At 37.7% G+C, this 120363-nt stretch overlaps 3 protein-coding genes across 5 annotated transcripts in view; 2 read left to right on the plus strand and 1 right to left on the minus strand.

Annotated features, from left to right (window-relative positions):
- The window catches only part of LOC121384670 (C3 and PZP-like alpha-2-macroglobulin domain-containing protein 8), a 49031-nt gene extending 25292 nt beyond the window's left edge, over positions 1-23739 (plus strand). The window contains exons 15-26 of the mRNA XM_041515154.1: positions 294-505; positions 2435-2602; positions 3855-4024; positions 7642-7782; positions 8824-8911; positions 9741-9821; positions 10852-10957; positions 15795-15899; positions 17235-17315; positions 20066-20149; positions 21836-21977; positions 23341-23739. Coding sequence (XP_041371088.1) covers positions 294-505; positions 2435-2602; positions 3855-4024; positions 7642-7782; positions 8824-8911; positions 9741-9821; positions 10852-10957; positions 15795-15899; positions 17235-17315; positions 20066-20149; positions 21836-21977; positions 23341-23488 — 1526 coding nt within the window. The 3' untranslated portion in view covers positions 23489-23739. The remainder of the gene's footprint in view (positions 1-293; positions 506-2434; positions 2603-3854; positions 4025-7641; positions 7783-8823; positions 8912-9740; positions 9822-10851; positions 10958-15794; positions 15900-17234; positions 17316-20065; positions 20150-21835; positions 21978-23340) is intronic.
- A 4500-nt stretch (positions 23740-28239) lies between these two features.
- Positions 28240-54719, plus strand: LOC121383085 (GDP-fucose protein O-fucosyltransferase 1-like). Of its 3 annotated transcripts, none has more exons than XM_041512857.1 (9): positions 28240-28551; positions 32644-32683; positions 40509-40627; positions 41239-41354; positions 43437-43560; positions 47942-48119; positions 48635-48830; positions 50091-50318; positions 53982-54719. In XM_041512857.1, the coding sequence occupies exons 3-9, from the start codon at positions 40528-40530 to the stop codon at positions 54165-54167; spliced, it is 1128 nt and encodes a 375-aa protein (XP_041368791.1). In that variant the 5' UTR covers positions 28240-28551; positions 32644-32683; positions 40509-40527; the 3' UTR covers positions 54168-54719. The 3 variants fall into 3 exon arrangements, with proteins under 3 accessions (XP_041368791.1, XP_041368793.1, XP_041368792.1); XM_041512858.1 differs by lacking the exon at positions 28240-28551 and adding an exon at positions 28808-28826; XM_041512859.1 differs by lacking the exon at positions 32644-32683.
- A 6308-nt stretch (positions 54720-61027) lies between these two features.
- LOC121383086 (neuronal calcium sensor 1-like) lies at positions 61028-108121 on the minus strand. The gene is made up of 7 exons (XM_041512860.1): positions 107927-108121; positions 101426-101450; positions 96932-96980; positions 67053-67142; positions 65101-65179; positions 64558-64724; positions 61028-61792 (listed from the first exon to the last, which is right to left on the minus strand). Exons 1-7 carry the CDS (start codon positions 107988-107990, stop codon positions 61697-61699), a joined length of 570 nt encoding a protein of 189 aa, XP_041368794.1. The 5' UTR covers positions 107991-108121; the 3' UTR covers positions 61028-61696.
- Positions 108122-120363: the final 12242 nt, after the last annotated feature.

The following is a 120363-nucleotide window of genomic DNA, read 5'->3' on the forward strand; positions in this document are numbered from 1 at the left end:
ATGACACATTGCTAGGGGGTTTCTTGCAGACAAATAAAACTATTTTGCCATTCCTTCATCCATTTTACTTCAGACATGTCTATTCAAATTCTAAATCGACTAATCTATGGTGTTTATATTTTTGTACACTCTTTACACTGTGTTTTATTTCGATGCAATTTATTCATAATTTCATAGACTTACCTTTGTCTGACACCCAAACACTGATGGGGTTTTTTTCATGCTGGGATCTCATTAAACAATTTATTCCGTTGCCTCGCCCAGGTCATATATGTTTGTGCACCATGTTTCAGGCCTGGTGTATTGGTCGGACCAGGAGGACTTGGAAGAGGACATGACGAAGCCTCACTGGTACCAGCAGGGGCCGGACGGGCTCACAGTTGAGGCCACCGCCTACTCTCTATTGGTCTCCCTGGAACAGACGGTCACCGAGGTGGACGTTCAACCAATCGCTGAGTGGCTTGTCAGACAGCGCGGAACAAACGGAGCCTTTGTCGGCGCTCTGGTCAGTACCGAATATGGTGTGGAGACCCTACTGTACTCCAAAATATTGGACTCAAGTACTCGAGGGTCAAACTCAACCCGGACCTGAGTACCCGACACTAGATGATAATGAGACTAAGGAATAAAGATCCAGCGCTGAATATGGATGCCAAATTATGCCATTGATAATATTGTATTCCACACATTCAAATGTTGTTTCTTTTCATGTCTGATAGCCCTATAATGTAACCGGCAGCAAGCATAATAATAAAATTACATTAAAAAATATAATTAAATGAAAGTTCTCTTCCTTGCACAGGTACTTGAGTCCTGTGAACGGACTCGAGTCTTGCTAGACTCTGCCCATGCCCATGCCCAAGTACTCGTGGAGACCCTAGAGTAGAGGGGGTTATAACACAACTTGGTTAGCCTTACTTCTGGACCTCGTTCCAGCCCCTGTTGGTGGGCCCATTGGGCTATTTCTCGTTCCATCCAGTGCACCACGACTGGTATATCAAAGACCGTGGTATGTACTATCCTGTCTGTGGGATGGTGTGGAGTAGAGGGGGTTAAAACACAACTTGGTTAGCGTTACTTCTGGACCTCGTTCCAGCCCCTGTCGGTGGGCCCATTGGGCTATTTCTTGTTCCATCCAGTGCACCACTACTGGTATATCAAAGACTGTGGTATGTACTATTCTGTCTGTAGGATGGTGCATATAAAAGATCCCTTGCTGCTAATTGAAAAGAGTAGCCCATGAAGTGGTGACAGCATGTTTCCTCTCTCAATATCTGTGTGGTCCTTAACCATATCTTTGATGCCATATAACCATACATACAATGTGTTGAGTGCATCATTAAATAAAACATTTCCTTCATTCATTTCAGCCAGTGCACCACGACTGGTATATTAAAGGCTATGGTATGTGCTATCCTGTCTGTGGGATGGTGCATATAAAAGATCCCTTGCTAATGAAAAAATGTAGCGGGTTTCCCCTTTTAAGACTTTGTCAAAATTACCATATGTTTGACATCCAAAAGCCAATGATAAATAAATCAATGTGCTCTAGTGGTGTCATTAAATAAAATAAACTTTTAACTCTGTTTTTTACTTATGGATCTGTAACTGGAAGCTAGCTTGGACTGAGCGAGTGCACAGTCACACTGCCACCTGATTGGCTTGCATGTCTACCATATTAGGGTATGAGACCCTATCGCTGTGTTTCCTGATTATTGTGGTTTTAAAAAACACTGACACTGTGTATACAATATCTCAAATGGGACCTGGTTAACAGTTTTAAAATCATTTTGTGTTGCAGTCAAACATCCATCATATATAGTTAAGGTATCCAAAATGAAAGATATTAGATTTCATGAGAATTTTAGATTTTTAATCATATGTATTGTTTCTAAGTTTTCTGCTGTTTGTCAAAATATTTCTACATTGTCCATTCAAATCCTACATTATGGTTTTCGCTAATACTTTGCATACATTCTGAATTGGGGTAGCCATTTTAGATTATTGTATAACCTTAATCCTAGGACCAATCTCAATACCCAACTGATATTTTTTCCCCAGTACCTATTTCCTGTACCAGCTCCCATTAAACGCAGGGCCGTACAGTGGTCTGGGCATGGAAGTGAGGGTGGGGTGGAGGGTGAAAATTAACCCAACCACCATATTAAATTGTCCCAATTTGTTTTTCTTCATAACCCACTTTCGTCATTGAGCCAGAGTCAATAACACCTCAGATTTGTTAAAAAAAGGTAATGTTTTGGGATCTTTTTTTCTAAATTGTGTGTTGCAGGACTAAGTAGGCCTAATCTAAATACAAATTGCCATTTTGCTTAATTATATTATTCTTGCCAAGAGAACCAATGTTCAAATTATGGAGAGATCAATGTGTGACTATATTGTGCTAATAGAGAATTTTTAACACTTTGTATTTCAGGACACGGCAATAGCCACTCAAGCTCTGGCTGCCTACAGTCTTGACAGGAGCACTCGGCACCCTCGGTCAGACCTGCACTGTAACATCTCCACGGAACATTCGTCCAAATATCACAGCACTATAAATTTCTCACACAAGGATTCTATAGTCCGGAAAGCACTCTCAAATGTGGGTTTGCCATTTTAGTACCTCTGTAATCATGTGTTTTTAGTCCTCTACCAGTCGAGCCAGAGGGGACTATATAGAGATTATTATACAAGCGTGTGTGTAGTAATGATTTTACGAAACGAGTGTCAGGATTTTGGTATTGCCTGAGTGAGAGCGAGGGTAATACATGAATCCTGACACAAGGTTCGTAAAAGCAGTACGACTTACACGCAAGTGTAATCATTTCTTTATTATCCATATTAGTGTTGTTTTCTTTATAAATAACAAGACCTAACTCAAAATATTTCAACCACAACTAGAAGGAGACGATGAAATGATGTCATATTTCAAATGCACAGTCTGAGCTAGGACTGGAGAAGCGATGTCATGTTATGATGTCACTTCCCACAATTACGTCATCACACTTGTTATTACGCGTATGCTTTGTATGATTATTATTAACTCAGTTATGTTGAACCATATGGATAATGAAATGGGTTTGTCTTCTGTCCACCCAACCATCTGCTCCACATACAGTTTTCCAGACCTTTTTTCACAATGCATGAAGATAGTGATCTGAAATTTAGTGTATAGCTTTATTATGTAGTTACATATCAAGCTTGATTTTCATGGGGATTTTACCAATTTAGTTGTTCACCCAGAAGAGGACTTGTGTTGCTTTAGCAGTACTCTCAGAATGTTTGGTGGGATTTTTAACACATATATAATGTGATTTTGTCTATCTTTTTGAGTTCTATCCCATCTTGCTCTGTCAGTACATCCTATCTTTTTACTTGTGTTTTGCTGTCCATCACCACATTCCACTCCTTGTCTCCCATTCCCACCTACTGTCTGATCTAATGACTGGTCTTCATTTTAAATGTTTTAATCTTTTCATGGAGCATTTGCCAACATATCACAGTGTAAGTAATGATGGTGTAAAATTTGAAACACCAAATGGTTGTAGTTCAAAATGTGTTTGAGGTGTCATTAAACAAACTTTGGCGTGTTTTCAACTTCTGCTTAAAACATGGCTTTTATTTATATCTCAAATATTTGTATTTATAAGGCCCCATTTTTTCAAAGTATAGTTACATTAATCCTGAGTTCGTTTACCTTTGATTGATCTGAATTTGGTTTTGAAAAATTCTGTTTACCACTGGTTAATATAACTAACGTTTGAATAACTGGCCCTTGATATACAACTGGAGAACACTACAGATTGTATGGTAGAATCTGAGATTGACATCTTATTGTTCATTTGTGTTTACAGGTTCCCACTGGAGAAAATTACAAGTTTATATCTAGTGGCACAGGTCTGGGAGAAGTACAAATAGAGGCATCTTACAATGTTCCAGTTGGCAAAAATGACAACTGTCGATACAATATTTCTGTTACTCGTGGACCGTTAAAACTAACGCGGGATGAAAACATACAGACACGGTAAGCTTCTGTTATTTTCATTGATGCTTATTTCCATTTAAAGTGGAAGCATGTCATTCTAGACACATATAGCCATCTTGAGGATGATGCTTATTTTTCTGTGACCATCTTGTCTGTTTGGCTTTGTTTCATTTGAGTGCATGGGACGTAGTCCAGTGGTAAAGCGCCTGCTCGATGCGTGGTTGGTCTGGGATCGATCCCTGTCAGTGGGCCCATTTGGCTATTTCTCATTCCAGCCAGTGTACCATGACTGGTATATCAAAGGCTGTGGTATGTACTACCCTGTCTGTGGGATGGTGCATATAAAAGATCCCTTGCTGCTAATCGGAAAGAGTAGCCCATAAAGTGGCGACAGCGGGTTTCCTCTCAATATCTGTGTGGTCCTTAACCATATGTCTGATGCCATATAACCATAAATAAAATGTGTTGAGTGTGTCGTTAAATAAAACATTTCCTTCCTTCCTTCCTTGCTTCAGTTGTGGGCTGTGAGGGACATAAACTTACAAGAGGCCTATTATGGATACATTGTTACTGAAAGTAATGATCAGTATTTTTAGGCATTCATAACAAGAAATCATTCTTTTTCTTTCTTTTTTTGTTTCAGTATAACATTTAATTTTTTTTAATAAAACTTTCTTCTGACAATGTAGCTTGTAACAAAACTGAAGAGTTTGTTTACATCACACTTATATATATAAACGGTATGACAAAAAAATTTTAAAAGTCACTAGCCACAGGGTTAGTGGGTTTGTAAATTCCACTAGCCCACCAAAATAAAGCACTAGCCCAAATTTCTGATCAATTACAACACACTTTATATAGCACTGAAAAACAATGTTTCAAGGAACCCAACCCCTTTAGTACCTATAAAATTGTATGAAATTTTATTTAAAAATATTTTTTTTAGTATTATTAGTATTAGTATTATTTAGTGAACATTTATCTCAACCTGTACAGGTGAGTGAAGTTTCAAAAATAAAATAATAATTTAGTTTTTTAAAACCTGCATGACCTACCCTATTTTGTCAAGTTTGATCCTAAACCATTGTCCCGTTTTCACTTTTGCCCCCTCCCCCATCCCCGCCCACCCATAAGCAATTTAACAAACTCCTCTCTCTAACAGGGTTGAAAACTAACATGAAAACCATGGTCGCCAGAAAGGTCAGTTGAAGACAAATCTTACTGGCCCTTCTCAAATTCAACTAGCCCTCCAATTATCACATTGAAATTTAAAATCAAAACTAGAATGTGTTATTTTAATAATAACCATGTGCTCACTTGTACAAAGGAATACTGATGAATTGGCGTTTAACTTTATAATGAATAAAGTTAAAATTCATATAAAAACATGTTAAGTTTTAAACCCATACCAACTCAAAAAAAAGAAGAAGAAAATAAAAATAATAATAAATCCAGTAAAAATTAAAATGTTACTTTACAAAGTACCATTAAATTATACATATTAAATCTAATTTTTAACACAGAGGTGAAGACAAAATGCTAGAACAGGCAAGGTATGCAGCATGACTTGAATTGCCTCTGAAGTTAAAAAAAAAATGCAATGCAAAGAGACTAAATGTAGAACTGCGCATGCTTTAGTAATTAAACTAGTCTGGGAGTGGCAGTCCTCTTTGTAGCGATGCAAGGGGGGTAAAATCTCAAGTAAAGGAATTCCTCTAAAGACCAGACACTAGACAGGAATGGAATCATCCACTATTTTGCCAAATACCCATTCGACTGCATTGTGCAGAAATATGGCACTGATCATGTATTACGGTTTTGTTGTCCAGATTACCTTGGATATGTTCCATCAATTGATTTAAACCTATATCAGAAAAGAAAATTTAATCTATGCAGTTTGATGGTAATTTATAAATATATATTTTTATTTACCTTGAACTCACCCCTCACCCCCACCCCATTTTTTAAAAATTTGAGACGGTATGGGTTTAACATTTAATAAATTAATATGTTTTTATATGATTTTTATCTTTATTCATTGTGAAGTTACTTGCCAATTCATCAGTTCCCTTTTGACGCAAACGGACAATGGCCTAAAATTAATATTTTCTGCTTTAGTAAAATGTAAAAGTGTGTGTGTGTGCATGCACGTATGTGTGTGTGTGTGTGTGTGTCGTGCATGATACTGACAATAACAATCAATTAACTGGCCTTTGGAATAAGCCCTATATTAATGGAAAATTCAATTGTTATTTTTATAGGCGTGCATGCGCTCACGTTCGAACTACATACAAGACAGATTTTGATTTTGTCACATAATAATATAAGCTAATTAAATATGATTCTTTTTATTTACCATAACATTAAATAACAATTATCTAGCAGCTCTACTGGATAATTATGACATATCCAGTCCATTCTAATAAGCCGACGACTTCCAGATTTTAAAAATACATGCAGTGTCTTCAATACGTTTTGAGCTCTATTTTTAGAACGACCCAGCCCAAAACCACAGAAGCTGAGTCAGGCACTGTCAAGATATAGAGCATGGTCTATATGTCTTCTGCTGTCAGATATGTATTTTGCGCCAGCGCAGACGCTGTGTGTTTTGTCACAATTCGGTTCAGTTTCAGTGTGTTTCGTTTTTTAACTGGAACCATGCTTGCCAGACCCTAAAATCGATGGTTGCTAATAAAGGTCACCATGGGCGACCGGGCAACCGCTAATTTTCAACCCTGCTCTAACCGCCCAAAACAAAATAATTTAATGCACAATACAATGTATGGTCTTGTTCAGTGTATTCGGTAGTGAATTGTCACCAGGAACGGTGATGTCAGTTGCTCAAATAGCTTACAGGGCAATATATTCCATGTCAGACAGATATCAACAAATATATTGGCAGGATTTAACTAGTTAATTGATAGACAAAAACACATATTATCTTGTACAGATGTGAAACATTATCCAAACTGCTATGCACATTAAACAGGTATAACCAGCTGTGGTCCCTGATTGCCAACATCCCTATCCCAAGTAAGTGAGGCATTAAATTAGAAGACAATAGATAAATAAGAAAAACACAGTAATTCTAAACATGACTGGGGTTGTACTTCAGTTACACTAGCCTGTTAATTAATTGGGACTGGCTATTCACACCTTTGTTACCTTGTTGACATGTGCGAGATTTTACTACCACATGACTTGTACAACCAGTAAAAACATGCGTTTTGTTACGGTTGTTTCCTGTCCATGAAACGAAAATAAAACAAAGTCTGTATCCTGTGTATTGTTGTAATAGATGATGTAGAAACTTCTTGTTACTGCATTTTATAGAAATCTAGTTCAAGTTGAATATTAATATATACTTATTGATTTGTTGACATTATGCGATGACCAATGTCAGATTAACATTTATCAAACGTACGTTGGTGGAGGAAAAACATCGTGAGCTAGCGGTGTTTTTGTTTTGTTTTTTTGTTGTTGTTTTTTTGTTGTTTTTTAAAGCCACTAGCCCATCAGGCTACTGGTTTTTCATTTGTCACTAGTCCTGTGTTAAAAAGCACTAGCCCCGGGGCATCGGGCTAGTAGATTTGTTGAACTCTGCACTAAATCTGTTTTAAAGATAACCTGACTTTCTCTTTTAATGTCTTTCTCAGGCGTAATCCACTGTGTAAGTATTGTGGATTTGGCTGCGGTGCTGCTACAAACACGAGTGATGATAATGGAAACGAAGGCCGCGACGGTGTGACTCGAGTGTCGTTCAGCGGAGCCTCAATTTGTGTGGAAATCTGTTTAAGGTAGTTTTCGGAATCAGTCGAATTTCATCATTGATCATTGGGTATAATTGGTTTACACTAACCAATCAACCTTCGATTATACAATTATATGCACACAAGAAGGATTGGAATTATAAGGACTATAAATGCACCTATTCTCATGTTCAGCGGGTTAGATCCTACAAATCACAAATTCTTTCCTTTAATTATTTAATTTGTTTCTTCAGGTTTTTTCTTTATGAACATATAACAACAAATACCAACCCTAACATATTTATATCAAGTGCCTCATCAAAACTGTAAGAACAATTACAGTTAATATTTTCTGCGATTTTTATAATCGATCATCACATGAGTAGAGCCAAACTGATCAATTTTCGATTGTAATCGATTATTGGAACATCACTGGTCTTATTGTTTTATTTTTCTCCTGACTGAAATGTAATTGAATGACTGACTTTGTATTCAGTGGGGCAAGGTCTAGATTAGCACTCGCTTGAGGTGCTGTGGTCAATGGATGGAATCCCCCAGACCAATTATTTGTTTGGGTTTTTTCATTACTAACCACTACCCCATGACTGGAATTTCAAATTTAGGCCATGTAACTTTCATATTTAGTCTGATCTTTTTCATGCAAAACTTTACATATATACAGGCAAACTGAAAATAAATGGGGCACCGGCTTGTCTGGTGGTGCCTGAAATGGAAAAAAAAGAAGAAGAAAAATTATAACTTACAGTCTGTCCCAGAGGGATCAAATTTTTTTTCCTACTATGTAATTTACTACTATTTCCAAGCCGACTGATTTGTAAACTGCACACATAAATTGTATTTCTTTGTTATTTCCAAAATACTTTAACATTTCTTCTTACGTCAAACCAAACTGAAATTATTTACAAAACAGCATTTTAATAGAATGATGGGAGGAACTATAAGCAAGAAGTTGTATGTAATGTGTACTTGAACACAAAGAATCTTTAATAGCTAAAACAGAATTCACTGTCTAGTAACTACAGACTGAGTCATTATGTTTAAACATTGTGATTGATTTGTACTTGACAGGCGAGCAGACGGCAAGGCAGGACAGGGTGTGACTGTTGAGGCGGGAATGCTGAGTGGCTACGTACCTTTACCTATATCAGCAGAACAGGTCAGTGGCAAACTAAATAGGTCAACATAAACCAGCAATGTTTATAACAAAGGGGTGGGGGGGTAAACATAAATTTGAAAAACATGGGTTGTTTTTGTTTGTGTGGGGTTTTTTTTTTGGGGGGGGGGGTTACAGTTGGGTTGCATTTTAGAAAATAATGTTGATAAAAATAAGTTGATTTTCAAGTATTATGGTCCAAAAGATTTTTTTTTTTTAATTCTAAAAATATATTAGTGCAACACAAAAAATTGTTGGTCAATGTTGGTGTAAATGAAAGTAAAACTAGATTACAGTTACTCACCTTAAGACTCATCTTGGTTTAATATCCAACACATTATTATCCAAAATATAATTTTACCTGTTTGAAATATTAAAGTTTGTTTTTGTAGTTTGTTTTTGTTTAACGACACCACTGGAGCACATTGATTAATTAATCATCGGCTATTGGATATCAAAACATTTAGTACCGTAATTCTGACTCATAGTCATCAGAGGAAACCCGCTACATTTTTTCTAATGCAGCAAATGATCTTTTATGTGCACTTTCACACAGGCAGGAAAACACATACCATTGCCTTTGTCCAGTTGTGGTGCACTGGTTGGAACAAGAAAAAAAACAGTTAGCTGAATGGATCCACCGAGATGGTTCGATCCTGCAACGCAAGTATCTCAAGCGAGCTAAATCACGCCCCTTGAAATATTAAATACTTTGAAATAAAACATACTTTTTGTAACGGATTAGTATTTTTTCTCTTTTTTTTTTTTTTAAATAAGTACTTCTGCCATCATTATTTATGTGTTATTAATTTTGGATTTTATATAATTTCAGATGTTAATAATGACAGATGGTCGTGTGAAAAGCCATAAATATGATCACTACAAAGAGATCTTGGTCACTCATTTTCACTCGGTAATTCTTCACCATTTTTTTTATAAATCAGATAAGATAATTTATTTCATGCAAACATTCCACATTTGGAACAGCATGAACACAATGACAATTTTTTTTTTAAACAATCCTTACAAAAGGAAAATGTTAATACCTTCAGCTATTCAAGTATTAATTATTATTGTTATTATATATCTTAATACAGTACTAAAATTTATTCCTTTCAACTGGAAAACCAGTATGCAAATAAAAGTTTGCTTGTTTTGTTTAACGACACCACTAGAGCACATTGATTTGTTAATCATCGGCTATTGGATGTCAAACATATGGTCATTTTGATACACATAGAGTGAAAACCTGCTACATTTTTCCATTAGTAGCAAGGGATCTTTTATGTGCACCATCTCACAGACAGGATAGCACATACCACGACCTTTGATATACCAGCCGTAGTGCTCTGGTTGGAACTGTCCAATGGGCCCACCATCCTTCTAGCAAGTGCTTTACCACTGGGCTACGTCCTGCCCACGTGCAAATAACACCTATGCTGGCTGGGTCCTCATTTTTCATAATAAAAATAAACTGCTTTTTAGGAGTAATCTGAGTGGTCTAATATTTAAATCTACATATGTATTAACTACGGCTCTGTATACTGTATTTTACATAGTTTAAGAAATTTGTATGACCACCTTAATAGACTAATAAAAACAAAATTCTTTGTTGCATCAGGAAACTATAATAAATGGTTAGTAATGTTAGGGTTAACTTTATATAGAGGACTGCTAACCACAACTCCTTGCAAACGTTTTTTTAGGCCAGTCCACTTTTTCACATTTTGTCTTCCTGTTTTGTTTATGGTCTTTTGGTAGGAAGGGGGACATAAATGTTCAGGAGACATGTAAAACTATATAAGTTAAATTTCAACAAAAACAGTAATCAGAAAATAAAGACATTGGATGTATACGTCCTAGTAGGCAGCCCTCAGTCTCATTTTGAACTATCATATGCTTAACACATACTAACATCATTGTTTTGTTCATCCCATTAACAGGTTCCTGACAATGAATCAACGTGTTTTGGATTTTTAGCTAAAGATCAGAATGTTGTATCTCGACATCGTCCTGCTGCCATCACACTAACTGAGCAAGGCAAAAGAGGTAAAAACAGTTTTATCTACATATTTCAGTGATAATTTGTTATGGTTCTAATCCATCTGGTGGGTGCTTTGCTATATATCTGTTCTGATCCTCATCCTCAACCCATATGCAATACTATCATTAAATTATTTTCAGTACAATACATTATAGCTTTCAGTGGGGTTCAGACCCTGTATTTTGTTAGTGACACACTTTTCCTTTAACACTTTAACACTAGTTAATGATGTTGGATATCTGCTTTATCCTGTTCAGGCCGAATGAGAAATTCCACTCGGCAGAGCCTCGCAGAATTTCCCATTCTTACCTTCACAGGATAAAGCAAATATCCGATGTCATGAACTAGTTATTCTCTATATATATGGACTGGTTCTATAAAAAAAACCTGTTGTATAAATTAGTCGGCAGTCTTAAAATGTTGTCATTAAAATGTTTAAGGGTGTATACTACCAAATCAAATCCCATAGACGACAATAGTAACATGTGGCTAAAACTCCTATCTGCAACGTATCAACCGACATAAACACCACGGATATAAATACTACCACCCCTTACATTTAAAGTGAATCAGAAAAAAATGGGGGTCAAGCTGCTCGTTTCTGAGATAACGGGTAGCGTCTATGACTACCCTAGTTTTGCACAAAATTCGAGTACTTTTTTTTACAGGTACCCCATACATGTTTCAAGCACAAGGCTACTTGACACATTGGTACTAGATGAAATAAAATTGCAATTTTTTTTTACCCAGATGAAACTATTATTTTTTACAACCAACACACTCACATTTATAACCAATCACAGGACTTGTGTTGTTCACTTCTCTATCAAAAGTTCGGTGCACCTCGCACTTTGACCCAGCCGGAAGATATTTGGTTTAGTACTACCTATACTGATAACATACATTTTTCAAAAAGTGTCCAGCTATGTGTCTTTATGACAACCAGGATCTGGTGTATTCTGACATAAACTGACAACCTCACTGAAACTGTTGTTTCTACAGTGCAACCTAATATAATGTACACCTCAAAAAGCATATATATTGCATATAGTTTTGTACAAATGCAATATGTCATATTAAACAACAAAATGTTTTAAAATAAAACTCCTGAAGATATTTACTTTCAGTTGGGTGTGTGTACTCAGGTATATATGTAGAGACAACAAAGATAGTCAGAGTACCTCTACCCCTTTAAAGAATTCCATTAAAACACATGCACTTGATTGACCCCTAGATTATGAAGACCTTAACAGGCACATCAAAGAAATATCAGTATTAAAAAAATACACTGAGGAAGGAAACACAAACATGACTGTACCTGTATGAAGTAATGACTTAATGTCCTGAACATTAGTGTTGGGAGGAAATCCTGTATGCTGGGTGTGGGTGTCTTCAAGTTACCAGGTGTGCGAATTTCAAATCCATCGGCCATGCTGATTTTCATAATGAACCATCAAAACTATTGGCAGCCACCAATATTCCTGACTATATTTTATTTATAGCCTACTGTAGTGTGAGGTTTTAATAGTTGTGATATCTGGAATAATCATGCAGCTTTAACACATTTATTTTTGATTAATTACTGAAAAAAACTATTTTTAAATGATAAAATTACCCGAACATCTATTTGCTTGCATTATTTTCTAATCCGGATGAATACAATATGTACATTAGATGTATTCCTACAATCTGTAATCCAGCATTTTATTTAGCTAGTAACATTAGGTAATACAGCTTTAACAATAAAATAAATTATCAACTTAATCCAAGGCAGATAATCAGATCTGAAAAAATTGGTTCTGAATCTAGTATAAACTCAAAATGCTTTTCATGAGAGCTAACTAAGTGATTATTAAAAAAAAAAAATTATCTGGAGATCTAAGTATATGTTTAACAACCTTATTGTTATGTACAAATAAGAACAGAAGGCACAATAGTGACAACAAATTTAATTATGTTTTTGGTAAAGTTTTTCTAAACATTTACTTTAAATTTTGCATAAAACTACAAATTTGTCTAAAATATAACTTAGCACCCTATAAATATGTCAAAATGACAATAAAAATCAACTTCTTTACAAATTTGAGTTTCAGAATTTCATACATAAAAAATTAACAATGTTAATGGAAACTAAAGACATTAACCCACTATTGGCACATGCTATTTTTAATATAAAAATAAATTGCTATTAAAATCTTGGTTCAGGTTGCTTATATATAATACCATATTTAAGAGCAGTTGTATATGGCAAGTCAAATACCATGTAAAAAGAAATTATTGAAATCTTTACAGTATGAATTATAGGCCAAAACCAACTTTTCTTCAGTGCTAACTTTGATTCAAACTCCATTCAGAGCCATGTACAGAGATTATTGTCAAGGTCAAGGTCATTGTGAACTTGCATGATCAAGTGATGGCTAATTTATCAACCAGTATAGTTTAATTAAATAAAATGACAAAATCATAATATTTTTTATTATGCACTGAATATGTGCTATAGGGTGTATACTACCAAATCAAATCCCATAGACGACAATAGTAACATATGTGGCTAAAACTCCTACCTGCAACGTATCAACCGACATAAACACCACGGATATAAATACTACCACCCCTTACATTTAAAGTGAATCAGAAAAAAATGGGGGTCAAGCTGCTCGTTTCTGAGATAACGGGTAGCGTCTATGACTACCCTAGTTTCGCACAAAATTCGAGTACTTTTTTTTACAGGTACTCCATACATGTTTCAAGCACAAGGCTACTTGACACATTGGTACTAGATGAAATAAAATTGCAATTTTTTTTTACCCAGATGAAACTATTATTTTTTACAACCAACACACTCACATTTATAACCAATCACAGGACTTGTGTTGTTCACTTCTCTATCAAAAGTTCGGTGCACCTCGCACTTTGACCCAGCCAGAAGTTATTTGGTTTAGTACTACCTTAAGTGTCACAATTACCACTCTTTTCATGAGCATACAAATTATACACTGTGGGAGGAGGGGTTTAATACCAATGTACATTTTTGGATAAAAATATCAAAGCAAAATAAAATAAATAATTATGTACACGTTTAAGAAGGGGGTTAAAAAACAAAGGCTTCTTTGTCTACTTGTGAAAATGTTGAGAATTGTAAATGACCCCTAAAAACCCTAAAACTGAAACCTCTTCAGTGATAGCTAGTCATGTGAAATATTTTTACAGATACATTCAATCTGCAATTTTATTTACGGAAACCACTTCCAGTACTTTATACCGGCCTCGGTGGCGTTGTGGTTAGGCCATCGGTCTACAGTCTGGTAGGTACTGGGTTCGGATCACAGCCGAGGCATAGGATTTTTAATTTAGATACCGACTCCAAACCCTGAGTGAGTGCTCCGCAAGGCTCAATGGGTAGGTGCTATCCTGCCTGTGGAAAGCGCAAATAAAAGATTTTTTTGCTGCTAATCGGAAAGAGTAGCCCATGTAGTGGCGACAGTGGGTTTTCTCTCAAAGTCTGTGTGGTCCTTAACCATATGTCTGAACGCCATATAACCATAAATAAAATTGTTGAGTGTGTCGTTAAATAAAACATTTCTTTCTTTTTTCAGTACTTTATAGAAAATATGTGTCAAAATTTAGAATGTTATCGCATATGTTAGCAATTGAAACTGGCAGATATAGTCATACACAGCGACATGATAGATTATGTTTTCACTGTTTAAATGTTATGGAAGATGAGTTTCATTTTATTTTAAAATGCCCCTTATATACTGATTTGAGAAAAAAATACATTAAACCTTATTACTGGAAAAAGCCATCATTTTTTAAGCTACTGCAATTATATAATGTATAAAATTCTAAAACTTCATGTAATTTTGGAAAATATTTATATAAAGCTGTTAAATTAAGAAAAGAAGTTTTTAAGGCATTTTCCGTATGTGTGTAGTTTATTTGTTTCATGTGACATGTATGTTTTCTTGTTTATTGAATTTTGTTCTCCTGTGGTTATGTATTTTTGTTTATATATGAACAGATGAGCTGTAAAGCTTAATGTGAATAAAGAACTTGAACTTAAAAATTCATAAATATGATCCCTACAAAGAGACTTTGGTGGGTGTGTACTACATCAGCTTGCTCTGAATGTGCACGTAACAACCTGTGACCGTGACAGTGAGACCTTGGTTGGTGTGTGCTACATCGGTTTGCTCTGAATGTGCACGTAACAACCTGTGACCGTGACAATGAGACCTTGATTGGTGTGTGCTACATCGGCTTGCTCTGAATGTGCACGTAACAACCTGTGACCGTGACAATGAGACCTTGATTGGTGTGTGCTACATCGGCTTGCTCTGAATGTGCACGTAACAACCTGTGACCGTGACAATGAGACCTTGATTGGTGTGTGCTACATCGGCTTGCTCTGAATGTGCACGTAACAACCTGTGACCGTGACAATGAGACCTTGGTTGGTGTGTGCTACATCGGCTTGCTCTGAATGTGCACGTAACAACCTGTGACCGTGACAATGAGACCTTGATTGGTGTGTGCTACATCGGCTTGCTCTGAATGTGCACATAACAACCTGTGACCGTGACAATGAGACCTTGGTTGGTGTGTGCTACATCGGTTTGCTCTGAATGTGCACGTAACAACCTGTGACCGTGACAATGAGACCTTGGTTGGTGTGTGCTACATCGGCTTGCTCTGAATGTAACAACCTATGATAATGAGACCATTATCAATCATTTCCACTCAAAAATTCTTCAGCATTTTTACATTATAAATCTACTTATGTATTTACCACAGCTATATATATTATGTGTTTTATTAGGATTGAGAAATTGGTTGTTTCAGGTGCCAGCTGCAGTTTATCGTATGATGCGGGAGGGGAGGTTAGTCTGCCCGTGTTGTGTACCCAGCCTTCCGAGTCCAAGAGTAGAGAGTGTATTTGTACCTCAGGTAATATTATACTTAAGGCAATTCCACACAATACGAGTGCCTCGTACAAGTGCCGTATACGAAAATTATTGAATGTAACAATCAACATTATGATTTAATCAGTTACTATGTAATCAGCTGTTCTCATATGAGGCACTCATATAGTGTGGTGTAACCTTTAGCATATCAGTAATTCATTCATGTAGAATTGAATCATCTTGAAGGACCAATTGGTGGGGTTTTTTGCCTATCCCAACCAATGTCCAGGACTGGTATATCAAAGGCCATGGTTTGTATTGTTTTGTCAAGTGGAAAGTGCATATAAAAGATCCCTGGCTGCTAATGGAAAAATGTAGTGAGTTTCTGTATATCCCGAATTATCACATGTTTGACTTCCAATAGCCAATGATTAATTAATTCATGTGCTCTAGTAGTGTCTTTAAATAAAACAAATGTTTAATTATTTGTTTATTATTGTACCCAGTTACATGATTTAAAACAAAAAATATCCCAAGATCAGTTTCACTACACCAAGGTTGGGATATGTTGAGATCATGGTCTTAAAATATCATCCTATGTACATAATATTAGTAGATGATTTTTTTCTATGGCTACTGTAGCCTTCATCACTGCTTAATTTTAATGCCTACAATTATACACTTCACTGCATTAGATATTGCTACACACTTTTCTCAGACTTTCACTTTCAATGATAATAAACACACTATGTAACGTATACCGTAGTAGAAATGGAATATTGAAATGGGATGTATTTCTATGTCTAAACCCAACCATCGGACGTGACAAAGCAAGTAGATGGTAATTGCTAAGTATAGACAATGAGTTTATTGCACTAGAACTACACATTTTAATACAGGGGTGGAGGGGTGAGGTTGTAACATTTCTAGTGAACTTGTAGGGCATAAAAAAGATGAGTACTTGAACCTATCATGGGTGTAAGCATATGCCAAAAGGTTTGTTGACTCATTAATTCATTCATTTAGGGGGTAGGATGTAGCCCAGTGGTAAAGCGCTTGCTTGATGCACGGTCAGTCCAAGATCGATCCCCGTTGGTGGCCCCATTGGGCTATTTCTCATTCCAGCCAGTGCTCCACAACTGTTGTAACAAAGGCTGTGGTATATACTATCCTGTCTGTCGGATGGTGCATATGAAAGATCCCTTGCTGCTAATTAAAAAGAGTAGACCATGAAGTGGTGACAATGGGTTTCCTCTCTCAATATCTGTGTTGTCCGTAACCATATGTCTGACGCCATATAACCATAAATAAAATGTGTTGAGTGCGTCGTTAAATCAAAACATTTCATTCATTCATTCATTCATTCTATGTGTTTCAGGTTCCTGTGGTGTCTGTGCACGATCAAGGCAGCATAACAGATTGTTTATCCTCGTTCACAAAATTTGCTCAGCAGATTATGGTGAGTGAATTAAGTATTCATTCTTGTTTTACTGTTATGTTTATAGGTGCATAAAACACCCTTATTTGTAGACCGTCAAAGGTTTTCTTTAAAGATCCAGAGATCCAGTTACAAGTATATTTTTAATACTAAGCATTTAGAATAGATGTTCCATACTGGTTTGGTTTCACTATTCCTCTATTGGTATGGCCTGTTACTGTTATCTCATTCTCAGATGGTAAGTTGTCTGCGATCTGTCTAGATGTACAGTGTGACAATGTTGTGTCAACAGATTTTGTGGTAACTTTCCACCACACCATGTTAGAATTGGCTGAATTGTCAAAATGACACTAAAACTAGCAAATTCCCCATTCTTACCTTCACAGAATATGTAATGTTGATATCCTAGATTATTAAAAAGCTATGCTATATTTAAATGCATAACCCAACAGACAGAATTTAATTTACCTTTTATGAATCACTTTTTGGAGGATTTGGGGGTGGGGGGGGATTATATATTCTCAAAAATATATTTCACCTGCCTTATCTCAGGTTTGTTATCTGCAGTTTTTATAGCAAATCTTTTTTTTAGCAATTTAAATAAATTAATTGTATTCCTTTAAATAGTTTCACAACACACATTGATATATACTCTTCAAAAAAAGAAACGCAAAAGGGTACAAATGGGTTATAACTCCGATTTTATGTTTCCTACCGGTTCATGTTTTGTGAATATAAGGTCATTGCATGTCCCAAACACATTCTCACGGTTACATTCGATAAAACGCAGCTACTGTACAATAAAGTTCCAAAATGTGAATATTCGCAAAAACGCAGCCACGTGCAAACCATGTCACCACTGCACGTGCGTTGTCTGCACGTGCAACATGAACACCGACAGTATAAAAGTGCAGGGTGTTCGCTTGCCTGGCCTCTGTATCTGGCCGACAGTTGACAATCCAGGACATGCCACGTCTCAGTGAACCGCAGAGAAACAATGCCATCGGCCGACTAGACGCAGGCGAATCCAGAACGGCCGTTGCCAGGGCATTCCATGTGTCCCCAAGCACCATCTCCAGACTGTGGGACCGTTACCAGCAACATGGATCAACACGTGACCTCCCTAGATCCGGTCGACCACGGGTCACTACCCCCGGGCAGGACCGCTACATCCGGGTACGCCACCTTCGGGAACGATTGACTACTGCCACCTCCACAGCCGCAGCAATACCAGGTTTGCGCAGGATATCCGACCAGACCGTACGGAACCGCCTACGTGAGGTAGGAATTCGTGCCAGACGTCCAGTTCGAGGTGTCATCTTAACACCACAACACCGTCGACCCCGACTGCAGTGGTGCCAGATTCATCGACAATGGCCTCAACTGCGATGAAGACAGGTGTGGTTCAGTGACGAGTCCCGATTTCTGCTCCGACGTCATGATGGAAGATGTCGCGTGTATAGGCGTCGTGGTGAACGTTATGCGGCAAACTGCGTGCAGGAAGTGGACAGATTCGCCGGGGGTAGTGTCATGGTGTGGGCAGCCATCTCACACACTGGCAGAACTGACCTGGTCCACGTGCAGGGCAACCTGAATGCACAGGGCTACATTGACCAGATCCTCCGGCCACACATCGTTCCAGTTATGGCCAACGCCAACGCAGTGTTCCAACATGACAACGCCAGGCCTCACACAGCACGTCTCACAACGGCTTTCCTACAGAACAACAACATTAATGTCCTTCCTTGGCCATCGACATCACCGGATTTGAACCCAATTGAGCATCTATGGGACGAGTTGGACCGACGCCTCCGACAGCGACAACCACAGCCCCAGACCCTGCCCGAGCTGGCAGCAGCCTTGCAGGCCGAGTGGGCCACCATCCCCCGGGACGTCATCCGTACTCTGGTTGCTTCAATGGGCAGGCGGTGCCAGGCAGTTGTCAACACACGCGGAGGCCACACCCGGTATTGACTCCAGATGACCTTGACCTTGGTGGTGTGTCCTATCACTTACTCACAATGGACTAGAGTGAATTGTGAACAATCCTGCAACATTTGGTAATTATCGGACTCACCATTCAATAATTAAATCAATTCTCCAAATGTTACGACAATGTGGTTTTGCGTTTCTTCTTTTGAAGAGTATAGTTTCCATAAATGAATTGTCACATGGGAAACCTACAACTTGTAATAATCTCAGAAAGCTAAATCTCAGCACTATATCATAATTATATCTTATAAAAAAAATATAAACATCAACATATACGATGTTCAACTTTGAGTTCCATATACTCCGTTTCTAACATCATGATAAATTTGTAGGTTTTCGTGTGTGACAGCTCAGATATTTTACTCGATCCATTACTATTAGCATCTAGCAATGTTACATTGCCTTTCTCTGATTTTGTAAAAATATATTTTATTTGGCAATTTAGATAAATTGATTGTATTCTGTTAAATAGTTATAGTTTCTGTAAATAGATTTTACTATAGTCCATCCCATCCTCCTATAAAAAAAAAAATTGTAGTCGTTTTCTTACTATGGTATATATTACAGTTTTATTTATTTCTAAACCAAACATTTTTTAAATTGCACACAAACTTTTTTGGTTTTTGTTATTTCCAAAACACTTTCACTTTTCTTCTTACGTCAAACCAAACCGAAATTATTTTCAAAAAAACATTTTAATAGAATGATGGGACAGACTATAGATTACTATTAAAACCTTGTTACATTGCCTTATGGTTGATTTGTTCTATCTGTTTCAGTGTATCAGATTCAGTACCGGGAGTCGGAGCAGTTTGGTCCATGGAAACGCATACCAGCCGAGGTTCTCACTGTGAATAAAGAAGGTTAGTTAACATGTCTCTTTCTCAAATAAGGTTCTTCTGGCATCCAACGTTTCATATATACAATAGCTATGGAATTGTTGTTTGTACCAGCTAATGGTATGTGTTGTCCAGGTTCTCACTGTGAATAAAGAAGGTGAGTTAATGTGTCCCTTTTTCGAATAAAGTTCAAACATATACGTATACATATACATCTACGTCTACGTCTACGTCTATGTCTACGTCTACGTCTACATCTACATCATACGTCTACGTCTACGTCTACATCTACATCTACATCTACATCATACGTCTACATCATACGTCTACATCTACATCTACATCATACGTCTACGTCTACATCTACATCTACATCTATATATACCGGTACATATATATCAGCCATGGGATTATTTTTCGTTCCAGGCTGTGGTATTTGTTGTCCAGGTTGTGTGAAGGTTTATGCACATTAATACTAATCCATGTTTAAATTTTAAAGATGTGAATAGTATTTTGCTTGTTTGTTCACACACCCCTGCGCATGCTGTAACCTCACCGTGGTGCAGGGGTGTAACATTCTCTATGAGAATGGCCAATACAGCACAATTGAAATTTTGAGTAAAAGTCAGTATCTATCTGTGATATTTGTATTTTTGCACAGTTCTTTACGCTGTTTTTATTTAAATCTTGAATTTTGTATTGATGTTGATCATCACTTTATTTGTTTGCATTACCATGGTTTGACACCCAGTGGCCGATGTATTTTTTGTGCTGGGGTGTCGTTAAACATTCATTCATTCGTTTGTTCACCCTGTATCGGTCTGTTCCATCTGAAACCTGTGATTTTAACTTTTTAGACATTTTAATTCACTATTTTAAAAGAAATAGAATGATACATTTATTTAATGATATCTCTGCAAACAATTTTAATTACAGCTATTTGGTGTTTAACATGTGTTTATTTTCACACTTGGTCTAAAATGACATAATATAACTGCCTTCACATACACTACTCTCACAAAACAACAAGGCCTCATTTATATGCACATTCACACAGGCAGAACAATACGTACTACAGCCTTTGATGTACCAGATGTGGGGAAATTGGTGTAAATGGGGAAAACTTGGGTCATGCAGTCAAGGGTGATCGACCCATCAAACCTGAGTAGAACTTTCTGCAATTGAGCTACAGTTCACCACCTGATTGAACAAATGCAGAGGTACCAGAAAAAAGTTAAAGTTTGTTTTGTTTAATGACACCACTAGAGCATATTGATTTACTAATCATTTGGTAATCTTTAACATGCAGTCATAGAAGAGATCTTTTGTATGCACTTACCTCACAGACAGGATAGCACATATCACAGTCTTTGATATACAGTAACAGGTTGTAGGACACTGGTTGGAATGGGGCAAAACCCAATTAGAAATGGGTCCAAAACCACATATATAGTTAAATTTGTGTTCACACATGCTGAATCACTTTTGCACAAATGCTATATACCAAATACCACGAATATATGCTAAATTCTGTATGTCTAAGGGAAAGACCATTTAAAATATCCCTTGCTGTTAATTGATAAGAATAGTCTATGTGGTTGCTCCATGTGTCATCTCTAACACTGGACATAGCATTATAATCATCATAATTATGTTTGGCACCAAACATTCCTTCCCTTTGAAATCTTCTGATTATTGTTTTTATTTCAGGGCACAACAGAGTGGTGCCAGGACAAGATATCATTCTGAATGTACCACAGTACTGTCGGTGTCCTGCATACCCACCGGGGGTACCACACTATTTGATTGGAACAGATTTATCTCGCACCAAAGACATTGAGGGAATAGAACTGTAAGTTAGAATGCTGAAGGGCTGTTAATTTTCTACAATTTATTTCATATGAGGGGGGATTAATGGAGCATGATTAGTTTTGCCAATTGATACCACCTATAAATCAGACCTGTCAACCCTCCCAGATTCCGCGGGAGTCTCCCGGTATTTGATCAAACCTCCCGACATCCTTTGCAAACAAATTTGATCTACTTCCGCTAAAGTAACATAAGGGAAGTAACTCCACCTTTTTTTTTCATTTGAAAAATATCGGCTAATTTCTGTTTCCGACAATGTATAGACCGAATTCTCCTCACTGTTTAATGTTTGCCGAAGTAAGAATTGTAAGATATATTGTTAAAAAAGCACAAATAATTCAGGTACCTCCCATCAATGGTGGTTTTAGGGGATGGCAAACCGAACAACTTTCCATGGGTTCTTCCCTGTGATGTTTTTACCAGTTTGCAAAGATATTATTGCATGAAAAATTTTCATATAAGTTTATTTATCAGTTTACAAAAACATTTTTTTTAAATTCATCAAATTCAAATATCCCACTGAATCCCCAACAAATTAATCCTACTTATGCATTAATCTGTGTTTCTACAACAGACCTAATATGAAACAGTCCAGGATTTATTTAGTATCATTTATTTTTGGCTTCAAAGAAACTTCTTTCATAAGTCCTATCCTTCTATCCCACATATTTCTCATTCCAGCCAGTGCACCACGACTGGTATATCAAAGGCTGTGGTATGTGCTATCCTGTCTGTGGGATGATGCATATAAAAGATATTTTGTTACTAATAGCAAAATGTAGTGAGTTTCCTCTTAAAGACTGTATCTCAGAATTACCAAATGTTTGACATCCAATAGCTGATGATTAATAAATCTAGTGGTGTCATTAAACAAAACAAACTTCAAACTTTCTATCCCACATATAGTTACAGATCGAGTTTGACTTTTATACGGATTTACCCATTTTGACAGAGTTATGTCCAGATCAAATTTTCATTTTCATGGGAATTTATTTATAACTGTTGAAAATGAACTTAGGACATTTGAACATTTGTGATGCCTGTTAGGGGACATGTGTTGCTTTAGCAGTACTCTCAGAATGTTTGATGTAGTATGGGGGGAAATCAACCGACAGTAATACAGAAACTTAGTTTTAATTTGTTATAATCAGTTATGAAATACATTTGTTAAAGTGGACTTGATAGGGTGCACGACAGTTGAAACCCAGGTATAATATTGAATGAAACAATTTTGAGACTTGTCAGCAATCTGTACTTGATGATCAATGCTACTTGTTCCTTACAATTGGAGTATACTTTCCTTATTAAAAAAGTAAACTTCTTATTTAACAGTTATTTACATTCAGTTTCAGGTACATTGTTGATGATTCAACATTTTTTGCCTTGGTCGAGAAATCCAGAGAATTACAGCCTCAAAGTAAATGGAAAGGATATTTCATTAAGAAGATATATTTCAGGGCTGCACTTAATCGAGACAAACAGAAAAGATGTTGAAAGTAAACTTCAAGTCACAGACAAACGATAGAGGAAATAACATTTGATGTTATGCTGTTCAGTGTACATATTTATTCCTATGAGTTGTGAAGATATTGAAATGAACCCTGTCTGACTTGTATGTCCAAAACAAAATTTCAAGTCATAGGAAAATGGTGGAACAAAAAGGTTGGGTGTTACACTATACAGTGTTAACGAAAGGAATATTTGTGTAAAATTTTTAGTATATTCAAATAAATTTTGCATTTTCATCTATTTTTGTTTATTTGTTTAACTCATTTTACAGATGAAGAGAAACAGAAAATTCTTTATATATATACATGTATTTGTACATGTTAGCCTGGTTACAACTACCAATATAATCATCTTGCTAAAATAAGTGTGCTTAAGTGCAGAAATATTAATCGGTGTCAGAAGATGCCAGTAACCGAGTAGGAAGCATGGTGGGAAATCATATTAATTTGCCTTTGAACTGGGGTTGGGGTGGGTGGGGAATGAATATTCTTCAAACTTACAGAGAACAGTACCTCCCTCCAAACCACCCTGCTTCTGAAGCCTATGATATTTAGTGAACTAAAGTTGCTCAACAGGAGTACAAATATATGTTTAGCAATATGTCGGCACATTTTAAACTACCTCTGTTTGGTGTCTTAGCATAATAGTTATTACTTCAACACAATGAGAGAAGAAACTCACTACATAGCAACAAAGCATCTTTTATATACACTTTCCCATAGTCGGTTACCCTTCCTCTAGTATCTACTGCTTGATCAGACAAATTATCAATCATGTGTCAAGCATTATGGTATGTAGGCCAAAGATGGAAAGTGGTGAGTGTTTCTGTACTCACCTTTCGGCATTTTGCTTCAGAGCATCATGTTATGAATATTTTAAAAATATGTAGAAATACTCTCCTTATTTGAAATTTCTCACTCAATATTATCTGGAGACTCGCAGCAATGGCTTGCTCAAGATTCTGTTATTTCCCAACAGAGAGACCTGGTATGTGTTATTCAGCTTAAAAGCATGCATGCATAGGATAGAAAACTTTCTGCTAATGAGAAGAAATAGCCTTTGTGGCAGCAGCTGGGTTTTTTTGTTTAAAATACTAAACAAAGTGTCACAATATATGTGTCTGACTTGTAATACAATGTAGCTGCAAATTAATGTGCTGAGGTGTTATTTAATGAACTCCTTTTCTTAATTGTCCAAACTAAACTCACAGTGTTCACTACAAACACACACACACACACTTGGTAATGCACTTTTCAGTGAAGCTGTACATTTATGGAATCTGTGGTATAACTGAGAAGATGACATGAACTTTATCCTGTTTAAAAAATTTATTTGTTTAATCTAAATCAGAGCAGGACATAGCTCAGTGGTAAAGCGCTCGCTCAATGTGCGGTCGGTCTGTGATTGATCCCCGTCAGTGGGCCCATTGGGCTATTTCTCATTCCAGCCAGTGCACCACGACTGGTATATCAAAGGCCGTGGTATGTACTACCCCATTTGTGGGATGGTGTATATAAAAGATCCCTTGCTACTAATCGAAAAGAGTAGCCATGAAGGCACGACAGTTGGTTTCCTCTCTCAATATCTGTGTGGTTTCTTAACCATATGTCTGATGCCATATAACCGTAAATAAAATGTGTTGAGTGTGTCGTTAAATAAAACATTTCTTTCTTTTAATCCAAATCAATCAGAAGCTTGGACATAGTGTGTCTTGGTCGGATAATAAATCTGAATGGCAAAACCATTAACACTAATAACTGTTATAAAATCTGTGTTGTAAGACTAAGACCAAAGAAAGTTTGGCCAAGATTGTGACTTCTCCTATTAATCACTGTCAGGTGTTTTGTCTATAGGAGGACTGGTATTTCCCACGATGATAATCCGTCCAACTTTGTGTTCTGATTTTTATTATTTATGTCATAGGGGTATGTAGTCGAGTGGTAAAGTGCTCACCTATTGCAAAGGGTGGGATCTACCAGGGCTCCGGCACCAATGGCAGTTGCCATCGTTGAGATATAAATTGCCTTAAGTAGAGAGTTCCCCAACAATGATGGCAAAATATATATACCAGGCCCCATGCTTATAAAATTTAAAAGTCCAGACTCAATCTCTAATGACGTCACACACATACAGTATGTATGGCGTTGTCATAACATTAGTGTCTCAGACTTAGTCTCGAGTCTAGACTTTAAATGTTTTATAAGCACCAGGCCTCATATACATTATCTGCCAGTATTTAAAATTTTGCACAATTGAAATATGTCTACAGGTAGTACTAGACCAAATAACTTCCGGCTGGGTCAAAGTTCGAGGTGCACCCAACTTTTGATAGAGAAGTGAACACCACAAGTCCTGTGATTGGTTATAAATGTGAGTGTGTTGGTTGTAAAAAATAATAGTTTCATCTGGGTAAAAAAAAAAGCAATTTTATTTCATCTAGTACCAGTGTGTTAAGTAGCCTTGTGCTTGAAACATGTATGGGGTACCTGTAAAAAAAAAGTACTCTAATTTTGTGCAAAACTAGGGTAGTCATAGACGCTATCCGTTATCTCAGAAACGAGCAGCTTGACCCCCAATTTTTTCTGATTCACTTTAAGTGTGAGAGGTGGTAGTATTTATCTCTGTGGCGTTTATGTTGATTGATACGCTGCAGGTAGGAGTTTTAGCCACATGTTACTATTGTCGTCTATGGGATTTGATTTGGTAGTATACACCCTACATACAGCAAAATAACCTTTCAGCCATGTTTACTTTTTTTAGGCAGGCTCAAAATTGTTGTTGATGGGCCATTTCACCCATGGCAATTCTTTTTAAAATTGCTGTGGGAGACAAATTCTTAAGTTCGAGCCCTGATGTACCATCTTGTCTATGGGATAGCACAAATAAAAGTTATCTAATCAAAAGAGGTAGCTCATGGTATGATGGCCGACACAATATATCTGTAAATGAAAATGGAAACATCATTAAATAAAGTATTTTCTTTGTAATCTTTTACAAATCGACCGGCCTCGGTGGCGACATGGTTAGGCCATTGGTCTACAGGATGGTAGGTACTGGGTTCAAATTCCAGTCGAGGCATGGGATTTTTAATCCAGATACCGACTCCAAACCCTGAGTGAGTGCTCCGCAAGGCTCAATGGGTAGGTGTAAACCACTTGCTCCGACCAGTGATCCATAACTGGTTCAACAAAGGTCATGATTTGTGCTATCCTGCCAGTGGGAAGCGCAAATAAAAGATCCCTTGCTGCTAATCGGAAAGAGTAGCCCATGTAGTGGCTACAGCGGGTTTCCTCTCAAAATCTTTGTGGTCCTTAACCATATGCCTGACGCCATATAAAACTAAATAAAATGTGTTGAGTGCGTCATTAAATAAACATTTCTTTTTCTTTTACAAATCCATTAATAATATATGTACTATCATGTCTGTGGGATAATGCATATAAAAGAGTCCTTGCTGCTAATTAATAAAAAAGCATAGCCCATGGAGTGGCAGCAGCGTGTTTCCTCTCTAAATTTCTTTGTGGTGTTAACTATATGTTTGATGCCATATAACTGTAATTACAATGTGCTGAGTGCCTCATTAAATAAATCACTTCTTTAGAACTTCATAAGACAGGGGCGGGACGTAGCCCAGTGGTACAGCACTCGCTCACTGTGCGGTCAGTCTGGGATCGATCCCCGTCGGTGGGCCCATTGGGCTATTTCTCGTTCCAGTCAGTGCACCACGACTGGTATATCAAAGGCTGTGGTATGTACTACCCTGTCTGTGGGATGGTGCATATAAAAGATCCCTTGTTGCTAATGGAAAAGAGTAGCCCTCTCTCATTATCTGTGTGGTCCTTAACCATATGTTTGAAGCCATATAACCATAAATAAAATGTGTTGAGTGCATCGTTGAATAAATCATTTCTTTCTTTCATAAGACACTGGATGTCAACGGTCACTTGACCAGCTTCCCTCTCACTAACCTCTAGCCCGTGACCTCTCTCCTCAACAGACTTGAGTCAATGTGACCTAATTCACTAAATTCTCTTAACTTTGCAGTTTCACAGTGCAATGCAAAAAATCTTGCAAAGATAACGCGATGTTGCTTATAAGGTCCTAAAAGAACTTTGGTTTAATTCACTAAACACTCAGAACTTTGCAGTCTAGCAGTGTAATACTTGTAAAGATGATGCAATGTTGTTTCAAAAGCTCTAAAAGAGCTTGGGCTGGACTAAACTCTCACAACTTAGCATTTTCACTGTGTAATGCAAAAAGTATTGAAAAAAGACATGATGTTGCTTAAAAGGACCTATAAAGAGCTTGGGCCGTATTCGCTAAACTTGAAACTTTGCAATCTTGCAATACTGGTAGTTACGATGTAAAAAGACTTGCAACGATGTTGTTCAAGAGAGTGTTGTGAATTAGACCCCTGATAAGCAGGGTGTAAACCTTGGATAATGTCCTGGTACTGTGAAGCCCAAGTGAAGCAACACAAATGTAACATTTATCAAGACAATAGGCAGGAGGTATACTATAGATAAGGATATTGAACCCAATGAACAAAATGTTTCTTTGTGAATGCCAAGGTTTATATTTTTTCACGTGGGTTGGAATTCACTCACACAGGTCTCACAAAAGTAGGCCTACCTCAAAAAGTAAATTTATAACAATGTGTCCGCTGCCTGCCCCCTCCCCCTCACCCCACCCCCCATTTTTATGGATTTTAGTGTAGGCCTATATATTAATTTTGGGACAAAATTCTAGTTTATATTGATCACACACGTTTTTTTTTTTTTTTTAATTTTTGTTTTTTTTTTGTTAAAAACTTTACTTTTATATAAATTTTGCAATCAAATTTCCATCACGTGCACGAACAGTTTGTTGATGATTTTAGTGCTTTTAGAGTAGTCTCCCTTAAGTAAACGCGGAAACCCAAGTGAATCATTGTAAACATTCATGTTAAAAATACACGTGTCGCGTGTGTAGCTGCAGTTGGCAAATGTGTGACAACTTGAGACAACGACTTTTCGGAACCGAGCTCTATACCAAAGAGGATCACTTGTGTAAGTTTTAAATCTAAAAGAAATTAACGCGTGCAAACACGCTGAGTAATCTAAAATTTATAATTAATTTATAATCACTTTTAAGCACTCTTTTTGAGCTGTCAAATAAATGACTTCTTCGCTGCTGTACCGTCACTCGGGCGTTACTCGTTGGGCCTTGACACACTTCAATAACTTGTGCAAGTGGTGGGTAGTTTGACCTCGGGTATATCGACTTCGTTGTGAGTGGACTTAACATTGTTAACAAGCACAAACTGTCAGATAAAAGTTTAAAGGTTTGTTTTGTTTAAAGACACAACTAGAGCACATTGATTTATCAGGGCTTCTAGAATTTGTTTTAAATCCACTAGCCATGGGATCAGTGATTTAAAAAATGTACTAGCCACAATTAAAAATTCACTAGCCCTACTTTACTTTAAGTTAATACAATTTTACTAAATAATAGTAATAAACAGATATGTTACACAAAGAAGGAGATAGGCCTACAGTTTAAAATCAGAAACATGGGGTGGGGGTGGGGGGGGGGGGGTGGCAGGATATTCATATTTACAAAATAGACTTAACTGCAACATTTGACTCTTCTATTTTTTTCACTAGCCGTCGGGCATGGCAATAGTAGTTATTTACTAGCCCAACAATGAATATCACTAGCCATGGGAGTGGGGCTACCATAATCTAGAAGTCCTGGATTTATTAATCATCAGCTAGGCATATTGGATGTCAATTTTTTTTTGTAATTTTGACCAAGTCTAAGAGAGAAAAGTTAGGCTAAAGTTTGTTTTGTATAATGACACCACTAGAGCACATCGGCTATCGGATGTCAAACATTTGGTAATTTTTATTAAGTATAAAAGAGAAAAACTTAAATTTTTTGATTAGTAGCAAGGGATCTTTTACTATCCCAGAAACAGGATAGCACATACCATGGCCTTTGACATACCAGTCATGGTGCACTGGCTGGAATGAAAAATAGCCCAATGGGTTCACAGACCAACAGCGTATCAGGCGAGCGCTTTATGTCACTGGGCTACATCCTGCTCCAAAAAACGATTAATATTGAATTATTTAATACAAGCCCGAAAACCCAACACCAGTAGATCAATAATAACAATTTAAAAAAAGGTTTTATTTTTTATTGTTATAGATTTTGTGTAAATATATTTATTTAAGATGTAGCCGTGGACCATAATTAAGATTGAAAGTTGTATGTTCATGAAGCATCTGTTAAAGAATTACATTATTAAAAAAAAAAATCATTATTTTTACACAAATATTGTACTGCACAACAAGCATAATTAGTATCTTCGTTTAGCATATTTGCTTTTTTTTTTACAATATCATGGCAGGTGCTTTGGACATGTCAAACTATTTAAAGCTTAATTTTTAGGAAAAATGGCATGATTGTAATTTGATGTTTGAAAATCTTTTGATCAGTTGATCAATGGCTCATATCGTCTGCCAGCTCTCACCAGGCCTGCCAAAGTTGTGGAAGCTGTTGGCATGTTTGTTTTGGAGATTTTCTTCTTCTTTTAATTTTAAGGCTGCAAATTCCCACATGTAGGATAGTATATAATTTTTGGGACAATGCTTTTGTTCTGATGCTGGGATTCATTGGCGATCATTTTTGAAGGGGGCAGGCTTAATTACTGGCCCAAATTAATTGAAAATACCCAAATCAGGATAACAACATTTATTCAAAATTATCATTACTGCCAAACTGCTATATGCATGTATGGTTGCAAACAAATCACTACACATTTTTATATGGATTACAGCTAATAATATTGTCGGTAGAATTATAGCAATACTTATGGTGGGTTTTGGTTGTGTGGTTTCATACACAGTAGGCAACCGGCCTTGGTGGCATCGTGGTTAGGCCATCGGTCTACAGGCTGGTAGGTACTGGGTTCGGATCCTAGTCGAGGCATGGGATTTTTAATCCAGATACCAACTTCAAACCCTGAGTGAGTGCTTCACAAGGCTCAATGGGTAGGTGTAAACCACTTGCACCAACCAGTGATCCATAACTGGTTCAACAAAGGCCATGGTTTGTGCTATCTTGCCTGTGGGAAGCACAAATAAAAGATCCTTTGCTACTCTTGTGTCAGAATGACCATATGTTTGACATCCCAATAGCCGATGATAAGATAGAAAATCAATGTGCTCTAGTGGTGTCGTTAAATAAAAAACAAACTTTAACTTCATACACAGTAGGCCTACATGCATGCTGCAGTTCACATGTGCATGATTCACTGGTCACATGACCCAAATCTGTGGTGGCACATTGTTCATATATGAATACATGTAGCTGAAGACACTCCGAGCTATGCCTTCGATGAGGAAAGACGTGTCGCTCTGCTCTCTTGAGTTGCCCCCCCCCCCCCCCCCACACACACACACCTGGGGGGACTTATTGCAAGCTACGGCTCTTTGTTGGAGTACCGCGTCGCTTAAATTGGCTCACGGGCAACCGTGACTTTGGTGTATGGCGACGCGGTAACAAACACGACGAAGAGGAAGGAGGAAGAGGAAACCTGCACCAGGGACGGCTCAGGGGGGACCTAAACTGGCAGTCAGCCACCAGCGGCGGTCCTGTCTGTGTCGCCGCCCTCATCCCCGGGACCCGACCAACCAGTGCCAGCAGACGCAAATGAAGGCAATAAATAGAAATGGAAAATGACATGTGAATTTCCGTATCGATGACATACCTTCTTTTATTTTGACAGACACGTTTTTTATTTTAATGTCAAAAGGTATGACATAAATACATTTTCTTAAATCTATGATCAATACTCCTTTCATACTCTACAGCAAATAAGATATGACGTAATTTGTAAATCATATATGGTGTAAATAAATATTTGTAAAATATTTGATGTTAGTAACAAAAAGGCACAAATTCCAGTAAAAAATTAAAAGTGAATTCCTCATTAAAAAAAGTTCTGGTCCAGATTGCACATACATGTACGTGTGATACAAGATATATTTATGACACAGTTTGAAAATATCTTTATGACTATAGTAAGCTTTAATATGTTTGTAAAACAATCTTTTCTGAATCTTTTTTTTTTTATCATACACATGTCTCATATAAAACAGATCTCTGTAGAGGCAGATTAACAAAATAATAATTCCTACTATGATATCTACCAAATTTCACTGTAGCCTATATGTAGTGTTGGAACAAATTTAATTTTAATTAATAGTAATTTATACAATATAGATGTAAATTATGAAGTAATATTTCTAAATGGATAAAATGCATATTGTGCTGCATTCAGAATTTTTTTCATTATGCAATTAAACAAGTAACTAACAAGCTGAAACGGTGTTCGCATTTAGGTATTTCACAACTCGTACAGTGATTAGTGTCATCGCTCTCTGTTCAGTCACATGTTGCATAAATGTTAATGTAGTGATTTATTTCTTGCTAAAACTTAAAAGCAGTGAAACATTGATGTTGTTATAGTACCTAGACATGGATTTAGGTGGGAGCCCAAGGAAAATTTTAATACACCAAAAATGCAATCTTATCTCGACCATCTGTCAAGGACCTTTAAATTCTATTTTGGGCCCCCTCTATTTAAAAAATCCTGGATCCGCGTCTGGTACCAGACATTTTCCATATTTAGATACTTTAAATACTTCAATAAAATGAATATGTTAAATGATTCATTTCTGAAACCATTATTATTAATTATTTAAAAATATATTGGTAATACTGCTGAAGCTGCACAATCAGTTCTTTTTTGCCAAAGCTAGCATATTAAAAAATAATAATAATATATAAATTGATAATATTAAGTATAACCAAATCAGCTTTCACAATGCATGTACTAGTAATCATTCAAAACACACTAGGATAACATGTTCTGTATATTAATTAGAAATATTCCCAATATTGTAGTTGTAATATGAAGCAAAATCAATATAACGTTACAAAATAGAAGAATGAGAAATCTATACTATTATTTGCATCAAGTGAGAAGTATATCACCTGTTGATGACAAAAGCTGTAAAAAAAAAAAAAAAAAGTTAATCTCTTGCATTTCAAATGATATTTAAAGAACACACATTTTTCTCTTCATGCAGTGTATTTGTCGGTTTTGATGGGAATCATCTACATACACATGTAAGTATCTGGCATATTGTTAAAGGGACTAGTCTGAGTTTTCAGCCCAAACAAGATTTCCTTTTGTTCCGTAACAATATAAGTAAACACATATTTAGCCCTCTGTCTCTGCTAGTGGATTTTTAGTCTGGACTAATGAAAATTACTATAATACATAGGGCACTAGCCAAAGTTTCTGTGAGGACTAGTGACTTTCTCAAACATTTGCTAAACACTGTATTAATCATTGTCTATTATATCGGATGTCAAACATTTGCTAAACACTGTATTAATCATTGTCTATTATATCGGTTGTCAAACATTTGCTAATCATTGTCTATTATATCGGATGTCAAACATTTGCTAAACACTGTATTAATGCTTTTTCCTGTTTTGTTTTAAAAAGCACTATCTTAACCTAACATATTTTAAATATGAAGCATAGAGAAATACATTTGGAATGACCTGTTGCCAAATTATTTGAAATATTGTTTGGAAGTTGGAAGAAATAATACATTTGTATGTACAAAATTATTTTAGACAAAATCTATCAATGCAATGTATCTCAGTATCAGTTTTTGTCTAAAATAATTTTGTACATACAGATGTATTATTTTTTCTAACTAATTGTCTAGAAATGCACTGTTTATAGAGATATATCAAATAAGAAAATATAAATAAACTGAAGTAATGAAGTAAAAATATTTAATTTGCCAAAAACCTTTTCAAATGGATACAAACTCAGGAAAGTCCCTTTAATTTGGTTTTCTTACCTATATCTAATCAAGGTTCAAGCATGCTTTTCTGGGCTATAACGTAGGTTGTATCTGTACAGAACATGGGTTGATGGTTAGTTACTAATAGTGATTAGTGAGAGAAAAGTTGGTAAGGTTTGAAATTGACTTATTAAAAATCATTTCGACCTGTGTCTTCACAATAGTCATTTACACCCATTACAGTACAAGCTTGAATTTGCCGTTGTAAAGTACAAGACACACTCATCTATTTGAGTGGTCATATATTTTTTTTAAAGTAAATTTATTATCATTATTGTTGTTATAATCATTATTATTATTATTATTAATATTAGTGGCAGGATGGTGCCCAGTGGTATAATGCTCACTTGATGTGCGGTCAGTTTGGGATCGATCCCCGTCGGTGGGCCCATTGGTCATTTTCTTGTACCAGCCAGTGTACCAAGACTGGTATATCAAAGGCCGTGGTATATGCTATCCTGTCTGTGCATATAAAAGATCCCTTACTACTAATGGAAAAATGTAGCATGTTTCTTTTCTCTTTGTTTTCTTTTTTCTAAGACTATATTAAATTTACAAAATGTTTGACATCCAATAGCCGATGATTAACAAATCAATGTGCTCTAGTGGTGTGATTAAACAAAACTTTTGTGTCATTATTATTACTTCTTTTTTTTCCTTTTTTTTTTCTTTTTTATTATATTTTTTATTTTATTTAATTTTTTAATTTTTTTGTAACTTGGAGTATTGTTGACAATGTTGGGTCTGTGCCTTGGGGCTAGAGCCATGTTTTTTTTATAAGACGTACACACATTTCAGGTATGCATGAGCCAAAACACATGCGTGCAGTGAATGGGTAAATGCTTTGGTCTGTGACTGTTTGTTATTTGAAATATGCTTGGTTTAGATTGTAATGATGTCTGATGTGGACGGGTGCAAACAAAATGAAAAAGGTTCTATGTGATAAATGGTTTACCTAATCTTGTTTCAGTGTCCCTGTGTAACCTATGTAAAGGATCCCTATACTCTATGTTATATTCTACACGCAGAATGAATTGTTGGGGACACGCATAATCTATTAGTATATATTAATAATATTATATATATTGTATATATCTGATATATAATAGATATAATAATATATATATATATATATATAGAATATAATTATAATATAATAGAATATATATATAGATTATTAGAATAGATAAATATAATATATATATATATATATATATACTAGATATATATACTGCTATATAGATATATATAATATATATATATAAGATATTATATCTAGATAGATATCTATTCTATATGATATATATATATATAATATAATATATATATATCTATTAATATATATATATCATATAGAGATAAATAGATATATATCTAGATATATATAGATATATTATTATTATAGATATATAGATATATATACTAGGTAGAGATATATATAGATATATTATATATATATATAGAGGATATAAAAGCCAGTGTGCGATTTTGAGGGAGAGTTTGGGAACCGAGGCTCACAAAAATCTTATAGGACTCTCTAGCTTGGCTAGCATACGAGCACTGCATGACTCGTAAAAAATTATTTGTACAAATTACATTGATCTTTGAATTGACACGGGCAACATATATCTCAAAAATCTGGGAACCACAGTGGGAAACCACAGTGTGGAACACAGCGTAGGGGTCTTCGTCTTTTGCATGGTTTACACAGAACCTGCGCCCGCAGCGTAGTCCAACATTTAGTTTGTATTCTGTTCTACTGGAGACACACAGCAGGGCCGCAGGGTTGGGGAACATTTTTTTAGCCCATGGCGCTAACGATCAGCACAACAGGGAGTCCTTATGACAACTAAATTTTTTATTAATAACAAAAATCGCACACTGAAAAGCCCCCCCCCCGNGAAAGATGTTTGTTATTTTCTGCGGTCAAAACATTTTTAGTATATTAATATACAAGTACACTTTCTTCAAAAGAAAGAGAGCTTCGTGTTTGTTGGTGCACAGTGGGGATTTGAATGTATTTCTAAGTTTTAATAACAGCCAGTCACGTGATGTTGCAGTAATAATTATTAAATAACATGTTTAAACATAAAATAAAATAAAAATATTATGAGAAAGCACCTGAAACTTGTTACTAATAGACACCACTATCTGCAATAAATGTTCAACATTCATAAACCTTTAAGGTCCAAATGCAGATGATCCCAATTTTTATAACTTCATTTTATAAGAAGTAAAATTGTTTAATAATAATTAAATATTATATATTTGGTGGAGACAGGAACCTTATTTTAAACCTAGACATTGATACTAATAATTATGTTACGGTACATACCGTATACGCAAATATGTTCGTGAATAAAATATACCGCGAAAATCGCGAACACGTTGTTAGCACCGCGAATTTAATTACGCGCGAACTTATTTCCGATTTGGTATATTATTATTTACCTTATAATATATAGTCTTATCTCTACACGCCCAACCCATATCAGAATCAAGCAGTCAGAGGTCCGCAAGGTCACATGATTTTGTAAACCTGCCTGGTCATATGGATTTGATCCAAATTACCCACATTTGGATGCAAGTCAGTTGTTACATAATCTCAGTTTTGTTTGTTTTCTTTGTAACCTTAAATGGAAGTTTGTGAGTATCATCAATAATGAAAAGTTATTTCTTATAATATTTGCATTTTTCAATATTCTGTATCGCATGTGCGTGTTCCATCGATAACATGACAATAGTCTTATCAGACATACATACAACATTGACGTCTCACTGGCTATCTAGAGATCGGGCCCGGGACAGACATGCTCGAAACTCTAGTGGTATATGAGCATGTAAATAAATATTGGTAATGGTAATGGTCTCGCTGACAGCATAGTGAACATGTCCAAGTACATGCGTGAAATCGTCATTGAAAACAGTTTGGCAAATGAAATATGGGTAATTTTTATTTTATCATCGGGGGACACAGTCGCGAAAATGTCAAATGAAAGCCTGATCGCAAATTATTTTAGCCGCGAAAATATTTGCGTATACGGTAACCCAAAAGTGTGTGATGAAGTATTAGAGATAATAGATGAGCTGGAATTCATTGACATCAGGAGAGATCATTATCCTGAAATAAAAAAAATTACATGGAGATGGAATACACCACTAAAATAAGCCAGGTTGGATTTGTGTTCTTCTTAAAATCAGAATAGTTATATTTCTACATTTGTGTACCATAATTAAGTCCAAGATACATTGTGGATATAGAACAGATCATTCTGTTTTATGCCATAAATTCAAACTTGGTAATAACAAAAAACAGAGTACATGTATAGATTGGAATTTTAATAACTTGCTTTTAAATCATTTATTTCTTAAACATGTTTAAGTCCAGATTACTTTCTAGGACTTTTTTTTTCTCAATTTCTAACATTTGCTTCCCATGTCAGAAGATTAATTTCGAGCCATGAATCAGTGGTAGTTTTACAGCTTCCTATAATGTAGCCAGACCTGGATTGTGAACCCATAACATAACAGCATTAGAACCCAGTGACTTAACCATCTCACTACCAGTGTCTGTTAAAGTTAACATTTGTTTTGTGTAACGACACCACTAGAGCACATTGATTAATTAATCATCGGCAATTGGATGCAAACATTTGGTAATTCTGACACATAGTCACATATAGTCATCAGAGGAAACCATCTACATTTTTCCATTAGCAGCAAGGTATCTTTTATATGCACTTTCCCATATGGTAGACAGGAAAGCACATACCACAGCCTTTGACCAGTTGTGGTGCACTGTTTGGAATGAGAAAAAGCCAGTCAGTTGAATGGATCCACCGAGATGGTTCAATCATGCGACGCAAGCACCTCAGGCGAACACTCAACCGACTGAGCTAAATCTTGCCTCTACCAGTGTCTGTGTATCCAGCAGTAATTATACAGTGACACCACTGTAAACCAGACACTGAAGGGACCACGTAAAAATCCCACAAAAAATAATGTTGCTTTAATATTCTCTTAGATACTACCACAATAGACCCATTCTCTGACTGTTTTTTCTCTGGTCCCATACCAACTGGTATATCAAAGGCCATGGTATGTGCTGTCTTGTGGGAAATTCATATAAAAGACCCTTGCTGCTGATGGAAAAGAGGTATCCAGTTTAGAGGAATTCTCTACTGACAATTTAAAAAGAAGTCTTGTGAAAAATGTCCAGTTTACTGAGGGAAATCCAATTTCCAAGAAACCAGACACCCATGGTCCATGGAAAAAGTCAAATTTTAAGGAGTAGCCAGTTTAGAGAGGTTCTGATCTATACTAATATTTAAAAAGTGACTAAAAATTTCTTATTTTGAGGGAATTCCTAAAAATGTCTTATTTTGAGGGAATTCCTATAAATGTCATATTTTGAGGGAATTCCTATAAATGTCATATTTTGAGGGAATTCTTGTATTCTAAGGGTCCAGTATTGACGGGTTTCTCTGTAATGTTATCATTGTTTAAATTAATTGTTGCTGCTCAAATCAGTGAGACACAATAGCAGCTGATTAAACAATATAACAATGTGTAATTAAATAAACCTTCATGTGTATGTGGTGGGTGGGTGTTATTTGCATCAACTAACAATTGCCCAAACAGCGCTATGGAATTGAATATTTACAATGTGTGTGCTAAATGCAACCGCAGTCGACAGGGAGAATGGGGGGCCTCCCCCAGAAAGAAAATGGGTTAGGTTTAGGGTTAGGGTTTAAAAAAATCATAATTGTGTCAAAAGGTTAACTTTACAAAAATTAAATCTGCAACACATTTGGGTATGGCACCATACCTGTTTTACCCTGTGACAGAAACCTAGACATGGCACCATACCTGTTTAACCCTCTGACAGAAACCCAGACATGGCACCATACCTGTTTAACCCTCTGACAGAAACCCAGACATGGCACCATACCTGTTTTACCCTCTGACAGAAACCCAGACATTGCACCATACCTGTTTTACCCTCTGACAGAAACCCAGACATGGCACCATACCTGTTTTACCCTCCGACAGAAACCCAGACATGGCACCATACCTGTTTTACCCTCCGACAGAAACCCTGACATGGCACCATACCTGTTTTACCCTCCAACAGAAACCCAGACATGGCACCATACCTGTTTAACCCTGTGACAGAAACCCTGACATGGCACCATACCTGTTTTACCCTCTGGCAGAAACCCAGACATGGCACCATACCTGTTTTACCCTGTGACAGAAACCCAGACATGGCACCATACCTGTTTTACCCTGTGACAGAAACCCAGACATGGCACCATACCTGTTTTACCCTGTGACAGAAACCCAGACATGGCACCATACCTGTTTTACCCTGTGACAGAAACCCAGACATGGCACCATACCTGTTTTACCCTCTGGCAGAAACCCAGACATGGCACCATACCTGTTTTACCCTGTGACAGAAACCCAGACATGGCACCATACCTGTTTTACCCTGTGACAGAAACCCAGAGATGGCACCATACCTGTTTTACCCTGTGACAGAAACCCAGACATGGCACCATACCTGTTTTACCCTGTGACAGAAACCCAGACATGGCACCATACCTGTTTTACCCTCTGGCAGAAACCCAGACATGGCACCATACCTGTTTTACCCTGTGACAGAAACCCAGACATGGCACCATACCTGTTTTACCCTGTGACAGAAACCCAGACATGGCACCATACCTGTTTTACCCTGTGACAGAAACCCAGACATGGCACCATACCTGTTTTACCCTGTGACAGAAACCCAGACATGGCACCATACCTGTTTTACCCTCTGACAGAAACCCAGACATGGCACCATACCTGTTTTACCCTCTGGCAGAAACCCAGATATGGCACCATACCTGTTTTACCCTCCGACAGAAACCCTGACATGGCACCATACCTGTTTTACCCTCCGACAGAAACCCAGACATGGCACCATACCTGTTTTACCCTCCGACAGAAACCCTGACATGGCACCATACCTGTTTTAACCTCCGACAGAAACCCAGACATGGCACCATACCTGTTTTACCCTCCGACAGAAACCCTGACATGGCACCATACCTGTTTTACCCTCCGACAGAAACCCAGACATGGCACCATACCTGTTTAACCCTGTGACAGAAACCCTGACATGGCACCATACCTGTTTTACCCTCTGGCAGAAACCCAGACATGGCACCATACCTGTTTTACCCTCTGGCAGAAACCCAGACATGGCACCATACCTGTTTTACCCTGTGACAGAAACCCAGACATGGCACCATACCTGTTTTACCCTGTGACAGAAACCCAGACATGGCACCATACCTGTTTTACCCTGTGACAGAAACCCAGACATGGCACCATACCTGTTTTACCCTGTGACAGAAACCCAGACATGGCACCATACCTGTTTTACCCTCTGGCAGAAACCCAGACATGGCACCATACCTGTTTTACCCTGTGACAGAAACCCAGACATGGCACCATACCTGTTTTACCCTGTGACAGAAACCCAGACATGGCACCATACCTGTTTTACCCTGTGACAGAAACCCAGACATGGCACCATACCTGTTTTACCCTGTGACAGAAACCCAGACATGGCACCATACCTGTTTTACCCTGTGACAGAAACCCAGACATGGCACCATACCTGTTTTACCCTCTGAGAGAAACCCAGACATGGCACCATACCTGTTTTACCCTGTGACAGAAACCCAGACATGGCACCATACCTGTTTTACCCTCTGACAGAAACCCAGACATGGCACCATACCTGTTTTACCCTCTGACAGAAACCCTGCCAAATAATACACCGTATGGCTTTAAGAGCTTAAATATCACAGTATTGCTTAGCTTATTGTTTTTTATAATTACACATTTAAATCAATAGCAAGGTTTTCTTAAAGACAAAACAAAGATATTATTAATGTACACCAGACACTGATGTTGCCATGGCAAAAAAAATCAATAAAATGTTATGTGCAGTATCATTAGTATTATATTTATGATCTTGGATTAACACTGAAGTGTTGTGTTGTGTTTTGTAGGAGACAACTCTGAGTAGAGATGCTGCTGATACTGCTTGTATGGATCAACTCTCTAACATGGATGGTTACATCTTTAGAACAGGACACCAGTGGATATGTTGTGTATTGTCCATGTATGGGTAAGATATTACATGGTACCATATCATGATTTGGAATTCATTGCAAAACTTTAACATTGGTTTTGTCCATTTCTTAGTTTTTTGGTTACATCTTTCGAATACAATAGCAGTAGATTATGTATTGCCTGTTACATGGTATATCATGATTTGAAATTCATGGCAATACTTTAATATTGGTTTTGTCTATTTCTCTGTTTTTTGGTTACAACTGTCGAATACGACAGCAGTAGATAGCCTATTGTATTGCCTATTACATCATGATTTGGAATTTGTGGCAATATTCTTTGTTGCAGGTGCAAATAAAATAAAATTATTTGCTGTTAAATACCCATAGTCATGTGATAACTTGGCCTTCCCTATCATTTGTAACAATTCTGTTTATTAGTCCACACTGACTGTCAGAGTACCCGCTGTCAGTAAATATTGTAATTAGAGTGATGAGTGAAATGGTCTTTTGGGGGAGATGGGTGGCATAGTGTACATTTCAATGGGGATTTTAAATTACAAAAATAAATTTTTGATTCAGTTTGATTTGATAATTAATGTTTTTTAGTTTTTGTAAAACACTACATGTTATATCATCACTTATTGTATTTCTGTAAACATTTCAGGACGTTTTGGCAACCAGGCGGATCAGTTTCTCGGTGCATTAGCCTTTGCAAAAACTTTAAACCGAACATTGATCCTGCCACCCTGGGTTGAATATAGACCTGCTTACAGGACCTCGGTATGACCTCCGTACATGTTTAACACACATTTACCTCCCCTTTCTGCACCCTGCTCTTATGCTTTATCCTGGGGACGTAAGGACAAATGAATAGCTTCTGGTGGGGGGGGGGGGGGGGGGGGGGGGGGGGGGTAAATACATATGAATTTTTCTTGCATTTATTTGTTGGTGGTTTTTAGTTTAAATCTAAGCCTGATATAACCAGCCTGCGAATTTAGCAGGATTCTATGCTTCTGCAAATCCTAGATTTTGAGTTGGAAGCATGAGAGGAATCCCAAAATATCTATATTACATCGTTTTATGATTGAATCAGAATCCCAAAATTAATTTAAGGATTATCTGTTATTTCTTTTACATTCATCTAAAAGTTCATCTAAAACACTAAAAGTTCATATTTTATTTTATTTTTAAGTTGTTTTGTTTTTTGTTGTTAAACAATAACAATCAATAAGACAAAGTGATGTTTCCTGACATTATATCTACATTCCGTGCTGTTTGGTAGTGATTTGTTTTGTTTTAAATTTGATTCCCCTTGTTTACAATTAAAAAACACATGCGAAGGGTAAAATATAATAAAGCAACACAATATAATTTAGGGTACTGGCTTCCATACACCCTCATGTCTGTCTGTCTGTCTGTCTGTCTGTCTCTCTTGCTCTCTCTCTAATCAATCAATATAACCATCTCTCTCTGTCTCTCTCTCTCTCTCTCTCTCTCTCTCTCTCTCTCTCTCCATCTCCCTCTCCCTCACCATCTCACTCCCCCTTCCCCTCTCTCCCTCCCTCCTCTCTCTCTCTCTCTCTCTCTCTCTCTCTCTCTCTCTCTCTCTCTCTCTCTCACTCCCCCCCCCCTCCCTCCCTCCTCCTCTCTCTCTCTCTCTCTCTCTCTCTCTCTCTCTCTCTCTCTCTCTCTCTCTCTCTCTCTCTCTCTCTCTCTCTCTCTCTCTCTCTCACACACACACAGACACAGTCCACACATTTCATCCTTCTTTTCCATATTATGAATGACATACATAAATATTTAAAATAAGCAAAGAAGATATATATATAGAAAATAATATAACTACATTATTAATATGTGGACCACTGGGAACAAGAAGATGCACAAAGAGAGTTACCAAATTAGGTCTGTTGCACATTGATTTATTAATCAGGCCCAACAAATTTGCATATCTCCTAGGTTCAAGGGCCATAACTCTGTGATAATTGACTAAATCAATGTGAAAGTCAAACTTGATCTGTGACAGTACATAATAAAGCTATACACAAAATATCTGCTCAGTATCATGAGGGCTTGTGAAAAAATATATGGCAAGTTTTTGTTTTGTTTAAGTAGAGCACATTGATTTATTAATCATGGGCTATTGGATGTCAAACATTTGGTAGTTTTCACATAGAGTCCTAGAGAGGAAATGTGCAATATTTTTCTATTAGTAACAAGGGATCTTTTATATGCACCAACCCAGACAGGATAACACATACCACAGCCTTCTATATACCAGTCATGGTGCACTGGCTGGAATGAGAAATAGCCCAGTGGGCCAACTGACAGGAATCGATCCTAGACCATCCACACATCAAACGAGCGCTTTACCACTGTGCTACATCTCACCCCTAGACCAATGAATTAACGTTAAATTGTAATTAATGTTAATATAAATTTAATAGTTGCCCAATAACTAAACAGTATATTTCATCAGCAATGCATTTCAATCTTCATAACATGAGTTTGATATAGATAGCTGATGCTAGTTTAATTTCTTTCCAAATTCTATAGTTTGGTCTTGTAACCCTCTTCCCCTCTCCCCATCACTGGGATTCTCTGGTGACTTTGTAGCATATGTCTAAAACAGATGTATGTTATCTGTTAACCAAGTGGCTGCATTTAAAAAAATTATGTTGAAATTTCCTTAAGTATATTCTTTTACATAGAAACATATATTGAAATATTTAGCTGAAGAAAAACATTTCATCATTATTATTAATTTATCGCATTAAGCCTGGCATATACTTTATTAGTTTATCGTATTCTGTCCATTGATTTTGTTGGGAAAGGATTGATCTTTGAATGTTATTTTTGCAGGTCCAGGTGCCCTTCGATACGTACTTCAAGGTAGCATCTCTGAGGGAGTATCATCGAGTTATCACCATGGAAACTTTCATGAAGCATTTAGCACCAACTGTCTGGCCACCTGAGGAAAGATTTTGTTAGTATTTTTATTTATTTTGGAGAGAGAGAAAAAAGAAACAAACAAATTGTATTATTTCCATTTCATACCTTTTTTTTATTTGAAGAAAGTTGATAGACTTATCATATAACAAGTCTGGAGAGGTAAAACACCCAGGCACATTGTGTAAGAGGTATGACACCCAGGCACATTGTGTAAGAGGTATGACACCCAGGCACATTGTGTAAGAGGTATGACACCCAGGCACATTGTGTAAGCGGTATGACACTCAGGCACATTGTGTAAGAGGTATGACACCCAGGCACATTGTGTAAGAGGTATGACACCCAGGCACATTGTGTAAGCGGTATGACACCCAGGCACATTGTGTAAGCGGTATGACACCCAGGCACATTGTGTAAGCGGTATGACACCCAGGCACATTGTGTAAGCGGTATGACACCCAGGCACATTGTGTAAGCGGTATGACACCCAGGCACATTGTGTAAGCGGTATGACACCCAGGCACATTGTGCAAGCGGTATGACACCCAGGCACATTGTGTAAGAGGTATGACACCCAGGCACAATGTGTAAGAGGTATGACACCCAGGCACATTGTGTAAGCGGTATGACACCCAGGCACATTGTGTAAGCGGTATGACACCCAGGCACATTGTGTAAGCGGTATGACACCCAGGCACATTGTGTAAGCGGTATGACACCCAGGCACATTGTGTAAGCGGTATGACACCCAGGCACATTGTGTAAGCGGTATGACACTCAGGCACATTGTGTAAGCGGTATGACACCCAGGCACATTGTGCAAGAGGTATGACACCCAGGCACATTGTGCAAGCGGTATGACACCCAGGCACATTGTGTAAGCGGTATGACACCCAGGCACATTGTGTAAGCGGTATGACACCCAGGCACATTGTGCAAGCGGTATGACACCCAGGCACATTGTGCAAGAGGTATGACACCCAGGCACATTGTGTAAGCGGTATGACACCCAGGCACAATGTGTAAGAGGTATGACACCCAGGCACATTGTGCAAGCGGTATGACACCCAGGCACATTGTGCAAGAGGTATGACACCCAGGCACATTGTGCAAGCGGTATGACACCCAGGCACATTGTGTAAGAGGTAAGACACCCAGGCACATTGTGTAAGAGGTATGACACCCAGGCATAATGTGCAAGAGGTATGCCACCCAGGCACATTGTGTAAGCGGTCTGACACCCAGGCACATTGTGTAAGCGGTATGACACCCAGGCATAATGTGCAAGAGGTATGACACCCAGGCACATTGTGTAAGCGGTATGACACCCAGGCACATTGTGTAAGCGGTATGACACCCAGGCACATTGTGTAAGCGGTATGACACCCAGGCACATTGTGTAAGCGGTATGACACCCAGGCACATTGTGTAAGAGGTATGACACCCAGGCACATTGTGTAAGCGGTATGACACCCAGGCACATTGTGTAAGCGGTATGACACCCAGGCACATTGTGTAAGAGGTATGAGGTATGACACCCAGGCACATTGTGTAAGAGGTATGACACCCAGGCACATTGTGTAAGCGGTATGACACCCAGGCACATTGTGTAAGCGGTATGACACCCAGGCACAATGTGTAAGAGGTATGAGGTATGACACCCAGGCACATTGTGTAAGCGGTATGACACCCAGGCACATTGTGTAAGCGGTATGACACCCAGGCACATTGTGTAAGAGGTATGACACCCAGGCACATTGTGTAAGAGGTATGACACCCAGGCACATTGTGTAAGAGGTATGACACCCAGGCACATTGTGTAAGAGGTATGACACCCAGGCACATTGTGTAAGCGGTATGACACCCAGGCACATTGTGTAAGCGGTATGACACCCAGGCACATTGTGTAAGAGGTATGACACCCAGGCACATTGTGTAAGAGGTATGACACCCAGGCACATTGTGTAAGCGGTATGACACCCAGGCACATTGTGTAAGCGGTATGACACCCAGGCACATTGTGTAAGCGGTATGACACCCAGGCACATTGTGTAAGCGGTATGACACCCAGGCACATTGTGTAAGACGTATGGCACCCAGGCACAATGTGTAAGAGGTATGACACCCAGGCACATTGTGTAAGCGGTATGACACCCAGGCACATTGTGTAAGCGGTATGACACCCAGGCACATTGTGTAAGCGGTATGACACCCAGGCACATTGTGTAAGAGGTATGACACCCAGGCACATTGTGTAAGACGTATGGCACCCAGGCACATTGTGTGTAAGAGGTATGGTATGGCACCCAGGCACATTGTGTAAGACGTATGGCACCCAGGCACATTGTGTAAGAGGTATGACACCCAGGCACATTGTGTAAGAGGTATGACACCCAGGCACATTGTGTAAGAGGTATGACACCCAGGCACATTGTGTAAGAGGTATGACACCCAGGCACATTGTGTAAGAGGTATGACACCCAGGCACATTGTGTAAGACGTATGGCACCCAGGCACATTGTGCAAGCGGTATGACACCCAGGCACATTGTGTAAGCGGTATGACACCCAGGCACATTGTGTAAGCGGTATGACACCCAGGCACATTGTGTAAGCGGTATGACACCCAGGCACATTGTGTAAGAGGTATGACACCCAGGCACATTGTGTAAGAGGTATGACACCCAGGCACATTGTGTAAGAGGTATGACACCCAGGCACATTGTGTAAGAGGTATGACACCCAGGCACATTGTGTAAGAGGTATGACACCCAGGCACATTGTGTAAGAGGTATGACACTCAGGCACATTGTGTAAGAGGTATGACACCCAGGCACATTGTGTAAGACGTATGGCACCCAGGCACATTGTGCAAGCGGTATGACACCCAGGCACATTGTGTAAGAGGTATGACACCCAGGCACATTGTGTAAGAGGTATGACACCCAGGCACATTGTGCAAGCGGTATGACACCCAGGCACATTGTGTAAACGGTATGACACCCAGGCACATTGTGTAAACGGTATGACACCCAGGCACATTGTGTAAGAGGTATGACACCCAGGCACATTGTGTAAGAGGTATGACACCCAGGCACATTGTGTAAGAGGTATGACACCCAGGCACATTGTGTAAGAGGTATGACACCCAGGCACATTGTGTAAGAGGTATGGCACCCAGGCACATTGTGTAAGACGTATGGCACCCAGGCACATTGTGCAAGCGGTATGACACCCAGGCACATTGTGTAAGAGGTATGACACCCAGGCACATTGTGTAAGAGGTATGACACCCAGGCACATTGTGCAAGCGGTATGACACCCAGGCACATTGTGTAAACGGTATGACACCCAGGCACATTGTGTAAACGGTATGACACCCAGGCACATTGTGTAAGCAGCAAGCACACTGCCTCACAAAAGGAATGAAATAATCTACTGACATATAACAAAAAAGTGTATTAGGCCAAACAAAATAATAGTTGTGGTTCCGATTACCTGACTATTCCTAGAAAAAATGACTCTAATTTTTCTGGCTTATGTAATTGGAACCATACATATTAATCTGTTTGGTCTTGACAAGCCTCAACTGGTGTTTTATATAAACACATTCCAACATATGTGCTTATTTTAAAATTATCGTTGAAGCACATTGTCCTGGGCACACAGTTCAGTTCTGTGGACAGTTGGTTCTTCTTCCACGTTCAGTTTCCTTATGCTCCTTAAATGACTCAACCCACTTTCGTTTTCTTTTAACTTATTTTCATGCTTATATCCAATTAAGGTTCAAGCACGCTGTCTCGGACACACCTCAGCTATCTGGGCTGTCTGTGCAGGACAGTGGATTAGTTGTTAGTGAGAGAGAAGAGGGTGTAGTGGTCTTACACCTACCCATTGAGTTGTTAAAACCCGCTCTGGGTGGGAGCCAATACCGGGCTGCGAACCCTGTATCTACCAGCCTTATGTCCAATGACTTAACCACAACACCACCAAGGCTGGTCTCGACCCACTAAAAAAAATTAATTCCTGCACACGTGGCTGCAGTTCTAGAGCCAAATGTTTAAAGTTTAGTGAGAAAGAAGTCAGTGTTATTGGCTTTACACCTTTCTACAGAACCATTAAATCTGGAGCTGGTACTTGGAAGTGAACCCAGAACACAGAGCCTTACAACAACAGCAGCATCAAGGCTGGTGACAAAACACAACTAAACATGTTGCAGTCTTTGATGTCCCAGTGGTGAAGCACTAACTGGATGCTTGCTTATATCCACTTAAGGTTCAAACACGCTGTCATTGGCACACACATCAGCTATCTTGAGTTTTCTGTCCAGAAGGGTGGTTAAATGTGGGTGGTTAAATGTTGGTGGTTAATGGTTAGTGAGAGAATTAATTAATCCTTTTTTTGTATGGTTTTCAGCTTTTTGTCCAGTAGCACGAAGTCATAGTCCAAAGACAAATGATTGCAATGCTAAATATGGAAACCCATTTGGACCCTTTTGGGACACGTTTGGAATTGATTTTGTTAAATCAGAGATATTTGGACCTTTGCCGTACGATGGGCAAGGTATTCATCTGAAGAAAAAATGGGATGAAAGGTAATGTTAAACCTGACTCAACCAATACATCAACTATCTTAATTTTCAAAATAAAATATTTTTCAAATCTGCCAGTTTTATTTAGAAATATGTTTTTATAATGTTTGTGAAATTTTTCTATTAGACCAATACATGCTTTAAAACCTTTATTTTCTTACAATTTTTTTGAAAGGCTTCAGTCCATTTTATATGTCTAAAGAAGTATTTTAAATCATTGAGTCATTCTTTTGTTAAAATTAACTTGGCTCTTTTTAAGAAGAAGACATGAAAAGATAATATTCTATTCAGCTACTAGATTTGTCTAGTGGTAGAACTTCTCTCTGACATTGCAGATTGTTTTATTTTCATATTCTTTAAATGTAGCAGGTTTTCTCTCTAAGACTATGTCAGAATTACCAAATATTTGACATCTAATAGCTGATGATTATTAAACTAATGTTCTCTAGTGGTGTCGTTAAACAAAACAAACTTAATTTTTTTCATATTCTTTTCTTATTTTTTCTTCCATTTTACAGATTCCCTCCTGAGAAATTTCCAGTGTTATCTTTCACTGCCCCTCCATCCAGCTTTCCAGTTCAGAAGATTCATGTTGGCCTCCAGAAGTATGTCAAGTGGTCCAATGAGTATGAGCAGAAAGCCAAAGACTTTATCAAGACAACAATTGTAGAAAGACCCTATATTGGAATCCATTTGAGAAATGGCATAGATTTTGTAAGCCACATGATATCTATTTTAAAAATGATATACAGTGGACTCTGTCTAAACCATTGGTCAAAGGCTATCCTGTCTTTGGGAAAATGCATATAAAAGATCCCTTGCTACATTAGGAAAAATGTAGCAAGTTTCCTCTGATGACTACCTATCAGAATTACAAGATGTTTGACATCCAATAGCCAGGGGTCTCACTACATGTGATAAGCGATGGCGGGCCCACCATCTCTTAAGACTAATTTCCAATATGCCCGCCATCCATTGGCAGCGATAGTAATATCCACCATCCGTTTATTTAGGCCGCCATCCAAAATAATAAGTTATGCCATCGTCTTGAACTACCAGAGTAATCAGGTTCATCGTCGTTTACAAGATATTTTCGAAGTACTTGTACCCTGCAAATCTTAGGTACCATCCCTTCTTATAAGTGGAACCAGCTCTACCGATTCCCTCCATCCCTTTCCTGAATACTGGAGAGACCACTGCAACAACTGATTATGAATTAATCAATGTGCTCTAGTGGTGTCGTTAAACAAAACAAACTTTAACTGTCTGAATCAGCTTCAAGGAGCACCGACATGGCCAGATGGGTAGGCTATTCCTTCTCTACCCCAATCACACCTCTTTCTATTTATATAACACCACATTAAATATTTTCCTGTTGCCCAATAACACAACTTATAGTGTTGTTGGCCCCACCCCCACAAAATAATCCTGGCTATACCAAAGCAAGGGGTATGAAAGTTAAAGTTTGTTTTGTTTAACGACACCACTAAAGCATATTGATCTATTAATCATTGGCTATTGGATGTATATAGTCTTTTGACATATAGTCTTTGAAAGGAAACCCACTACAGTTTTTCAGTAGTAGCAAGGGATCTTTTGCATAGACAGGATAGCCCATACCACGGCCTTTGATATACCAGTAGTGGTGCACTAGCTTAAACTAGAAATATCCCAATGGGCCCACCGATGGGGATCTTTCCCACACCGACTGTGCATCAGGCAAATGCTTTACCAGGGGGTTGATGAAATGCAACGGTATACACAGGGTACCAGATGCACAGATTTCACTCAACAACTGTGGTAATTAACAGATAGGATGAAACTGGGGAAGGGGATTACGGGAAGAACTTGCTTCAGTTTGATGTGTTCAGGACTTTGGAATCGATCATCTCCCATCACTGCCCATGTTTTCTTCAGAAATGGTGAGACTTAATCGAGTTTACATTGACTGAAATAGACTTTGTTTTCTTTCAGAAAAGAGCTTGTGATCATATAAGCGACGCCCCGAGAATGTTTGCGTCTGCCCAGTGTCTAGGTTACTCTGGTGAGAAGGGAAAACTCACTAAAGACATATGTTTCCCGTCTGATGATATTGTGATCCGTAATGTGAAAAAGGAAGTCAAGCGAATCAAGGCTAAAGTTGTATTTGTTGCCTCAGACAACAGATATCTCATTAAAGAATTCTCAGCAGCCATGAAGAAGGTTAGTACAGTGTTTCACATCAATGACTGTAATTTCCGTTTAACAGTACTTTAGTTTATAGCTAAACCAGCAGTTAGTTTATAGTTCTACGATTAAACTTGCATATTAAATATATTTTCTTGTTTAGAATATCAGTGTCTCTATATTCAATGTGTTTCTGGTCGTCTTAATATTTGTAAGAAGCCCAAACTGGATTTTGTCTTCAAATAATTTCATACGTACGAAAAAATCTTTTTTAGGAAATAAAATGAAATTTAACCTAGTACAAATATTAGAACGATCAGAAACACGTTTAATATACAGCCACTAATATTTTATGCAGAAATATATATTTGATATGTAATTACAGTCATCAAAAAGTCTCTGTTAGTCAATAACATCTTCAAAATTGCAGTGAACTCAGGAATGTCCCTTTAAACCAGCAGTTAGTTTAGAGTTAAACCTGCAGTTAGTTTATAGTTAAACCAGCAGTTAGTTAATAGTTAAACCTGCAGTTAGTTTATAGTTAAACCTGCAGTTAGTTTATAGTTAAACCAGAAGTTAGTTTATAGTTAAACCAGCAGTTATGATGTTCGGTTAATGATGTATCAGCACATTATCTGATCACTAATTTTGGTCACTGTGACCTTATCTCCTCTTATTATTATTCACAAGCTACAGCAATAGCCCAGTCTGTAGGACGAAAAGAGCTGTCTTTTCCAGTTCTTCTCTTTCTTCATAGAGATTGTTGTGTGTAGAAAAGTCTCTTTCGCAAGCTACAACAATAGTCTGGTCTGTTTAATGACACCACTAGAGCCCATCAATGTATTAATCATCGGCTATTGTATGTCAGACATTTGGTAATTCCGACTCGTAGTCATCACACAGGATAGCACATACCGCAGCCTTTGATATACCATTCGTGGTGCGCTGACTGGAACGAGAAATAGTCCAATGAGCCCACCGACAGGGATTGATCCCAAATCGACTGAGCATCAAGTGGGCGCTTACTACTGGGCTACGTCCGGCCTGGACGAAATGAGTTGTCTTTTCCAGTTCTTCTCTTTCACCGTAGAGCTTGGTGTATAGGAGAGTCTCGATAGGCCTCATTCTGTCCACACAGTTCTTCTCTTTCACCGTAGAGCTTGGTGTATAGGAGAGTCTCGATAGGCCTCATTCTGTCCACACAGTTCTTCTCTTTCACCGCAGAGCTTGGTGTATAGGAGAGTCTCGATAGGCCTCATTCTGTCCACACAGTTCTTCTCTTTCACCGCAGAGCTTGGTGTATAGGAGAGTCTCGATAGGCCTCATTCTGTCCACACAGTTCTTCTCTTTCACCGCAGAGCTTGGTGTATAGGAGAGTCTCGATAGGCCTCATTCTGTCCACACAGTTCTTCTCTTTCACCGCAGAGCTTGGTGTATAGGAGAGTCTCGATAGGCCTCATTCTGTCCACACAGTTCTTCTCTTTCACCGCAGAGCTTGGTGTATAGGAGAGTCTCGATAGGCCTCATTCTGTCCACACAGTTCTTCTCTTTCACCGCAGAGCTTGGTGTATAGGAGAGTCTCGATAGGCCTCATTCTGTCCACACAGTTCTTCTCTTTCACCGCAGAGCTTGGTGTATAGGAGAGTCTCGATAGGCCTCATTCTGTCCACACAGTTCTTCTCTTTCACCGCAGAGCTTGGTGTATAGGAGAGTCTCGATAGGCCTCATTCTGTCCACACAGTTCTTCTCTTTCACCGCAGAGCTTGGTGTATAGGAGAGTCTCGATAGGCCTCATTCTGTCCACACAGTTCTTCTCTTTCACCGCAGAGCTTGGTGTATAGGAGAGTCTCGATAGGCCTCATTCTGTCCACACAGTTCTTCTCTTTCACCGCAGAGCTTGGTGTATAGGAGAGTCTCGATAGGCCTCATTCTGTCCACACAGTTCTTCTCTTTCACCGCAGAGCTTGGTGTATAGGAGAGTCTCGATCCTCATTCTGTCCACACAGTTCTTCTCTTTCACCGCAGAGCTTGGTGTATAGGAGAGTCTCGATAGGCCTCATTCTGTCCACACAGTTCTTCTCTTTCACCGCAGAGCTTGGTGTATAGGAGAGTCTCGATAGGCCTCATTCTGTCCACACAGTTCTTCTCTTTCACCGCAGAGCTTGGTGTATAGGAGAGTCTCGATAGGCCTCATTCTGTCCACACAGTTCTTCTCTTTCACCGCAGAGCTTGGTGTATAGGAGAGTCTCGATAGGCCTCATTCTGTCCACACAGTTCTTCTCTTTCACCGCAGAGCTTGGTGTATAGGAGAGTCTCGATAGGCCTCATTCTGTCCACACAGTTCTTCTCTTTCACCGCAGAGCTTGGTGTATAGGAGAGTCTCGATAGGCCTCATTCTGTCCACACAGTTCTTCTCTTTCACCGCAGAGCTTGGTGTATAGGAGAGTCTCGATAGGCCTCATTCTGTCCACACAGTTCTTCTCTTTCACCGCAGAGCTTGGTGTATAGGAGAGTCTCGATAGGCCTCATTCTGTCCACACAGTTCTTCTCTTTCACCGCAGAGCTTGGTGTATAGGAGAGTCTCGATAGGCCTCATTCTGTCCACACAGTTCTTCTCTTTCACCGCAGAGCTTGGTGTATAGGAGAGTCTCGATAGGCCTCATTCTGTCCACACAGTTCTTCTCTTTCACCGCAGAGCTTGGTGTATAGGAGTCTCGATAGGCCTCATTCTGTCCACACAGTTCTTCTCTTTCACCGCAGAGCTTGGTGTATAGGAGAGTCTCGATAGGCCTCATTCTGTCCACACAGTTCTTTTCTTTCACCGCAGAGCTTGGTGTATAGGAGAGTCTCGATAGGCCTCATTCTGTCCACACAGTTCTTCTCTTTCACCGCAGAGCTTGGTGTATAGGAGAGTCTCGATAGGCCTCATTCTGTCCACACAGTTCTTCTCTTTCACCGCAGAGCTTGGTGTATAGGAGAGTCTCGATAGGCCTCATTCTGTCCACACAGTTAAGGATTTATCAAAATTGGTCATGTGAATGTATACGAATACGTAGAGGGCTCAAATATTGAAGATTCTAATGTACCTAAACGTGCATGATACCAGGAACGTCACACTTTCAGTCTGTAAGGCTAGTGACATTTTCTGTCTGAAAAAAAAAAGACAAATTGTCTGCGAGTATCTTGATAACAATACTTGCAAAACTGATGTCAACCTAAATGAGTTCAATGAAATGCTGAACACTAGGGTGAAAATTGCTAAAGATTAGCTGTACTGGTGTAAAGAAAAAAGATTTCAACATTAAAAATATTCCATATTTTACATGGCAACCACCTGCACATACTCCATGAAGTTGATTTTTCACTCTTTTAATGATTGTTTCATTTAGAATGAGTCTTGCAATATGTTATTTATAGGATTTCCATGGTTGATGAGAATGATCTCAAGGTGGAAAACCACTATGGAAAATTCAATATGATGGCATAAAATTAAATATGGTGAACACAAATAATATTTGAAACTTCATATATAGCTTGTAATATATAGGTTTTAAAAAAATGTTTTCTGGGTTCCTAAATACCTTTCTGGGGTCTAAAAACATTTTGATAATCCAAGACATCTGCCCAATAAGAAAGAGAGAGATACATGAATAACTTGAAATATAAACAGAATCATTCATATTTTTTAATCTGTTGCAGGTGAAGTTTGTGAAACAGCCAAGTGATGCCAGCCCACATCTGGATCTGGCTTTGTTGGGCAAGGCAGATCATTTCATAGGCAACTGTATCTCAACATTTTCGGCATTTGTCAAGCGGGAGCGAGATGCTAATAATCTATCAACTTCATTTTTTGCATTTGAACCAAAAAAACATGATGAACTATAACAAATTATTTGATCTCTATACACATTTATATTGCATATTTTGTTTGTTAACATGTGGCATTTATTTTATTTATATATGTTGAATTATGGGTTTTTTAAAACATTTTTACTCTACACTACATGTATTTACCAAAAAGTGTTATTTGTCTATTGCTGTTTACCACTATCTCTTTGTTTGAATGATGTAACCAACTGAAATCTGTTTTCTGTCTGCACTACAGTTAATTTATTCCTGGAGTTGATGCTCTTAACATTGAAGTGGAGAGTAACAACTTTTTCCCATATGCACTATATCTTTTATACGCCCATGTTTGACAGGTCATATTATGGCATTGTCCGTTCTTCCATCCGTCCTTCTGAAATCTTTTTATTTCCGGAGCATATCTTTCCTATCAATTCATATTGGATCATTAAACCTTGCATGCGAGTACAACTTGGGATGGTGGTGCATGTGTAGTGTACCATAACTAGGTCACCATGACCTACTTTTCATGCATTCCCACACATTAAAGGAAATCCTTGTTCGGGCCATATATATATATATATATATGAAGAGTTTAGGCACAAAACACCATTTTCAGTAAAAATTATTTTTTTAATTGGCATATATTGCATTTTGATAAAAAAAATTAAAAAAAACGGGATTTACCCAATACAATTTCATAAGGATCAATCGCATTTTGCGGCAAATCAGCGGGCCTACGATTAGCCCTTACTGACATACAATAATGGCTTTAAAGAAAATGGTTTACATCGCGTTTTGCGCCTGAACTCTTCATATCTTCCTTATCAATTTATATATGATTATCGAACCTTGCATGCAGGTACAAAGTGGGATGGAGGTGTCTTGTGTACCGTAACTAGGTTTCTCTCAAATCAAATTATTTAAATATTTTATCTGTAGCCTATTTTATTGTCTGGGATGGTTGAGGGTGCACGTAAAATCAGTATTCTGGAGTTTTCATTTGTTCAAAATTCATGGGATTTTTGCGGTACTTCCATAGTTAAGTATAAATTACAAGTATAAATTACATCACACTTTATAACTGTATTATGCTCTATATGGTAGCTAGTAAATGGTACAATGGACTGTCTAAACTGGATTCACTTGGGAGTGATGATATGCTGGCTAACACAGAGTGTCAGTACAAACAGATTGCAAATAGAGTTACTGTTCTTGTGACATCATGATTGGAAATACCAAAGTAAATAAGAAGATACCAGATCTGAATGAGAGTGCATTTATAGTCCGTATAGGAAGTCATAGTGAACTAAGATGTTGCACAATTGTAATGTAACATAACCACATAGTATACATGTATTAGGACTGAATACTCGTATTATATTTTATTTTTACTTTATGACCCATTAACACACAATGACACTCATATTTTTACATTTGTATAATAAATTATCTGCAGAACATTTATTTTTACTGTAATCAGAGACATATTTCATCATTATATTTTAATTAATCCTTTGATTGTAGATATGTTATATTTTAAAGGTTAATTTTATTGTTAAAGCCAGACAAAAATGTTTTGTCAAGTTGTAGTCAAATATCAGGAAATGATATTACATATGTTTTCCTTTCCAATAAAGGCTATTTTAATTTTATTAAAAAATGTTTTTTAAATACTGCATTAAAATTGGGGGGGGGGGGGGGGGGGGGGGGGGTTACTACAAGTTAACTCCCTTGAATAGTGACACTATTCAAGGGAATATGGTCTTGGATACTTTTGCTTGTCATTTTAAATTCGTTATAAATCCATTTTCAATTGTTTGATGGTTCTTGAATTTTGTTGTTTAAATTGCTGTTTTTTTTAGAATAAAGACATTTTTATGAATACCGGTAAAATAAAAGTTATTTCTCTATATATTTATTTTTATAAAATTGTGTTACATAATTGTTTGTGTGTAAGTGCTGAATGTTTTATTTTGAAGAATGATCAAAACATTCATGGTGTTAAAGATTAAATTTCAGTGTGCTCTAGTAGTGTCATTAAACAAAACAAACTTTAATGTAAAGACATCATTCAAAAATAAACCAATATATATATATATATATATGTATATATATATATATATAAATAAGAAAAGATTAATATTGTAGGCAATTTTATTAATGAGATGTAAAGTTTTGTACTGTATTGACAAAGTTGAAACTGAACAAAGCACAAAGCATTATTACACTGCAGTTGTAGAAGTGTTCAAATTCCACAAAACACAAACAAATATTACATTTTTAATGTTCAAATGAAATGAAACTTAAACATTATTATGGTACACTGATGGTGAACACAACAGTAAAACATTTACAATGTTAAAAATAAAACAATACCCTAAAACCATCACTGATAATGTGGAAACTGAATGAGAGAATAAACTACTACTGAAATTGTTAACATAGACATTAAACATTGTATTAACAATTTTCAAACATTGGAAATGGAAAATAATGTAATTAAATGAATAACAGAAATATACTGTTCAAAATTAGATGGGGAAGTCAAGACCCTTCTAAAAAAAACCACTTCAAGAACATGTGGAGGCAGCATCTGCAGATAGAGCCTGAAGGAAATAGCATCTATCAGCTCAACAGGTCACAACAGGTCACCATCTTCAGGCTGAGAAAAGGACATTGTCAGCTCCTCTCGCATCTCTTCAGGCTGAAAATCTCTCACACGGACGAGTGCCCATATGGCACTGGTCCACAGACACCAGCCCACATTCTCTAATCCTGTCCCACCTTCGACACTCTGCAACAGCAAATGTGGCCCAGTGCAGTGGACCTAAGGGAGAAGCTGTGGGGACCAGCGACGTCGCTAAGGCTGACTGTGGACTACCCATCTAACATGGCCTGGATCGCAGAAGAAGAAGAAGAAGATGGGGATATTCTAATGTACCACAAAATAATAATTCTGTAATATACTGCACAACAAAGAAACGTCAATCAGTCCTTCAAGTTTTAAAATACTAGGCGAGTAATAAATAGAGGATACTCCCCGAGTGTCTTGTGATATAATGCATCAGCACGAGTTGATAAAAGTAGGAAATCCAAAGTTTGCCGAGGATTTTTGTACTTTTAACAATGAGTGCTGATAAATTATGATATCACAAGACACGGGGAGGTATTCTTTTTATCATCCATTATCATTATTTTCATTTGCGACAGTTGTAAATAATGTCAGTATTGTGGGTTGAATGTCAATATATTTGGTAGCGGTAGACTCGTTAACAGAACAACAGTGGCGTGATGTCACTAATGATAGGTTTAGTGTGGAAACATACACAGTGACGTAACAAAATAAGTGATATCTCCTAGGAGAATATCAGAGGAGATATTGCAAATTATAGTGCCAGCAATATCTCCTACAAAAGCCTTTACTGGATGACAAGTCACTCTGCTTGTAAGCTGGAGGTAAGTAATTAGGCGAAAGCAGGTAGACATTGTGGGGACTGCTGGGCTAGCTCTGGGCCAGCAAAATATTTCACTAAATGATCTATTAAAACTTTAAACATTGAAGAAACCCAGTTATTTTGTAAAAAAAAAAATATCAATTATTACTTGAAATTATTTTGACAAATTAAAACAAAATTCGTTAATTGTTTTTGAAATTCGCATTTGGCACATTTGGTGAGTGCCAGAGCTAGCCCTGGGAGTCGAGGGCACAAAGTAACGTTTCTAGAGGGTTTGAGGTGTGCTCCCCCTTACAGAGCTAGCCCTGGGACTGACTGAGATCGAGGGCACAAAGTAACGTTTCTAGAGGGTTTGAGGTGTGTTCCCCCGTACACATTTTAAAACTAGACGTCCTGAAATGCAATTCCCTGTATTGTACAAGTAAATTTCATCTCTGCCTTAAGATTCATGACCAATATTATTTTTTTATTCTGAATTACTGAAGGGCCTCCCCTGCTCTGCTGTACCTAATTGTGTTCTACAGGAGACGAGTTGAGTAGCGGATGTACATTGACAATGAATAGCACAAACATAAACATAAATGATCCCAACTTAGTTATAATACTAACTCAAGAATGTATTAAATACTGGGGCTGGCGGGGGTTAAACCAGCTTCTATTCAAACAGTGGAAAGCATGCTGTTGCCATATTTGAGGTGGACTATATTAAAAAAGCTTCGATTAAATTAAGGTGTGCTTGGGTGCAATTGCACACCTCAGATGTGAAGAATTGGTTAATATTTTACATGTTACAATTACCATATTGTTAGACACATGATAGATGCTAAATACAAACGTCAATAAATAAATATATCTTTCACTGCACATATATGTGAAAATGATATCGCAAAATTAAATAATGTGCCCTTTGACATTATTTATTGAGGATGAGTAAGAAAATTATGCAATCAGTTTTTCATAAGATCCACCTTCAAAAACAAAATTGTCTGTAATCCAACCACTAATAATAATTATCCGTAATCAGTAAGTCAGGTAGGCCTATTACGGTACTTTTCTTGCAACAACAACTTTTGCATTTACCTCTGTGTTAAGATTTTGCATTTAGCTTTCTATGTCATGAACAGAAACTCATAGCTCAGTTAAACTTTGATTATAGTGAATGTGCATGACAATGAATATTAAAAATAGACTTTTAAAAGTTAATTTAATAAAATTTAATTACATTTTGAATAGATTCATCATGAATTTTATATCACTAATCTAAAAAAAACGATTAATATTTTATGGAAATAAATACTGTACCGGTACAGCAAAACCAGTGTAAGGTAGGAAAGACATTTAATTTTGTATTCTTTCCATATAATATTAAAAAGATATATCTTTTTTTAAACACCTACTAACTATTAATGTGATGGGTTAGGTTACACTAAAGCAAATGTTTTTAACGATGGTCTGAACAATCATTTCAAGTCACAAAATATTTCAACTTTTCACAACATACATTTTACAAACGAAACACATGTTTATGGTAAGTAATGCCATTTTGTAAGAACCACATGTTACATTTTACAACACCACATCTTGCTTATAAAAACAGAAAACGTAAATTTAGAGCTGGGCAGTATTGAAAGTTGAGGTTCGGTATCAGTATTTTTGGGGGTGATTTACCTCCGTATTGGTATGGTATTCGGTATTGACACAAAACCGATACCGATATCGAGCGTTATTTTCGGTATACTCTGCTTTAAATGCATGCCTGGGTTTAGGCTCGCCCACTAATTTCATCTAAATAAAATTAAATTCCATAAACAAGGCTCTCCTCTGATTTATACCCAACCCATTTTCCATTCATCAGATATATATTGTTAGTGCTTTACTAAATGGTGGGAAACATTTTTCAATACCAAAATTTCTGTATTTTGAAATTCGCTCTGTACAGTATTGACATGCAGATACCGATACCGAACAGTATATATGGTATACCGCCCAATTCGACTTAAATTTCCTATTTTTTTACACTTTAATAAGATAATATACAGTTATGAACAAGGAAGCAAAACAAAAATAAATAGAGTATTATGTATAAGGCAGTTCAAATCATAAGGCAAATTACCTGTACATAAAAATAATGATTTCACAAATGAAAATCGGTCCAGACAAAACTGTATTTAGTATCCACCTACTAAGAAAAAACAAGGCCCCTAACCTACTTATCATAACATTTAAATATTGGCAGAATTATTAATGGATTATCTGTAAAGTTCACCTTTAAGACCAGCATAAAAATCTCATGGATGAAAAAAAAACCTGCCATAATTTCCCCTTTGTCAAAAATGATTTATAATAAATATTTCATAATGTGTGGTTTAATTCATAACCGAGTGTAAAGAAAATACATAGTTGTATGTGCTGAGCTGTTATACCGAATACTAGAACTAACTGATATATACTGGAATGTAGAACACTTTTTTATGCATTAGAAATAATGAAATACTGATAAATTATTAAAAAGATCACTGTATTAAAAAACCACTTTGTGTAACTTCAGCCAGTCACTTGTATGATTTTCGGATCTCCCAATGTAATGCAAATAGAGTGTCAATTTTTCTTCTTCTTTCCTTCTTTTTTTCTCTGGTTTTTTTTTGGTGTGTATGTTGTTTTTTACTATTTCTCTTAAAAAAGTAAATGAAAGGTGTAAATTAAGATATACTAGTAGTTAAGAATATAAATGCCATAATAACAGAAATCAACATTTGTTTTTAATAGGGTCAAATATTGTACGACCAAACCGCAAAACCCTGAATACTGATCATTTATAAGAAACAGGGACATTAATTTATTCTGAAAATAATTTTACAAAAATATATCTAATACTATATGTATACAAAAATTGAGCAAATTATACATTTATAAGGAATAAGATTAGTTTTTTTCAAAGAAGTTGATCAATGAATTATTCCCCATACCGCAGTAAATTCAGATGTTTATCTGTCATGAGTCCCCTGAACTGCACACTTCCATGAAGTTCTTTTTAGTGTTAGCTAATTTTTAAGGCTCTTTGAGATGCGAGTAGGCAGGCATGTACATTTCAGTTTTAAAAAGCCCGTTTAAAGGGACATTCCTGAGTTTGCTGCAGTGTAAGATGTTTCCAACTAATAAAATATTTCTATGATTAAACTTACATATTAAATATATTTTCTTGTTTAGAATATCAATGTGTTTCTGGTCGTTTTAATATCTGTAAGAGCCCAAACTGGATTTTGTCTTCAAATAATTTCGTAAGTACGAAAAAATATATTTCAAGAAATAAATTGAAATTTAACCTAGTACAAATATTAGAACGATCAGAAACACGTTTATTATACAGCCACTAATATTTTATGCAGAAAAATATATTTGATATGTAATTACAATCGTTAAAAAGTTGTTGTTGGTCGATAATATCTTACAAATTGCAGCAAACTCAGGAATGTCCCTTTAATATGTCCTTGAATTAATGTGCAAGCATTTTATGATGAGGGACCGAAACCCACTACAAGTATTAGTACATTGCAAATATTGCATTGACATGTCTACTCCAAAATTTAATTTCTGTTCAATATGTCAGTAATTAAACAATCCAAAGATCAATTTTTTTTCTCTAAATTTACTGTTGATGCTAGATTATTCTTCAAAATCCTTCAGTAGCACTTTAACAATCCAACAATCATTAGTTCTAAATCAACTATACATTGGTCATCACTTTGTTCACATTGATTGATTCACTGTGATAGCTCTATTCTTTAAAATCCACCATGAATATGACTGAATAATTAAGTTATGACTGTTGTTTAAATATGTCATCAATAAATTTGAATCATGGAAATGTGACTCAATCACTCAAAATTGATCATTAATATTGTTCAGGGGTGAGAATTGGTGAACTGTAAAAAAGAGGAAATCTAGAGGGGTCCCGGAAATTCTTGAAATCCTAGGTTAAAATCTGTGCCATCTGACACATTTTGAAGGAAAGGATGATTAAAATGCTAGGAAACGCAATGTTCCACGAGAGGAAAACAACTGATTCGAGGAGAATTCTCACCCCTGATTGTTAAATAAATTGAGATATCACTATTGTTCAAAATCCACTGTCAATGCTTGAACTATCCAAGGGTCACTTTTGGAACCCTCTCGAAATTCTTCCTTTGTAAGCTTGCCATCACGATTCTAAAAACAAAATAAAAACAGTGTGAGGAAAACAAAGGTGAACAAATGTTACAATTAAATGTGTATTCATGAAAGAGGTAGGCAAAGTTGTTTCCGACAAATATTTCATTTCTTTTTAATTATAAAGTTTTGAGGGTTTTGTACTAGTTATGTAGATTGCACATCAGACAAATCTGTTAACAGTTCCATACATAATAATTACCAGCATTGGATTAACCAGGATTTTATTGGGAAGTGGGCACCCACACTATGCTGTGAGGGATGATGCCAGCTATGCCAGTGATTACTTGTATCCTGAATTACAAACACACACACACACACACACACACACACACACACACACACACACACACACACACATATATATATACACATATAGATATAGATATGTGTGTGTGTCATCAGTATTAATAAATTAATTATTAACTATTAACTAACTATATACCATTATCCACATTCTCGTGAAAGCACAAATATATACTAGGGGGTAGGGAGTTAATACCACAATATGTCTTTATAGTCATAAAAATTTTAATAAAAATATGGGATTATACCCGTTTATAAATGTTTAAATAACATACCGGTATGTACTCTTTAAGTGGCTGGGCTCTTACAATACACTACATGTATTTCATGGCTACAATTTTGGTATAGTATTATGTTCTTAATGTGCACTACGAATGACTATCAACAAGGATTGTCTCTTTAACAATATCACCAAATCAATCTGAAAGGGGCGTTCTCATTACGCAATTACCCGTAGTCGTACTGATTTGTCGCATGCTATCGAATTGTACCGTGAGAACACCTAAATCGGAACGACTTTAGTCTTAGTCTTAGACTTTAGACTTTAGTTACGACAAGTTGTGTCGGAATTGTACCGATTAGAACATGTTCTATTACTCACGACAAATCGTAAGCTCTCAGCCAATCAAATCACATTAAAGTACAACCCTTTAGTTTTGTCACTTCCGTGTTTTTTCATTTGCTTATAAACATGTCAAAATGTCCTGATTTCATGGGTCCATAAAACCTATTATTGTCCAGATGTGGTCAATAAATACTTTGTTACATAATGCCATCAGTAAATTGTCTACATTCATGTTTTCTTTATTTTAGTGAAAATTTGTAGGCACTTACATTTCCTGCAAAATATTTTTAAAATGATGAGCTATGTTTGACGTCATCAAATCTTATGACGTAACGTCTTCCCACACATACAATTCTAGTCATTACGACAAATCGCATACGACTAGTCGGTGCAACTAATCGAATAATGAGAACACCGCTGATGGAATATTTAAACTATGTGAACCACAACTGATTGTGTCTTTAAAAATCTCACGAAAACCATCTGAAGGAGTATTTAAACCAAGTGAACCACAACTGAACAAGGACTGTGTCTAACAATTTCACCATATCCATCTGAAGGATTATTTAAACCATGTGAACCACAACTGAACAAGGCCTGTTTCCAACAATCTGACCAAGTCCATCTGAAGGAATATTTAAACCATGTGAACCACAACTGAACAAGGCCTGTCTCTAACAATCTGACCAAGTCCATCTAAAGGAATATTTAAACCATGTGAATCACAACTGAACAAGGCCTGTGTCTAACAATCTCACCAAGTCCATCTGAAGGAATATTTAAACCATGTGAACCACAACTGAACAAGGCCTGTGTCTAACAATCTCACCAAGTCCATCTGAAGGAATATTTAAACCATGTGAACCACAACTGAACAAGGGCTGTTTCCAACAATCTGACCAAGTCCATCTAAAGGAATATTTAAACCATGTGAACCACAACTGAACAAGGCCTGTGTCTAACAATCTCACCAAGTCCATCTGAAGGAATATTTAAACCATGTGAACCACAACTGAACAAGGCCTGTGTCTAAGAATCTCACCAAGTCCATCTGAAGGAATATTTAAACCATGTGAACCACAACTGAACAAGGCCTGTCTCTAACAATCTCACCAAGTCCATCTGAAGGAATATTTAAACCATGTGAACCACAACTGAACAAGGCCTGTGTCTAAAAATCTCACCAAGTCCATCTAAAGGAATATTTAAACCATGTGAACCACAACTGAACAAGGCCTGTGTCTAACAATCTCACCAAGTCCATCTGAAGGAAATATTTAAACCATGAACCACAACTGAACAAGGCCTGTCTCTAACAATCTCACCAAGTCCATCTGAAGGAATATTTAAACCATGTGAACCACAACTGAACAAGGCCTGTCTCTAACAATCTCACCATGTCCACCTGAAGGAATATTTAAACCATGTGAACCACAACTGAACAAGGCCTGTCTCTAACAATCTCACCATGTCCATCTGAAGGAATATTTAAACCATGTGAACCACAACTGAACAAGGCCTGTCTCTAACAATCTCACCAATGTCCATCTGAAGGAATATTTAAACCATGTGAACCACAACTGAACAAGGCCTGTCTCTAACAATCTCACCATGTCCATCTGAAGGAATATTTAAACCATGTGAACCACAACTGAACAAGGCCTGTCTCTAACAATCTCACCATGTCCATCTGAAGGAATATTTAAACCATGTGAACCACAACTGAACAAGGCCTGTCTCTAACAATCTCACCATGTCCATCTGAAGGAATATTTAAACTATGTGAACCACAACTGAACAAGGCCTGTCTCTAACAATCTCACCAAGTCCATCTGAAGGAATATTTAAACCATGTGAACCACAACTGAACAAGGCCTGTCTCTAACAATCTCACCAAGTCCATCTGAAGGAATATTTTGTTGACACGTTTCTGCGGTGTGTCCTCATCCCGAGGCAAATCCAGCAGCTCTCCAACCATGCTATAAATAGCATCAACAATGTCTACCATCTCCTTCTTCGTGATGAAACCATCGTTGTTAAGGTCATACAGGCTGAAAGCCCCTGTAAAACAAAACAAAAATATTTAGTGTTTACCGTCCTCAGTGGTGAAGTGGTTAAGCTATCAGACTTAATTAAGGCTGGTAGGTACTGGGTTCGGCTCCCGGTACTGGCTCCTACCCAGAGCGAGTTTAACATCTTAATGGGTAGGTGTAAAGCCACTACACTGACTTCTCTCTTACTAATCACTAACCCACTGTCCTGGACACACATCCCAGATACAAACACACACACACACACACACGCACACACGCACACACACACACACACACATACACACACATACACACACACTCGCACACAAATATGAACTTTAATCAGACAATGGAAACACATTTATTTTTCAGTTAAGCTCAAATTTAAAACAAAATAAACTTACAGTCTAGTTTCTCATCTAGTGTGCCCCTTGATGTAACAGAAAGTGCACATACAAATTCTTTGAAAGTAATGTAACCATCCTGTAAAAACAAAATGACACCACCACATCATTACAATAAAGATGTAAAACAAGCATTAAATGTCTCGCCTACAAACTTGTTTGATGTCACTGACAGTTACATCCATAGATGTTTATCTCAATGCATGTTTAAAAATGTATATACTGATATTTTAAATTTAAAAAAAAAATAAAATTAAACTTTAAAAAATTAATTACCATAAACATTCAATTAAATTTTTTACTTAATTAATTAATTTTGTTCACAAGTTCTGTGATGAACATACACAGAGGCAACTACAAACTAAGTTGCATTACTGTGTCTGAGAAATGGTGCTAACTGCAAAAGTTATATTGATTAAAAACATTCAATCAATTTATGGGTTTTTTTATTTATTTAAACCGGCGTCGTGGTTAGGCCATCGGTCTACAGGCTGGTAGGTACTGGGTTCGGATCCCAGTTGAGGCATGGGATTGTTAATCCAGATACCGACTCCAAACCCTGAGTGAGTGCTCCGAAAGGCTCAATGAGTAGGTGTAAACCACTTGTCCCGACCAGTGATCCATAACTGGTTCAACAAAGGCCATGGTTTGTGCTATCCTGCCTGTGGGAAGTGCAAATAAAAGATCCCTTGCTGCTAATCAGAAAGAGTAGCCCATGAAGTGGCGACAGCAGGTTTCCTCTCAAAATCTGTGTGGTCCTTAACCATATGTCTGACGCTATATAACCGTAAATAAAATGTGTTGAGTGCGTCGTTAAATAAAGCATTTCTTCTATTTCTTCTTTTTATTTAAATTCTAGCACTTACAGTTTGTGAGAAATGAAACTACACAAAAAACTTTAAGTTAAATGCAAAAGTTGATGCTGCTGTTGGGAAAAGTATTACTTATATCTCACTTTTCACTTTATAAAGGCTGAACAAAAAGTCCACAGACAAAAATATTTAATTCTGGTAAAATAAACTTTCAAATTTTACCATGTAAAAGTAAAAGAAAACAAATGTAGGCCATACTATTGGGTATATTTTTATTATTTAAGAATTTAGAATAGATCATCCAGTTTTTGTTTTTTCCCTCATGACATGCAGTCCTTCAATTTCAAATGCTTGTTCTGTAACTCTACATAATAACAGTATATTAAAACAGGGCTTCTATAATTTTTATAAAATTCACTAGCCATGGGATCAGTTATTTTTAAAATTTACTAGCCATGATTAAAAATTCACTAGCCCTGCTTTATTTAAGTTAATACAATTTTACTAAATAATAGTAATAATCAGATGTCACCTAAAGAGGATATAGAGATTAAAAATACTAACATTGGGGGGGGGGGGGGGGTGGGTAGGGGTAGGATAGTTATATTTAAAAAATAAACTCTAGCTGCAACATTTGACCAAAACACTTTAATACCCGTCGGGCATGGCAATAGTAGTTATTTACTAGCCCAACATTGAATATCACTAGCCATGAGAGTGGGGCTACCATAATTTAGAAGCCCTGATTAAAATGTTCTGCTCAGTATTGCATTGCAATGAACATTCTCAAAAACTGCTCTTAAGTTAAAGGGCCATAACTCTGTCACAAATGTGCAAATCCCCATGTGAACTTTATACAAAACTTTACCTCAGTATCTTGAGGCATTGCAGGAAAACAAATAATTTAAAAAAAAAAAAGTGGGACAGATGGATAACTGACAGACAGACAGACAGACAGACAGACAGACAGACAGACAGAAAACCTATAGTCTACTCCGGTTGGACCTGTAGAAAATTAATAATATATGTAATAGTGCATGTGTATCAGATCTTAATAATAAAAAATAATAATGATGATAAACATGATAATATAACAATATTTAATAAAATAATATTCAAAAAAACAAAAACATTAATTACCTTATTTGCATCGAAGACATTGAAAACTAATTCAGCAAATTTACTTGGGTTCCCATGTGGAAAAAACTGCTGGTAGATGTTTTGAAATTCCTGGTGAAAACAAAGAAGATAGTTAATAAAAGTTGCCATGATAATATCAGGATTTGAACTGTAACCATATTGAAGAGTATCAAATAGAAATTAAGTAATAACGGTTGTCAAGGCAGCATCACCATCTGAACTCATATTAAATTAAGAGAGATTGAAACAGAAACCTAGGAATGAGATTTTCTCTTTTTTTTTTTCTTTTTTTTTTAAACATCTTGGGTAGACATTAAATTCTTGTTTCTGTGGAAAACATTTAGTAATTTTTCTATTAGCACTCATTCTTAAGAAACATTTTTCATGTCCTATTAAGCTTTTGCCTTTAAAAAAATAAATATATATATACAATTAAAAAAGAAATTAAATACTATTTACTTCAAAATCACAAGTAACAAGTCCATGCTTATGTCCTGCTGTGGTTTAAGCATAATGTCCTGAGTATGAAAATTAATTGTCTGGAGGTCTACAGGTCACAGTGAGAGATGAAACCTGCTGTTACCACGCAAGATACTTTTATTAGAAACTAGCAGAAAGATGTCTTTATATTCTCTGCTTCATATTTACCAGGGGCAGGATGTAGCCCAGTGGTAAAGCGTTCACTTGATGCGTGGTTGGTCTGGGATCAATCCCCGTCAGTGGGCCCACAGGGCTATTTCTCACTCCAGCCAGGGCCCCACAACTGGTATATTAAAGGCTGTGGTATGTGTTATCCTGTCTGTGAGATGGTGCATATAAAAGATCCCTTGCTGCTAATCGAAAAAGAGTAGCCCATGAAGTGACAACAGTGGGTTTTCTCTCTCAATATCTGTGTGGTCCTTAACCGTAAATAAAATGTGTTGAGTGCGTCAGTAAATAAAACATTTCCTTCCTTCGTATTTACCATATTGAAGCACTGGGATTGTTTACCATCCAAGTAGGAACTATTGGACACGAGTACTCGAGGGTTAAACTCAACCTGGACCCAAGTACCCGACACTTACACTAGATAATAAGACTAACTTTAATGTTAAAACTGTCTTGCTGTTCTGTTTTACTGTCGGTCTGTCTGTCTCTGTCTCTCTCTCTTTCTCTCTCTTTCTCTGTGTGTGTCTCTCTCTCTCTCTCTCTCTCTCTCTCTCTCTCTCTCTCTCTCTCTCTCTCTCTCTCTCTCTATCTCTATCTCTATCTCTCTCTCTCTCTTTTCTTTTCTTTCTCACTTCTATCTCTCCCTCCCTCCCTCCCTCTTTCTATTGAAAAATGTACAATCAATCTGAAGATATTTAGTCTAACAATACTCATTATGTATTATATATATATATATATATTTAATGTTATTTATGTTCAACATTATCTGTAAGATAGTGATTCAGGGCCCCATCCCTGACACTATCAACATTTCTGGGCTAATAAAAAAATTATTAAAAAGAAGAAAAAAAAAGAAGAAGAAGAAATAATGAGACTAAGGAATAAAGTAAAATAGCATTATGCATCTAATTCCAGCGCTGAACAAGGATGTCAAATCATGTCATTGTATTGCATTCCACACATTTGACTTTTGTTTTCCCTTCATGTCTCATAGCACTATAATGTAACCGGCGGCTAGCATATGACATAATGATGTAAAAAATGAGAATGTTCTTCTTTGAACAGGTACTCGAGTCTTGTGAACTTGAGTACTCATAGTAGTCCATGAAGTGGCGACAGTGGGTTTCCTCTCTTTATATCTGTGTGGTCCGTAACCATATGTCTGACGCCATATAACCGTAAATAAAATGTGTTGAATGCGTCATTAAATAAAACATTTCCTTCGAGTACTCGTGGAGACCCTAGTAGGAACGAATATCAATATTCTCAACTCTCCTGTCAACAAGATCCAGCGAATGCAAAGACAAATAGACAATTAAAGCATGCACAGGCTAACACATTTAATATTTTTAAAAATTAGTTTTTGTTTCATTTTTTTTAATCGTTCCATTTGTAATTTTGTTAGGAAAATTACTCATAGTAAAGGGTTCAGGGCAATATTTATATGATGACATGTCGGATTGAGGAGAGAGAGAGAGCAGCATTATTTCATTTTCATTTCAACTTATTTCCGTGCTTATATCCAATTAAGGTTCAAGCATGCTGTCCTGGGCACACATTTCAGCTATCTGGACTGTCTGTCCAGGACAGTGGGTTAGTTGTTAGTTGGTTAGTGGTTAGTGAGAGAGAAGAGAGTGTAGTGGCCTTACACCTACCCATTGAGCCCTAAAGAACTTGATCTGGATTGGAGCCGGTACCAGGCTCCGAACCCTGTACCTACCAGCCTACATGTATAGTCCGATGGCTTAACCACTGCACCACCGAGACTGGTCATTATTTCATGTGTCCATTTACCAAACCTCTATACATGTCTGTCTTTATTAACAACAAAACTGAATACGAGAAACTTGAATCATGTCGAGAGACATTCTTACTGCAGATGTCTGGGGGCTTGTTATTGTAATGAAACCCAACAAGCAATAGAGAGACTAAGACTGCAACAATTACACAGCTGGCAAAACATATCCACAATGTAGACCAATTTGTACATGCAGGCAGTGCATCCCCAAAGACTGTGGGTAAAACACATCTTAACATCTGCTGTATAGATAACATATCAAGATGGCTGCACTTAAAAACATAATGGAGATGTCATGAAGAAGATAGTATGTGAGAATATCTCAAGTATTGCTTTCATATAAAACATAACTTATAACATGTCTGACATTTTGATTTTAATTTTGATTTACAATCATGAAAGAAAAGATAAATGGAGTTAATTACTTGTCATAACTGGTGTAACAAAAGGCCATGGTTTTTGATTGAAAACATATTCTATTGCATAAACAACAAAATGATTGGGCAAAAGTTTGCACTCTCCTATATACATACAATATAATGGCGATAATTACTTAATTATTATACAATAATTGTATACATATAAAATTTGTATACAAATGTATTAATAACAATCAAATTGAGGGAAAGAGGGCATTATGTACAACATGATTATGAAAGAAACTAGAAAAGAAATAAAGGCCATGGTATGTACTATCCCGTCTGTGGGACAGTTCATGTAAAAGAGTAGCCCATGGAGTGGCAGCAGCAGGTTTCCTTTCTAATTAACTCTGTGGTCCTTAACTATATGTCCGATGCAATATAACCATTGTTAAAATGTTTTGAGTGCATCGTTAAATCAAAACACTTGTTTTACTTGTCATAACACCAAATAGACATAATTTAAAATGTGTTGAAGTGTCCTTAAACATTCCTTTCCTTTACTTGTCATAATGAGATAAACCTATTATTGAATGTGTTTTCCTTTTTACCTCAGGGCCCACAGAGTGTATTTCAAAGTGTGTGTATGTGCACTGTCAATGGGATAGCCCAGGAAATGGAAGTTTTAGGGTCCAAAGGGCCAGAACCTTCTTTTTTTTCTTTCTTTTTTTCTTTCTTTTTTTCTTTTTTTTTGGGGGGGGGGGGGGGGATCGGGACATGCTCCCCCTGAGAAAGTGTTGAATTTCTGGCATTCAAATATGGAGTTTTCAGCATTCTGAGTACAATAACAAGAAAAAGTGGGAGCCATGATATCCTTCCTCTTCTGATGACCACAACAGGTAAAAGTGGAGGGTATGGCTCCATGCGCGCGCACACACACACACACACACACACACACACACACACACACACACACACACACAACCATTCTGCAGCCTCTGTATCTTAATTTATAGCTGTAATAAATATTCTAAAGATTATATTTACTGAAACCTTTATTCAGTTTGCAGCAAGTGGTCCTTTTATATGTTCTTTTCTACATACAGGGCAGGATGTAGCCCAGTGGTAAAATGCTTGCTTGATGTGCGGTCGGTTTGGGATCGATCCCTGTCGGTGGGCTCATTGGGCTATTTCTCGTTCCAGCTAGTGCATCACGACTAGTATATCAAAGACCGTAGTATGTGCTACCCTGCCTGTGGGATGGTGCATATAAAAAATCCCTTGCTGCTAGTAGAAAAAGAGTAGCCCGTGAAGTGGTGACAGCGGGTTTCCTCTCTCACTATCTGTGTGGTCCTTAACCATGTGTCCGATGCCATATAACCGTAAATAAAATGTGTTCAGTGCGTCGTTAAATAAAAAATGTCCTTCCTTCTTTTATTGGACGATTTCTCATCCCAACCAATACACCGCAACTGGTATATCAAAGGCCGTGGTATGTGAAGTCCTGTCTGTGGAAAAGTGCATATAAAAATCCCTTGCTGCTGTTAGAAAAATGTAATGGCTTTCCTTCTAACACTACGAGTCAAAAATCACCAAATATCTGACATCCAATAGCCAGTGATAAATAAATCAATGTGCTCTAGTGGTGTCGTTAAACAAAAACAAACTGTAACTTTGGAGCAGTGCTGGAATGAAAAGAAAGCCACAGTTGTGGATCGATCTTGCAGCCCATCACACCAGCGATAACACAGTTTACCAACACGCTATATTCCAAGATCTATGACTTGCCATAGATGAAAAACAAATCAATATAATAAGAATAAAACACACTGCTTCAAGGGTTTTGTTGCTTTCTTGCACCAGTTAATAACATTGCAAAAACTAAATCCTAATTATATGGGACGTAAGCCTAATGCACTTCCTGCTAAAAATATACTTTTTCAATGAAATGCTTTCATTAAAGACCGTAATACTGCACTAAGAAGTGGTACGGTTTGTGTAAAACAAGGCATTAATGATTTAAAGATAGTTACTTATTTTGTATGGAAATAGACAATCAAAACATCTTATTTCAAGGTTTGTGCTTTTATATTATTATGTCTTGTAAAATCACAGACAAACTTAATGTAACGCCTTTTTTCATACTACGAGTATATAATTTACCACAAGTTATTTATTTCTGAGCCAATTGTTTTCTAAATTGCTCACAAATATAGAATTTTTTTGTTATTTCCAAAATTACTTCTTTGTTTACGTCAAACAAACAAAAAACATTTTTGTAGGATGGGATGGAGTATAGTATAAAAGCCACCTAAATAAACGACACCACTAGAGCACAATGACTAATTACTCGTTGGATATCAAACATTTGGTAATTATGACACACAGTCAGAGCTGAACCACTACATTTTTTCACTAGCAGTAAGATATCTTTTATATGCACTTTCCCCACAAACAGGACAGCACATATCATGGCTTTTGGTATACCAGTCATGGAAAATTGGTTAGGATAGGCAAAAACACAAAAGTTAGTTTGCTTTCTTTTACGACACTACTTGAGTACATTGATTTATAAATCATTAGTTTTTGGATGTCAAACGTTTGGTAATTTTGTCATATAGTCTTATAGAAGAAACCCACTACATTTTTTTCATTAGTATCAAGGGATCTTTTATATGAATCATCTCACAGACAGAATAGCACATACCATGGTCTTTGATATACCAGTTGTGGTGCATCGATGGGAACTGATCCTAAATCAACCATTCATCAGGTGAAAGGAAGGAAGGAACTGTTTTTATTTAATGACACACAGAACACATTTTATTTACGGTTATATGGCATCAGACATATGGTCAAGGACCACACAGATATAGAGAGGAAATCTGCTGTCACCACTTCATGGGCTACTCTTTTTGATTAGCAGCAAGAGATCTTTTATATGCACCATCGCAGACAGGATAGTACATACCACAGCCTTTGTTACACCAGTTGTGGAGCACTGACTGGAACGAGAAATAGCCCAATGGGTCCACTGATGGGGATCGATCCTAGATTGATTGCACATCAGGCGAGCGCTGTACCACTGAGCTACATCCTGCCCCGTTCATCCTGAAAAAACAAACTGGTCTGTTGCGGGGGGGGGGGGGGGGGGGGGTACCTATCCTATGTCCTCAGCACCTCAATCCAGAACTCTACCAACTGAGCTGGATCCCGCCTTGAGTCAGACGAATAATGGGCATTGCCAGACATATCTTATTGATTTAAAGATAATCACTTCCTTTCTCATTTCAAGTTCAACCTGTGTGCATTTAACATTTCCATGTCTAAATATATTGTCAAATCACAGTCAAACCCACTGTGATGAACACCGAGTGTAACAGCCTCCTCTGTGTAAAGGGCAAGGCAGGATGAAGCCCAGTGGTAAAGCACTCACCTGATATGTGGTATGTGCTATCCTGTCTATGGGATGGTGCATATAAAAGATCCCTTGCTACTAATGGAAAAATGTAAACAGGTTTCCTCTCTACACCTGTAAAAATTGCCATATGTTTGACATCCACTGGGCTATCATTCTATCCAGGACACCATGACTGGTATATCCAAGGCTGTGGTATGTGCTATCCTGTCTTGTGGTATGATGCATTAAAAAAAGATCCATTGCTACTAATGAAAACATGTAGTGTGTTTCCTCTCTAAGACTACATGTCAAAATTAAAAAATGTTTGACACCCAATAGCTGATGATTAATAAATCAATGTGCTCTAGTGGTGTCGTTAAACAAAAACAAACTTTTAACTCTAAGACTACTTGTCAAAATTACCATATGTTTGACACCCAATAGCCGATGATAAATAAATCAATGTGCTCTAGTGGTGTCGTTAAACAAAAACAAACTGTAACGTTGGAGCAGTGCTGGAATGAGAAGAAAGCACAGTTGTGGATCGATCTTGAAGCCCATCACACCAGCGATAACACAGTTTATTATCCATATGGTTCAACATAACTGAGTTAATAATAATCATACGAAGCACACGTGTAATAACAAGTGTAATGACGTAATTTTGGGAAGCAACGTCATAACATGACGTTACTTGTCCAGTCCTAGCTCAGACTGTGCATTTGAAATATGACGTCATTTCATCATCTCCTTCATGTTGTGGCTGAAACATTTTGAGTTGGGTCTTGTTATTCATAAAGAAAACAACAATAATAATGTGGATAATAAAGAAATTATTACACTCACGTGTGAGTCGTACTGATTTTACGAAATTTGTGTCAGGATTCATGTAGGCTATTACCCTCGCTCTTGCTTGGGCAATACAAAAATTCTGACACTCGTTTCATATAATCAGTACAACACACAAGCTCATATAATAATCTCTATATATCAACACGCTATATTCCAACTTCTAACTGTGTAAAGGGTCAACCTGCACACGTACCAATGCATGTATTTTACAATCTCCCTAACATCAGACCACACTGGGCTACCACAGGTTACAGACCATGCACTCAGTCAATCTGATTCTTATAGAGGTTCTAATAGAGCAAATCAATTCCTATTTTCGATAATGTTAATGTTTACTAATATAACTGATATAAGCAGCATATCAACACACCTAGGCAGTACAGCAATAAAAAGTGTGGCACCTCACATTTAATCTACCTGCAAGAAACTTGGGGGTCACATATCATTTAAGAGATTTAATTAATATTTTTTATTAGCAATCGTCATTTTTGCTGAAAATTTCAGTTCCATTTTTGGGGGTACCCCGCATTAGTTTCAACCTCTGATATATACTGCATAATAACTGTATAACAAATAAAAGTGTATTTATTTATTGTCAATGGATAATAGTATTTGCACAAATAATCAACGTCACATATTACACAGCTGTTTTTACTCCGTAAATATTTGACGGTGCACCTCGAACTTTGACACAGAACTCTCTTCTTTGGTACCATGCAACCTAGACTGCCATTCATAACAGTACTGGAGACAGCATGTGGTTGAACTATATCAAATAAAATCCCATAGGCAATCATGTTAACGTTTGTGTTTAAAAACACTATATGCAATATATCAACCAAAGTATGACCCATAAACATCAGTACTACAACCCCTACCTCAAAGTATTAACTGCAGAAAATGGTACCTTTCATGGCTCATTTTCGGTATAACCAGATGTTTTTACAACACCCCTAGTTTCGCACAAAATTTGAATACTTTTTTTCACATGTACCCCATACATGTTCCAAGCACAAGGCTACTTGACACAGTAGTACTAGATGAATTAAAATTGTATACATTTTTAGCCCAGATGAAACTAATTTTTTTTACAACCAACACACTCACATTTATAACCAATCACAGGACTTGTGCTGTTAACTTCTCTATCAAAAGTTCGGTGCACTTCCAACTTTGACCCAGCCGGAAGTTATTTGGTTTAGTGCTACCATGTAGCCAGTATGTAGCCCAGTCGGTAAGTGCTCCGCTGATACATGGTTGGTCTAAGATTGATCCCTGCCAATGGGCTCATAGGGATATTTCTCATCCCAGTTAGTGAACCAAGACTGGTATATCAAAGGCCTTGGTATGTGCTATCCTGTCTGTGGGATGGTGCATATAAACGATCCTTGCTACTAATGGAAGAATGTGCTGGGTTTTCTCTATAAGACTAGGATGCACAATCGATCTTGAATCGATTCCCGTCAGTGGACCCATTGGGCTATTTCTTATTCCTGCCAGTACTCCACAACTGGTGTAATAAAGGCCGTGGTATGTACTATCCTGTCTGTGGGATGGTGCATATAAAAGATCCCTTGCTGCTAATCGAAAAGAATAGCCCATGAAGTGGTGACAGCGGGGTTTTCTCTCTCAATATCTGTGTGTGGTCCTTAACCATATGTCCAACGCCATATAGCAGTAAAATACAATGTGTTGAGTGCGTCGTTAAATAAAACATTTCCTTCCTTCTCTAAGACTATGTCAAAATCACCAAATGTTTGACATCCAGTAGCCGATGATTAATAAATCAATGTGCATTAGTGGTGTCATTAAACAAAACAAACTTAACCACTGCTTATAGACCATGCACTCGGTTGATCAGAGTTTATCAAGACTGCTGTTAACAAAATACTGTGTGAGTGTTTGACTGGTTTCGCTCTGTTGGTAGGCTATACAGATGTTCCCTAGGTGGAAAAGAAATCAGTTATTGTTTCCAAGTACAAGCTTGTACAGTAGCGCTTCACTTACAACATAAATATCAAACCAGCTGCTACTCCCAGGACCAAACTCTTTGAAGAGAGAACATAATATATAACAGTGTGTGTTTTTTCAAATATTGTTCTAGACCAAATGTTTACATCTGGAGGCTAATAAAGTAATGGTTATTAAGGGCAGCACAGTGTAAAAAATAGTGGTACGGCTCCTGGTTGCCAGACTCGCCTTTCAAATGACTTTAACGACATTTTCACAGATACAGTAAATATAACACACACACGCACACACACACAAAAGTGGTACAACCATGCCATACCTCTTTGAAAAGTGTGTACCATACCATCTGCACCGCCCCTGGTTATGGACTACTACCAGGAAGAATGAGACTATTTCTTCAACACCTCCAAGACATTAATCATCGGCTATTAGGTATATAAGTAAAAAAAATATAGTAACTGCATGTGAAACTTAGTCTGGAGAATGAAGAACTTAAAAATACGCTGCTGTAACAGATTGTCTGTTTGTTTTTACTTATTTTCATGCTTATATCCAATTAAAGTTCAAGCACGCAGTCCTGGGCCCCGTTTTACAAAGTGATCTTAGACATAAGATAAGATCACATTAAGTGTATAACTAGTAAATGCACCTAAGGTGATCTTAGTACTAAGATCGGTGCGTAAAGCAGGGACCATGGTATACACTTCCGCTATCTGTTCAAGACAGTGGGTTAGTGGTTAGTTGTTGGTGGTTAGTGGTTAGTTGTTGCTGGTTAGTGAGAGAGAAGTCGGTGTAGTGGCCTTATACCTAACGAATGAATCATTAAACCTGCTCTGTGTGGGAGTTGGTACCAGGATGTAATCCCAGTACCTACCAGTCTTAAGTCTGCTAAACATGACGTAGGCTAAATCCTACTGATCAGTAACGACTGGCCTCTGTAATGTAGTGGTTAAGCCATCAGACTTAAAAACTGGTAGGTACTGGGTTCGCCTCCTGGTACTGGCTCCCACCTACAGCGAGTTTAATGACTCAGTGGGTGGGCCACTACACTGACTTCTCTCTCACTATCCCTCTGTCCTGGACAGATAGTCCAGATAGCTGAGGTGTGTACCCAGGACAGCGTTCTTGAACCTTAACTGGATACAAGCATGAAAATAACTATGAATGAATGAATGATCAATAACAAAGGATCTATGGTCTTTCACAAACCTTCAAATACAGGATTCTATATACCATCATATATAAAATATGTAACATATTATGAATTTTGTACCAACTCTATTTGATGAGAGGTGGGCTGTGGTAGCTCAGTGGTGAAGTGTTTGCCCGATGCATGCTCGGTCTAGGATCAATCTAAGCTGAAGGCCCATTGGGTCATTTCTCGTTCCAGCCAGTGTACCATGACTGGCATATATCATTAAATAGTTAAATAGTTACTGAAGGTACAATTAGCTAATTGTAAGGTCTCTGTGGTGACCACAACAATACTGGTCATTAACTATTATTTACACGACTGGTACCGTATAACAAAGGTCGTGGTATGTGGCTACCCTGTCTGTGGGATGATGCATATAAAAGATCCCTTGCTACTAATGAAAAAAAAAAAGTATCGGGTTTTCTCTCCAACACTATATGTAAAAACTACCAAATGTTTGACATCCAATAGCCAATATCCAATAAATCAATGTCCTCAAGAAGTGTTATTAAAAAACTCACCATAAACTATTTGAGGAATTTGTAGAATAAAAATACTGATTGGCTGTGTAACCAACTCCAGGTGTCTGTTGTGGTTCCTGATAACCCGGAGGTTACAGTATCTGAAGGCTAACTTCATTCTTAGTGCCACACACATCTTTTTCCCCATGATGCAGATGGTGGTGGCTTTGCTTAATTAAATCTGGAGTTGACAGGCCCATCAAAGACATCTTTGTACTCAGTGGCTCTAATTGACTTGTATAGTGAGCAAAATAGAAAACATGATATTGATAATATTTGGTTGTAAGAAACTTACATCACAGCTTTGGTTTTTTATGATTTGTGATGTAATTATATCTATATCAAGTTGGTTCTAATTGGCTTGTATACTGAGCAAAATAGATAACATGATATTGATAATATTTGGTTCTAAGAATCTTACATCACAGCCTTTTATGATTTGTGATGTAATTACCGGTATATATATATTATGTTGTCTTTTGTGTGTCCTGTATGTTAGTAATACTGTATGTCAGTCAGTATATGACAGTAATGTCTGTAAATGTACCTGTAACAGAATCTATAAATACCAAGACCGACCTCGGTGGTGTAGTGGTTAAACCATCAGACTTAATTAAGACTGGTAAATACTGAGTTCACATCCCGGTACCGGTTTCTACCCAGGGAACGTTTTAACAATTCAATGGGTAGGTGTAAGCTAGACCACTATACCTACTTCTCTCTCAGTAACCATAAACCAGAAACAACTAACCTTCAGCCCAGATAGCTGAGGTGTGTGCCCAGGACAGTGTGCATGAACGTTAATTGGATATAAGCAGGAAAGTAACTATAAATGAAAGAATGAATAACAGTAATTTCTGTGCATGTACCTTCAACAGATGCTATAAATGAAAGAATAAATAACAGTAATTTCTGTGCATGTACCTTCAACAGATGCTATAAATACCAACAAGTTTGATAAATCTGGATTCTAATTGATTCAATTCTCACAACTGGGTGATCTTGCGGTGTAGTATAAAAAAAAAGATTTTCAAGGACGATGTGTTGTTGCTCCCCCCCCCCCCCCCCCCCCCCAATTTCCTTTGCTATGAAAATACAGTCTGGACCGTGTGAGATATATAAAACAGCAATCTGTCACATGTCTGGGAATAAAAGTATTAAGTAGTCCTCAGTGACAAGGATATTCAGATGTAATTCACTGTGATGGCCATCAATTCGCTGTGTTCAGCTGGCATGAGTGTGCCACCGTATTATGAAATGCTCCCTAGCTTAGCTCTCTCAAAGAATGGTAAATGAACTTGACAGGGCAGAAACCAGTGAAATTGTTCCCGAGGCCTGCTCATGATACAAATCTCTGCAATGAATGCAGCCGCTGATGCAATGTCCATTTAGACGTGACAAGTTAAGTAATTCACTGTTGGTCCTCACCGCTCATCACTTTCAACAAAGAAGCTGTGTGTTGTGGGATCAGAACTGAGATGGAGTAGTACTCTGTACCAAGTTTCAGTTTGAGATGTCACCTGTTATTAAAGTCAGGTCAACTGTTACAGGCTCATTTCATTTATAGTCATGGAAATATATAGATGATTTAACTCAAGTTTTAAGTATTTCAAACATGTAATATGTGCAGAGTTTGCCACACTGATATTGTCATATCATACTGACAAGCTCATTATAAGTGCTAAATGCTCCAATAACATGGTACACTACACCAATCATTCCAGCCAGTACACCACAACTGGTATATCAAAGGCTGTGGTATGTGCTGTCCTGTCTGTGGGATGGTACATATAAAAGATCCCTTGCTACTAATGGAAATATGTAGCAGGTTTCCTCTCTATGGCTATGTCAAAATGACCAAATGTTTGACATCTAATATCCGATGATTAATAAATCAATGTGCTCTAGTAGTGTTGTTAAATAAAACAAACCTTAACCTAAACCGACACTTATGATAAATATTATGTATTTATTTAATTATACTACATTTTCAGTTATTGTATGTATGATATTGTTATACTGCACAATTCTGTCATGGAAAATATTAACTAAATGCTAACATAGGTATTATACCTATTATACCGTATATAACAGTTAACATTTGCTAGTTCAGTTTTCACCTCTTTTTTTTTAAATGCAGCACTCCTGGGGTTTTGGGGGGTTTTCCTGACAATATCAACATTTAGTTGATAAAACATTGAGAATTTTACAGAGACTTTATTTTTATTAAATATAAATTATATATTGTAAAAGAAAAAAATCTTGTTAAACAAAATAATTCAGACTGTTTATTACTGAAATTATCCACTAGTAACTGGGCTTATACACCATGCTTTATGTGGCAACAATGGTAAATACAAGTTAAAATCATGTAAACAGCTAAAAATATGTCCTGTCAAAGTTTTTTTCATTGTCACCAATTGAATTATCTTAATTTAAGACATATTGACTTTTTAGTCGAAACTACATGTACATGCATTTTCAAATACAAAACCCCCCAACTATATCCAAAATTACACAATACAGCTGTGATAATGTCAAAATTATGCAATACAGCTGTGATAATGTCAATATTATACAGTACAGCTGTGATAATGTCAAAATTATACAGTACAGCTGTGATAATGTCAAAATTATACAGTACAGCTGTGATAATGTAAAAATTATGCAATATAACTGAGATATTGCCAAAATTATGCAATACAGCTGTAATAATGCCACAATTTCGCAATACAGATGTGATAATGTCACAATTATGCCATACAGATGTGATAATGTAACCTTAAGAAAGTGTTTACGTATCATATTTATCCACTGTTTCTGTCATTTTTTAAAAGTTCTTTGTTTCCAGTTCAAAATTCCATTGTTCAAGTCTTTTGTGCGAAATTCCGCCGCGGTGAATCGTCCACCCATATGTTGTGATTTCGACCAAACTTGGCAGTGTACGCCGTCGTCATCTTTGTTAGTCGAGAAATAATCGCCTTCATTTCCTCGTGAGTAACCGACTGCAGACCGAGATATCTACGCTCCAGGCCGGGAACCTTGGGCATCGTCTTGCGAGGCCTCGGCTTTATGTAAACAAAGTCCTTATCCAATAGGTCGACACCACCGCGGCTGGCTACAGTCGGACGAACTAGCCGCGAGACTATGGAGTCCAGTTCCTTTGAAGTGACGCTGCGACCACCCACAACTGAAGCCTGCGAAACACCAGATTTAATTAGTCTTGGTTTTGAAGAATGTTCCATCGTCTTGTCGTGTTCCAAATATCTGCTGGCACTGGTCACGGGACGGATGTCTGACTGGTGCAAGTCTTTGGAACTGTCACTTATTTTCACCTTCACACTACCTTCTTCTTTGTCCACCATAACTGGACGTGGCTCTTTTTGTCTGTGCAGATGGACTGTTTTTTGTTGTTCTTCAACATTAACTCTGTCTCTGTGGGAATAATTCTTGCAGTGTGCCTGTGGTGGAGGCCGAAGTGCAAGGCGTTCGGACAACTTCAACTGGTCTCTGGCACTCGACACATTCCAAGGTCCGTAATGGGCCACGGAATTATGTGTCTTAATCTTATGCACACTTAGGTCATCCGAGGTCATGTTGCAACCTTGTCTTACGGATGTCCGATGTCCTATAGGCTATCAGTTCCTTGGCCAGTTCAGTGAATGAAAACACAAGAATTTAATCCGCTGTAACAAACCATATTACGCACATTACATTGGCCTGGACAAGTATCAAGCTTGGGCGGTCACCACCAAATGAAGCCATATGTATTACCCTGGACAAAACATTATGTCATATGGTCCAACGCACAAACCTACCTTCATAACATACGTCATATTTTCACAACAATCAGTCGATCAGAACAAATCCCTTTAACTCGTGCCATTGAGTAGATAATCCACCACAAGCTGTTGGATTGGAATTATCCAATTATTGGCCTTTCTGGTTTCAAGAAGAACAAAACACAAATCTTTGACAGGATCAAACAGGGTATTATTAATCAGAGACGGAGGTGTTTTATAGCACTGCTGGAGAGATATTCTCTCTCTTATTAAGGTCTCACTGTATCTATATACCAGTTTTAAAACAAAGAAAGGAAGGCTTGTTTAAAGTTTAAAGTCTAACACCACTAGAGCACATTGATTTATTAATCATCGGCTATTGGATGTGAAATGTTTGTTTAATGACACCACTAGAGCACATTGATTTATTAATCATCGGCTATTGGATGTGAAATGTTTGTTCAATAACACCACAGCACATTCCTGTCTAACATATGGTAACTATGATACTTGATGCAAGGAAATATGAAATAAACCCATTTCCACAACATGACTAATTTTAACTACCAGCAAGAGGTGTTTTATGCACATTTTTCCACAGGACAGCACATACCATAATCTTTGCTATAGCACTCATGGATTATTTGTTGAAATGGGGAAAATGAATTTGTTCAGAGAAGGGTTGCTCCTACAACCCAATGCACCTCGCCATATACCATCAAGCAGCATTTGTTACTTAAAAACATAGGAAACGTTTTATTTAACGACACACTCAACACATTTTATTTACAGTTATATGGCATCGGACATACTGTTAAGGACCACACAGATATTGAGAGAGGAAACCCGCTGTCGCCACTTTATGGGCTACTCTTTTTGATTAGCATTATGGGATCTTTTATATGCACCATCCCACAGACAGCATAGCCTTTGTTACACCAGTTGTGGAGCACTGGCGGGAACAAGAAATATCCCAATGGGCCCCTCTTAAAAACATAGATTCTCACTAACACTTAATTTAAAAGGTTAATACACACATCTCAATTGATATAGCACTGTCTGGTATATTGAAGGCCATGGTATGGTAATGATGATGAAAAAAAATATCTGCAAAGGTGTGGCGTTTTAGGACATACCAAATCCAGGCCAGAGAGATTCTGGTATCAGTTATATTGTATGTATTATAGGAGCACTTGTCATCAAAATTTAAATGATTTTATATAAAATATATCAAATCAATTATAGGTAAAATTCTTTAATTAAAACTAAAATATGTGAATATGCTTAATACTCCTATGGTTCAGATATATTTTATTCTTATTTAGGTCTACAAGGCCCATAAAATTTTCATGGGGATGTAATATACGAATAAAATTATAAAGCTATGCACCAAAATTTCAAGTCAATCTCTTGATGTATTGCAAATAAAAGTCTTGAAAACTGTAATGCTGAGATGGTTGTAATATTTCCTATGTTCAAGAACCAAAACTCTGTCAAAAAGGGAAGTCCAATCTGATCTGGAAATTTACAAGACAGTTACAACATTACATGCAAAATATCAGCTCAGTATCTTAACACATTACAAGAAACGTCTAGAAAACTGGTGGTTGTAATAGTTCCTAAGTTCAAGGGCCATAACTCTGTCAACAAGAGTACCAGTGAGGTACATGGTATGCCTATCAGGAGTTTGATGGAAAACCATATCTATATTAATGAATATGTTACGGGTATGATTCAATTCTAATTATATGAAATTTTTGCAATGGAATGGATGAACAGTTTGTTTTGGACCAACCACCATCCCAAGTTGTTCTTACATGTGAGGTTTAATGGTCCTGTATGCATCTGTATGCAAGATATGATCCGGACAAGAATTTATTGTTATGTGCAGTAGCCCATGAAAAGTAAGTCACAGTGACCTAGTAATAGTATGCGACACACTGCCATTCCAAGTCCTGTATGCATCTGTATGCAAGATATGGTCTGGACAAGGATTTATTGTTATGTGCAGTAGACCGTGAAAAGTAGGTCACAGTGACTTAGTAATAGTAAGAGACTCATCATCATTCCAAGCTGTTCCTACATATAAGGTTTGATTCTCCTGTATGCATCTGTATGCAAGATATGATCTGGACAAGAAAAAGTTAACAGACAGATGTACGGACGGACAGACAGACGGACAACATCAAACCATAATACGACCCATAGATTAAAATGAGCATATCACCATGAAACTCAAACTTGTTCTGTAACTTTACATGATAAAGCTATATGCAGTATTTCAGCCCAATATCGTGATGCTTTACAAAGAAAGTCTGGAAACCAGTGATGGTTGTAATGTCTACTAAGTTCAAGGGACATAACCATGTCATAAATGAGCAAATCCTAACAAAACTCAAACTTGATTTGTAACTCTACATGGTAAAATCTACACACAAAATGTCGGATCAACATCTTGAGGCATTACAGAGAAAAGTCCAAAAAAAGATGGACAGACAGAGACAAAACCTATAGTCTCCTCCCTTTGGACTGGTAGCAGGCCCATAGGAACCTGGGGGGGGGGGGGGGGGGGCTAGGGAGCTATGTCCATGCATGCACACACACACACACTCACACACTCACACACACACGTCATCCGATTGGTCCAGACGTAGCAACGGGAGTTTGTTCATTTTTCGATGAACGTAAAAATTACGTCGTCAGGGAATGTCATATGTGATGACGTCAGTTTATATGGCAAGTTGTCTTAATGAGCGTTATTGTTTATGGATAAAAAATTATTCAAAATAAAATATGACGTTTTAGTGTTATTATTAGCATGTATCATTCAAATTTAATTATAAGTATTGTCTGTTATTTCTTCTACGTTCATCTGGGTATGAAAAACAAAAATCATCCGCAAACTTATGTGAGAACGGCTTCGCCGATTCACACAGTTTGCGGATGACTTTTTTTGTTCATACCCCGATGAACGTAAAAGAAACAACAGACAATCCTTAAATAAATAGATAAAAATAAGGCTTTTAAACTCTACGCCTCCCCACCTCACCCCCACCCCGACCAGAGGCTGTGGTTAGAGTCTGTCCCCCACCCCCACCTCAAATATTATTCCTATAAGCACTGGGTAGGTAGAGGACTAATAAAATCATTTTTAAAAAACCCACCCCAAAACAAATAAAGAAACCCCCCCCCCCCCCAAAAAAAAAACAACCTAGAAAATATAAATGCATGGTAATTAATGTTCACAGGAAGCCATCATTAATCAAACATCAAGAGTACATGTACGTCCAATTATCCTTACAACTTATTTGTGCACAGCTATAAATGATCTTGTTGGAGGTATTATTTTTGGATTTGTATTTGTGGCCATCTCATTAGTGATAGATGGACTGGAGTATTGATCTGCATGGCTAAGTCTTGTTAACAGTCTATTACTCGACCACCCATCTGGAGGATCAGACCTCCAGGCTCTGTTTATAGCATGTTTTTAACTGAAAAGATAAGCTCACTTAATGATGTTTGATGCTTAGTTGTAAAAATTCTTTTAAAAACATCTCATGATAACAGGTTAGAAATAGAAATAAACATTTCCTGCTTCACTTTAAAGATATAAATTTTTCGCCTGGCTGAGTATTGTGGAATTGTGGGGAAAAGATAGTTATGCTTTATTTTTAATGTGGAAAAAATAAAAGTAAATAAATACAAAATTATCGAGAGAGAGAGAGAGAGAGGGAGGGAGGGAGGGAGAGAGAGAGAGAGAGAGAGAGAGAGAGAGAGAGAGAGAGAGAGAGAGAGAGAGAGAGAGAGAGAGAGAGAGAGAGAGAGAGGGGAGAGAGAGAGAGAGAGAATGAGAGAGGGGGAGGAGAGAGAGAGAGAGACAGAGAGAGAGACAGATAGAGACAGAGAGACACAGAGAGAGAGTGAGAAAGAGAGAGAGTGAGAAAGAGAGGGGGGGGAGGGAGAGAGGGGGAGAGAAAGGTGAAAGAGATGGGGGAGAGGAGGAGAGAGATGGGAAGAGTGAGGGGGTTAAAGAGGAGAGAGTGGGGAGAGAGAGAGGGGGAGAGAGAGGGGGAGAGAGAGGGGGGAGAAAGACACAGAGAGAATCAAGCCTGTCTTAAACGACCATACAAGATAGTAATCAAAAGCAACTGCTTGAGACAGGTGACCATTGAATACAGAGTGCCACTTTTAGTCTTTAAAATGTTTGCTATTTATCATTCTTTCCTTTTTGTTTACCACTTGTACTGCTAATTAATGGATGTGTGCTCTATTAGTTACCATTCATCAACTTTAGTCTTCAGAAATAATGAAGTATTAACAATGTTCTAGCTAGGATTTTGATGGGGCAGGGCGCCAATTTAATTGTAGGGAATTTTTAACGCGAAAATCTTATTTTTGAGGCAAGTGCTGGATATCATCGAATTTTTCACATTCATAAATATCATATATGTAGGCATATCTATGCTGGTTTTAATTTACAAAACATTTTTGGAGGGAGGGGGACAATCAATTTCTAAACCCAAATTTATTATTCTTAAATTTGGATGTTTGATGAAACAGTACATTCATCGCCATATGCAATATTATTATACTAATGTACTAAATATAGACACTATTAAAAAAAATCTCATTCCAGCCAGTGCAACACGCCTGAAATGTGCCGTGGTATGTCCTATCCTGTCTTTGGGATGGTGTATATAAACGATGAAACTAATGGAAAAAAGTAGCGGGTTTTTCTCTAAGACTAAATTTCAAAATTACCAAATGTTTGACATCCAATAGCCGATTATTAATAAATCAATATGCTCTAGTGGTGTCGTTAAATAAAATCAAACTTTAACTATTAAAATGTTTTACAAAAGGTTGGATCACCTAAAAAATCATATTCTTTTTTTATTATATATAGTATTTATACCATTTAATATCATGCCCAAATGTAATTTAAAATAAATAAATGAAATAATTAAAAGAAATCAAGAAATGAAAAAAAGAGAATGATTAGAAATAAATAAAAAGAAATAAAGAAATAAAAGACCAAACAAATTTAAAAACTGACATAAGGATATATTTGTAACAAGTTGCTCACTGCATTTAAAAACGGCTATTATTGCATGTCAAGGTTTAGATAGATTTCATTAAATAGCTTTTTGTAGACATGCTTTTAACAAAACAGTTATGCCTTCATAGACCAAATAACCAGTGTTGCTAGTTTACTCTGTGCCATATTATAAAGATGTAATCGATGTGTCATTGATAAGGACTACTGACATCAGTTAAAACTATATGTATCTTGGTCTGGGTATTGGCAAAGGCAAAAATTACTTTCAAAAATTTACTTTAATTTAATAAATTTCGCATTTGACGTTCTGTCGAAGGGTATCATGATGGTCTACTTTCAACTAGGTGTTTGCTAGGTGGTGTGTGGTTATGTGCATGATGGTGTGAGGATTATTTCGCATTCAAGCTTTGTAAGACTGCCTGTCCGCTTGTCTGCAGTCATATCGACTAACAATAGAAAAGAACAAAACATATCACGTTACTGCTGTCGGCTTTCACAACTGTGGCCAAACAATGTACTGTCAAACATTTTTTAGTTGGGAATTCAGACTCGTAACAACACTGTACACGCTTTGAGAGGAAAGCAAGATTTTGTATTTTTGCTTGACAATGAATTAGGGCAGGGCGGCGATAATCAGGGGCGGTGTGAAAACAAACACGGCAGGGCAGTACAAAACGGGGGAGGGCGCAGCGCCCTTCTATTTATTGCTAGCTAGAACACTGATTAATTTGGAATCCATTCTCTCACAAGTTTATTTTCATTTTTCATTTACTTACTACTTCATGCGATGTATTGGCATACATGTAGTAGAGGAATCTACAAATGACAAACTTAGCTTACCCAAAGGCAATCAGATGCATTCCACAGCAATGTACAGGAGCATTTTATAACATTCAACTGTGGTGGTTGAGTGGGGTGGAATTGTGGAGGGCATTATTAAAATATTTAAATGTTTTAACTATGGTATCCATAAAAGTTGCATTTCAGCATTGATATAATTAGGCTAAAACTTTAAGAATATATATAGTGAAAAGGGGAAAATATTCACAGTACCTGGAACATCATAGGTTAAAACCCCAGCTTAAGAAAAATAGAATTTGAATTCATGCAATGCTAATTAAATCTAATCCTTGTTGGATGGAACTAGATGGGACCACTTGATGTGTGTCTAATGCATGTAAACAAGTTCTGTCAAAATAATTTATCTTCATATCCCAAATCTCTTCAAACATCTTCACCAAATATCCAAGCTACATTTTCTTTTGTGTATTTGTTTGTTTCAGTGTTTTGTTTAAGCACACCACTAGACCACATTGATTAATTAATCATCAGCTGTTGGATGTCAAATATTTGGTAATTCTGACACGTAGTCATCACTGCCTCATCAGAGGAAAAGAAAGAAAGAAATGTTTTATTTAACGACGCACTCAACACATTTTATTTACGGTTATATGGTGTCAGACATATGGTTTAAGGACCACACAGATTTTGAGAGGAAACCTGCTGTCGCCACTAAATGGGCTACTCTTCCGATTAGCAGCAAGGGATCTTTTATTTGCGCTTCCCACAGGCAGGATAGCACAAACCATGGCCTTTGTTGAACCAGTTATGGATCACTGGTCGGTGCAAGTGGTTTACACCGACCCATTGAACCTTGCGGAGCACTCACTCAGGGTTTGGAGTCGGTATCTGGATTAAAAATCCCATGCCTCAACTGGGATCCGAACCCAGTACCTACCAGCCTGTAAACTGATGGCCTACCACGACGCCACCGAGGCCGGTCATCAGAGGAAACCTGCTACATTTTTCCTAATGCAGAAAGGAATCTTTTATATGCACTTTCCCACAGATAGGAAGGCACATACCACAGCTTTTGACCAGTTGTGGTGCACTGTTTGGAACAAAAAAAAACCCAACAGTTGAATGGATCCACAGAGGTGGTTCGATCCCGCGACGCAAGCACCTTAAGCGAGCACTCAAGCGACTAAGCTAAATCCGGCCCCTCTTTTGTGTATGTTACTGAACACTTCTGTCACCTGTCACAAGAAAGAATGATAAATAGCAAACATTTTAAAGGATAAAAGTGGCACTGTATTCAGCGGTCACCTGTCTCAAGCAGTTGCTTTTGACTACTATCTTGTATGGTCATTTAAGACAGGCTTGATTCTCTCTGTCTCTTTCTCCCCCCTCTCTCCCCCTCTGTATCCCCCTCTATCTTCCCCCTATCCCCCATCTCTTTCACCTTTCTCTCCCCTCCCCCCCCCATCTCTCTGTCTGTCTCTCTCTCTGTGTATCTCTCTCTCTCTCTCTCTCTCTCTCTCTCTCTCTCTCTCTCTCTCTCTCTCTCTCTCTCTACTGAACACTTCTGTCACTTGAGGCGGGATCTAGCTCAGTCAGTAGAGCACTCACCTGATGTGCATTAGTGATGGGATCGAAACCCTTCGGTGGACCCATTCACTGATTTTATTTTTCCATCCCAACCAGTACCCAACAAAATAGTCCTGTCTGTGGGAAAGTGTATATATAAGATCCCTTGCTACTAATGCAAAAATGTACCACTTGGGTTTCCTCTCTAAGACTGTGTATCAGAATTACCAAATGCTTGACACATCCAAAAGCTGATGATTAATCACCAATATGCTCTAGTGGTGTCGTTAAACAAAACAAACTTGTAACTTTTGTTTTTGTCTAATATACTAGTAGCTAGCTGTGAGCATGAAACGTTAATGTTAATACACGAGAAACTTGAATGTTAATACACAAGAAACTTGAATGTTAACACACAAGAAACTTGAATGTTAATACACAACAAAATTGAATGTTAATACACAAGAAACTTGAATGTTAACACACAAGAAACTTGAATGTTAACACACAGCAAAATTGAATGTTAATACACAAGAAACTTGAATGTTAACACACAAGAAACTTGAATGTTAATACACAACAAAATTGAATGTTAATACACAAGAAACTTGAATGTTAACACACGAGAAACTTGAATGTTAATACACGAGAAACTTGAATGTTAATACACGAAAAACTTTAATATTCATACACGAGAAACTTTACTGGTTACTACACGGTGAACTTTTCCTATATTGAATACTGGTGAAATCTGAGAGGGATCTGCATATTAGCAGACAGTAAAGCTGACAAACCAGATATCTCTGACACATGGTGTTCTGGGTCCTTACACCAGACACTAATATCCGTGAGATAACCCTGTTACCTCATGCACACAGTACAGGCGGAGGAATCTTCAAAATTTTCAACAACAAAAAAATCTGCTCAGTTGTTATGCCGCCCCTGTTTTATGTACACATGAAGATACCATAGCATTAATTGGAATGGGATGTCGTAAAATAAACATTGGTCATTTTCTGTGCTTTGTACCGTACATATCTTGTAGCTGATATTTATTAATTTTACAAAGGTTATATAAAGCCAAATATTTAACTGTACTGGTAATTATGGAGTCCTTGTATTTTCAAGAATTCCTCTATACAAATGAACTAATTAAGGATATAAAGACAAAATTACTTTATGTTAATCTCATTTGTGTTGACACTACAAATTTATTAAATTCAATTTTTTCATCTTTTTTTAACAGTCATATATATTAGTATATTGACTTTCAGTTAGTATATTGACTTTCAGTTACTCTGTTGACTTTCAGTTACTCTACTGACTTTCAGTTACTCTGTTGACTTTCAGTTACTCTGTTGACTTTCAGTTACTCTACTGACTTTCAGTTACTGTATTGACTTTCAGTTACTGTATTGACTTTCAGTTAGTATATTGACTTTCAGTTACTTTATTGACTTTCAGTTACTGTATCGACTTTCAGTTACTGTATTGACTTTCAGTTACTCTATTGACTTTCAGTTACTCTATTGACTTTCAGTTAGTATACTGACTTTCAGTTACTGTATTGACTTTCAGTTACTGTATTGACTTTCAGTTAGTATATTGACTTTCAGTTACTTTATTGACTTTCAGTTAGTATATTGACTTTCAGTTACTGTATTGACTTTCAGTTACTGTAATGACTTTCAGTTACTTTATTGACTTTCAGTTACTTTATTGACTTTCAGTTACTGTACTGACTTTCAGTTACTATACTGACATCCACTAGCCGATCATTAATAAATCAATGTGCACTAGTGGCGTCGTTAAATAAAACAAACTTTTAACTTTAGTTACTTTATTTGTCCTAACCTGATCAACTAATATTTGAAATTGTTTCTTCCTTTTTTAAATCATTATTTTCTTTCTTTATCTCTCTCATGTTTGTTTTTCTCCACATGTTCATCAAAGAAGGATTTGAAATCTTTTACCAGTACTGCAAGGGGGTGGAATGTAGCTCAGTGTTAAAGTGCTGACTTGATGTGTGGCCAGTCTAGGATCGATCCCCATCGGTGGGCCCACTGGACTATTTCTCGTTCCAGCTAGTCCACCACGACTGGTATACCAAAGGCCATGGTATCTGCTATGGTGTCTGTAATATGGCACATATAAAAGATCCCTTGCTACTGATGGAAAAATGTAGTGGGTTTCTTCTCTAAGACAACATGTCAAAATTACCAAATGTTTGACATCCAATAGCCGATGATTAATAAATCAATGTGCTCCAGTGGTGTCATTAAACAAAACAAACCATAACTTGTTATAACTGCAATCCCGTGCACTTTTCCATCCTAAAATATCCTCAGTTGATGCAAATTACAACACAACTACAGTTTTAATAAATTTATGTGTTTCCCTTTTCAACACACCATAAACTGACTGTATACAATCCACAAGTCTTACTACCTAAAAAGCTAAGCCCGGAAGATGGTATATAAAATAGTAATGAAGATAAGTATTGCTCCAAGCAGTTTCATAAGAAGATACCAGAGGCGCATTCAAACACATACAATGTTTCAACTACATGTACATTGATGAAAAGGAATCAGGGATCACATCAACACTAACTAGTTTTGGGAATCATCTCGGTGGCATCATGGTTAGGCCATCGGTCAACAGGCTGGTAGATACTGGGTTCGGATCCCAGTCAAGGCATGGGATTTTTAATCCAAATACCGACTCCAAACCCTGAGTAAGTGCTCTGCAAGGCTCAATGGGTAGGTGTAAACCACTTGCACCGACCAGTAATCCATAACTGGTTCAACAAAGGCCATGGTTTGTGCTATCCTGCCTGTGGGAAGTGCAAATAAAAGATCCCTTGCTGCTAATCGGAAAGAGTAGCCCATGAAGTGGCGACAGCGGGTTTCCTCTCAAAATCTGTGTGGTCCTTAACCATATGTCTGACGTCATATAACCATAAATAAAATGTGTTGAGTGCGTCGTTAAATAAAACATTTCTTTCTTTTTCATTTGTTATAATCCACAGGCGTAGGAAGGTGCCAAAAGAGGGATGGGGGGCACACACACACACACACATATATATATAAATACATGTATAAATATATAAAAACCATCGCTGCTGCTTCCTACACCAGTATAATCAGTTTGTTTGCATCCATCATTCAACAGTCTGGTTAGAATTATATGAAAATAAGATGGATAAATTGAACAATAAAACAGGACCACAGTCCCCAGAGCACATCCTGCAATTCTGCCCCCTCTACGATGAAGCCAGGTTGAAGCACTGTCCGAACGGAGCAACACTGGCTGTCAAGCTTTGGGGTTCCAAAGAAGACTTGACAGAGACAGTGTTTTTTATCACCACAACTGGACTCCAAATCTAAAGCATGATCAACTATAGCTTGAATGCAGAACAACACCATTAGAGCAAATTGATTTATTAATCATCAACTGTTGGTTGTCAATCATTGGATAATTTGATATATAGTCTTATAGAAGAAACCCACTACATTTTTCCATTAGTAGCAAGGGATCTTTTATATACCAGTCTTGTGAATAATAGTTAATGACCAGTATTGTTGTGGTCACCTGCAGAGACCTTTCAACTGGCTAATTGTACCTTCAGTAACTGTTTAATATATTTTGTCTTTATGTACACATAAAAACAAACACCAACACAACATACTTATATCAATTCCATCATCTAAACTTGAGGAACAATTACACTTAACATTTTAGTACACCATCGATTATGAATTTTCATAATCAATATCATCACATCGGTAGAGCCAAACTGACCCTTTTTAAAATTATAATTGATCACTGGTACTGCAACCAAAATTCTTGTCCATAGTGTTAGGAAGTGAAAGTTTGGTTTGTTTAACGACACAACTGCAGCACATCGGTTTATTAATCATCGGCTATTGGATGTCAAACATTTGGTAATTCTGACTCATAGTCATCAGAGGAAACCCGCACATTTTTTACTAATGCAGTAAGGGATTTTTTATATGCACTTTCCCACAGACAGAAAAACACACACCACAACATTTGTCAAGTTGTGATGTACTGGATGGAACGAGAAAAACCCAGTCAGTTAAATGGATCCACCGAGGTGGTTCGATCCTGCGAAACAAGCACCTCAAGCTCAACTGACTTAGCTAAATCCCGCCCCTTGTTAGGAAGTTAACCGTGTTACTGGCATTCACTGATATTCAATCCCACTTTACATATTTGTACTTTACACAGACAGGAAGGAAGGAAGGAAATGTTTTATTTGACGACACACTCAACACATTTTATTTATGGTTACTAGTATATGCCGTCAGACATATGGTTAAGGACCACACAGATACTGAGATAGGAAACCCGCTGCCGCCACTTCATAGGCTACTCTTTTCGATTAGCAGCAAGGGATCTTTTATATGCACCATCCCATAGACAGGATAGCACATACCACGGCCTTTGGTGTACCAGTTGTGGTGCACTGGCTGGAACAAGAAATAGCCCAATAGGCCCATTGATGGGGATCGATCCCATAACTGACCGTGCATCAAGCGAGCGCTTTACCACTGGGTTATACAGACAGGGGCAGGATTTAGCTCAGTCAGTTGAGTGCACACTTGAGGTGCTTACAACTGATTGGGGGTTTTCTCGGTCCAACCAGTGCACCACAACTGGTCATAAAGGCTGTGGTATGTGCTTTCCTGTCTGTGGGAAAGTGCATATAAAAGATCCCTTGTAGCGGGTTTCCTATGATGACTACGTGTCAGAATGATCATGTTTGACATCCAATAGCCGATGATTAATTAATCAATGTGCTCTAGAGTTGTTGTTAAACAAAACTAACTTTATATAGAAATGAGGTTAATAGTGACTGATATATGTTCTACAATACCAAGTGCTCCCTTATTGTATTTTCTCAGTGTATTTTGTAGACTATTCAGTATATGATTGTTCATGTAATCTTTTACATTGGAAATCAGTGGTGGTGGGATTCTGCCAAGAGGTATCAGTTTCATGAAAACTTCATTTGAAAAAAACCCTATATTATAAATAAGATAAAAGAATAGAAAAATGGCACTTTTATTGTAAATAAGATAAAGGAATAGAAAAATGACACTTTTATTGTAAATAAGATAAAGAATCTAAATAAAAATGGCACCTTTATTGTAAATAAGATAAAGGATTTGAAAAATGACACATTACAAGAAAAAATCAAATGCTGATGATCAATTCTAAATGCTTAAATATTATAAATATATTTAGGAAAAGTTTGTTTGTTTTGTTTAACGACACCACTGGAGCACACTGATTAATTAATAATCGGCTATTGGATGTCAAACATTTGGTAATTCTGATTTATAGTCATCAGACGAAACCAGCTACATTTTTCCATTAGTAGCAAGGGATCTTTCATATGTACCATCCCACAGACAGGGAAAATATATTTAGAAATGCAACTAGTTACTTCATTCGCTAATTTACTCATTTATTCATGTTAAATCAAGTTTTGTTTTTATATCCATTTAACATTCAAACATGCTGTCCTGGGAAAACAGTGGGCGTACATTTAGTGAGAGCATTTAAAGCTTACTCTCAACTGGAGCCTGAACTGGGCTCTGAACCCAGTACCTACCAGTCTTAGGTCCAATGACTTAATGCAGTTTCAAGTCAAATACATGTTGAGATGTCAGTATTAAAAAGTGGTCTCAAGACACAGTATAATGGAGATATATAGTCCGTCAAACGTGAACTAGGCATATAACTATTTATCTAATAATTTACCCATAATATCCATGTCATAGATCCATCTGATGTGCACCATTATTAACCTGGATACTATTTTTTTTGCTATCAATGGGTCATTTGTTTACAAGCCAACAAGACATGTACACCTGAGTGTAATGTTTAGATAAGATTTAGTTAAAGTATGTGACGTCAAATTACATTTGTGCTAATGTGATGATGTCATATTACTGACGGCCTTTGATATACCAGCTGCAGTGTATTGGTTGGGATGAGAAATCGTCCAATAAAAGAAGGAAGGAAATGTTTTATTTAACGACACACTCAACACATTTTATTTACGGTTATATGGCATCGGACATATGGTTAAAGACCACATAGGTATTGAGAGAGGAAACCTGCTGTCGCCACTTCATGGGCTACTCTTTTCGATTAGCAGCAAAGGATCTTTTATATGCACCATCCCACAGACAGGGTAGCACATACTGATATACCAGTCGTGGTGCACTGGCTGGAACGAGAAATAGCCCAATGAGCCCATCGACGGGGATCGATCCCCGACCAACCATGCGTTGACCAACCACTGGGCTACATCCCATCCTATTACCGATGGAGGCAACTTTAGAATTGTGATTTACTAAATATTGAATATTGATTTAGAAGTCTTATAGGATAAACACAATATGCTACTAATGTTTGTTAATATGTCAACCATGTCTAGTTAATCAGTATTTGTCTCGACAGAGACTCAACAAATACCAATTAACACAGACTCAGTTGATATCTGCCATATAAAAAAACCCACTCATGATGAATCTTCCATATACAAAACATTACTCATAACTATCAAAGAATGTGTTTTGGGGCTTTTTTTAGAATGGTCTTAAAAAACAAAACCTATAACACCTCTCTTATCAGACTGTCAATCAAACGCCAAATCTGTAACCAACTGAAATAATCTGCACAGGTTGTGTGGGAATTATGTTATTAAAGTACTGTGTCACGCCAGATATCATCTGTTAAATATATCAAGAGATCATTAACACTAAATGCAGGGTGGACGCCTCTTATAGCTATATGGCGGCAATTCTTTTCATAGATGTTGACTCGAAAGAACGTGCCTTTTGATTAAAATCATTATTTCTATCTTTGGATGAGAAAAGCATGGTATTAGCCTTTGTTGGTGGAGTCACAGAACAGATATAGAAGATAATGAGATAACAGTTATGTGTCCTGAAAATAATAATCTGGGAATGATCAATAAAAAATTAGGTATTTGGTTTGTAATGTACATATTACAATGTGCTTTCCATCCATCCACCCAATATTCCATCTGAGTTTCTGTCCGTCCATCCATCTGTCCATCCATCTGTCCGTCCATCCATTTGTCCATCCATTCGTCCGTCCATCCATACATCCATCTGTCCGTCCATCTGTCCGTCCGTCCATCTATCCATCCATCCATCCGTCCATCCATCCATCCATCCATCCGTCTGTCCATCCATCCATCTGTCCATCCGTCCGTCCATCCATCCATCCATTTAAACACTATTGTTTTATTAATATAAACTGGTTACCTGTGTGTTATGGGTACCGATACAAGATTCAATTCTGTCAGTGGACTCATTGTGTTTTTCATACTCCAAGCAGTGCACCATTATCTGCATCATGGCAGCAGGTTTCTCCTTTCTAGATCATGTAACAACTACCAGATGTTAGACATGTTGCTCTAGATTAACCATGTGCTGGGCTGTCATTATACACATATTTCTTTCCATGTTACATGTGTTTAAATGGATGGACGGATAGACGGATGGGTGCATAGATAAATGGATGGATGAACTGACAGACAGATGGATAAATGGATGAATGAATGAATAAAATTATGAATAAATGGATGGATGGACGGACGGATGGACGGATGGATGGACAGATGGATGGACAGATAGATGGGCACACAGAGAAAAGGATGGATGTGCATGGATGGATGGATGGATGGATGGATGGATGGATGGATGGATGGATGGATGGAAGGGTGGAAGGAAGGAAGGAAGGATGGAAGGAAGGAAGGAAGGAAGGAAGGAAGGAAGGAAGGATGGATTGATGGATGGATGGATGGATGGACGGATGGACAGACGGATGGATAGATGGACAGAAATATTAAGTGGTGACTTACCTCCTTCTTAAGTACTCCTTTTGGGCAATCTTTCATGAAGTCTTTGTACCTAGGCGACAGAAAAACCTTTTGAGACAATATTATTCACATCTTACTGAATATTAACGCGTATCTTCTATTACTTCTGAAAGGTCAGCACAGCTAAAGATAAACTATTTATGCCTCACAACATACTTAAAATATCTTCTCAAACAAACTACTCATATTTAATATCAAAATCATCAGGGACAAACAAAGGATGGCATTTTTATCACAAAGTCCTTGCTTTAATAACAGTCGCGATAGAAATATCTGATGATTCAGCCTTTTAGGTAATAATAAAGATGAAGCCAGGGAGACATTTGAGAAGGTTGTACAATGTACGAGGTGCAATGGAACCACTAGTGTAGCCAGGGGAGGTATGTGGGCCATGGCCTCCCCCAATCACACCTTTTTGATTTTCCTCACCACCTTTGTCTGAAATTGTCCCATGGCATAGCACATAGGCAGTGTAGTTGCTCCCTCCCTCACCCACCCCCTCTATAAAATCCTTGTTGTGCCAGTGAATGCAATAATATAACACTATGATGCAAAGAACCAACTCAAATGGACAATAAATGATATTGCTCATTTACGTATTTAGAAATTGTGAAATATTAAAAGGAAATATATTTACTGACATAGAGAATACTACATGAGTAAGCTGCTGAATACCATTTATGTTGCATTGAATTGTTTTTAAAAAAACATGCAAAAGTGAGTTGGATATGTTTTTAAACAATGAGTTATAAGATAAATGGTATCTAACAGACACGAATGTAGTATTCTATTTCTTACACATCCTCAAAAACCAGTGTTTTTTTTTAACTAAAATATATCTACGGAACTTGGGCAGCAGTTAACTTATGCGTCATACTATAATCACTTTTATGTTATCTTAGATGTGACAGAACAATCTATTTCGGACATCCTTATATTATTGGATGGTATGGCTCTGCATGGTGATTGGGTCATCCTCACCATGGAGAAGCCAGTCACAAAAGTTATCTCCATGTTGGAGGTGATATTTATCTACCATGGGTCACCTCTTACACATGTGTGTAAGAATGACTGAGTCTTACATATCAAACAATGAAGAAATCATGTAATTTCTCAGGCAATGTGTATAGAGACGTCAAGTGTCAGTGGAGCATTGGATCATGTCTGTATCATTTCTTAGTTAGCTTTTTGTAATTCTAAGACTTTCTTCCAGAAACTAATTTGAGGCTATGTAATTAAAAACAAAACAGATCATAGGTGCCCCTACTAGGTGGATAGGGGTTTGAAAGCTCTTGAAATAGGACACTGCATTTCTTGTACTTTGATACATTTTACAGTTATTCTCTTATTATAATATTTCTTAAAATTATAAAAATTAATCCATCAATTTCCAAGATTTTAGGGTAGAACATTTTACCCTTTTTACCCTCTGACCGAAGTGCTGCTTTTTGAACAATTACAAATAAATTGTTGTCAAGATCATCCTTTGGGCGCACTCAACACATTTTATTTTCGGTTATATAGCGTCAGATATATGGTTAAGGACCACACATATTTTGAAAGAGGAAACCTGCTGTCGCCACTTCATGGGCTACTCTTTTCGATTAGCAGCATGGGATCATTTATATGCACCATCCCACAGACTGGGTGGTACATACCACGGCCTTTGTTACACCAGTTGTGGAGCACAGGCTGGAATGAGAAATAACACAATGGGTCCACCGACAGGGATGGATCCTAGACCAACCATGCATCAAGCGAACGCTTTACCACTGGGCTAAATCCCGCCCCTCCTTTGGGGGCGGTTCAATAATTAAGTAATGCAAAAATGTTATTCCCCTTTCTCCACAGCCCTCTAAATTGCGACCTATTGTTTTATTTGGCAACTAAAATATTTCACACTATCTACATGTTTATCAACACCCCCACCCCCACTGTCCCTACTGATCAATATTCTTAGATATTTTGTTTGTACTTTTGTTAGATACTAGATTTCCAAAAAAAGGGGGTGGGGGGGGGGGGGGGGGGAGAGATCTGTTAATGAACTAAATATCAACAACTTGTTGCATTTTATTTCATAAATATAAATGAGACATTGTTTTGAAAACGTAATGTGACTCCTGACAAGCACTTCACCACCTTCCCCATGTTTCATGTCACATTCCTTCTCCACTATTATGTGCAACCATTGGCACAGCCAGGGTTTTAGATTGAGGGGGGGGGGGGCCCATTATTGGGGGGGGGGGGTGCAACCCACACTGTAAGTATGTATGTATATTTTATAAAATGTAATACAGTAAAGACAAAAGAAAAAAAAAGCTTGACTGGTGTGGGGGGGGGGGGGGGGCATGGCCCCTGTGGCCCCCTCACTACGCCACTGTAATATCCTACCAGTATTAAAACAAGACAGACCTTTTTTTTACTAATTTTATAAAATCATACATGTAGTGTGGGTTAACCCCCCCCCCCCCCCCCCCCCCCTACAAAATCCTAGCTAGCCAGTAAAACAACATAGCCTGGCCTGTTGATATGTGTAACATTGTATTAAACAAGAGTACTAATGAGGTACATGATATGCGCATCAGGAGTTTGATGGACAACCATATCTATATTAATTAATATGTTATGGGTATGATTCAATTCTAATTATGTGAAGTTGTTCCTACATGCGGTTTGGTGGTCCTGTATGCATGTATGCAAGATATGATCTCGACAAGGATTTACTGTTATGTGCAGTAGACTGTGAAAAGTAGGTCATAGTGACCTAGTAATAGTATGTGACACACCACCATCCCAAGTTGTTTCTACATGTGAGGTTTGATGGTCCTGTATGAATCTGTATGCAAGATATGGTCTGGACAAGGATTTACTGTTATGTGCAGTACTGCTATCCCAAGTTGTTCCTACATGCGGTTTGGTGGTCCTGTATGCATGTATGCAAGATATGATCTCGACAAGGATTTACTGTTATGTGCAGTAGACTGTGAAAAGTAGGTCATAGTGACCTAGTAATAGTATGCGACACACAGCCATCTAAGTTGTTCCTACATGTGAGGTTTGATGGTTCTGTATGCATCTGTATGCAAGATATGGTCCATACAAGGATTTACTGTTATGTGCAGTAGACCATAAAAAGTAGGTCACAGTAACCTAGTAATAGTATGTGACACACCACCATCCCAAGTTGTTTCTACATGTGAGGTTTGATGGTCCTGTATGAATCTGTATGCAAGATATGGTCTGGACAAGGATTTACTGTTATGTGCAGTACTGCTATCCCAAGTTGTTCCTACATGTGAGGTTTGATGGTCCTGTATGCATCTGTATGCAAGATATGGTCTGGACAAGGATTTACTGTTATGTGCAGTAGACCGTGAAAAGTAGGTCACAGTGACCTAGTAATAGTATGTGACATACTACTATCCTAAGTTGTTCCTACATGTGAGGTTTGATGGTCCTGTATGCATCTGTATGCAAGGTATGATCCGGACATGAAACAGTTAACAGACGTATGTACGGACAGACAGACAATGCCATACCATAATACATGGGGGTATATAAAAAAAATGGTGTGTTTGATATATGCAAAACTGGTGTGTTTTGATATACATGTGTAAAACTGTATTAAAAAAGTGCAATAATAAAAATAAAAAACTGCATTTGTATGTGTACCAATGTATTAAAAAAGACAAGAAAAAGGTCTTGTGTTTTGCATGTGCAACACTATATTTAAATATATATATATATATATATGTGCAACAATGTATTTAAAAAACAGGATTGTCCTATTTGGTTGAAGTCCATGATCTGGTCCAAGTGCTATTTTATTTGGTTGAAAAAATTAAAATAATAATTAGAGTGATTACCAGTACTTAGATAACCTGACATTACCTCACTTAGCTCTATTTGAGTAAAGTGGCCTGGGTAAAAGCCAGACTTGTCCAATATTCGCGGTGTCAACCCAAAATTTTATTACATTGGGTACTCCAAGATTGCATTTACTAGTGGTGCTCATTTGGACCACACAAGCCAAGGACAAAAACAGACGACAACTGGAGAGTATGTCAGAAACACCTTCATTCACAACCATGTATTCCCTAGTAATTATATTGTACACCTTAATATGACTTCTGTATCTTTTATAGTCTTTTAACAAATTATTTTATATCACTATTGTATAATATACTCTTCAAAAAAAGTAGGGGAACTCTAATAAGAATTTACAATTGCCAAAATTGTAAGGTATATTAGCTGTGGGGAATGGTTATATGATAATAGTGAATTAATTGGGCAAACATTATAACTGATAGTTCAGTATTACAGTAGGTTTTATGACCACCAAAGATCTTGAAGGACGATTGGGGTCAAAAGTGAAAATTGAAAGTTAGGTTAAATTACGGCTTTAAATCCAATGTTATGGCTACTGTGTTACTAAAGTAAGTTTTGTGGATATTAATCAGAACTGTTAACACTTACCAATTCTGTAGTTCAACTTGACTGACTGAAAATAAATAACAAATTGGGTTACAGAAGAAAGAATTTACAAAACAGAAACAAAGAAAGAAAGAAAGAAATGTTTTATTTAACGACGCACTCAACACATTTTATTTACGGTTATATGGTGTCAGACATATGGTTAAGGACCACACAGATTTTGAGAGGAAACCCGCTGTCGCCACTACATGAGCTACTCTTCCGATTAGCAGGAAGGGATCTTTTATTTGCACTTCCCACAGGCAGGATAGCACAAACCACGGCCTTTGTTGAACCAGTTATGGATCACTGGTCGATGCAAGTGGTTTACACCTACCCATTGAGCCTTGCGGAGCACTCACTCAGGGTTTGGAGTCGGTATCTGGATTAAAAATCCCATGCCTCGACTGGGATCCGAACCCAGTACCTACCAGCCTGTAGACCGATGGCCTGCCATGACGCCATGGGCCTAATTCACAAAGCTCTCTTAGGCTCTGCTAGACAACAAAGCGTCCTCTTTGCAAGGCTTTTAGCATTACACTGCGAGATCGCAAAGTTGCGAGAGTCTAGTGAATTAGGCCCCATGCTATTAACTTCAAAATAACTTGAGGCATTAAATCAAACCTAACCAGTTTTACTAGATTAAAAAAAGAAATCTAATCCAAATGCAATTAAAAACACCCTTGTGCTGTTCTAAGAATACCCATATGGGGGACAGGCAAGTCATTATTTTCTTAGTAATCATCCAACACATACAATAAAATAAAATAATTGGATTTCTTTGCATTTAAAAAACAAAAGACCAAACAAAAACAAAAGACAAAAAAATAGACTTTTTGATGTTGCCTCTTTGTGGTTATTTGCAGAACTTAAATGAGGGTGCTTGTAGACTATAATTGTCATGGAAAGCTCTACCAATGATTGGTGATGACTAATTTAGTCAAGTAATTACCAGGATTAAATGAAGCTATAGGTCTACACCAACTCAAACAAAACTAGTAGAATTTTCCAAGCTGCATTTTCATGTGTATAATAAAGTTGGAATATTGATTTTTTTTTTTTAATATGGATAATCAACTTCAAAGTGTGGATAGGAATTAACTCAGTGAGGCCATCAATGAAGAGGATGAAGCTCATGACCAATATGATCAGAGTTTCTGCCAGAGGGTAAACGTGAGCACATTGATGTATTAATCATAGGCATGTTAAACATATAGTATCTAACAGGGTTTCTGCCAGAGGGTAAAATGTGTATGGCGCAATACCCCTTTTTTTTGGCAGATTAAATTTTGTTAGTTAACCTTTTAACAAAATTAATTATTCTTATCATCACTGTATGATTTTCTCAACCCTAACCTCAACTTTAACCCATTTTCCCCCTGTTGACTGTGGTTGCATTCAATTCCATAGCAGCATACCCAAAAATGTCTTTCTGGCAGAAATACTGGTGAGTGATCTAACTGCTGCACTACAGCTGTATATATTAAAGTTAAAGTTTGTTTTGTTTACTAACACCACTAGAGCACGTTCATTTATTAATCATGGGCTGTTGGATGTTAAACATATAGTACATAATTTACAAAGCCTGTTTATGTCTTACACACATGTAACTACATGTACATACATTGACAATGCTTAAACACCTGTTTACGTCATACACACATGTAACTACATGTACATACATTTACAATGCTTAAACACCTGTTTATGTCTTACATGCGTGTAACTACATGTACATACATTGACAATGCTTAAACACCTGCATTTAAGAAAAACAGGCTTCGTAAATTCAATATCTTAGAGAGAAAACTTGCTAACATTTTTCCATTAGCAGCAAGGGATCTTTTATATGTACGATCCCACAGACAGGATAGCACACACTACCACCTTTGATAAACCAGTCGTGCTGCACTGGCTGGAACGAGAAATAGCCCAATGGGCCCACCGACGGGGATCGATCCTAGACCAACCATGCATCAGGCAAGCACTATACCACTGGGTTATGTCCCGGTCCCTGTGGTCATGGAAAAGAATACTTAACGTTCTAAAATAATAAATGGAAATGGAATTAATTTTTAAAACATTTTTCTGAAGTGACGGTATCATGAAAACCGTACATAACAAAATGTTTAAAAATTATATATTCTTCAGTTGAAATAAGCTTCTAAACAGCATTACACTGGTGTCAACATGAGGACGAAAATGTGTATTTTGTCCTACACTGGAGCTGGACGCTATTGATATTTCAGGTTCGGTATCTGTATCAGTTTTTTGGGGGCTATTTATTAGTACGGTATTTGGTATTGATACAATAACAATACCAACATTGAGCTGTATTTTTGGTATACTCGGCTTTATATGCATGCCCGAGTTGATTCTCATCCACTAATTTTATCTAAATAAAATTAAATTCCATACTCAAGGCTCTCGTCTCTTCTTTTCTGCTATTTTGTGTTCGTCAGATAGTGCTTTACTATATGGCATAAAACATTTTTCAATACCAAAATTTTTGAATTTTGATATTTGCTCAGTACGCTAAATTGGTACGACATGATACCGATACCGAATGGTATATATGGTATACAGCCCAGCTCTATCCTACACTATATAAAGATACAAATCAGGCTTATAAGAAGTTACACACACATCATGTCAGATATCATTCCCATGGGCCCACATTATATTTTTATATTTCATAAAATATTGTTACTATAGAAACTGATCACAAATTATTTCCTGAGGTTTCTTATTGATTATTTAGGAAGGTAATCTTAATGATTAGTTCTGTCATATGGAATTCAGAAACCTTTGCCTATTTGTTCGGTTGTGGTATTGCAGTTAACTTATAAATATAATTTGTATTGATGAAATATGACCATGTTGATAATATGATGACAATGGTAACAATAACGACGATGACAATGATTATGATAATGGTGATGATGAAGAATATGATGGTGATGATATTGGTGATGATGATGAATATGATGGTGATGATGATGGTGGGGGTGATTGATGATGGTGATGATGATGATGGGTGATGTGATGATGTTTTTGATGATGATAATAATGATAATGGTGATGATGATAATGTTGATGTTTTTGATGATGATGGTGGTGGTGGAAGTGATGATGATGATGATGGTGGTGGTAGAGGTGATGATGATGATGATGGTGGGGTGAGGAGGATGGTGGGGTGGGGTGAGGTGATGATGATAATGGTAAAGATGTTTTTGATGATGATGATGATTGTGGTGGAAGTGAGGATGATGATGATGGTGATGGTGGGGGTGGGGTGAGGTGATGATGTTTTTGATGATGATGGTGGTGGGGGTGATGATGCTAATGATGATGATGGTGGTGAGGATGAGGATGATGATGGTGGTGGTGGTGGGGGTGATGATAATGATGGTGGGGTGGTGGTGATGATTATGGTGGAGGTGGGGTGGGGGTGATGATGATGATGATGTTTTTGATGATGATGATAATGGTGATGATGATGATAATGGTGATGATGATGATGATGATAATGATGGTGATGGTCAACTAATACTGCTAAAAGGGCAAGTTTAGTTATAGAAAAAGTTAAAGTTTTTTTTTTTTAACAACACCACTAGAGCACAGTGATATATTAATCATCACCTATTGGATGTCAAACATTTTGTTAATTTTGACATATTTGTTTGTTTGTTACTGGGTATGTCTAATGACACCACTAGAGCACATTGATTTATTAATCATCGGCTATTGGATATCAAACATATGGAAATTTTGACATAGTCTTAGAGAGGAAAACTGCTACATTTTTCCATTAGTAGCAAGGGATCTTTTATATGCACCATCCTACAGACAGGATAGCAGATATACCAGTTGTGGTGCACTGGCTGGTGCAAAAAAAAAATTGTCATATAATCTTAGTGAGGAAATCTGCTACATTTTTCCATTAGTAGCAAGGGATCTTTTATATACAAAATCCTACAGACAGGATACCCTTTGATATACCTGTCATGGTACACTGGCTAGAACGAGAAATAGCCAAATGGTGCCACCGATGGGGGAGCTATGCAGCATGCTAGACTGACCGCGCACCTAGTGAGTGCTATAGCACTGGGCTAAGTCCTGCCCTTTTGGCTACAGCAATACATTTTATTCAGGTAACCCTCTGTTATAAGTGTGCAGGTGTGGGTGGGGGTCATTTTATTCAAGTAACCCTCTGTTGTAAGTGTGCGGGTGTGGGTGGAGGTCATTTTATTCAAGTAACCCTCTGTTATAAGTGTGCAGGTGTGGGTGGAGGTCATTTTATTCAAGTAACCCTCTGTTATAAGTGTGCAGGTGTGGGTGGGGGTCATTTTATTCAAGTAACCCTCTGTTATAAGTGTGCAGGTGTGGGTGGAGGTCATTTTATTCAAGTAACCCTCTGTTATAAGTGTGCAGGTGTGGGTGGGGGTCATTTTATTCAAGTAACCCTCTGTTGTAAGTGTGCGGGTGTGGGTGGAGGTCATTTTATTCAAGTAAACCTCTGTTGTAAGTGTGCAGGTGTGGGTGGAGGTCATTTTATTCAAGTAACCCTCTGTTGTAAGTGTGCGGGTGTGGGTGGAGGTCATTTTATTCAAGTAACCCTCTGTTGTAAGTGTGCGGGTGTGGGTGGAGGTCATTTTATTCAAGTAAACCTCTGTTGTAAGTGTGCGGGTGTGGGTGGAGGTAATTTTATTCAAGTAACCCTCTGTTGTAAGTGTGCGGGTGTGGGTGGAGGTAATTTTATTCAAGTAACCCTCTGTTGTAAGTGTGCGGGTGTGGGTGGAGGTAATTTTATTCAAGTAACCCTCTGTTATAAGTGTGCGGGTGTGGGTGGAGGTCATTTTATTCAAGTAAACCTCTGTTATAAGTGTGCGGGTGTGGGTGGAGGTCATTTTATTCAAGTAACCCTCTGTTATAAGTGTGCGGGTGTGGGTGGAGGTCATTTTATTCAAGTAACCCTCTGTTATAAGTGTGCGGGTGTGGGTGGAGGTCATTTTATTCAAGTAACCCTCTGTTATAAGTGTGAGGGTGTGGGTGGAGGTCATTTGCAACCCTATACAGCTGTACGTCAGTAATGTAAATATTAAAAAAAACCTGGTTGTTTACAAGATTCGAGCATTTTCGTTTGATTCGGGCAAAAACCAGCCTGCATCCCCTACAAAAATGGGAGCCTTTATGCCTATGCCTTCTGTAAAAGATAACACTTTTAAAAAAACATTCTTTAAACTTAACAATTCTTTCTCTAAAATTCAACAGAGGACACATTCTTATAAAATGACTGGTTTGTTTTAGGTGAAAATGGAATGACATTAGCTAAAATACAGGCATTATATTACTTGGTTTTAAACTGGTTATAAACAATAATGAAAATAACTTGGTGGAGGAGAGCAGTCAAAAATTAATCAGGATAAAATAATACTGGGTTGTCTCCAGCTAGACAGAAAGAGCACTTTAAAAAAAAAGAAAAAAAAAGGGAAGCCAACATCCGCCTCCCCTACTCCTGCTAGGACAGTCTCAGTTATATCGGCTGTTTGTCATGGATAAAGCCCATATCTGGATAGAGATAATATTATTGTTAGTGAAAACGAAGTCAGTGTAGTGGCTTCTGGGTTGTTACTTTACCCCACCCCTGTACATTTCAAATACCTTTCCTATGGTCTAACATATCAGGGTCGTTGCCCCCACCCCCCACCCCCCCCCCAAAAAAAATCTGGTAAAAATAATATGACACTTTACTGGTTATTGATACTGATGTTTTAAGTATCCCTGAAATGGCTGCAAAATGATATTTTAGAGCTTCTAGAATTCAAAATTCGGGGGGGGGGGGGGGGGGGGGTTCATGCCCTCGGACCCGCTAGTGTCTTGCACCTTCCATGCTTGTTCATTCCAATAATTCTACTACACTACCCCCACTCCCACCCACCCCCGCCCTTACACACACAAAATCCTATCTACGAACATGCATATAACTATATTTATGGCACGTAAACGTAATGCATATCGACTTTGCTATTCTGTTGTCAAAATGAACACATGCATGCACACGGTATCTAGTACATGTATGTATTAGGTTTTCAGCACGCAAGTAAAACGAAAAAAGTTAATCTAGAAATCTGTCAAGTTTAATCGGTAAATAATTAACTCGGTCCCGTTCCACGAAGCAGATTTAGCGCTAAGACTACCTTTAGTGCTTAACTACCTAAAGCGATCTTAGCACTATGACTGCTTCGAGGAACGGGGCCTTGGTAGATAACCAAGAGCCCATGTTAAAATTTATTGATTTCATTCTAAAATGTAGATATATATTACTAGAAACAAGACATTTACATCCAACACAGTCGCTAAAACAAGAGAGAAATTATTAAAAACAAAAAAAGAAAAGAAAGAAAAAAGAAAAGTAAGAAAGAAATGAAAGAACATACAACTTGTAAGTTGTTCGTGTTGTCTAAATATAAATATCGCTATATTAAGTTGTAAGATACTTACAATAAGTACAATTCATCAATTCCTTCAGTTCCGAAGATTTTAACTTGCTTGCTCTTTTGCCCATATCTTTGTAAAATCACTTTTTGTTTTTAACGAACTCTGGCACATGGTAGAGCTATACAATTCCTCCTCAAGACTACACTAAGCATCTCATACGATACGGCACCGTGACGTCATAATGTTGTTGACAGCTGCTGCCGGTAGTGGTAGTGCGCTACGAACAAGGTCGCAGAAAAGTGAAACCATTAAAGAGTCGTGCATAAATAGGCCTGCGTTGCTAGAACACGCACATTCAAGCAGGATTCCCGCAAATATAATGATTAAATTAATGTCAAAATAACTAGACTAATGCAATGACAGAAATACATGGGCTAAAGCCCCATTTTGCGTTCATGTCGCAAACATTTTTATTTATACCTAAACATCGAATTGATGAATAGGGACTACTTTGGAACAGACCTAGATTTTGACATACCAGCCTATAACTAGTTGGAACGGGAAACATTAATAGTTCCTCAGAGAATATTGATTAAACGAATCACCACACTTTAGGTGAACGCTCTACAACCGCAGGTGTGTATTCGGGGGGTGGGGAGGGTGGGAACGACCCCCTCCCCGGAGGAGCCTGACACCCACCCCACCCCGCTAAAATTCCTGCATGCGTCTGTATGTGAGAGAAGGAAAATGCAGTTGACCTATATGAAATTTGATTACATGTTACAAAATTTAAAGGGGCTCTTCTGAGGTACGACTGATTGCTCTCAATGGACTAGTTTTTCCCATCCCAACCAGGGGGCGGATACGGGGGGGGGGGGGGGGGGGGGAGGGACTAAGGGAACAACGGCACATGGACAAACTTACAAAAAGGGCAACCCAAATGATGATTGTTGTTTTTTGAAAGACAGAACTTTTGTTTTTGTTTAACTACACCACTAGAACACATTTATTTATTAATCATCGGCTATTGGGTGTGAAACATTGGGTAATTTTGATATATAGTGTTAGAGAGGAAACCCGCTACATTTTTCCATTAGTAGCAAGGAATATTTTATATGCACCATCCCGCAGACAGAATAACACATACAACGCACTTTGATATAAAAGTCATGGTGTACTAGCTGGAACGAGAAATGGCCAAATAGCCACCGACGGGGATCGATCTGAAACCGACCGCGCATTGAGCGAGCGCTTTACCACTAGGCTACGCCCCGTCCTCCTTTGGATCCTCCGGTGCCAACCAGTGCCACACGTTTGATACATCAAAGGCTGTGGTATGTATACTGTCATGAATATACGAAATCTCTTGCTGGTTTGTCGGTAGTAGCCCATGCAGCCGGGGCGAGGCATAGCACAGTGGTAAAGCGCTCGCTTGATGCGCGGTCGGTTTAAAATTGATCACCGTCAGATCTCATTGCGCTATTTCTAGCTCCAGCCAGTGCACCACGACTGGTACATCAAGTGTCGTGGTATGTGCTATCCTGTCTATGGGATGGTGTATATCGCATTATTGCTGCTAATCGAAAATAGTAGCCCAAGAAGTGGCGACAGCTGGTTTCCTCCCTCAATATCTGTGTGGTCCTTAACCATATGTCCGACGCCATATAAACGTAAATAAAATGTGTTGAGTGCGTCGTTAAATAAAACATTTTCCTTCCTGTAGCTGGCTTCTGATATAACCATATGTTCATTGACCATGTTTCCCATCATATCTGTTTACCTCTACCTCAATTCCTATCACCTTTTACTTTTGCCATAACGTGTAAAAGACAGTTGGAAGGGGTGTAGTATACGGTGTGATGGGTCGTAGCCTCATGGATACGATATTGCCTTCGGTGAACTGAGTTTTTATCATCTCATACAATGCCCCACAGCTGATACATAATTATTCGTGGTCTTGTGTGTGATAAACTCCATATAAAAGTTAGGTTCTCCACGAGTACTAGGGCACGGACCGAGTCTAGCAAGATTCGAGTCCGTTCACAGAACTTCAGTACCCGTGAAAGGAAGAGCATTCTCATTTATTTATTTTATTTTTATATTTTATTTTAAAGTCATTTTGACATATGTGTGCCGCCGGATATATTATAGGGCTATCAGACATGTAGGAGAAACAAAAGTCAAATGTGTGGAATGCAATACAATGGCATGATTTGACATCCATGTTCAGCGCTGGAATTAAGATGGATAATGCTATTTTACTGTATTCCTTAGTCTTATTATCATCTAGTATAAGTGTCGGGTACTCGGGTACCAAAGTTTAATATTTTGGACTCGTGGAAGCCCTAATAAAAGTACGCTTAAGGCGCGTGTGCAGGTAGAGGGTTTAAGGTGTCGAAACCCCCACCTACTCAAGCAAATGTTCTTCTTTTTCCACCAATGTATTTTCCAGGGGAGCATTACTCGACCCCCCCCCCCCCTCCTTATAAACTTCACTGACCATGGTCTACACGGTCCTCTGCTAAAATTCCTGCACACGCGCCTACCCCTACTATACACCGGCCTGGAGTCGGTATCTGGATTAAAAATCCCATGCCTCGACTGGGATCCGAACCCAGTACCTACCAGCCTGTAGACCGATGGCCTACCACGACGCCACCGAGGCCGGTAGAGTAGTAAGAATGCTCAGACTAGCAAGTAACTGGACAGTATAGAAGTCGCGAGGTCGGCGAGTCGGTCAACTTCGTCGTGACAGTTGGTAGCATTGCCTATACTTGTGGTATATGTATTTAATTTAGGGGTTTTTGTACACTATGCTTTAATTTTTTAATTTAATTATTATTATACCTTTTGTTCGACACCCAATAGTCGATGTATTTTTCGTGCTGCGATGACGTTAAGCAAGGGTGGACACTCAGTATTTTAGGACTATTAAACGGGTAAAATAATTAAAACTAATAATTAAAAAAACACACACAAAAACCCGCACATAGACCAAATCCTAAAAAGCGCTAGACCAACTCCTAAAAAGGGCAAGTGCATCAATAAAAGTCTGGTATTCGTGAAATTAAAATTGTAATTAATCCATTCATTTACATGTATAGTTATTTTCAAGCACACTGTCCTGGGCACACACCTCAGCTATCTAAATTGTCCAGGACAGTGGGTTAGTGGTTAGTTTAATTGGTTAGTAAGATGGTGTTGTAGCCTTACACCTACCCATGGAGTCGTTAAACTCGTACCAGAAGGCAAACCCAGTACCTTTCAGCTTAACCACTACACCATCGAGGCCGGTGAAAATTGTAATCACTAGTATATTGACTATTATTGTTCACATACACACTGTCACGGGGATCCTATAATACCCGTAACTGAATAAAACACGATTATCCAAATATCTCTCCTAACTGTATATCTATTAGATCTCTCTGTATCGGGCAGTGTATACCCGAGTAGCTCAGCTCACTAGAAAACACAACAAAACACAATACACTTTGGAATCTGTATTAACACTATGCTGACAAATGTACTTGCCGCAGTAGTTAATTAACAATAACAAAATAATAACAACCCAGAGCTAATCACTTAATTAGTTAATCACTAGGTGTCTAGTTTACACAATATTCTAATCACTTCACCGTGATACAACACACACACGTGTGATAATTGAGAAACGCTTCTAGGGGAACTTAATTAATAAAGGAATACAACTCTATTCCTAACTGGTTAATTTTTAATTAACCCTTAAATACTCATTCAGTAACCTTGTAATACAGAATTAATACTGGTACATATCACAATAAAGACAATAACATACAGTTTACCGAGGTCCTCTAGGATGACCGGCTAAGCTTTATCTTACCAAATACTCGTATAAAAATATTAGAACAGTGAAGCCTATAATTTACTTCGTCAGATTACCGGAGACACTGTCTAAAGAATATTGGTACAATACAGTATTAAAATATTTAAAGTCACATCAATCACATCAAGGTTATACAACAGAGCAGAAAAATATATTTACCAGTCCAGTCGGACTACGTTCCCCGGAAGCCTTCCAATGTTTCTTCCCGATATATCTAAAATCCTATCTATTTATTCAAAAATCTCAGAGACAGCGAATATCGCCTGGGAGCACAACGCGGTACCTCACCTATCATGTGATATTTCCACAACTCCCAGGGACGGTATTTTTTCTTAGCTGGCCAGACTTATTGTCGCCAGTTCGCTAGAATTACCCCGGTCGTAAACCGCACTACCGGAGTTATTACGTAACTACTGGCCATATGGCCTCCACACCTGATCTAAGTGCATATTGGGACGCAGCTCTACCACGTCGCGCGGGGGTATTACGTAACCAAGCTGCACACAGCCCTCTAAAACAATTAACATCGCCACAGGCGAAAAGATAAGAGCATGTGCCGTCACACACACACACTTTCAAGTGTTTCATGGGTAGGTGTAAAGCTACTACAGATTCAAGAAACTGTTAAAGGGGAGGCCTGGTCCCCACCATTGGACCCGCGCTTGTTAAACATTCATTCATTCGTCTCCAAAATAGGTGAATAGGTGGTCATAATCAGCACAGAACTGGGATCACCGTAGTGAAATTTTGTATGGCTATTTGCACTTGAAGAATCTCAAGGTTTCAATTCAATTGGAGATTTTTCCAATTCACAAGAGACTGGTAAAGAAAAGAGATGTCTCTAGTTCAATAGAAGATCATTACTGGAGAGCTCCGCAAATAATTTAAGATGTCTTTAATGGAACCGATAGCCTGTAACTTACAGGCTCTCTACAACTAAATTATAGCCCAAATGTAATCAACAGACAAATTAGTTAAGGTATTTTAATATCATTTGGCGGCCTTGTTGATGACGCTAATGCATCTTTAAACAATTTTAGATATGAGCGTATGGAAGTCATTTATGAGTAGGGAAGTTTAATATATAGGGTTTGCTCCAAATGAATTCTATGAATAAAATTTACTATATCAGTTTTACCAGATTTTTACTTAATAATAATAAATAAAAAAAACGTTCAAAACTATTCGCCTTTCGACAGAGCACTCGCCTGAGGTGCTTGCATGGGTCGTGGGGTCAAAATCACTTGAAATCCCCCTCTGTCCCAACTAGTGCTTATTGACTGGTATATCAACGTCCAATAGACGATTAATAAACTAATGTACTCTAGTGGTGTCAATAAACAAAACCAACTTTATCTTTGGAGCAGTGCTGGAATGAAACAGACCCCACAGTTATGGATCAATCTTACAGCCCATCACACCAGTGATAACACAGTTTACCAACACGCTCGTCACAGAAAACGTGCCCTCGTAGAGATGACTTCACCATTTTATGTATTCTGTTACCAATGCAGCAACTTTGGTGGGATTACCGTGTTAAAGGGACATTCCTGAGTGTGCTGCAAGTTTAAAGATGTTAACGAGTAACAGAGACTATTTAATGAGTGTAATTCCATATCAAATATATTTTTCTGCATAAAATATTAGTGGTTGTATATTAAATGTGTTTCTGGTCGTTCCAATATTTGTACTAGGTTAAATTTCATCCAATTTCCTAAAATATAGTTTTTTCGTACGTACGAAATTATTTGAAGACAAAATCCAGTTTGGGCTTCTTACAAATATTAAGACGACCAGAAACACATTGAATATACAGACACTGATATTCTAAAGAAGAAAATGTATTTAATATGTAAGTTTAATCGTAGAAATATTTTATTAGTCAGAAAGATCTTACAATGGAGCAAACTCAGTCCTGAATGTCCCTTTAAAGACCGTGTTATTGTATTGAATCATGAGTTTATCGGACTTCAGATTTTACCTGCAAGTCAATACATCGGTGTCTGGGGATATCTCTTCGATTAATGAAAACAACGCTAGTGTAACTCTGCCACTACGGCCAAAAAGAATGTTTGTGACAAATTAAATGGTCACCCGGACACGAAATGGGTCTTTGTTCGTGTCGGATCCCATAGACCGAGACACGTGGCATGCATTCGGCTAAAAAATATAATAATAATAATAATAATAAATAAATAAATAAATAAATAAATAAATAATACAGGTATCATCGTCTTCTATCATTTAACATTCATCTAATGCTAGTGTCAGACTACCAAACGCCAGGACAAAGTTGGCCAACTCGACGATTGCGTTGTAATTTCCTCAACTCCAAACTTAGACTGGTGCGCTCAAATTAACAACTGATAGGTTATATGACGAGAAGCGAGTTGTAAGAGCATTCAGACTAGCAATTGGACAGTCGTAGAAGTCGTGAGAGCAGAAAGTTGGCCAACTGATCCCATCATAACGTTAGGAGTCCCCCCCCCCCCCAAAAAAAAAAAAAAAAAAAAAAACAACAACAACACACAAACAAACAAAAAAACAACAACAACAACAACAACAACAACACACCCAAAAGCCAAACAAAATATTGTTCACTCTCCTGAGTAGGCCTACGAGTCACATCCAATTCGAGGATTGCCATTTCTTCCACACCCATGTAGGAGAGTACCCGTTGTGCGTGCGTGTATAGAAAAAAAAAGGAGATAATTTTCGTCTCAAACACGTTGGAGATGACTTCTGTGACTTGCGACTGGGGGCCCAATCTCCTAAGCCAGTTTACAATAAGCTCTGTGATGTACAAGTTAACCTGAAACAGATTGGTCTTTGAGGCAAAGTGAATTCTAAGCGAGAGTGTCATAAATAAGACAACTCGTTGCAAGATAAACGTGGTATCCAACGACCACTCGTGTACACGATAACCATTTATTTGACAGGTGCTGGGCGTAATTAAAACACGCCAGCTGTGTAGAATGACGCCCACTGGACTTTTAACTGTTTGAACTTCCGGTTATAGCTGCTAGCTTCATGCATGTGCAATGAGTTGGTGATAATAATGTAATGTTTAGGTATTCGGCAACTACGTAGATTTCTGGAACTGTTTGGCGAGTGATTGGTATGTGGTGTGCAAAGACGTCCGAACGTTCCTGCATACATGTTAATACTATCACTAACCCTGACCCTAAACCCAAGGCTGACTGAACTGAATTTTTACATTATACATCAAACCGTTTACTTTCAATAATAAACTTCTGAGTAGTCTTAAACCATAACTTCATTCTCATGTGTTGAGTAATTTGGATATATTGAAACATGATCTTGTTCCGAAGTTCAATGTATAGGGGGCAATACCGAATAAAATGTTCAGAATCTTTAATATAATGCCCACAGCCACAGGTTGGTTCATCGGATATAAAACGTTTTAAAAAAAATTGATAATTATTACACAGCGTAAATTTTTCTTAGTTTTGTTTTACCAGAATGTAAAACAAGGAAGAGAAAACTCAAGTTGGTGATGTAATTTCTTGTATTGTACTTTCCAAACATGAAACGTGATTAATAAGTTAACAACATGGTGATACAGATAGCTCTTGGGTGAATGACACACAGGTCTCCCGATAGAGTTGACATTGCTTATGTTACAAAACTGTCTCTCGGATCTTCCAGTTGAGCTTGTGCTTTGGTGAGAGAACTTCAAGGCATGACCGGCCTTGGTGGCGTCGTGGCAGGCCATCGGTCTACAGGCTGGTAGGTACTGGGTTCGGATCCCAGTTGAGGCATGGGATTTTTAATCCAGATACCGACTCCAAACCCTGAGTGAGTGCTCCGCAAGGCTCAATGGGTAGGTGTAAACCACTTGCACCGACCAGTGATCCATAACTGGTTCAACAAAGGCCATGGTTTGTGCTATCCTGCCTGTGGGAAGCGCAAATAAAAGATCCCTTGCTGCCTGTCGTAAAAAGAGTAGCCTATGTGGCGACAGCGGGTTTCCTCTAAAAACAGTGTCAGAATGACCATATGTTTGACGTCCAATAGCCGATGATAAGATAAAAAAATCAATGTGCTCTAGTGGCGTCGTTAAATAAAAGCAACTTTACTTTTCAAGGCATGTAAACAGTATCTGTTCTCCCCAAATCTGTCTTTCATGGGTAAATTATCCTTATTTATAAGATGCATACTAAACACGAATCTATGTAATATACAGTTGTCAAGGTGTACTCGTTCAGACGCCTGTAATACCCGTGGCAACAATTAAATTGCATTGTATTATATTGCTCGTTACATATTTAATTAGGGCTTGACACTAATTGGTTTGATTGGCAAGTCACTAAGTGGACACCATGGCAGACGTCAGATTACCAATTAACTATTCTAGTTAATGCACATGCAAACATAAAGATATAATCCGTATTGTTATAAAGTTGAAGTTTAGCACTGAGACAGTTACTTGGATTGTCTAGTACTGGTGTCTACAGAATTTCATAATTTAATGCCTGAAGGGGAAAATTCATCACAGTATATATAATCTGGTACGGGAATTATTTTTTTAATTTGTTCATCATGCCTCAAATTATAAGGAACTGTTCCAATCAATTTGTTTATGAGTTTATACACCATAATAAGTTTGTGGCGTTTACGTCTCTCAAACAGTGGAATAAAACCGGTTTCAAGATAAAGTTTTTGGTGGGAAAGTGTCTTTCACCGCTCCACATATAGTACGTAAACTATCTAATTGAGCATTTTCAAGTAGTTGTGACAGCTCCAATGTACAGTTATCCCAAATAACATCTGCATAATCAAATACTGGTAATATAAACGATCAAAAAAATTAGTCAGAAAAAAAAAAAAAAAAAATGGATCCAAAACTTTTATTTTTATTTTTATTTCGACCACCTACATATATTTTGTGGAAAAAAATCCGTAAACCATTTAATAAAAAATAGGTGGCAGAGTACTTGCTCGATCTCCAGGCTCGGAGCATGCGCGACAATCTTCAGTGGCATCGAAGAGAAAGCTGGCGAAAATGTTCAACAAGTTTTACCAACTTTTATAAAATTAAGTTAAATACAGGATATTTCTACTGACAGATGTCACAGAATTGGTGCTCTCCGTCATGGAAAACACAGATCGATTGTAGCAAAGTTTACCTTTTACAAACAACGCAAAGCCATTCGGTTTGCTGCACCTGTGAATATTAAGGACACGCAGTTTGGAATAAATGAACAATACCCACCCGAAATTGCCTGTGGACGTAGAGCTCTATATCCAAAGTTTAAGCAAGCAAAACGTGACGGAAAACAAGCCAAGCTAGTGTTTGACAAACTGAATTGAGATGGCCACCGAATTCTACCTGACGAGCCCATGGAGGCCCCAGGTAATAGGGATGTCACAGGGGGTAATGGCTACCTAACGAGCCCATGGAGGCCCCAGGTAATAGGGATGTCACAGGGGGTAATGGCCACCGAATTCTACCTAACGAGCCCATGGAGGCCCCAGGTAATAGGGATGTCACAGGGAGTAATGGCCACCGAATTCTACCTGACGAGCCCATGGAGGCCCCAGGTAATAGGGATGTCACAGGGAGTAATGGCCACCGAATTCTACCTGACGAGCCCATGGAGGCCCCAGGTAATAGGGATGTCACAGGGGGTAATGGCCACCGAATTCTACCTGACGAGCCCATGGAGGCCCCAGGTAATAGGGATGTCACAGGGGGTAATGGCCACCGAATTCTACCTGACGAGCCCATGGAGGCCCCAGGTAATTAGGGATGTCACAGGGGGTACTGGCCACCGAATTCTACCTGACGAGCCCATGGAGGCCCCAGGTAATTAGGGATGTCACAGGGGGTACTGGCCACCGAATTCTACCTGACGAGCCCATGGAGGCCCCAGGTAATTAGGGATGTCACAGGGGGTACTGGCCACCGAATTCTACCTGACGAGCCCATGGAGGCCCCAGGTAATTAGGGATGTCACAGGGGGTACTGGCCACCGAATTCTACCTGACGAGCCCATGGAGGCCCCAGGTAATAGGGATGTCACAGGGGGTACTGGCCACCGAATTCTACCTGACGAGCCCATGGAGGCCCCAGGTAATAGGGATGTCACAGGGGGTAATGGCCACCGAATTCTACCCGACGAGCCCATGGAGGCCCCAGGTAATAGGGATGTCACAGGGGGTAATGGCCACCGAATCCTACCTGGAGAGCCCATGGAGGCCCCGGGTAATTAGGGATGTCACAGGGAGTAATGGCCACCGAATCCTACCTGGAGAGCCCATGGAGGCCCCAGGTAATTAGGTATGTCACAGGGGGGTATTGTGTGGAGTCTAAAGTTAACTTTCCTGAACTCCAGGATTTCATTTCCAACTAGGATGTCATTGGTATTGGTGAGACTAAATTGAACAAAAGCGACATATTTGATGTTTCAGGTTATACTGTATTTTGTAAGGACAGGAAACACAAACCATGGTTCGGAATAGACTGCAAACGAGCAAGAACTGGTTTTCACATAGCACGTAAAAATACAATGTTACAAAACGGTTAGATCATAAGGCTGATATGATTACAACTAAAGAAAGCACCAAATGATATTGATTTGAACGTGTTATATAAATATTTTGAAGCTGTAAATAGTAATGTAAGTGATGAAATATGTGACTTTTCTAATGTTGACAATGCTCTACTTGATGCTGCTATAACTGAAGAAGAAATTCGTTATTCTGTAAAATGCTTGAATAATGGTAAATCACCTGGCGATGATGAAGTAATCAATGGACACAAACTCTACTACTGACATTTTATTACCTTTCTATGTCACTCTGTTTAACAAGATATTTGACTACAGTATAATTCCCGACACCAGGGCCCCGGTCCACGAAGCGATCTAGCACTAAGATCACCTTAGTGCATAAGGTAGATAAGCACTTAAGGTGATCTTAGGGCCAAGATCGCTTTGTGAAACGAGCCCCAGGTTTAATGGTATCGTTTTACCTCTATACAAAAACAAAGGTGATGCATCATTACCCGAGAACTATCGACCTACCACAAAACTTAGCTGTCAGGGCCTCGTTCCATGAAGCGATCTTAGTGTTAAAATCATCTCAAGTACATAATATAGTTATTCACCTAAGGTGATCTTTGCGGTAAGATTGCGTCGTGGAAGAGGGCCCTGGGTGAAAAAAATTACGTCTGTTTTAAATAACCGTTTAACGAAGTTTATTGAAAATAATAGATTGCTCTCTGAAGTGCAAGCTGGTTTTAGAAGAGGCTATTATGTGACTGATCATTTATTCACGTTACATTCTGTTATCGAGTATATAAGATGTCGCAATATGAAATTATTTTGTACATTTTATTGATTTTAGTAAATCCTGAAAATATTTTTGATATGCAAAATTCGATAAATGTATTCCATAGTATTGTATTAGATGGAAATTGACTTAATACAGCAACAACAATAGCTGTTGTTTTGGGGTCAAAAAGTCGTAGACCTCCTGTGTTTACATGTTAGAGCCGATTGTTATAAATACCTTTGATTGTACATTTCAAAGAACCACACATTCACTAGCAGAGAAACCTATCGTGGAACAAGCCACAAAAGCCATGTTTTTGCTCAGATCTCGAATATGTAACCTCAATTTGCCTTTTGATTGCAAACAAACTTTGTGACCAAACCATTTGTTATTTTATTATACGGTTGCGAAATATGGGCTTTTGAAAATTGTTCTATTATCGAAAAGTGTACATACTAGGTTCCTGAGAAGTATTCTTGGCGTAAAATGTAGTACACCGTATTATCTATATATAGATGTGAAAGCTAGGATGATTAAAGTAGTGTCGGAAATAGAATAAAACTGATTTTCGTCGATGATGTCTTTCATATTAAACTGATAAGTAAATATTTTGTAAATATCTATTTAATGATACTCTACCTAATTTAATATTTACTTGTTTGGGCTCTCACTGGTGTACAAGGTGGTGTTTACTTTTGAAATTAAATGAGAGATGTCAGTAAACAGGTGATTTGTGACCTTAATTGGAACAGACTATAACAAATTTTGATCGACATGTGTCAATTTGATTGCTGTTGCAATATGTGAGGGACCGTCTCTAATGACCGTTTACCCCTATCCCTTTCGAAAACTAAATATTTGTAGACATTTGTAAGTAACTTTTGAACAAAACTGTCAAGATCCATTCCGAGTATGTGATCTATTATACCGGCATTAAAGGTGCTATGTATTAATGTTGCATAATGACAGCTATTGCAAGTAATTTTTAAATTAAATTTTGCTTTACAGTTTAAAGACTACACCCTTCAACTGTATGCTCATAAATAATTATAACAAAATATTTTATTTGAGAATACGAGGAACGAATATTAGCCTTGATTTATGAAGATGCAGATGCTCACATATAACTATGATATAGCACCTTTAAGTCGTTGCAAGATTGTGTAAATTTCTAATGTACTTATATTGAATTTATATTCACTAAATATGCTGATAATTAATAATTTATGCTGCAATTCAAAATACCCAGTTAACTTGGTTTTAAATTAAAAGTTTGTTTAAGGGTAAATGAAATTGACACATGTCGATCAAAATTTGTTATAGTCCGTTTCAATAA

Source organism: Gigantopelta aegis, chromosome 10, assembly GCF_016097555.1.
Source record: "Gigantopelta aegis isolate Gae_Host chromosome 10, Gae_host_genome, whole genome shotgun sequence".
In the NCBI taxonomy this organism is placed as follows: Eukaryota; Metazoa; Mollusca; class Gastropoda; order Neomphalida; family Peltospiridae; genus Gigantopelta; species Gigantopelta aegis.

What these genes read in the sequence shown, in the direction of transcription:
- LOC121383085 (XM_041512857.1), top strand. Translation starts at nt 40,528, where the DNA reads ATGCTGCTGATACTGCTTGTATGGATCAACTCTCTAACATGGATGGTT. An exon ending in GCCACCTGAGGAAAGATTTT is followed by an intron (nt 43,561 to 47,941) that starts GTTAGTATTTTT and finishes TATGGTTTTCAG; the next exon opens with CTTTTTGTCCAGTAGCACGA. An exon ending in AAGAAAAAATGGGATGAAAG is followed by an intron (nt 48,120 to 48,634) that starts GTAATGTTAAAC and finishes TCCATTTTACAG; the next exon opens with ATTCCCTCCTGAGAAATTTC.
- LOC121383086 (XM_041512860.1), bottom strand. Translation starts at nt 107,990, where the DNA reads ATGGGCAAAAGAGCAAGCAAGTTAAAATCTTCGGAACTGAAGGAATTG. An exon ending in ATTGATGAATTGTACTTATT is followed by an intron (nt 101,451 to 107,926) that starts GTAAGTATCTTA and finishes ATTTATTTTCAG; the next exon opens with TCAGTCAAGTTGAACTACAG. An exon ending in AAGGAGTACTTAAGAAGGAG is followed by an intron (nt 67,143 to 96,931) that starts GTAAGTCACCAC and finishes TGTTTTCACCAG; the next exon opens with GAATTTCAAAACATCTACCA.